We start from the raw sequence: 144,179 nt of genomic DNA on the forward strand, positions 1-144,179 counted from the left end.
CATCAGAGCTCCGGGGTGACTAGGTTCACTGTCAACAAGCAGGAATATATATATTTTTAAGGTATCGTTTTTAAGTAATCTCCACACCCAACTTGGGGCTTGACCTCACAACCCCCTGAGTCACATGCTCTATCAACTGAGCCATCCAGGCAACCTTGAGCAGTAATATTTTGAAAGAAATTTTTTTTTTTTCCTGAGCCGTAGATGTCAACAGTGAGCTTAAAATATTCAGTAGACCATGTTGTAAACAGATGTGCTATCATCCAGGCTTTGTTGTTCCATTTACAGAGCACAAGAAGAACAGACTTAGCATAATTCTTAAGGGCCCTAGAATTTTTGGAACAGTTAATGAGCCCTGGCTTTAACTTATAGTTACAGCTGCCTTAGGTCCCTAAGAGAAGAATCAGCCTATCCTTTGAATCTTTGAACCCAGCCACTGACTTTTCCTCTCTAACTCTGAAAGTTCTAGGTGGCATCTTCGCCCAACACAAGGCTATTTCATCTCTATTGAAAAATCTGTTGTTCAGAGTAGCTACTTTCATGAACTATTTTAGCTAGATCTTCTGAACAACTTGCTGCAGCTTCTACATCAGCATTTGCTGCCCTACCTTGCACTTTTATGGTCTGGAGATGGCTTCTGAAACCTCAGGAACCAATATGTCCTAGCCTTGAACTTTTCTTCCGCAGCTTCCTCACCTCTCTCATAGAGTTGAGGAGTCAGGGCCACAGTCTAGATTAGCCTTTCGCTTCAGGGAATATTGTGGCTAGCGATCTTCTATTCAAACCACTCAAACTTTCTCTTTCTTATCATTCATGTATTCACTGGAATAGAACTTTTAATTTCCTTCAAGGATTTTTCCTTTTGCACGCACAACTTGGCTAACTGTTTGGCACAGGAGGCTTAGCTTCCCACCTATCTTGGCTTTTGACATGCCTTCTTCCCGAAGTTTAATCATTTGTAGCTTTTGCTTTAAAGTGAGAGACGTGTAGCTCTTTCTTTCGCATAAACACTTAGAGCCCATGGTAGGGTTATTGACTGGCCAATTATAATATTGCTGTGTCTCAGGGAACAGAGAGTCCCGAGGAGAAGAGAAAGGAAGGGGAGAAGAGAGAGAAGAGAAGGAAGGGGAATGGTTAGCTGGAGCAATCAGAACCCACACACCGACACATTTATCAATTAAATTTGCCATCTTATATGAGCATAGTAATGGGGCCTCAAAACAATTACAATGGTACATCACCACTGCGAACATAACAATAAAGAAAAAGTTTGAAATTTTGCAAGCATTATCAAAATATGACATAGAGGCATAAAGTGAACAAATGCTATTGAGAAAGTGGCACAAATGGACTGGCTTGATGTAGAGTTGCCGCAAAACTTTAATTTGTAAAAAAAAACACAGTATCTATGAAGCACAATATGCCTATATCCATTAAAAGGCTTGTACGAACTCTCACATTATAAAAGAGATATAGATGGCAAACAAACACATTCAAGAAGTTCAGTGTCATTATTTATTGGGGAAATGCAAATGGGAACCTGAATGAGATTTCATCACACACATATTAGCACGGCTAAAAAAATGGCAATGCCATGCCAACTGTTGATAAGGATGCAAAATCACCCATATACATTGCATTCAGGAAAGGAAAGCCATTTTGGAGAGCAATTTAGCACTTCATATACAACATATAAGATGCATATATTATGCATATAACATAATACCGATATAATAGGAAAATAATATAATAGAGATAATATAAATATTATAGAGTCATAATATAATATACAACCAGCAATCCCCTCCCAGGCATCTAGCTAAAAGAATGAATATATATACCCAGAAAAAGACCTATATACAAATGTTTGTAGCAGCAACTATATGCCTGAAGAGAAATATGCATCACCTGGTGAATGACTACATAAATCTTGATACAGCCACACAATTATTGCTCAGCAATAAAGGAACATAATATTGATAACACTTCATAAAGCAAAATCTTAAATTTATTATGCAAAATTAAAGACACAGACCTACAAGATTGTACACTTTATGGTTCTGTTGATATTACATTCTGGAAAAGACAAAGTGTAGAGATAGAAATCAAGGCAATAATTCCACGGCGGAGCGTGACATGGACTAACTACAAAGGTGCGTGGGGAAACTTTGTGATAATGGAAATATTCTATATCTGTATAGCAGCAGGGGTTACGCCACTGTATACATTTATGAAAACCACTGAAATTCTCCCCCTAAACAGAAGATTGTACCTTTTGTAAATTACATTTCAATCAATAGCCATGTTTTAAGACAACTTGAATGATGTTCTTTAGGTTCATTTCCGCATCAAGGTTTTTCAAACCTTAATTCTATCATTCAGCATATTAGTAAACTTTCTCTCTTAGCTCGTGTGTTTCACTGTCTTGCAAACAAAAGGCCTTTTAATCTCCCCTCAAGGTGACATTGATCTATTCAATCTATACTGTCCTTGTTTGGTTGACTAAACAGCTTTAAACCCGCAAAGACTACAGCTACCGGATGGATTGAAGTAATGAGGATTACAAAGACATCAAAATTATGACTTTCCACCCTATCCGCAGTGAGTTTTTGCAGTGCAGGCCACTGAACTATAGAAGAGGGTTGATGTTGATGAAATTATTTCCAAGTACCAATCTTTGTCTTGAATTCCTTTATGGGTAAAAACCCAAAACACCCAAAACTTCTATGGCTATTCCAAATCAACATGGATAAATCTTACCCTCTGACTTTGTTTCTCGATCACACTGTATCCTTTTTATTCTAAGGGTATGTAAATTCATGGTAATTGCACTGCACATAAAATTTAAATGATGGTGGTAGTGGGCCTTGAGGAAAGACCAGCACACATGCAAATCAACAGCTATATGAGTACATTAGGGGAGTAACTCTTAACCTTTGAGGGATGGATATAAGGATCCCTGTAGGTAGTCACATATTTGCTGAATCAATGAGAATGAGATGGAACTTCTTTCCAGAAAAAAAAAAAAGCATGTATATAATTTGTGTAAAAAGGAGTTCAAAGTCTGTCAATCCCATCCATTCTTTCATTATAAGGTCACCAAACCCTAAGAGAAGGATCACCATTATAATGACTATTTATAAATACTTGCTAAGTTCTCGGAACTGTTTTAACATTCTTAGGAAGCTGATAAATTTAGCAAAGCAGTAATTAGTATATTCAGTATATTTACTGAACAAATATGTATCGATTACATTTTGCCATCGTATAGGGTATTAGTGATTTATATGCAGATTCTCAGATCCTTTGCTTATGTATCTACTGAAAAGTTTCTTAAAAACTATAAATTTCAGAATTTCATCTACTGAAACTCTTAACTAGATTGTACAGGGTGGTGGAATTTCTATTTTTAAATGCTCCACTGGGTTCTCTGCTGAATAGGTAGGTTTGGAAATATGATTCAAAAATTAGTAAGTCCTGTGTTACTTTCCAATATTTATAAAGGCATGAGATTATCTAACATGTTCTTTAGGTTAAACTTCTTTTCAAAGAGAAAAAAACTGCTGGTGATAAATTTATTTCTAAAGACTGTGGCAGAAAATTCCATGCCTTCAAAACCATTTTAAACATTTTTTTCTGGGCAGAATAATTTATAGATGTCTTTAGCAATAAGGAAGAAACTATTATCAAGTGAAATACTGACTTTAGAGAACTAATAATGTAATAATAAAATAAAATGTAGTTTTTGGAGAATAACACACAGATGCTCATGATTTGTTTGATGGGAAAAATATCACAAATTCATACTATAAAGACCTCTAGGAATCAGCACTATTAATCAAATATTCAATATTGGGTAAATAAAATACCGTGCACATGCATTTTGTCATTTTTTCCTTCCTGTCTACTCTGCTTATAAAATATTTTAATATACATTCATTCTATATTCATTGCCTCATAATCTGCTTCAGAGATTAACTGTCCATACTCCTGATCTATGTGACTACCCTGTATATCCCGACAAATATATTCCTCTTTTTACCCGTGGAATCTGACACAATTTCCTTGATTAACTCTCAAGTCTCGTTTTGATCAACAAAAATGCGATATACAAAATTCCAAAGGGCTCAACTTGTACCAAATACTTGTACCATCTCTATTTCTTTTTTTTTTTTATGATTTTATTTATTTATTCACGAGAGACACAGAGAGGCAGAGATGTTGAGCCACCCAGGCGTCCCACCGTCTCTATTTCTGATGACCAAGCTTTCCTCATATTAAACCTTACAAATCCTATTCTGTGCACCCAAGTCTGTAACTAGTCTTCAATTCTTGATTATATTTTTATAACTTAGATATTGTTCTCATTTTTATAGACTGACATACTGACTGACAGGTAATTCAAAAATCCACTCTTTTTCATTCAACAGTTACGGTGTGCCCACGATAGCCAGATATCAGGAACCCAAAGACAAAAAGCAGCACCTCTGCCATAGAGAGTTTACCATTTAGTGACAAATGCCATAATATAAAATACAAACTGCTATAACTGGAATACAAATACAGTGTAAAAGTACAGAAAAATAGGTGTAGATATCTGATGATGATTGCTGTGTCATGTGAGATCTGTCCATAAAGATTTTAATGTAAAAATACTCCAATACTGTGAATCAGCACATTAGACCTTATTCATTTTCAAATATTCTTGAAGACTTTGTAATTTGGACCTCTTTCAGATCACCTTTTACTTTTGCTTAAAATGAGTCAGTCTTCTGTAGAATTTTGTGGGTAGAACCAAAATGATTGTAGGTCATCAGGGATAGCAATTATGGAAGAAGTGAAACGATAGAAAGTGAAGAAAAACTGGAAACTGGGGTGTTTTTCACCACCTCCCATCCTGACAACTCAGCTTACTTGCAGAAGAAAATGGCATCCTTGGAAGGGTCCAATTTAATCAACCTCCTCCCAGGCAGCTAGTTGATGTCCTTGGGGAATGGTACCATATTGGGAACTAAGTTTTAGTATCTGTTATTAAAGAGCTGTGATGTGGCACCTGGGTGGCTCGGTGGTTGAGTGTCTGCCTTTGGCTCGGATCATGATCCTGGGGTCCTGGGATCGAGTCCTGCATCAGGTTCCCCACAGGGAGCCTTCTTCTCCCTCTGCCTGTGTCTCTGCCTCTCTCTTTGTATGTCTCTTACAATTAAATAAATAAAATATTTAAAGAAATAAAAAATAATAAATAAAAAATAAAAATCTGGGAAATTGTTTGGGCACCTGGGTGGCTCAGTTGGTCTGCCTTTGGCTCAGATCATGATCCCAGGATCCTGGGATCAATGGATCCCAACATCAGGCTCCCTGCTTAGTGGGGAGACTGCTTCTCCCTTCACCCCTCCCCTGCTCATGCTCACTCTCTCTCTCAAATAAATCCATAAGATCTTTTTTTTTTTTTTTTTAAAGCTGGGAAATTGAAAGTCAAACTATATGTGTAGAGTCTATGTTGTTGATACTATGCGTAACATTCATCCCTCCTGCCATGTCCACTTCATGTAAGAGCACAGTCTGTAAGGACAAGGGCGGCTGGAGGAGGAGGCCAACTGGTAGTCATATAACACATAGTCTTGTCACATGATTACAAATATCTTATTCTGCTGAATCTACTCCTTGGAGAGCTCTCACAGGTGGATCAAAAAAAATACCTGGGTATTCTGTGCTCATCCAGAGACATCTATCCATTATCTCTTTCCCTTTCTTCTTGTCACTATTCTCCCAATGTGTTCCTTCCAATCTCTGATCTTTAGTCACAACCTATGAATCAGTGTGGATCCTGCCTCTGACCATCTCTCATTGCAAGAAAAAACAACAACAACAACAAAACAAACAAAACCCTCCTCTACGGAATAGATATAATACTCCCAAGGTCTGCCTACTGGGAGGACTTTTCTTCCCTACTTTATTTGGAGGCATCATGGAGTGAAACTGTAGAGCTGCACTACTTTGGGGTGGTTCTAGTCAATCCTACAGAGCCACTTACAAATTAAGCCTGATTATTTTCCTTCCTCAGTTACTAGTCTAGGAAACTCCTAATGGGGTCCTAAGGATAATGACTGTGAGAGAGGATCAATGGAGCTGGAGAACGGGCCATAGGCATCAGAGTCACGTGCTCATGTGCCTTAACCTATCCTTCAGGCTTTGCTCAAGCCTAATCTCATGTGTCTTGCTTTCATTTGATGAGAGACTTCTGTCCATGCCCAACACCACCAACTCATGAAGGGTTGCTCAGGTTGTATAGTAATTTGGTGGCTCATGGAAAGTGTTCATTCTCTGCTACAGACCAGCAGCAATCCAGGATCTAGTTCTTAAAGGAAGATAGCAATCTGAAGAGAATGCCAGTGCTTTGCCCTAAAATCTTCAAAGTCTACTTTGTGACTCACCAATAGAAGTTTGCCCAGCAGCGCCATACGGTAGCACTGGCTGCTCCCATCATTTCAAACAACTACCCAAGTGGTAGAAGGGCTTATGAAATAATCTAAACTTGTTGTACAATCTTGCCTTTTCTAAGTCCTGATAAAAATAATTTAAAAAACCCTAATAAAGAATAGACTTTAAGGTCAGCAAATGGGTTGGAGGAATAAACCTGAATAAGGAACCTGTTGCCTCCAGAATCCAGACATTCTTAATAACAGAAAAGACCTAAAACAGCAAATTTCCTTTCACCCTCATGGGGAAATCTGAACATGTGCCCCTAGAAATTTCACCAGTGTGTAAGGCCCTAAATTTCTGTGGGATTCTTTACCATCTTTGGTTAGTGTATGTCCTATCAAGGTATTTAGAATAGTTCCTTCTTCTTTTTACAAGGTCCAATCACTATGGTGTTGTCAAAGTAATGGAACAGTATGATGTCTTCTACGATAGAAAAGCAACTGAAGTGCCTTTCGACTAGATGATATCCTCAGGACAGATATGGGAGTTAGCCCGAAGGTAACTCAGCAACGGTGCATTGCTGACCCTCTCAGCTTACATTCAACTTCTAACGGTTTTCACCAATAAAATATTTGTTACATACCATGCACTAGGGGATCGTGGAAGCTCCAGCAATGAAAACACTTGATAGATATTTTATGATCTATCTGCCTTCGGCATAAGCCAACTAGACAAAGTGAATGTGTAGGTCATAAGAAGCACTACTCCTTCACCTTTTAAGTCGTGGTGTGGCAGAAATATGGTATTACATTTTTCTTATTATGTAGGTAGGTAAAGGTAGTTCTGTGGCTTTCATTCAGTCAAGGAACTACTCTGGGATCTGCCATTTGCTAAGTCTGTGCCTCACAACCATGCATCTTATAACTGGGATAAAATCACATGATGAGTTGAGGTGCACATAGGCCTACTGTGGCAACCAACCCACATATCCAGTTACCTCTATATTCATCTCCTATGGCTACTGGACTACAGGCACATTTGGGAGCTCCAGGAATTGCCATCAGTTAGAACCAGGGCTGTAGAGCCTCAGTCTGTATATTCAACGTCTACAATACGGAGTCACTCTGATAAATGCTGGCAGGGTTTCTTGGAGGAAGGAAGGCTAGGAAGTACATTTACAGAATAAATTTTTGTCTGTGTGGCCATAGCCTTTTTCAAAGGAATCCAATACCCCCTGGATTAAGAGACTCTGGATCCAGAAACTGTCTCAAGAGTAAAAATTGGTTGAGGGGCTTGAATTGTCTTGTAACAATTCAAATCCCATCTCTCTTCACCAGACCTAGTGTTTTTCTGACTATACAAATCAATGTGATTCCATAGACTAATCATCTGTTTTAGTTCTAAGGATACCATGATTAGTTGACTAACACCGAGGATCTCTGTAAGTCAAAATATGCTGAATACTGTGCTGTCTATAGTGTCCATTTCTGTAACCATGCCCACCTTAATTCTGGTTATTAAGTGCTGCCACTCAGCTCCTGCTATTCTGGGGTTTTGTCATGCCAATTGAATATAGGGATTCCCTAGGATCCCATCATCCCCATTGGATTTTGGGAATCCAGGCTGATGGCACCATTTGCCACTGTCATCCCTGGCCTACAGGTAATAGTCATCCCAGAATTCTTCAAGGCTGCTGAAGCTTCCCTGAGGAATACATTAAGGTTAAGGAAGTGACCTTGGACAAATTTAAGTGCATAGATTAGAGTTGGTGAGCGGGACAAATCCAGGCTAACAACCATGTCTTCCTAAAACTTTGATACCTACTTTTCAGTATCACAAATGTTTTAACTTCATTATTTCTTACCTTTGGGTAAAGGTTTAATCAACCATTAAAGCAAACTCCTAGAAATATTCTTCACCTCTTGATTAAGCATATTGAATCCAAAATCTTTGCTTAGTACATATGCTCATTTAACACATTTTGACAACTCAGCATTATAATTCTTCCACCCTGATCCAACAGACTTAGAATTTATACTCAAAGGGCTCCCCAGATTTCTGTCAATCAAAATCATTCTTTTGGTGTGCATGGCACCTTGTCACACAGCTAAGAGGAGACTTGAAGACTATACATGGTTTCCCAGCATTTACCTGTAGTTGCTGTGTTCTTTGCTGGACCAAGGGCTACAGAGAGACAAAAGAAAGAGGAAATAAGCAAGGTGAAGGATCTCTGAACTTACTGGTGATAGCAAACTATATTATTCTTTAGCTGCTAGACAAACCACACAAACAGGCACATTATGGGCTATAAATTGCATGTTAAGGGAGTTAGGTATTGGATATGGCCCACTCAAAGATGCCCTGGGGCTACTATTTCAATGCCAGTCCTGCCAGCAAGGCACTTTTAAAATAAAATATATTAGACTATATGAGTAATTGATATAATAAAGCTCCATCAAGACCTTTTAGGCTTTTCATTAAATGTCAGGCTTTGATGAATCTCCAAGTGCTGGACCTTTTTCCTGTAAGTATCTCATATCCTAAACAGAACTATAGTCCTTTGAAACATGGCTGCTTGAGGGTCATTCTTCAAAACTCTTTCCCACCTTTGACATTTTTATGGGCTGGTTCTTTAAAATAAAATATGAAAGGTTTTCACAATAATGATGCTCTAGTATGTAGTCACTAAAATAACAGTGTTGGTTAACCTGAGAGGGGAAAGGTGTCTAGGCAGACGTAGAGATGATTTCCTTTAAAGCTGAGATCGTGACTTATTTGGTCATCTAAAAAACAATATTACATAGCAGGTCAAAACATGGGCTATGGAATCTGAATCCCCAAATTCAAATCCCAGCTCTACACTTACTTGTAGTGTGATATGGGGAAGTAAATCTCTGCTCTTCAGTTTCACCATCTGTAAAATAAAGGAGTTATAATAGTAACTGTCTCCCAGGATTGTGGTGGGCTTTCTGTAAGTTAAGATATCTAAATAAATTAAGATCTCCAATGTTCAGAAAACTGTAGGACTATGTCATTGTTGGCTCTTGATATTATGTACCTCTTTGTCACACCTTCTTTAATTACTGTGATTTTATACTGATCATCAAAATATAATAATATCAACAACTAATACTTCTACATCATTTAATGGTTTACAAAGAATAATATTAAAGCTATTTTTTAACTTCATATCTGTTTTGGCAGGAGTAATTGTCATCTCTATTTTCTAATTGAGAAACCTGAGGTTACGGAGATAATTGAGAGATGTCATGGCTTGTTAAAATCACAAAAATAATTAGTGTAGACAGGCTTTACATTTATGTGACCTAATTCTACATTCCATCTTTTTCCAAATATAACTTAATTAGATGATTCATGATGCTTACGAGGGTTTCCTTATGTAATTCCAACTTCCTTGTTCTTGTAGTTTATTCCCTCATTCATTTATTCGTTCAGGCAATGGCTATGATGGGGCAATATATCAGACACTGGGGATGGTGTGCAAAAAGAAGAAAATATACAATCTTTTGTTATCAAGAAGCGACAGCCTACATAAGAGACAAAAATTAAACAAATGCCTATGAAAAATAAGTTTAAGAATGAATATATATAATTTATATTATGGAGAGATCATTGAAATGCTAGCTTTATGAGAGCATGAAACTGTTCAGTTATGGTATCTTTAGTCTATAGAAGAAGGCTTGAAACTCTAGTGCTTAGTGACTATTTCTTAAATAAATCAGCGAACTATAAAATACAGCAAGTGGAACGAAGGAAAGAAAAGTACTGAGGAAGGAAAGGAAAGTACTAAGGGAAAGAAAAGAAAGGAAGGTACTCAGTGCTATTGGATGGCACAATGGAGGATTTAATTTAAATTGGGGATCTGGGCTTAATTGAAAATGTGCCAGTTAAGCTGAGACTGAAAAGAGGACAATAGCTAGATGAAAGGTGAAGGATGAATGACGTGATCCAGGTATGGGGAAATCACCTGCAAAGACCATAGGTATCAATGAGTCATAACAATGAAGAAACTGAAGGAGGGTCATTCTGGCTGGAACATATTGAAGGAAGGAAAAGAGGTGCTAAGATGGAGGAGGGGAGAGAGGGAAGGGCCAGCGGTTAGAGGGTCTCAAAGACCATAATAATAACATCATAGTTTTGTCCTACAATAGGAAACCACTGAATGGTTTGCACAGAACGTAGTCAATTTTCCACTTGTTAAAAGACTATCTGGTAGTTATATCAAAAATAAATCAGATGTAGATATGGTTGGAAATGGAGGGTGTTGTAGTAGTCCAAGTAAAAGAGGATGGCTGCTTGGATTAATTGGCAGTAGAAATAGAAAGAAGTTGGAGAATGATAATAACAGGAGCAATAATGAAGGAGAACTGAGCACTTCATATGTGCCAGGCACTGTCCTAAGAGTTTTATATAAATTGACTAATTTAATCTTTACAGCATTCATATGGGAATTAGGGTATCAAAAAGTAAGTAAGCTTCTTCTTGTTTGTTAAAAGATTTTATTCATTTATTCATGAAAGACAGAGAGAGAGAGAGAGAGGCAGAGACACAGGCAGAGGGAGAAACAAGCTCCATGCAGGGATCCCGATGTGGGACTCGATCCCGGGTCTCCAGGATCATGCCCTGGGCCGAAGGCAGGTGCTAAACCGCTGAGCCACCCAGGGATCCCCAAGCTTCTTATTTTTATACAATTAGTAGCAGACAATCTTAAGTTTGAACAAGGGCTGTCTTATTTATGAGACTGCAGTCACTGCAATCTATTTACACTGATACTAGAGATAAGATCTGGGAACACTGAAGAGTTCATGATAGATTAGATGACATGTATATCTAGAAAAACTGTGAGGTTTCTGGTTTGTCTAAGCTGGTATTAGTTGGACATATGTGTCTGAAGCCTGATAGAAACTCCAGACTTGCAATGTGATATGAAAGCATATATTTCCTTTTCTTTTTTTTAATTTTTAAAAGATTATTTATTTATTTATTTATTTATTTATTTATTTGGGAAGGGGGCAGAGGGACAGGGAGAGAGAGCATCTTAAGCAGACTCCTCGTTGAGCACAAAGCCGGATAGGGGGCTCAATCTCACAACCCCGAGATGATGACCTGCGCCGAAATCAAGAGTCAGATGCTTAACCATCTTGAGAAATAGATGAGGTTGCCTAGCGTGAGAGTGTGATGCAAAAAGAAGTTGAAATGATATTTGAGCCGTGGCACATTGTTGGGGCCAGATAGAACAAACATGTAAAGAAGCTTAAAAAGAATTAGCTAAAGGTGCATGAGAAAAACTAAGGAAAATAAACTGGTATCATGACATGTAGGAGTGTTTTGAGAGAGAGGAAATGGTCAACTGGACCAAATGCAGATGAAAAGATTATACAAGGTGACCAGGCGAAAGTCTACTGGATTTAGCAACCTAGAGGCGTTGGTGTCATGGGGGCAGAAACCAGACCATAGAATCTGGTGAGTGATGAATGGTGCAGAAGTAGGGAGGGATGGGTACTGATGAGAGTAAGTGGGAAGCATGGAATTACATGTTGGATAATATGGAAGAAACAAGAGAAAGTAGAGATAACCAGAAGCAGAAAACCCTATTAATAAATTACAATACAGAACCAAGCAAAACAGTGGGATGGATTTAGGATCAGAAGGCATGGATCCTTTACCGTCTGCCACCAAGAGCAGCTTCTGGACTCCCCCTCTTGGCTGTGTTCTGGAGGCCACATAAAGGACTCAGGAGGTTGAACAGATTGACAAAGAGGGAGTCTGTGCCTTCAGCCTTGAAATCTCCTTGTGCTGGCCCTCTCTTCTGTTTAAATAATAATTTGATTACATAAATGAGTTAGTTAATTTCGATCATGTTGACCTGTAAATAGGATAATTAATTAATTCCCATGGTCCCATGGGAAGGAATAAGTTAGACAACAAAAATCTAGATTTTGTCTACTTAGAGATGGACACTCGAGACTTATTCTGTTGAAGAGGGACCCCTTCATGGGATATAAAAAGATTAAAGCCATTAATGTGCTTATTTATTTGATTATATATTGAAACATATTTATTCTGCAGATATTTATTGAGCATCTATTACTCACTAGCCACTGCTTTGGACAAAGGGGTGATGAAAGTAACTGAAATCTCTGCCTTCGTGGTGCTAAACTCTAGGGAGAGAAAGGTAAATACACACATGCTATTATAATATTAAGTATACCCGTAATATGAGGTCTGATAAGCACTATGGCTCTTTAGTATATGATTTAAAGACACAAAGCCAACAGCGTGGGTTGGTTTGAGAGAGAGAGTTTCCAAAAGCGGTGATATAGTCTATGCTGCAAATATGAAGTGGTCGCTTCAAGGGGACAGAGAGGACTGTACGCAGCTATAATTTGGAACTGTTAAGTATAATGTGTGGTGACAGCAGGCTTTAACTGTCATGGCATGTCACCAGCAGTCTAGTGTGGAGGGAATAATCAATAAGGGTTTGGGGGGAAAACGAGCCCTAAACTGAGCCAGGAAGAAGAGAGTAGGCTCATGAAGAAGAGAAGAGGCCTCCTTGCGGAAGGGGAGCATCTGACAAGACGAACAAGTGTGATACTGAGCGGTAGGTTTAGGAACCTGTAGTAGTTTGTGGCCATCTGACGGAAGTGTGAAGTGCATTGGGACAACAAGTGTCCCCCTGGCTCTGGAGAAGCCAGGCCTCATGATAATGTTGAGGGTGTGAGCAGCAGTGTCCCCCGTCCTCTCCATTCTCCCTTTTAGACTGTACCTACTAGAAAGAACTGCTTGGTGCCGGGTACTATACTCAGGGCTGGAGTAAATAAATTAGATTTGAAACCTACTTTCTTAAAAAAAAAAAAAAAAAAGATTTTATTTGATTTGAGAGAGAGAGAGAGAGAGCAAGGGGGAGGAGCAGAGGGAGAGGGAGAAGCTGGACGTGAGAGTCCTGAAGCCCAGGATCATGACCTGAGCTGAAAGCAGGAGCTTAACCAACTGAGCCCCCCAGGTGCCCTGAAACCTCGTTTCAGTGCATTAGCAGTAATGGAACTTTTTGAGTAATTTCTGATACACATGTACTGTTTTAAGTGATCTCCATGTATTAATAATCCATTTAATCCTTTGAGACAACTCTATGAGCTAAATAGAATTCTCCTCTCCTTTTTATAAGTGAAGAAACAGAGGGACAAATTTGTAAGTCTTGTTCCCCGTTGTAACCTTAATACCAGGCACAGCGTCCGACATCAGAATTTCTCAATACATATTTTTCTTTTATGTTTTTTCAAGATTTTATTTATTCATTCATGAGAGACACAGAGGGGGGTTAGACACAAGCAGAGAGAGAGACAGGCTCCGTGTGGGGAGCCCGATTTGGGACTCGATCCTGGGACTCCATGATCACACCCTGAACCAAGGTAGACGCTCAACCGCTGAGCCACCGAGGCGTCCCTCAATACATATTTTTAATGAATAAATTAATAATGGCCAGATGGATCATGTCGAAACCCTGCTTTGCTGGGACCAGGGTTGCACTGTCTCCCTCTGTATATTGTGAGATGATTACAGGACAATGGTTCTCAAGCTTTCTGATGCATGATTATTTCCAGAGGTTCTTGCTAAAAGTCTTAATTCATCAGGTCTGGAGAGAAGCTCAGGAATCTACATTTTAAAGGGATCTGAAAACCTGTATTCTAAGGTGATACCTGAACAAATTCTGGAAAACAGAAGTTTGCTGTGCACAATGAGTTGATAGTCTTGGCAGCTAGGTACAAGATGAGTGGATGGTAGTGGCTCAGCCTATCAGAGGAAGGAGGAGGGGAATGGTGACTTCCAGGGCAGTGCAAGGAAATCGTCGGCTGGGGTGGGATGTGGTTTCCTAACTGTTCCAGTCAACTGGGGTGGGATGTGGTTTCCTAACTGTTCCATCCATATCGCAGGGCTTCTCAGCTTCAGGATTAGTGACAATTTGAACTTTATACTTCTTGGTTGTAGGACAGCCTTCTTTTGAATTTTAGGATGAATAGCAGCAACTCTGGACTGCACTCCTAGATGCCAATACCTTGCCCCCCACCCCAACAAGTCATGGCAACTGAAAATATCTGTGGATACCGATAATTGTCTCATGGGGTCAAATGCCTCCAGTTGGAAACGACTGTCACGGTGGACCACAGAGAGCTTTCTCCAATCCCTTACATCGATTTCAGGCCCGCTAATGTGGAATCATGCATGACACCTGGTCTGTTTTCTCTTGAGTGTTACTCTGTGAGACACTGTGGTTTGTTTGATGAGTAGAGTATACCCACTTGGCCTTTTCCAGGACTCACAATATGTGTCCACCACCTGCCCCCCGCCCCAATCTGGTTTATTAAATCAAATGAGACAGACTATCAGGGTCAAGGCCTGGCTGCATGGCTGATATCCAAAATAATTATTCCTTTCTTTGGGTTCCGGAGGGCTCAGATCCCCTTTACTCAGTTTACAGGGAATCATAATGAACTATGACAGCAGAATAGGAACAGTTTTCCAGAAGACATATAATATAAAAAGGAAAAACAGTCAAAGAGAAATAGTGTAATAAGATTGCTTGAAAGAAAAGAGTGAGCTAAGTTTGAAATATTTAAGCAAAAAAAATTGTCAAAAATCTAGAGTTTGGAAAATCCAGGAAATTCCCCAGGCTGGAAATGACTCCACAGGAGTCATTTATCTTCCATAGGAGTAAAGGGGCAACATGTAATTACTCAAGGGCATATCCTTCACCTTTCCTCTCCATCAGTTTCTCTTAACTCTTCTCCAGCATCTTTCACTTACTTATGAGAACAATAAGGATGAAACCTTGTTAAGCATTTTTGATGGAAGAACGGTCGATTACCATTGCATAACCCTATGCGGTATCATATTCCCATTCCCATATACCGAAGTCTCGCCTAACCGTAGCAGGATGCACGGAGTAAGCAGGCAGATAGTTGCTCTTCACTTCGTACGTGGAGTGAATTAATTCCTCGTTCACTGGCTAATCAGATGGGCGAATCAGTGTGGGCACCCAAGGGAATGTTAAAGAGCTTCCTAAAGCACATTCTTAATTAAAGCAGAAAGAGGATGTATCTTGCAAGAAGTTTCTGTGGCCAAGTTCAGCAAGGGTGGTGCCTGTGTTCTCCTCTAGGACTTTGATGGATTCTTGCCTCACGTTGAGATCTATCATCCGTGTTGAGTTGGTGGGAATGTGAACTGGTGCAGCCACCCTGGAAAACTGTGTGTGTGGGGGGGTCCTCAAAGAGTTCAAAATAGATCTGCCCTACGACCCAGCAATTGCACTGCTGGGGATTTTCCCCAAAGATACAGATGCAGTGAAACGCTGGGACACCTGCACCCCAATGTTCATAGCAGCAATGTCCACAACAGCCAAACTGTGGAAGGAGCCTCGGTGTCCATCGACAGATGATGGATAGAGACGCTGTGGTCTATGTGTCCAGTGGGATATTCCTCAGCCATCAGAAAGGACCATCCCCACCCTTTGCTTCCAGGTGGATGGACCTGGAGGGTACTAGGCTGAGTGAAGTAAGTCAGTTGGAGAAGGACAAGCATTAAATGGTCTCATTCATTCGGGGAATGAATAAAATAGTGAATAGTGAATTTGTATATTCGGGGAATATAAAAAATAGTGAAAGGGAATAGAAGAAAGGTATTCAGACTTATGTTGACATCCACTTTCAGCTCCATTTGTCTGCCTCCTGATCCGTCACCGCGACACCTGGGTCCTGTGAGGCGAGTGCCAGCAGCTCCAGGCTCCGCTCGGTGGAAGAGGGTCGGGGCCAGGGGGAGAAGAGACGCACGGAGGTCAGGACTGTTTGCGGAGGAGGCGGAGGAGGTGATGGAGAAGCCTCAGCCCCCCCGCCGGGCCCCGCGGGGGGGTCCTGAAGGTGCAGCGGCTGCAGTCGGAGGCCCCCGCCCCTGGCGCCCCCGGGTTCGCGGGGAGACGGGCACCTGGGGCAGCCCCGCCCCCCATCCGGCTCCGGTCCAGGTGGGTTGGGGGGGAGCCGGGAGGCAGCCCAAGCCCCCCAAGTCCAGGTGGCCCTGGGGAGCAGAGCCTGGGCGGCCCCCCCGACCCCGGGGCGATCCCCGCTCCCCGCCGCGGTCCCCGCCGCCCGAGGGAGGCTTCTGGTTGCCATGGCAACTGCGCGCCGCGGAGCCGCTCAAGTTAGGGGGGGATGCGGCCCCGAGGACCCTCGTAACCCCGGAGTCTTGTCCGTGGCCCTGGAAGGCTCCCGGGCATCACCTGGCGCCCGGGGGGGGGGGGGGGGGGCTCCCCGGCCGCGCTCGCTCTCTCGCTCCTCCAGTCCGACGGACGGACGCACGGACGGACGCACCGACGGCCTCCCGGGCTCCCTGCGCGCGCACCGCGGAGAGGGAAGGCCGCGGCTCACGCAAACTAGCGGAACCTTCGGGCGCCCGGGGACCTCGGTCAGGCGCCGTCTGCGCGCCGCGGGCCGGGCCGGGGAGGCGGACCCGGAGTCGGAAGGCGGGGACGGGGGGGGGGGGGGGAAGGGGGAGGAGGGGGGAGGGGAGGAGGGAGCCGCTCGCACGCCGCGGCGAGGACGCTGCCGGGGACCGGGGGCCGGTCTGCCTGCGGAGCCGCCGGGCCCCTTCCCCGCGGGGCGGGGCCGCTACAGGAGACCCCGCCCCCCTGCGCTCCGGGCCGCCCCGCCCGCACCCCCGGAGGAGCCCGCCTGCACCTGCCTGCACCCGCCTGCACCCCGCCCGCATCCTCCCGGAGGAGCCCGCCTGCACCCGCCTGCACCTGCCTGCATCCGCCGGGAGGAGCGCGCCCGCACCCGCCTGCACCCACCCGGAGGAGCCGGTCCGCACCCCTCCGGCACCCTCCCAGAGAAGCCCGCACCCCTCCCGCATCCTCCCGGAGGAGTCCACCTGCACCCGGCCCGCACTCCTCCAGCACTCGCCGGGAGGAGCCCGCCTGCACCCGCCCGCACCCCGCCCAGAGGAGCCCGCACCCCTCCTGCACCCGCCAGGAGGAGCCCGCCTGCACCCGCCCGCACCCTCCCGGAGGAGCCCGCCCGCACCCGCCCGCACCCCGCCCGCACCCTCCCGGGGGAGCCCACTTGCACCCGCCCGCACCCCGCCCGCACCCTCCCGGGGGAGCCCGCCTGCACCCGCCCGCACCCCGCCCGCACCCTCCCGGAGGAGCCCGCCCGCACCCGCCCGCACCCTCCCGGAGGAGCCGGTCCGCGCCCCGCCCGCCCCCTCCGCACCCCGCGGGCTGACTGGCGGGCACCTGGCCGGGGCCCCTCCCGCCGCCGCTGCTCCTGCGTCTGCCCAGGTGCGAGGCGGGTCGGCGGAGAACCCGGCGGACGATGCCCCCGATGGGTCCCTGGAAAGCTCCCCCCTGCTCCCCTTCCCTCCTGGGGAGTCAGAGTAGAGTCGTTAGGCTGCTCTTCTTGCTCCTGACCCTGCATCTGGGCAACTGGTGAGTGGGTTCCTTACAGCTCTGCTTTGCGAGCAGCCCCCTTGCCCCCTCGTTTCTTTTTCTTTGAAAAAACAAAAAAAAATCGTTCTAAGTTAAGGCTTTTGCTTTGCTGGGGCACATCCTCTGATTTCCTGATACAATGAAGGAGCCTGTGGGCGACAGCAACAGGCCCGCTCACTTTGGGATTTGTTTTATTTTGTTTTGTCTTGTGTGACTTGACACACTGGAAACCAGTAAAGCTTCAATTCCTGGGCGGGGGGGGGGGGGGGGGGGGGGTGGTGAGGAATGATTTTGCTACTAAATGTGGTGAATAAATGTCATTGATGAACTTTCTGGATAATTCTGCATTTTAAAGAGAAAGTTATTTTAGAAACTTGTTACACAACATGATAGGTATGATGCTTTCCTATAAACTAATATTGCTTTTTCCCGTATCCTTTTTTTTTTTTTTTTTCATTTGCTATTCTGGAAAAAAACAAAGTTACATATGGAGAGAGATTATAAATATGGCTTAAAAATCAAGTTTGAGAGTGTGCCATATTTAAGTTAGAGATAACCATGTATGTTTTATTGAGCTATCTGAATAATTTTTATTTTAATTGGTTGTCTATGGGGAAGTAAAACATTGTATGGATATGAATGTATGTGTGTGTGTGTGAGAGAGAGAGAGAGAGAGAGAGACAGAGAGAGACAGAGAAAGAGAGAGAGAGAGTGACAAAGAGAGAGACATTAGCAACCTTAAGCCTCCAATTCAACAGGAATAAGATTTGGGCTCCTTGGGATGTAGTATCTTCCAATAAAACTTTGAAATCATTCTGGCAGAAAAATAAAAAGCCCAGCTATTGCACCTGCATATAGGAGTAGTGGCTGGAGTGAAAATATATTAAGACACAGACACTTTTAAGGTCACGCTATTCATATCATGTAACTGTGTTTCATATAATGCACATTTAACATTATATTCTTATGTGAGCCTGTTTAGGACTCAAGAGTAAAATGCAATCACTGTGCAAATGGAAACATGACTTTATAACCATTTGCATCATGACTAAAATAAATTATTTTGATGATTAATTTTACTATATGAGAGTGAATGTCTTTGTCCATTACCAGATGAGAACAACTAAAAAAAAAAAAAAAAAAAGAACAACTATACTTTCTCTCCAAAAACAGAGAATGGATTAAGCTCCACTAAGCAATATCGGACTTGCCAGGAAATGTTTGACACACAGTGCTTTTTTTCTTTTTTTTTAAATATTACAGTTTTAGTTTATATACCCTTTCCCCTTAGAAACTTAAATTTGTTCTGCATGGGCACAAACATACTATCGACTAATTATTTCTTAGATGTGAGTTGTGTCATAATGGCTTTATTTCTTTGAATATATTGTAAAAGCATAGACGATATTTGGGAGACCATGTATCAGTGTTTTCATGCATCTTTATAATATTACAAGTGAATCTGTTCTCATAAGTAAAAACAGATTTACCCAGTGGTTTTCAGAAATAACAACCTGTATGCTCCTTTGCCATTATAAGTGCAAGTTTCCCTTGGAAACTAATAGGCAAGCTGATTACTGAAATATTAAAAAAAATAATAAATAAATAAAATCTTTGTTTAGTTTTAATGCATATCTTTTGTATTTGAACATATTTACATTATTATCTAATAATTGGCTCCAGCACTCTCTTCAAGCTGCTCAGAGTTAAAGAGTTATGTAGTATAGTTGACAGAGATGGGTTCTGGAAGTCTGGAGATGAGATCTGTATCAAGAGTCCTCAGCTTCTTTTTTTTTTTTTTTAATTAATTTTTATTGGTGTTCAATTTACCAACATACAGAAAAACACCCAGTGCTCATCCCGTCAAGTGTCTTTGAACAGTTTCTTCATCTAAGGAATGGACGGTAGTAAGAGATCATTTATTTCCACAATTTTCACATTCCATATGTTTAATATTCGAACCAAACATAAAACAGCTAAATATAGTTGCACTATTGGCTTTTCTTTGCAGTTTTCAAGAGTGAAATTCTAATTGGAATTCCATGTACTTTTTTTTTTTATCATATATAAGAGTGAGTGACAGGGAAATGTTATGCATTTAAAATAGATAAATAATTCATTTTATTGTAATAGTATAGATAATGTGGATTATTCCGGCCAATCAATAAAATAAGATTAAAAGATAAAGCTGTATGTTGCCATTATAATTAGCTGTCAGGGCCTCCATAATAAGAGTTTATGTCTTCACTTGGAAGTAGCTACAGTTGTGGTGAAGTTTTCACCCCTTTACTATTCAGTCGGAGATAATTGGTATCAACATGTGTAAACCTTTTACATTCATATTTCCTTCTCCCTCTCTCCTTCTTTTGAGGGACCTTTCTTTTGAAACTAGTCACAACTGGTTCTGTTTATAAGAATTTAGTTGTCTTCTGCTGGTTTCTAAAATAAATCCTCAAAGTCATCTCTTTGGGAATTTACCGAACTGGAAGTTGTTATTTCTTATATTTAGCCAGAGACAATTTCTGTTTCCTCATTAGTTTCCATCAAATGCATACAGTAGAGACACTATTGATTTTTATATTGCTGAACTATGAAAGCCTATCCTATTGTTGTAACTAAAAGCTGTAGTCATGGTTCCTGTGTTTCGTTCTCTGTGAGGCTCTATGGCATCTTGACAAGTTGGTTAAAATCCCTTAAGCTCGATTTGACTTATTTATAATGTGGAAAAAAATCTAATTATAATCAGATTTTTAAGTAGAGTTGAAAAAGTGCTTGGAGGTATTAGTTGTTCTAAAAAGTAATTTGCGATACGCTTTGACTAAGAAGTTACATTTTGACAGAGCCCAAGGAAAATAACTTGTTTTGTTTTTTTCAAACAATTTCATGAGTCAGTAATCATACAATTTAGCAGTAGGTTGTCCAATTGAAAATATTCAAACACATTTGCTTTATAGAGTATATTATTCCCAAGTAATTTCAGTAATGTATTTTGTGGAGGTGGTAGTAAATTATTTTTCTTTAGGCATTTAGATTTTTGACTTAATTTTCTAATACAATACCGATGCAAACTTGAGGACAAAATTACTGAGTAATGATGTTCCATGATAATAAAATATTCAAAGAAGGGGCTGAGAGACAAAATGCTTTTGAAGCTACCATGCAAATACTGTAATAGATAAATCCCCTGTATACAGTCTTTTAGGCATATCCTCCTTCTATTTTGTTCCATTTTATATTATGAGACATGCTTTTGCCTAAGCAACAAAAGGAAATGTCTGACTTTTCGTTCAATCATTAAATAGGCTAATCTAATACTTTATAGTTATATAAAGGTGATTAAATTTTATCTAAGAAAATATTAATGAAGGCAGAGTTCCAAAAGAGAAGAGACAAGGGAGAGTGGGGGGTGGGGAAGCTCTTGAGATAGTATCAAAATATGATAAATAACTGCCACAAGGGAAAGAGGAAAGGTGGGCATAAATTAAATGTACGGGCCTCAGGAGAATAATTCACATATACACATGGTACCGATTGAGAATCCTGGACTTGGCCATTAGAATGTAAATTCTAGCTTTAGCTCCACCATTTCCCACTAGGGTGATTTCAGGAAAATCTTTGAAGCAGAGAGTCCTCATTTGTGAAAATGGAAATGGCATTCTCCTTTCCAGCTTGTTTCAAGACCAAGAGAGAAAATTTGTGCAAAGTACATAGAACTTAAAATTTTAACTGAGAAGATATAACAACAGATATTCGGAGAATTACAGTGATTCTAGTATTATTTATGCCGGGGGAAGTTGTCTCAAGTGCAGTAAAATCCTTGAACCCTTATGCATTATTGGGTTTGTTTTGGATTCCGGAGGGATCATTCATTCTTTTATCCAACAAACACTCCTGAATGCCTGTTCATGTGCTATACAGAGTGCAACACGCTGGGTTTACAGTGGCGAATAGTCTAGACAAGAGTACTACTACCTGCATGCAGTTTATACTCCATGCTAAGGCCTAGATTTATGGTATTAATCGAATCAAAATATCTTGTAGTCACAATAAGGAAACAGACATTTAGAACTCCAAGGATGAACAGAAGAGTCTGCTGTTGGAAGAGATCTCAATCAAGGCAGGAGAATTAGAGAGCTGTGAGATTTCCCATCAGCAATAACCAGAAGACCATGGGGAAAATGTCTCCAAAATTCTAACGACAAACATTCAGGCTAGAATGTTATACTTAGCCAAATCACCAATCAAGTATGAAGAGAGAATAATGGTTAGATATTGTTCTTCTCCCCATTTTGCAGATGGGAACACTGGGGCACAGCCATTTTTAGGAACTCGCTAAACATCTTGCTGGTAAGTGCTGGATCCAAGACTGAAGTCCACGTGTTCTAGGCCCAGAGCCTGCCTTCCTAACCGCCACACTTCTCAGATTACAAATGCAATATAAGTCAAAGCAATGAACATGACTATGGATGAATGGGGAAAAAAGAAAAAGAGGGATGGAAGCAATGAGGAAAAGAAAGGACAGACAATGCAACTGATAGAAGCACAGCAGGTATAAAAATCTCCTGGGTACCTATCACATAATCTGGAATATTCTGTGCAGCGCTAGAGTAATTATTTTAGGAAAAACTTAAACAAAGTAGAGCCCTTGATCTGGAAAAAAACCACCATAGGATAAAGAGTTAAAAGCAAGATTCTGGAATTGAAATACTTTTTTTTTTTTTTTTGGAGGACTCAGATAGCAACTTATTTTTAAGGATGCTATATAAAATCATGGCTGACTGTATTACGCGTAGGTATAGCAGGCAAATCATAACCGAGTAGTGAAAGCTGCGTGAAGGGAGATTATTTTTCCACACAAAAGGCCTCTAACAAAATAATGGATGCCTTATCACTAGACTTCTTCAAGCAGAAGCTTGTTAGAGTTCTTGTACTCTGTGGGAGGCAGATGAAATTTATGTCTCTTTCTATTTTTAAATATCTCAGAATCTAATTCTATCTGCCCTGAAATAGTTTAACCAACTGAAGCCTCATGTTTCAGGAAATAGTCTTAGCTATTAATTCACTCAGTAAACATTTATTGAACATTAGCATTCATTCAACAAATATTTACTCGGTGCCTACTGTGTGTTAAGCAGAAGTTCTAGCAACTGGAGATGCAGCGTTCAGACGGAATCTTTGCCCTAATAGTGCTTCTATCCTGTATGTAGGGCATATATGTAACAGAATATAGGCTAGATGCCCAGAGGCCAGAGGCCCTGTCCTCCGTGACCCCGAACTCTAATAGTTTATGTTGACAATAAAATCCTATATTTGTTATTCAGAACTCTAGATGACCTGTGATGTGGACATCAAGGAAGCTGGCATCAATTGCAACTCAATGTTCTCAGCTGTCGTGGGTATAAGTTTGGGTCAGTATTAGTGAAGAAGAGACATTACTAGTCGGTGGCCCGTGGTAGGGTGTCAGAGTTTAGTAGGCCTGTTGAAATTGAAAAATGGATTCCCATGCCTTCTGGGAGATCCTTTCCTTTGGTCATCTAACGTGGGCCATTAAAATAGAAACATCCTGTCATAACCTGTATCATTCAGTTGAAGAGTGGACTTCTGAACTGCAGGAATCCTTTTCTCCCGGACACAATGTACTTGGAGATTCAAAATTTCTCCTTATTTTTAGACAGATGCATGGAGAACAAATGCATTTGAGTTACCCAGGAGTGAAGATTGTTGCTAGGCATGAAGGACAGAGAAGTAAAGTTGCGCCCCACCCTCCACCCTAACCTGCAGCTACATGGGCATATCAGAAAGTCTGTGCTTAGAATATAGTTAGCTTAATAAAAATAGTTTACTATTGGTGTGATCGGGGTGTGATTTGGCTTTCCAAGTAGTTTCAAGACTGCTAGAATCAAGGGTTATGGACAAGTTATTTGATACTTGAGTAGATCTCTAGGACTTACTTGTGGTCGCATAATTTGTCAATTGCTTAAATACAGGGACACCTCTCACCTCTCAGTCACCCTAGATATATAGATAATTATCGCAATAATCTTCCAACACATGAGAAAGTGTGTTTTGAGTAAAGATCATCTTTTTTCACAAAATCCCCATATTGACTAGAACAAAGTAACCATATTGGCTAGATTAAATTTAAGTGTTACTCAGACCTGTATGTTCTGTAAACTAATTTGTGGCTCCATGCAGGTGGTTTATGAGTGTATGTTTGTGTCTGTCATTTCCTTAGTAACAGTTCTTTCTGAAAAATGTGTAAGCTGTCACACCTGGAATGACTAGAAAGCTAGTCTTGCTGTTTCTGTTCTATGCATTGGTAGTCTCTCCTTTTTAAGTGAATGGGTCTGAGGGGATCCTTATGTCAATGGAAATATTTTAATCTCTCATTTTGTGATCCCATGACTTGGGAAAAAAAGATATTATTTTCTGCATTCAGAAGAACTAATTGCCATTTCTTTTTTCCATCCAATTGTAGGATTTTTTAATATGTTTTCTTATTTAATAAGCCTCCACTTTGTAAAATTCTTAGCAGACTTAATAGAACTTATCTGATGCATCAGAGCATCAAAGTCTTAGAGAATGTGAACGTCATGAAGAATTATATTGTTTCTGAAGGACTGATTTATATTGTCAAGATCTATATATAAAAATTGGAACAATAGGGAATTTGGTGTTTATTTTAATATACTTTCAACTCAATGGTTATTTTTTAATAGACTTGATGGAAAGTATGGTTTATTTTCCCTCTTCTAAAAAATGTTTTCTTTTTATTCTGGCAGGAAAAATTTCATCTAACAGTTCTCTCCATAATTTGGTATCAACTCCCATATTGATGAATTTAACCTCTTACTATTCTATTTAGTTATTTAGTTATGATGAATTTAACCTCTTACATCTGAACTATGGGATTCTGATTAAAATTTCATTAAATTTATAAGCTAATTTGGGGATAATATGTTAACAATGTTGTTTTATAGCCAAAATGCTTACTTTGCCTTTACTTTTTTTGTGTTTTTATATTATTCAGTATTTTTTTCACATAAGACTTATACCTTCCCTATTACATTTCTTCTTAATAATTTTATGAGTCATACCATTGTGAAAAAATATTCTATTCATTTTTATTTATGAGAGGCTAGTGCAGGTATCAGAAAGCTACTTTGTTTTTTTGTTTTGTTTTGTTTTGTTTGTGTTTTTTTGTTTTGTTTTTTAAATTAATTTTACATTAGGCTAGCTACAATAATAAATTTTCCTATTAAGGCCAATAGCTCTAGTTTTTAGTTGTTTATTTTCTTGATTCACCGTAATTCTATATGCAGATAACAAGATGACTTCCAATATAGCTCTAATATTCTTTCCATTTGTTCACCGAATATTTTTATTGGACACCTACTAGGTGTTAGGCATTGAGCTATGTGCCAACGATACCACATTAAAAACCTTAACTTTTGCTTTCAAGGAGCTTAGAGAGGTCGTAAATAAATAAGGTAATTAATTAAGATGCAATGTGATCGATTTTAAGGGGGAGTTAAGCCCTGGACATTTTGGAAACACATAGTAGAACACACTTACTTAGCATTCCAGGCTAAGCTCCTTTCTCTTTCCTCGTATTTCCTAAGTATTCTTCTCTGTGTTAAGTGATAGAGCCCATATTCCATTGTGCTAAAAAAAATAAATAATCATATAATTGAGTGGGCTATCATTTCACTTCTCTAAAATGCTGAAAGTTCAGATCTGTAACCCTGTCATGCTTTTATTTCTTTTCCTTCCCTACTAACTTTTACGAATAATAAAGATGACTCAGAGCTACAATTGTAGAAAGGAGCTCTGCACAAGAGAATTTAGCAGCTAGAATATAAAGGAAAATAGGAAAGCAGGAGAATTTGCTTTTTTATCTTTTACTTTTTCTTTTTCTCTTGATTTCAGATCTAAAATCAATAGCTGTATCTACTCTTTAAAAGCTAGCTCCTGTAGGTTTTGGCGTTAGGACATCTTCTACTCAAACATTAGAATGGGTATGTTTCTTTCCTGGAACATGTCACTCGATTTATGCTCTAGAAACATATCTGATGTTTATAAGGAAACACTAATCTGTCATGAGCAGCAGATCACAGATGAGGCCTGGCTTTGGAGTTGCATCTCCATCATCGAAACAGATTAATGGAAGAGTTTTCCCCAAGTGTCAGAACCAGGACATTTGCAGTCACCTTTATATGAACTATATACATGGTGACTATATAATTTATCATCCAAATTAGGCCATTTTGTGAGTGAAAGAGGATGCTATTATTATTCTAGGCCAACGGGTGTAAACCAAAGCCATCCTGGACAAACCCTGATGAATATTTAGCTTTTTTATGAAAGACAGTTTATATTAATTGACTGACTTGCTATAGCCCTATATTATTTTTCTCCAGCTACAAAAATGAATTCTCTTTATAATTGTATGGTATAACATACCTTGTTTTACCTAGCCCGTCTTAGTTATTATTAGTTCAAAACTTTTTCTCGTTTTATTAAGAACAGAAATTACACTCATCAAAGTACTTTTTCACATACAATCACTTATTATATAAAGAGATTTATTTGCATAATATATCAAAATAGCCTAGATAAAAAGAGACAAACCAATGCTGATGTAGGTGACTCAAAAATTTTCTTTAGTAAATAATTAGCTCTGTCAATTAAAAAATGTGAGCAACAGAGCCATGGAGAAGCAGATGCTGAGATGAGATTAGACATGTAAGAGATTTTTGAGAGAAATGCCTGCGTGAGATAAATGGGAAGAAGTAGAAGTAGGCTGGGAGGGGCCTCAGATAATATTAGAGGTCTGACACTTGTGAAAGTCGGTGGGGGTTGGGGTTTTGGGGGAGAAGTTTGCGTCAGAAGAGTCTCAGACTGTACTACTAACAAAATTTTTAATAAAGTTTTGGCCGGGTCGGTGAGAGCTGCCCTTTAGAGGAGCCCCTAATCCTGCAGGAATGGGTCTGTACCAGGATTGCCACTGTGTTCAGTTATTGCTGAAAGTTGCCCACGTGAAAGTGTGGGTCTGGTGCAGATGCAGGTCTGGTCCGGGGGTGGGGGGTGGGGGGGCTCTGGCAGCTGGGGTCAGTCAACTACGTTCTTCCCAGGGAAGAACTGAGTAGCAAATTTTCAGGGCTGCCACTGGTGTTTTCTTGGCAGAGCACAAAGTTCTGCTTCTCTCTACAATTGGCTCTGTTTAATGATTTAATTTTATGATTAGAAATTGATTTCAAAACACTATCTGATTTATAGGAAAAGCCGGTTCATTTTTAGGTAGGCATTAATGACAAATTACCTCCTTTTCAATGTATTTAAAATTACAAAATTCTACAGAAAGACTGTAGCAGACTGCTAATAAACAAACAAAATTTAATTTTCTACAGCTCCACGAGGGTTGCATGCTTAGTGTACTCATAATGCCGCCTTCCCGTGAAATCTTCAGCCATTTTTTTTTCTTCAGCCATTTTGATACATAAGTCTTGATAAAAACAAATTTTTATATGTTATTTTTCATATAACATTAAAATAGGATGATGATTTTCTATTTTTTAATAGACTATTCACAAAATCAATCAAATGGCTACATCCGTTACCATCATAGGGTTATATAATTAATTATTTATACTCTTAGTGTTTAAGATTTGTGCTGTCATAGATAATAGTGTGATAAACATCTTTGGGTATGATGGTTTTCTATACCATTTGTTTAAGTAGTTTTCTCCTTTATTAGAAAACAAAGAGAGGGGCACGCGGGTGGCTCAGTTGGTGAAGCGTCTGCCTTCAGCTCAGGTCATGATCCCAGGACCTGGGATCAAGTCCCACATCAGGCTCCCTGCCCAGCGGGGAGTCTGCTTCTCCCTCTTCTTGTCTCTTCCCGAGCTTGTATGTTCTGTTGTTCTCTTTCTCTCTCTCAAATAAATAAAGAAATCTTTAGAAAAAAAAATAGATCATCTAGATTAGGAATACAACTTTGTATTTTCAGATGGTAGTACCTGATATTTCCTCTATAAAACTAAAGCATTGCACATGGAAGTTTAGCACACATTAGAAAGTCTTTTTTATCAGAGAATGTGTGTGTGATTCCCTGAAATGATTATTCTAGCCTTTTGGAATTCGAGGATGGAGCCTAGCATCCTATCCATGCACAGTCCAAAGGTACTAATTGCCTACCATAACTGTTGCCACATTCTTATGAATTAGAAAACTCACAGCCCAACCACCCTGGATTTTTTAATAAAGATAAAATGAGATGATCCAATGGAAACTTCTAAAAAAATTTTTAAAAAAGAGAGACAGAAAACAATCTTCAAATTAAGTTAATCTTCCTGGTTCTATTATTTAATAGGGTGCATCCTGGAAATTCTATAAATCTATTTTTTTCTCATCTGTAAAGCAGGAATATTAATATTTATTTCACAGGATTACTCTGGATCAAATGACATAAAATGTGGAAAGAACCTAGCACAGAATTCCTGAAACATGGTGAGAACTTAATGGTGCACTATAGGCACTCAGTGGTTGATAATAACAATAAAAACATTAATCTTTAAAATAACAGCTACTAAAAGTTTATATTCAGGGGTCTAAATATATTTCCATTAATTATAAAACTATACTTATTCAACTTATTTCAAAGAAGTGCTGAGCCGGAGTCAAGAAAGTCTCCGTGTTCCCTGAGAAAATCATATTTCTTTCCCCAAAAATGAATGGTCACTCAATGTATATAAACAGCACAAAAATCATTCAGCCTCTGAAGGATATGGAGACATCAGATAAACCATGTGAACTATTTTTAAAATTGTGACAAGTACTTTTTAATCACCAAAATAATAACCACTAAGATCTTAATATAATTAATGAATATTCTGAAAGTAATTTAGAAAGCTTGGAGGGAAGATGTAGAAAAATTAATTATAATGAAATTTCCTTTCTATTATTGCCAAAAATGAGGACAGTTAGGTTTGTGGTGGCGCTGAGATTCTCACATTACCTCTGAGCTAGCTGGGAAAAGGGGGACCTTACATCACTATGAGCATGTGCTTTTGGATTATCAGGAAGTTGCTACTGTTAAAAAAATAGGAAAAAAAAGCTTTTTATTTTTTTTTCTGGAAACTTCCATTTGACTATAATCATGTTTCAAAGAAAGATCAACTGCTTATATGTGCAGTGGCCTGCCTCTAACCACCAGATGTTTCATTCTATAAAACTGGAATATAAAGCTAAATGGATGCTCTAAAATCTGGGTTGTTGCCTATGGGTTAGCAATTCTAATTAGATAAGCTAACTTTCCTGGAGGACACGCCAGCAAGGATTCTTAATACTTCAGTATTTTTGGCGCCTTAGTTTATGAATGAATGGGTGTGTATGTGTATATTTTATTGAGAGGAAATAAGAAATTATCTTAAAGAAATCATATGACCATACTTCAGTACTTCAGTAGTATATACTTTTTGAAGTTAAACACGGCAACACGATTAATGGAAATAAGCTCTTCATTAAAGACCTGTTAACTAAATGTACCATAGGGGTTCACATGAGAATTTAAGTTGTGTACTGTGTAGTGAGCTACCCCCAAATCTCAATGACTTACAAGACCAAATGTTTCTTTCTCTGTCAGGCTACATGGCCTATGATGGACATGGCCCTGTCCGTGTTGTCTTCACTCTGAGAGTGAAGTAATGGTGTAGCCCCTGGGTTTGGCTGGTCTTTGGGCAGAAGGACAAGAGAGATACGGTGAACTGTGCACTGACATGAGATCTTCTTCTCGGTGGTGATGCGTGTCACATCTGCTCCATTAGCCAAAGCGAATCACAGGAATCTCACAGGGCCACATCCGAGTTCAGTAGAACAGGGACCCATCATGCTCCTGCAAGGAAGGAGCATTTCGGGTCATGTGACCAAATTAGACATCAATGGAGTGAAAAGTATAATTCTGACAAGAAGGAGAGAAGAAATATCGAGAATAAAAGCCCGGACCATTATCTGTTGATAATAATTATCAATAGAATTGCTCCTGAGAAGAAATGAGGTAGAAGGTATTTTAAAGGTGATGTTTTAATTTATAATGCTAATTTGTACTCATTAAGGATAAAGAGGGTGGATGTTGACTAAGCTATGGTAATAATTTTGCTATATATATATATATATATCTCAAATCATTCTGTTGTACACCTTACATTTATGCTATAATATGTCAATTATATCTCAATAAAACTGGAAAATTTTTTACAGATTGATTCATTTATTTGAGAGAGAGAAAGAGAGAGCACATGACTGCATGCAAGTGGAGGGAGGGGCGGAGGGAGAGGAAGAAAATCCATAAGCAGACTCCCCCGCTGAGCCGGGAGCGTGATGCAGGGCTCTGTCTCAGGACCCGGAGATCATGAGCTGAGCCAAAATCAAGAGTCGGCTGCTTAACTGACTGAGACACCCAGGGGCCCCTGAAAAAATATTTTAAAAAGGATAAAAGGGTGAGGGCTGCAGTAGCTAAGATGTTTTAGGCCCAAAGCAAAAGAGATCTAAATGGATAGTGTAGAAAAATCAACTAAAGATATTGAATTACATTTGCATATTTACTGCTAGAGGGAAGCCTGTCTCTGAAACATATGGAAATAACTGATGTACTTTTGGATTTGCCTGATTTCACCAACGTAAGTGTTTTAGTTTTTGGACCCTTTTTCACTGGAGGACTGAGTAGAGTAACACCCGGATGTTAGTCCAGGATGTTCACACTCATTTGCCGATGGCCTTCTTTAAGAGTAACAAGGAGAAGTTTGTTACTTTTGATGAACTGTAGGTGAACATCTATTTTGCTGCATTTTCTACCACAGTGCAGAGTTAAGCTGAATCCATACACTTGCTAAACCCGGGGGTATAATGAGAAGCATTAAGTGGAGAGTTAGGACTTGATTTTCAGTTTTGCTAATAAGTGAGTTTGTGCATTGGCTAATTCCCTACCGTCTCCAAGTTTTCTCATTTGCAAAATAGAGGTGATGGTGTTACTTGATTTTTTAAAGTCTCACTTCTATTCATAAAACTTGATAGTCATGCCCCTCTCTGTATATGTGGCAGGTGAGCAACCCATTCGTTTTTAAATTTTTTTTTAAATTTAAATTCAATTTGCCACCATATAGTATAGCCCCCAGTGCTCATCCCATCACGCGCTGTCCTCAGTGCCCATCACCCAGTTACCCCATCCCCCTTCACCTCCACTTCCGCAACCCTTTGTTTGTTTCCCAGAGTCAGGAGGCTCTCATGGTTTGTCTCCCTCTCTAATTTTCCCCATTCTGTTCCCCTCCTTTCCCTTATAATCCCTTTCACTATTTCTTATATTCTACATATGAGTTGAGCAACCCATTCATGATTTGATGACAAGACAATCTCTGACAAAGTTCTTGGAATATGATGCCTGGGTTCTTCTGAATTGGAAGGAAGAAGTGTAGATGTGTTCAATACTTTTTCCTTTATTCTTCTTGTCTACACATGCATTTTTAAATATCTCACTAGTTCTTACAACTTTTCCTGTATTTATTTACCTTTTAATTTTGTATTTTTGGGTGTGGTGGTTTAGAGTCACCCCACACAGTTGTGCAGATCGTGTACTGCACACATCTCGACCTCCATTCACATTTTTGGTGCCTAATTCCAATAGCCTTTAAGGACAACTGTGGTGGCCAAGATTCAATTTATTTCTTCAGTATTATGTGTTACATTTGCAGTACTGCATTCCTAATTTTTGAGTATTATTATATCAAGATGATTCATGTGAAGAAAGCATGAGCCTTACTGAATGTAAAATGTCATTAATGCTTTTTCTCCTCTTACTACTTCCCAAAAAAATGATAAGAATTACGATAAACTTCAGCTGTGTTTTTCAATACAGAATTTGGTTGAACTTTCTATCAATTTTTTTTAATTATTTAGTGTTGATAAAGTGGATGACGAAGATGATGAGGATTTAACAGTGAACAAAACTTGGGTCTTGGCACCAAAGATTCATGAAGGAGATATAACACAAATTCTCAACTCTTTGCTTCAAGGCTATGACAACAAACTTCGCCCAGATATAGGAGGTAAGTTTGAGTTATCTGTTTGGGGTTTCAGTGACTATGAAAATCTTATTTACTAATGTCATTTTAATCATATAGCTCATATTCCTTGAGTGTCTGATGTATGTCAGAGACAGCTAGTTTTGATGATTATTAGTTAAATTGGCCCTTGTTGTTAAATTGGCACTGGTCATAGTCTGATGTGGGAGGAAAGGCATATCATATAAATACTTTATATATATTTTTATGTAATCATTTTGTAGCTGTTACAATAAAAGATACAACAGCAAAGTTTTGTAAAATGGCTTGAAAAGCTGAGAGGTATTCCATAAAAGAGAATATTTGAAAGCTAAAGTAGGGTTCTAATTTTGTGCCAGCGCAGCACTGTTTTAATTAATTATAAGCCGGTTATAGTAGAGGTAATTCTACTTGTTTTTCTCGGTCCTTTGTATTTATGTATAATTTTTATAATAATTAACTTCTAAGTCACCCCCCATGACTTATTAAAAACAAACAAAAATTATAACCAGTCAACATTACTTTTTTCCAGTCAACATTTTCACTGAGATTGCTTTAAGTCTATGGTCAATATGGGGAAATTGAAATCATTGCCATATTGAATTTTTGCTATACTAAATTCATGAACATCATGTATTTCTCTATTTATATATATTTTTTATTGTTTTCTGTGAAGAAGAGTTGAATATATTTTGCTCAATTTAATTTTATATATTTGGAATTTTTGTTGCCAATGTAAATGGATTTTTAAAAATTTATTTTCTAATTTTATATTAGCAGTATACAGAAGGAATAGTTACTTTGCATATTTATTTTGCCTACAGAAGCCTTGTGAAATTTATCAATTTGGCTTTGTCAATTTTCTCGGTTGAAAATTTTCTTCTTTTTAATTTTTTTGAAGATTTATTTATTTGAGAGAGAGAGAGACAGAGAGAAAGAGCGAGTGAGTGCACAGGGGAGGGGCAAAGGGAGGGAGAGAGAGAGAAAATCCACAAGCAGCCTACCACTGAGCATGGGAGCCAGGGCAAGGTGGGGTGATGGGGTTCAATCCCAGTACCCTTAGATCATGACCTGAGTGGAAACCAAGAGTTGGCCAGCCACTAACTAACTGAGCTTGCCCACAGGGCCCCCTAAATTTTCTTAAATTTAATTGTTTTACAACATTTGGTTTATTATGTTAATCTGATTTCCTCATATGCAATTTGGTGTTTTCTAAGACTGTTTTAATTATTTAATTTTAAGGTAAAACTTAGACTTCATAAAATAGTATCCATACGTGGAATTTCCATAAACCCTTTAACCTTAATGTTAACATTTTACATAACCATAGAAAACCTTACCTAAATCAAGAAAATAATAGTGATAGAATGCTAGTAACAAATCTACAAACCTTATTCAAATCATGGCCGGTGCCTCACTAATGTCTTTCCATCTGTTTCAGAACTCCAACCAAGATCATACATTGCATTTTGTTCGCATGTCTCCTTATTTTCCTCCAATTCAACGTAATTTCTATTTTCCTGTTTGTTCTATCAACTTGACAACTTTAAAGAGTACCGGACAGTGGAATGTCTGTCTGTTTGTCTGGTATTTTCATTATTCCACTGAGTTCACACATTTTTGCAAAGAGTAACACAGTAGGGATGTTGTGCCCTTTCCGTGCGTTTTATCGGGAGGAACATGATGTTAGTATATCTCTTTGCTGGTGCTGTTAATTTTAATCACTTGGTTTAGTGTGGTTTCTTTTAGGTTTCTCCACTGTAAAGTTATTATTTTTCCTCTCCTGGATTAATACACGTGTTTTGAGGAGATACTGTCAGGGCGACAAACTATGCAAACATTTCTTAGCACATGTTTGTTTGTTGAGCTAGCATCCAGCAATTCTTCTCTGTAGCAGCATTCCTGTGCTGTTTGCCAAAAGGTGACTCATTCGACACATATTAATTGTAATCCTGCTCTAAGGAAGAGCAATAACTTATCCTCCATTTATTTATCTACTCATTTATCCTCAGTGCAGACTTACACATATGTTTATTTTGTAGCTTATAACCCATTACTATCATTATTTATTTTGTTGTTCAAAATAAATTTGGCACTGGGGCTTCCTATATTTTGGCTTCTGGGTCCTTCCGTACGTCCCCATCATTTTCTGATCACATCCTTACAAAGTAAGATATTCCAGACTCTTCTTGATCCGAAACAATAAAATTCACCATTTCTCCAAGGTATTTAGACTTAAAGATCGGGGCACTGGGTATATTCATTAATATTGGGTGTTATTGCTTCTTAACTGTTTCAGTGAGCAGAAGTAGAAAACATACGTTATATAAACACACAGGCATTTAGAGTTTAATATCCCTTTTTAAATGTATCATAAACCATGAGTTCATACTGATAGTTCTGCTTCCGAACTAAACACAATGTAGTTCGTTCCATTTCCTCCTTCCTTATTTGTCATTTCTTTTTTTCTAACAGTCAGGTACCTGGCTCTGATTCACCCATAGTATGTTTTCTTATTTTTTAAAAAAATTGCAGCAAATACAAAATGTAGTTCTAAAACTTTAACATCATTTGTCTATGAAAACAAATTAACTAGAATAAAATACTGAAGTACAGTTATCTTCATCTTTAGCCTTACAGAATATAATTCAAATAATATTCAACAAAGTTACTTAGGTTCTTATCTTTCCTATTCTCTTCAATGGCTATTTTATTTATTTTAATACTGTTTGCCTCAAGTATTACTGATTATATTCCACTTTAAATGGAATCATCCATGTCTGCTTTTAGTACTTGCATTGTTTTATTTGTTTATATTTGATTCCTTAGACCACTTGGAGTTTATTGTATAGTATGAAGTATGAATCTCATTTTTCTCTTTACCAAATGGCTTTTCTGTTGGCTCATCATCGTTTCTGAAAGAAATCAATCTTTGCTTCTGTTATTTGAGACACCCACTTTCTCATATATTACATTTTCTTGTGAACTTTGGTTATTTCTGATCTTTCTGTTCCATTCTGTCATCTGTTTTTTATTTATTTGTCACCACACTATAGTAATAGTAGAGATTCAATAAATAGTACATTGAGGCTGAAACATTTTGTGTTAATGTCTTGTAAGGTGAGTTCCACCTCATATTTTCATTTTGTTTTGTTTTTCCTTTCAGTTTTTCTGGCTACTTTTGCTGTTTCTTTCTTTTTCTTTTCTTTTGTTTTGTTTTTGTTTTGTATTTTGAGAGGGATAGAGGGGATCAGAGGGGTAGACAGAGGGGTAGACAGACGGAGAGAGAGAATCTTAAGCAGGTTTCCCACCTAGGGCCAAGCTCCAGGTGGAGCTCCATCTCAAGACCCTGAGATCATGACCTGAGCCAAAATCAAGAGCTGGATGCTTAACCAAAAGAGCCATCCAGGTGCCCTATTTTTGCATTTTAAAATACAATATATGGGCTTTATTATCAATAAATTTAGCCCGGTAAAAAACCCCTGCAAAACTTGTTTGTGTGTTTATTGGGATTATGTTAAATTTGTAAATTAACTTTGGGAGAACTAACATCTTCATAACACTGTGTCATCTAATAGGGGAACATTGGCTGTCTTTCCTATTCTTTATACTTATTTTATTATTTTTATTTTTTAAAGATTTTATTTTATTTATTCATGTGGGATACACAGAGAGAGAGGCAGGCACACAGGCAGAGAGAGAAGCAGGCTCCCTGCAGGGAGCCCCATGTGGGACTTGTTCCCAGGACTCCAGGATCACACCCTGGGCCGAAGGCAGGTGCTCAACTGCTGAGCCACCTGGGCATCCCTCTTCATATTTATTTTATAGTTTTCAGAAATATTTTAAAGATTTCCTCGTACAGATTTTTCGTATTTTTAAAATTGAGTCCTAAGTATTTAATTTTTTCCCAGTTGTAAAGGGTATTTTTTCAACTATAATGTCCTCGACTGCTATTGGGTTTGTGTGTCAATGTTAATGATTTATGAATGCTTATATTATATCCTCCTACCCTCCTGCTGCTTACTGACTTTTTTTTTTAGGGTTAAGCATTGTCTGACTTTTCAATATATACTATCCTATCATATATACAAACCTATTTTTTTCTTTACCAATTCACATGCAACTAATTGATATCTCTTATCTAATAGCATTCACTAATATCTCTAGTGTAATAGTGAGCAATAGTAGAAATTGTAACTTTGCCTTTTTCTAGATCTTGTTAGAAATGACTAATATTTTGGCATATAAAGATTCACATTAAGAAATTATCCCTCGGGGGGAAAAAAAGAAATTATCCCTCAAGTTTCTTGATTTTATTGTTGAATCAGGAATTGGAATTGAAATTTGTCAAAGGCTTTTTTAGCATTTCTGGAATTATATTTTTTCCTCTGTAGATCCATTAATATGGTGTATAATATTAATTGAAACCATTTGCACCCTGAAATGAAGCCCCCTTGGCCATGATATAGTATATACTTAGTGAGATGTTGGATTCAATTTGCTAGTGTACTATTTAGTATTTTGCATTGGTATTCATGAATGATATTCATGTTTCACCTTATAGTTGAGACGTGTCTTCATCTTTTTTAGATATCCTTTTTATATTTGTTTCGTGATAGGGAGCTTTTCTTTATTCTCAAAGGTCTAGCAATTTATTTATTTATTTTTTTAAAATTTATTTATTTATTTATTTATGATAGTCACAGAGAGAGAGAGAGGCAGAGACACAGGGAGAGGGAGAAGCAGGCTCCATGCACCGGGAGCCTGACGTGGGACTCGATCCTGGGTCTCCAGGATCGCGCCCTGGGCCAAAGGCAGGCGCCAAACCGCTGAGCCACCCAGGGACCCCCAGGTCTAGCAATTTATAGATCTTTAGTGACAACTGGCTTTTGAGATTTGATTGAATTCCATTGTAAAACCATCCAGGTCTCCCGTTTTGGGAATAATCACCTTGTTTTCCTATGGAAATTGGTCTTTTCATACTTTATATTCTGTCAGGATCAATTTTGTTGTTCTGTGTTTCTTTAAGAAAAAAATGTCCTTTTATCTTTGTTTTCAAATTTATTTGCAAAGAAGTTTTCAAAGTAGTCTCTTAGGATTTAAAAAAATGTCTCCCGTTTCAAACTTTACTTCTGCTTTTGTAATTTCTTACTTTATATTTTATATAATTACCCCCCTTTTTGGACAAGAAAATTGAAATAGTGTTTTCCTCTAATTTGCTAATGTCCGCCAAAGCCCAGGATCCATGAGTTCTATAGTTTTTGTATTAATTTTCTCAAAATTTCTACCTTGTCTTTATTACAGCCTTCATTGTATTTAATTTCATTTTACTTTTTCTTGTATTTCTAGTTTTTGAGCTGGGAATTTAATGATTTCTTTTCACTCTAAGTTTTTGGCCTGTTACTGACCGTGTTTCCTTGCTTCTTTTGTAGATTTTGCCTTATAAAAGTAGCTGCTTTGTTATTTGGTTTGTAAGTATTTTGTGTAATATCTTCATAATGACTTGTGGCTTTAAACATTAAAAAAGAGATCTTATTTGTCACATTTAGGGGCCCCTGGGGGGCTCAGTGGTTGAGCATCTGCCTTTGCCTTAGGTCATGACCCCAGGGTCCCAGGATCAGTCCCACATTGGGCTCTTCCTACAGGGAGCCTGCTCCTCCCTCTGCCTGTGTCTCTGCCCCTCTCTGTGTGTCTCTCATGAATAAATAAATACAATCTCAAAAAAAAAGTAAAGCTTTTTGGCTTAAATTAGGCTTCACCGAAAGTATGATTTCCTGTTGCTTCTATTATTTACATTTGTCTGGTATCTTTTTGCCTTCCCCATTAATTTTTGCCTTTGTGAATCACTTCATTTTATCTGGCCTCCTGTATGCAGCATATCATTAGGTCTTGCTTTGTGAGCTAAAATGAAAAGATCTTTTTCTTTTAATAGCAAATTAATTCTGCTTCATTTATGCGTATAACTGATGGGTTTGTTCTCAACACTTCCGTAATATTTTAGTTATATTTGCCATGTTTCTGTGTGAGATGTGGGTTATTTGCACTTTAACTGATAATACTTTTGGTTTAGTATTTTGGAAATTTTATGTTTTTGTTCTGGTTCGCCTTTGTATTTTTAACTTCCCTCATAGCATTAGTCCCTGTTTTTTTTTTTTTTTTTAACCTTTTGCTCTTGATTATCAGCTGTCACTGGTATCCTTGAAATCTCATCTACTATGCATAGAACAGTGAGCTTTTTCTATTTTCCTCTCCTTTGCCCTATGATTTTTAGTCCACCTATTTTTTGCTTTGCAAGAATTATAAGTTTTAAATTGGTTTCAGGCTCTTGTTTCAATCGTTAGTGTTTAATCTGTCTTGACACATGGTAAAATACTTACCATCAATATTTTTTTCTGAAGTTTTACCAGTCCTGTCTTACACTAGTAGCTTTTTCAAGTTTTTATATGTTGAAAACTTTTTTCCATTGACTTGATGCTTAAACAGATTGGCTGCATATGGCTTAGGCTTTCTTTCACTGTTTTCTATTTATCAGGCTATTTCCAAGTTGCTAGCTTTGTGTATCATTTCAGAGAAATCTGATGCCGAACCAATTCTTTTGTCCTCATAATTTATTTCATCTTTTCTTTTTTTTCCTGGAGGCCTTTTGAATTTTTCTTTCTTTCAGTTGAACATTCATACTAGGAATTATCTTACAGTTGTTCCTTTTGAGTAACTTTTCTTCTAGATAACCAATGTCCTTTAAGTCCTTTCTTTCTTTCTTTCTTTCTTTCTTTCTTTCTTTCTTTCTTTCTTTCTTTCTTTCTTTCTTCTTTCTTTCTTTCTTTTTCTTTCTTCTTTCTTTCTTTCTTTCTTTCTTTCTTTCTTTCTTTCTCTCTTTCTCTCTTCCTTCCTTCCTTCCTTTTCTTTCTTTCTTTCTTTCTTTCTTTCTTTCTTTCTTTCTTTCTTTCTTTCTTCTTTCTCTTTCTTTCTTCTTTCTCTTTCTTCCCACTCTAGCATTGAATATTGGTTCTCTCCATTGTTTTAGGTTTCTTTCACATGGGTTTCAGTTACACCTATGCTAATCAATCATCCTCTGCCTGCCTTCTAATCGTCACTTTTTCTCTGAATTCTCTTTATCTCACTTATATTTTCTTGAATTTTTCCCTGCCTATTATTTTTTTAGTGTAATAATTCTTGATCACCTCATAATTTTGTCTTTCCCTTCTATTTCTTTTTTAAGTTCAATCAATTCTTTGGTCATTTCTTCCTGCTTGTTCTTTTCATGCGTGTGATGAGGGGAAGACAGTTCTTTACTTATTTTCTGAATTTCTGATTCAAGAGTTTTTTGCTTATCTTTAAATGGTTGAATACATTTGACTGTTTATTGTCTTACAACTTTTTTTTTTTGGTTAGTATTTTTTGAAGAGATTTTCCCTATTAATTTGTCCTAGGTTTTGATTTCTTATTTCTGCAACAGGTTTGTATGGATCTCTTCCTTTTTTTCCTACTATGTTTCTAGTTTGTGTTAAGATTCCTAATTCATTGATGTTCCTTTAGGTCCTTATAGCAAAGCTAAATAATTTAAATGAATTTGCACTGTAGGTGGTGCATATTTGTTTAATGCTAGGGGAGGGATTGTATGATTTACAATTCATTAGTTCTCTTTTTTGTAGGAACATGAAATTCCCCCCTTTGCTTCTCTTCCTGCTCATCACTCAATTTTTAAAGCCTACTTCTTTTTTCCTTTCTTGACATTTTTCCCCAGCCCAAAACTACTTATTTTGGAGACTGCTCTTTCACATCACATATACTGGTAGATCCCTTTCCTGTTGGTTCTTGTTCCTGTCATTGGACACATTTTAAAATATTTGAGATTAATTGCACCCTTATTCTCTCTAGTTGTCTTTTTATATCTACTTTTGGTAACTTACTCTCTTCTCCTGTTTATCTTAGTCTGCTTTCTTTACCACAAATTATTGCATTAGAACAGAGATGAGAAAGAGCTTGAGAGATTTTTTTTTTTTTTTTAACCAGGACTTGGTGGTTTTTGGTTTTATCTTTTACAGTTGTTTTAGAATTTGAGCATTCTTTGTCTTCAGGTTATGCTGAGGCCACAGTTTTTGTGCACTTGTATTTTCCCTTTTTGTTACTCTATTTATTTTTGGAGGAAATATTAGAATAGGAAGACATAAGAGATTAATACAAATTTTCTCTAAACTTTGCTTTCGCCTTTCAGTTTATTCCTTTATAATTACTTCTTGGTAATAATGCTTAGTTTAAAAAACTGAATTGTGTTCTGGATATATTTTTGTTACTATTACCTAACTTAATTCCATTTTTCTCCAAGAACACTTGATTTTAGCCAAAAGACCGAGAAGCGATTTTCTCCAAGAACTATTCTCATCAAGTTTATTATTCTTGTTGCTCAAATAATCTATATATCACTTTTTTGTGGGTTTTTAAAATTGTTTTTGTATTAAAAACTATCTAACTGAAACCATTAATTTTTGTATTTCTCTTAAGTTCACTCCGTTTTTGCTTTATGCATAATGAAATTATTTTAGGTATATACAAATTTAGGGTTTTTATGACATTTTATTGAACAGAAGTTTTATATTTGGATTTCACTTCCTTTATTATTAAGTATGACAATATTTTTTTTAAAGTAAAGTGGTTAGTGCAGATAAATTTAAGATAATTATTGTATATATTATTTTAAATCTACTGCTTGTATATTTGTTTTGTTTTTCTAATCTGCTTAATCTGCTCTACACAGATTTTATTTTTCCTCTATTCTTTCCCTCATTTGATTCATCACATAGTTATAGTTTTATTTTCTCTTTATCTTATCTTACTACGTATAAAATTATTTATCATTTTTAGTGATTAAAATATATATTCTTACTTTATTGGATTTAATTATAAGCCAATAACTTTATCAAGGACACAATTCAAGGACATTTCTGGCCATTTACCACAGAAACTCTAGTACTTTTTAGATATTATATCCATGTATTTTTATTCTGTATTTTGAAATACCAAAATTATTTTATTTTGAAGATATTTAATTACTTATTTTGAGCGAGAGAGCACAATCGGGGGAGGGGGGGCTGCAGAAGAAGAGGGAGAGGGAGAGGAAGAAGCAGGCTTCCCACGGGGTGCTCATGACCTGAGCTGAAGGCAGATGCTTAACCAAGGGAGCCACTCAGGCACCTCATGAATTCTGAAATTAAAGTGTTTAAAAGCAATTAACATTTACCAAGAAATGACTCCATGTGTTCTTCTTCCTTTCTTCATATTTGCTTTCATTTAGGAAAATACTTCTTGCAGTATTTCTCTTGGTGTAAGTCTCAAAGCAAAAAATTAATTCAGTTTTTATTGAAAATAGTTTTGTTTTACCTTCATTGGAATGGTATTTTCAATGAATGTTAAATCCAGGATAGTTGCTGTTTCCTTTCCAAACTTTATAAGCCTTCACTCCATTTTCTTCTTGATGTTTTTCTTCTTGAAAAACACTTTTCAACAACAATGTTCCTGTTTTAAAAATAAACTATTTTTTTTTTTTTTGTCTCTCTAGGTTTTCTTTGTCTTTGGTTTTCTGCAGTTTTATATAAGGTGTTTTTGGTATTTCAGAGAGTTGGCAGAACTTCTTGAATCTATTTGTTGGAATCTTTGATTGTTTTTGTTAAGTTCTTGGCCAATATTTCTTCTATCTTAATTTCTCTGTGAATCCGATTGCCGATGTTTGCCATTTTCTCTACATCCAGTATGTCTCATATCTATACACTTTTATACAATTTTAATTGTTTCTTTCTGTTTCATTCTATTTTTTTATTATTGACACCTTTTATAATTATAATTCTTACTAGTAGTAAGAATTCTTAATAATTTTTACTTGTAGTATTTGCATCTGACTTTTAATGTATTTTAAGAATTTTATCAAATTTGCATTATTTTAATCTATTTTCTTATACTTATTAACTGTAATTATTTTAAAGCCTGATAATCACACAATCTTGATCACTTGGGTGACTTTTTAAAAATTTTATTTTTTTAAAAAAAGATTTTATTTATTTATTTGAGAGAGAAGCAGAGGAAGCATGAGGGAAGTGAAGGGCAGAGAGAGAAGCAGATTCCCCGCTGAGCAGGAAGCCTGATATGGGGCTCGATCCCAGGACCCTGGGATCATGAGCTGAGATGAAGGAAGACGCTAAACCGACTGAGCCACCCAGTCACCCCCAAAATTTCTTTTTCATTTTATCTCTTAGTTTAAGGTGATTTGCCTCTGTTTCATTTATTGTATGTTAATTTTTTTATTGAATGCTGGTAGAGTGTATTAAAAATAATGGAAATTTAGATGATGTTATTTCTTTCCAGAGAGGATTTTAATTCAGTTTTGGTAGTCAAGTAAGGAAAATCTCCTTCATTTGGCCCAAACTGGTATATTTCTTCTTGTGAAACTTTGTTTTTTCAGGACATAACTATTTGAAGTCTCTCACTGACAGCCTGAGGTTTATACTAGGGATCCCTTTCCTTCATGGCCCCAGAGATGGTGGAAATAGCTGAAATCCTTATTATGTCAGATAGTTAGCAGCTGATTTATACTTGGTTTCTTAGCATCACACTGTACACATGTACAATTTAGGAATTAATAAATACCTTGAGGGGAAATTATATGTAGAATGTCTGATTAAATTCTCTGTTGTTCATTTTAATGTAGGGAAGTCTTGACTGTCTTGACAGCCCTTAACTCCAGTTTTGCCCAATGAGACAGATGCAAATTCTAAGACACTGTCCTTTTTCAATCACCATTTCTATGCAGTAATACAGCAAATGCACCAAACAGGAAAAGTGGCCAGAATAACGCAGAGCTTACAAATACTCCATTTACATTCTTTCCAGGAAATTGTTGCATTCAATCTTGATTTTGCTAGCTGCTGTGTGATTCTTTCAATAATTTTTAAAAATTTTATATAAATCATACAGTCATGTTTATTGAGATGGGTAATTTGTTACCATTACTTATCATAAGAAGCAGAAATCTGTACTTCCATTTTACTCATCATACTTCACATTAGTTGATACTCAGTTTTCTTCTTATAAATAAGTTCCCTGAAAGTAGATATCACCATATCCCTAAAACAATGCCTGAAGCATAAACTTAAGATTTCATTTACTGTTTGCTGAATGAATATTTGCTGAATGAAAGCCAGTGTGTATAATCTTTTTTATTCCGTGTGTAGGTTCTACTTCATCAATTTAGCATTTAAGGTACATTATTTCAGAGCAAGATATGGACCTTCAAAATCCATGTACACCTGTGACATCATCATTTTGTTTAATAATGTAAATTAAATATGCCCTAAGAACCATGATAATCATACCACGCATATTAGCATTTTATCTGACACCTCAGAGTATGCATAATCAATGTCTCACTTGTTGAGGTGATCTTTGCAGACATTCCTTTCTGTCCAAAATTTCATTAGTGTCTTCACTCTTCACTAATGCTATGAAAATTTACACACAATCAACTTACTGAGGACTTCTAAACTTAATGGCAAATTAACATTAAAAGGTTGCATAATTCTAGAAAGTTTTCAAGAATTGAGAAACTTTCTCAATTACTCTATGTTGAATCTTCTTTTTTTCATTTCTTAACATCTTTTTGGGTAGACTCTATGGCTTTCCAGGCAGTTTTAGTGATTCAAATAGCTTGATCTAATATAAGAATTAATATCTGAACCAACTAGGGGTGGTAGAAGGGGAAGTGGGCGGGGGGTGGGGGTGACTGGGTGATGGGCACTGAGGGGGGCACTTGATGGGATGAGCACTGGGTGTTATTCTATATGTTGGCAAATTGAACACCAATAAAAATAAATTTATAAAAAAAATTAATATCTGAACAGAATTAATGCTATCACTCTCCTAGGACATGGAGTAGACAAGTTCCACTATAGAGGGACTTGGTGGGGTGAGGAAGGGAGGTGTGATCTGCTCTTCTATTCCATCTGTTTAACTCTTCTAGGTTCCTCATGATAGGAACATGCAGGAGATACGAAGAGGGATGGTCTTTGTGTTCATTTAATTAGGTGCCTTTGAAACCTTTGTCTTTCTAGTTTTCACTTCATTTCCAACACACATCAACTGGCCCTTGATATACTTTGAGAGGCAGTTGTATAAATAACAATTTTTATGGGTAGGAGGGTGGGATTAGTTTTTGTTGTTTGTTCCTAGGCAGCATTTTATACTGTTTACTTACTTGACATGGAAAATCTAGATGGTTCTATCTTCCACCCACCTTAGCTCCTTTCATCTACAAGATACATGCTGCCAGTGCACCACTTTCTTAGGTTAAAAAAACAAACAACAACAACAACAACAACAACAACAAAAACAAACAAAACTAGTGAGATCCTTCTAGCCTGTCGATTTACTTTGATATGAATTATACCTACAAGAAATTAAAATATTCAAGACACACTACTAAAGAGTAGGTAGGCAGATGCTCCACTGCTTCTCTTTCTTTAGATTCTATCATTTTCTTCTAGCTTCCCTTCCCCCAGATCAGATATAGGAGCAGGAACAGGTTGCTGAATCTGCTGCCTAAAGAGATGTTTAACTATAGCATGAGAGCCCCATCTTCCATTTTCCGAAGAAGACATTTGCAATGCTTAAAAATATATATACTTAATTAAATATATGTATAACTTAAGTTATATTATATTAAAATAAATAATTAAATATACATTAAAATGTCATATATATGTGTACTGAGTTCTTGAAATTGGTTATTGGCTACTGAATACTTGAAATATAGTTAGTATGGCTAAGAGAATACATTTTAATTTTAAATAAATTAATTTTTATTTAAATTTAAGTAGGCATATGTATCATGCATAGTAGCATTTTGTCTGTTCATCTCAGAGCATATGTAATAAATGACTTAATTGTTGAAGTGCTTTTTGTAGGCATTTTTTTTCTAACCAAAGTTTGTGTTAGTATCGTTTCTGGCTTCTGTGTTGGTATCTATTGGCTAAAGTATTAGACTGTACTTAAGAACTTATTTATCCATAGGTACTTTTTCATCCGTATTTATCCAAATATCTACATATCCATATGTAAACCTGCAGAAGGAGATGGTGATTGTTAGTTGACATTTCTTTGTTAGGAAAGCCTGGAAAGAAGTATTTGGATCCAAATGTGATATCTTTGGGTTAAGAACCCCTCCTGTCCATTCTAGGGCAAGAAAAACCTATTAGTTATGGTTCCTTCAAGGTCTGTGTATTATAATGGTAATATCTAAGTCAGTGGAGCTATTTTTTAATGCCTATTTTATTACAGCAGAAAAGACTATTAAACATATGTTCTGGGATTAAACATTTTAAATGGCCTGAGTTATTTTTTTAAAAAAATATTTTATTTACTTATTTGACACAGAGAGAGAGAGAGAGAGAGAGAGAGAGAGCACAGGCAGGTGGAGTGGCAGGCAGAAGGAGAGGGAGAAGCAGACCCCCTGTTGAGCAGCGAGCCAGGTGAAGGTCAATCCCAGGACATGGGCTGTTTTGGGATTCCGAGATGTGATCCCAAGTGTCGGCCAAATGCAGGCACTTAACTGACTGAGCCACTTAGGCATCCCAACCTGAGTTAATTTTTAATTAAACTTAATTAACTAATTAATCTGAATTAATATACAAAAGTGACTCAGAAGCTACATAATCTGCTAAAGATATTTTAGAGTAATTTGAACGTCATCTAAGAGAGCATGGTTGAAAACAATTAGGAAGAAAATTTTTTTTAAATGTGTTTTATTTTATATCTTCTGATTAAAAACTGATTACCCATTTCTACAGTTGACTGCCTTCAGTTTTGCCATAGCCACGTGGAAGCTGAGTGTGGAAACTTCATTGATCTCACTGCTTTCTTCTTTTTAAATTCTTTTTTTTTTTTTTTTGCTTCTTCTTACTCTTCTCTTCATTTTCTTTAGGTTGCTTGGGATGTCCATTCTTTCTTATATTTACTCCCACTGAGAGTTTATCTTATATTCTGCTGAGATACTTAAAGCAAAGTATTTAGAATCACAGTGCAGAAAGAGGCCTTGCAGAAATAATCCAGTATCCTCTCCACCTGCATTTCATCTATCAAAGATGTAATTTGCTCTGGTAGTACACTTTTTCCATCATTGTTTACTGTCTATAAAAAAAGGTGATCTTTCATCTCCAAGTATGTTGAAGAATTAAACATAATCTGTGCCCACTTCTGAAGGTCACTTAATGAGACTGGAATGACAATTTGCTTCTGGTTTCTTTTTAAATTTTTGAATGGAAATCTGATGTTTCCTTTTTTTAAATATCACTAAAATCTTGCAATTGAACAAACTTTATGCTGAGAAAATCATAGAGCTAAGAAAGTATACTTACTCTACCAAGAAGCCTATATTATAAGTGATTTCACACACAAGTATCGTTCAGAGTATGAATCAGTAAAGGTGGCAATGAGTCTTTATTAAAGAACGATGACAGTTTTCTGTTGTATTCCTCTTTACAGTCTATTTTGAAGCATATAATCTCTAGCTGGAGTCTTAAAATTAATCTGAAATATTTTCGTTCACTTTCAGAATTATTTTTCCTCATGTTTTGGGGCTGAAGTTTAAAGAACTAGATGAAATAGCAGCAGCCTAAAGTTATAAAATAGGGAATATAATAACTAAGAAAATGCTCATGGTTTGCAAATATATATTTATGGAGTTATTTATTGGATATTTTTATCAATAGCCATGTTCTACACTGTACTCACTAATGTGATTCTTTTGGCCTATCTCAAATGAACTTGGTTTCTGTTGCTCACGAAATATTTCAGTGTGGCTCACACCCTTATATTAAGAGTTAATACTTTTCTAGTATATAATTGTTTCATGATTGGTTAAGGAACTATTAATATCAAGAAACCAGGAGAGGGACGTCTGGGTGGCTCAGTGGTTGAACGTCTGCCTTCGGCTTAGGGCGTGACCCCGGGGTCCTGGGATCGAGTCCTTCATAGAGCTCCCCGCAGGGAGTCTGCTTGTCCCTCTTCCTGTGTCTCTACCTCTCTGCATCTCTCATGAATAAATAAATAAAATATTTAAAAAAAGAAACCAGGAGAGATCACTCATATCTAAAACTTTTATAGCATAAATGTGAAAAGTATGTCCTATTAAAAAATGCCCTCAAGAATCGTTTATTTTTCGCCCTTACTATCATACAATAAAGATGTTCAGTGTTTGTTGATTTATCAGATGAACTGAAAAAAAATCTAATTAAATAAGTCTAGTACGTTCCACTTAATTGCTTATAACTAGCAATAAATATACTTACAAATGGAACTAAGAAACCTAATGTTTTTTTATTAATTGGCTTTCATAAAATCTATTCTATAAATCTAGCAAAAACTAGCTTAATTATATGATATTTATTGGCTTCAATTCATAGTCAGAAATAAATGGCAAACACTTAAACCAAATCATCTCCAAAGTCATCAGCCTAAGTTAAATTATAAAGCCTTCTATAAATCATATGACTTGCTTTTATTTAAGAAATCTAATTGTTGGCTAGCAGATTGAATTACATTGTCATGTATCATTTAGGTCTAGAGACCAGAACTTCTGCATACTAAACTTTTTTTGACAAATCTCATTTATTTTTCTAGCTAAGAAACTATATATACCATGTAATAAAATCTTTACTTGAGGAAAACCAAACTATGTAAATGTTACCATGTTTTCCCAAGTGTAGTTTGTTTTTTAATTGCAAGGGGAAAAATTAAATATTGTTTTGAAATTATATAAGCACTATTTTTCAAAATGCCTCCAGTTTTCCATTGAAGTCTTGCTAGCATGGGCAATCTGCCAGGTTGGATGGTTTCAGGACAGGGGACTTGGGACTGGATAGAGACTGACAGCCAGGCTCAGCTATGGTTAGAGAGGGAGATGTGTCCTGCTAGTCAAACATTGTGTCTGAATTTTAACAATGATAAATATTAGGCCAGAAACGGGAAATTAGATAAAATTTTAAAAGGAGACCTGGGTAAATATTACTAAACATGTCACTTTAGTATTGAAGCTTCCAATCCACAAGGCGGTTTTTCTGCTTTATTTTGTTTGCTCCATCTATCTCTATATCAATCTCGTGAGATATATGATAGGCTTTCTTCTTGATTTTCTTCTTGTCTATTTTGTGAACCCTTTACGTTCACTCCTCAACAAGTATTTGCTAAATCAATAAATGAACCCTTTTATATGATATTTGGTGAGACGGGGGGAATGAAAGAAACTACGTGAAAATATTTTTCATAGCAAACAAAAAATCACAATCCAATATGGAAGTATTGCTGGTATTCGTTAATCACGTCACTGGATAAACATTTAAAAGGCTGACCTGCACTGTACCTTTTGATGGACTATAAAATACTGATACACAGTATATACCGTTTAAGACTAACTGGGAAGACAAAACTGGTTGTGTACAAAACACAATAGATGAAATCCATAGTGAAATCTATATAATATACTCTGGGAAATTGAGATAAAAATACACCTAACTCTGGAGCCAACATGCACAACCTAAAGGAATGCTGTTAACAAGGGAGAAAGAGGTAAGAACAAATATTTATGAGGCTCCTCGTAAGAATCAGACCTGAATGTAGACGCTTTACAGATTATCTCCTTTAATCCTCACAATCATGCTTCAAGCCCCATTTTCTGCTGGAACATGCTTCTACTGGCTCACAGTAGCTGCTTATTAAATACCATCCCAACTCTACATTCAGTGACTTCACATCTGAATCCTGAAATCAGCCACTGTGGGGATATTTACCGATGGATATCAGCAAAAGTTACAAATCAGGGCTTCCCCCACCCCCAGCCATGGGAACAAGGCTGTTCAACAGTTACTAGCACACTACTGATAACACATTAAGTAGGATCGCTTAATATTTAGGTTCTAATATCCATTCAAATTCTATCAAAATTCAGAGAGCAAATTAGCAATTTTATTGAATTAACTTCTTAATTTTAATGAAAGATTTAGATGTTTGTAACATTTTTAGGTTGTACATTAAAATGTTTTTAGGAGTGTCTGGGTGACTCGGTTAAGCATCTGATTCAGGTCATGATCTCAGGATCCTGGAATTGAGCCCTGTGTCAGGCTCCATGCTCAGTGCAGAGTCTGTTTCTCCTTCTCCCTCTGCCCTTCCCCCTGCTTATGCTCTCTCTCCCTCTAAAATAAAAGAAAATTTAAAAAATCTTAAAAAAAAATGTTTCAGTTAAAAATGTTAATTTTTACAAATATGATTGATTTATAAGCTGGAAAGATGTGTTTTTGTTATCGGTGCTTTTTCATTTCCTAATGAGAAATATTTTATTCTTTAGATGCTAAATGTTATTTTTTATGAAGATTTATTTAAAGCTAAGACTGATTTAACACAACCTCTGATCTGATCTTTGACCATTCTTTGTGTTGATATTTTACAGTGAGGCCCACGGTAATTGAAACTGATGTTTACGTAAACAGCATTGGACCAGTTGATCCCATAAATATGGTGAGTAAAGAATATTAAAAATAATTGAATGCCATAGGGTTCTTGAGTATATCTCTCAATAATAATAAAATGGATATGTGATGAATTCTGATAGCTCATCCTGAGAGAGAGTTCAGGGCAACTGTGAAATGACTGTGTGCCAGCTTCAGGCCCTAGAACTAAATAATATCTCATATCTAAGAATGTGTAGCCTCTTAGTCCAATGTGCTGTGCTTGGTGGGAACTATGATAGGGGATGAAAAATTATCACTTGATCCATTGAGAGTAGATCCCTGGAGAAATCTAGAAAAAGATCACCAGAAGGACTGAGGAGAAAATAGAGAAGAAAAGTGGACTTATTGGTGGGGTGGGCGGGGCTGGGGGCATGTACGGAGTCATGGAGAAACACAACAACCTGAAAAGATCCGGGGAACTTCCCATAGTTTGATAACACTGGCACATAAAATGCAAGTAAGGAAGTGAGGCTGACAGAAAGGTTACGTCCTTATTCTCAGCTGTAATAGGAAGCTGTGTGTTGTACGGATTGAATCCCCTTGGATCAGAGAAATAAATGACTGGAAGCTTTTCATCAGTTGGGCACCATAGGTGGATGTATATTTTTAATAGATCACTCTTCCAACAGTGTAGAAGACGGACAAGACCAGTAAAGAGGGTTAGAGACACCAGTTAAGAGGTTGCTGTAGTCTGAGCAATAGGTCTTCTATTCTGAGGTGATCCAGAATTCATATTCTGAGGTACTGGGGTTTAGGGCTTCAACATAGGAATTTTAGGGGGACACTATTCAGCTCATAACACCTTCTAAAGATAATTTTCAGAACTTTGCTGATTTTTTCTCTCTTCATTTATTCATTAGCACAACAGTCAGATCACCCTTTATTATAGACACTTTTTTTTTTTTTTTTTAATCTGACTGAATAGCCCTCATGCCTAACAATTGCCTGTGTCTGCTGATTCCGGCAGTATTACTGTCAGCCTCAGCCTCTCTCTTACTTGATATGATGTTCACATGATTGTCATTAACTTTCACAGCTGCCTGCATTGACTACTGTACTGACAGCTTTTTGGCCACACCATAACTGACATCTTTGTCTCCTTATTGCAAATTAATATGAATTGGCCCTGGAAATAAGTTGAACTAGAGAATCTGAAATGAGGAGCTCTCAGGAGACAGAGCTGTAGCAGATATTTGTCAGAAATTAGCTAAACTTCTTAGAGATGGGTACAAAAATCTTAAAGTGAAGAGAAGAAAAAAAGAGTAAATATCAGACCTTAAGGAACACATACATTTAAGGATCTGAAAGATGATGCTGAAGTAGTAAAAGAATCAGCAAGGTTGGTAAGAAAATGGAGGTAAAATAGTAGCAAAGAAACCAAGGAAAAAGTTCCAACACATTTTTGAGTATTGGCTCGGCCCTAATTGAATTCCTAAAAAAATAGCTGATTTCTGTAAAGATAAAGCATTCTATCTACCTGTGGGTATTAATTTACCATTATGCAAATATGAGACTCTATAAAGTAATATATTACTAAAATGCTAATTTTCTCCTTAGGAGAATCTTACAATGTTTAGTTTCTAATTAACCAATGCTTAAAGAAGATAAGCCCATTAGAGCTTATGGATGTCTCCATTTTCTGAATTGTATATTTTGTCGTGGGCTCTTGTTTTTAATTTGAATGAATTCATTAAAAAAACGTGGTCATTAAAATAAAGAGAACTAGGATTCAAGGCTGTATTAGTATTCCAGAGATACTTTGATGAGAATGGCTACTGAGAGGTTTCTATGATCATCTCCCTGCATAAAAGTTTCATGGTATTAAAGATTTAGTTTTCCCGGTAGGGCAAACTACACACTCATAACCCCGGACAGTGATAGTTTTTTTTTTTTTTTTTAAAGCTAATGGAATGAAATTGCTATTAAAACTGGTGATACTAAAGCACATACAAGAAAAAAAGACATAGAATATTTGATAATGTTTATTAAAAGAGAATCATTGTCATAGTGAGGATTAATAAGAAACAGTTTACATAAAAGACTATTTTAACTAAACAATGCAGGAAAATTAGAATTCTGTTTTCATAAAATGAACAGAATTGCTTTGAATATGAGTGTAATCAAGCAAGCAGACTTGAATGTAATTAAGCAACCAAGAGGATAAATTCCCCCCACCCCCAACTATTCACACAATTCAAGTTACTGGTAAGAAACAAAATTAACTTATTAGTTTAATGGTTTTATTTTTTTTAATTAGCTAAAATTTTACTTCATGCAAAATTGTTATTTCTTTTTAAAATTGGCTTCATAAGATAATATTTCTTTAGGTTGCTGATAAGACCTAATACAGCACTATTCTATGATGAGATATGTTTTTCCTTACTTATTTTCAGGGTTAGGTTAATGACTTCAATCTTGGTGTCACTAGCAAAAAATAGGATATTCAATAATTGAACATTGAATGCATGAACAATTTAGTCAATAAATAGATTAATTCCATAGTTTACATTTTGAGAATTTAAATTCAAAACGAGTAACAGATACAATAATGAAAGCTGAATAAGAATAAAACTTGGATGAAAGCTGTTCAACTGATGGAAATTTTGAGTGATGTATGACACTGAGCAATGTATAGAATCACTGATTCATTATATTGTACACCTGAAACTAATATAACACTGTATCAAAAAAAACACTGTATCTTAACTATACTCAAATTAAAAATTTTTTCAAATTAAAATTTTTAAAAAATTAATAAAAAACAATTTTAAAAGAACAAAAAAAATACCATTGGAGAAATTACATGATTCTCCTCTTTTGGGTAAATGTCTTAGGATAATAAAACAGTAGCAGCTTACCCTCTGACAAGCTAATACAACATTTAAAGGGCATCGCAATTCTCCAAATCAAGTCAAAATTAATAGGAGTTTGAGGGAATCCAAGATGATATTATGGGGAACAGGAGACTAAACACAAGGGCGATGAGGGGGCACCTGTGTGGCTCAATTGGTTAAGAGTCTGACTTCTGCTCTGGTCATAATCTTGGGGTCTTGGGATGGAGCCGCAAGGACTTCTCCCTGCTAAGCAGGAAGTCTGCTTGCCCCTTTCTCTCTGCCCTTTCCCCCACTCCCGCTGGTGCTTACTCTCTTCTTCCGTCCCTCCCTCTCTCAAATAAATAAACAAAAATCCTTATATATAAAACTCACACAAGGGGAGTAAGTATAGAAACAATGATAGATGGGGATCCCTGGGTGGCACAGTGGTTTAGTGCCTGCCTTTGGCCCAGGGGGCAATCCTGGAGACCCAGATCGAATCTGACGTCAGGTTCCCTATATGGAGCCTGCTTCTCCCTCTGCCTGTGTCTCTGCCTCTCTCTCTCTCTCTGTGACTATCATGAATAAATAAATAAAATCTTAAAAAAAAAAAGAAACAATGATAGATGAAAATTCCTGGTGTAACTTGGAAGGAAAGGCCAAGCAGGCACTGCATGACTGGTGGAAATGGTTTGGGCAATTGGGTAGGTACTCACTATGACCTCCCTGGAAGAGACACTGACCTTCATTACCACAGACCCCTCCCATGTCTTCATCTTTGGCAAGTGCAGCCCCCTGGCAACTCTGCCCCCCTGGCAACTTTTTCTTTGGCCTGGCCCCCATGGTGAGCGATATAGACCCGAAGCCCTTCACGGCCATCTTGTATGACAATGGGCCTGGCTACAGGGTGGTAGGCCATGAGGAAGAGAATGTCTCCATGGTGGACTATGCTCACAACAATTGCTAGATGCAGTCTCCTGTGCTTCTGTATCATGAGACCTCTGACAGGGCAGACGTAGCAGTTTTTGTCAAGGGTCCCATGGCACACCTGCTGCACGGCATCCAGAGCAGAACTACATTGCCCCATGCGATGGCTTACATGGCCTACAGTAGTGCCAACCATGACCACTGTGGTTTGGCCAGCTCGGCAGCTTTTGCTCACGTGCCTACCTGCAGAGGAGAACAAGTCCTCCCCAGCAGGATGGGAGTCTGCTCACTCACTCATTCCAGGGCTGCCCAGGGCTCCCAAGAAGTACACTCCTTGGCCTGGCCTTCCAGCCCCAGCCTGGAGAGCCAGACACTGCCCAGCGCCCAACATGCATACCCACTCCTCCCTAAAGTGACACTCCTATTTTTTTTCAAGGACAAAAATTATTTTTCTCTTTTTGGGGTTGGTTAAAAGGGAACGGAAAACATTTAAATGAAACTTTCGCCAAAAATACCTTTCTGAATATTTCTGGTAACAAAAAGAAGAGAAAGAAAATTACAGGTATGATTTGGATATGAGTTTACTTATAGAAACTGGTATCATACAGTCCAATATTAAGAGATTACCGTTAGGAGCACATGGAAAGCATGAGCCCAGAGAGAGAGAACAAACTCAATGACATGGGTGGATCTAGAGGGTGTTATGCTAAGCAAAGTAAGTCACTCAGAGAAAGATAAATACCACATGATTTCACTTACATGTGGAATTTAAGAAACAAAACAAATGAGCAGAAGGGAAAAAGAGAGAGAGAGGCAAACCAAAAAACAGGCCTTTAGCTAGAGAGAAGCAACTGCTGGTTACCAGCGGGGCAGGGGAGGAAGGATGGGTGACGCAGGTGATGGGCACCAGGCTGAATCACTCATTGTACACTTGCAGCGAATATTCTGCTGTGTGTTAACTAACTGGAATTTAACTAGAAACTTAAAAAAGAAGAATGAGGTCCCAGTTCGCGTCTGTATGAACTTAACTTTATATCATTCTAGCTGCCAGAGTAACACATCACACCGTCCTAGAGTAGAGAGCCGAAGCTGAATAATTCTTCCTGCATTCAATTGTGATTGGTCTTGGTGATGGAGACAGGACAGAGGAATCAGGGCGCCAGTTAGGAGGAACACAACTCAGAAAGTACCTGGGGCACCAGCTGGGCTGGACTCCAAAATGACTACTGGCTGGGGATGACTTCAAGGGGGTCAGCGGGACACAAACCATTAAGTAAACTTGGCAAAAACCAGGCTGCATTCTTTCCAGCCAGGATAGACCCATTTAAAGATACTGCCCCCTTTCAGACTCCTTTTACCAGAAAAGGAAAATCCAAATGTTCCCTACACAGGTAAAACAAGACAAAACTCTTAAACAAAAGTATATATGGGGCTACAGGAGTCATAAACAGGATTCATTATGGAATGAAAAGTAGGGATTTTCCCAGCAATCAAATTTTGTTCCACTCATTTAAGTGGACCGGCCAGATATCAAATATGGCGGAAGGTTGGGGGTGGGGTGGGGTGGGGTGGGGTGGGGGTGGTGGGAGCATAGTTAATAGTCTGCATGAAAATGATGAGAGCTGACTTTTAAGTCTTTTTATACTTTTATCTTATCAGACTCATTTTTGATAATAAACTCCCCAGACATATGTGTTTAAATATTCTAAATATATTGAGAAAGCTGGTGCCCATACAGAGATTTTTCTTCAAGAATTTCTTAACACTGCAAGGAACACATTTCTTCAGTATTTCATGCAATTGGTGCAAATGTTCAACTGGTTTCTCTCTCTCTGTCATTCTCTTTCATTTTTTGTCCCTGCTGCTTCTAGATTCAAGGAGGCAATGCCCTAGGCATAGCTTGTACATATCAAAGAAACCTAATTTATTCCTTTTACTATATTAACAAGAATTAGTCACTTCTTGCCAAGTACGTTAAGTTGAGGAATTACGAAACAGCAAAATCATGGAAACAAGGGAGATATATATACTTAATACTTTTGTATCTGGATAATTGACCTGAATATGCTAATGGAGGGAAAGGCAAAGGGTTTTTGTTTTCTTGGCTGTGACTAATTAAAGTACTTGAAGAAATGCATTTATACTTAACAATTTTAAGTTTACTTGTTTGGTTTGTACAATATTTTAAGGCTTGTTTCCATGGATTTAATTTTTTAAATTTCTGCATACTATGTTAATTTTTTTGGCATTAGATTCTCTAAAATCTACTTCTTTTCACAAGCTTCATCTTTAAAGCAACATAAAATTTAGGTACTTTTTGACTCAACACTAGCAGAGATAAAATTAAATGAGTGTTATTTTCATCTCTCTGCTTCTTTGATCCCGTATGCCCATTTGCCCCATGAATAGGAAGGTAAAGCTCTAAGATTGGGAAATTAAATTAACTTCTAAATCTCCCAAAGTTATTAAAATAATTTTATTATTTCTTGATGTAAACAAATACACTTTAATTTTTATTTTGTGGTTTTGTTTGTCTTATATTTATTTACAGCCTGTATTGTGACAGTTGGTGCATTGGCTGCTAAGTTATAAAAGATATGACCTTCTTTCTTCAGAGAAGCATGAAACCTAATGGGGAGGATGGCTAAAAAAATGCAAAGCAGACTAAAACAGAAGGGGAAGTGCCAGGAAGATTGCCATGTGTGAACTCATATGCATTTTAGGTTATAAATGGTGACCCTCTGCTTTTTTTCCTTAAAGAAAATCATAAAATATGGGTTTTTCTTCTTAGGAAAGAAATACATGTCAAATATGGGAAAATTAGAAATTCCATTTAGGCCAAAGGAAAAAAATTTAGAATACCATTATCTAGTGGTCACCACTGTTACTGTCATTTTAATATCTTTATGTGTATGTAGTTTTACCAAATGCTATAATATTATACATATTGTTTTATAACTTTGTGTCTTTCCACTTATTATATCATGACTGTCATTACACTTAATTACTTTTTAAAGTATCATTAAATGTCGCATGATATTAGGGGACGCATTTGCACCATGATATATTAACAATTCATTACTTGGGACTCCTGGGTGGCGCAGCGGTTTAGCGCCTGCCTTTGGCCCAGGGCGTGATATGGAGATCCGGGATCGAATCCCACGTCGGGCTCCCGGTGAATGGAGCCTGCTTCTCCCTCTGCCTGTGTCTCTGCCTCTCTCTCTCTCTCTGTGATTATCATAAAAAAAAAAAAAAAAAAAAATTCATTACTTAACAATTGGAACGTTTCAAATGTGTTCTGATGAAACATAATGTTATCAAAATCCTTTTGCCATGAATAATTATTTCCTTAGGATATGAGGATAAATAAATACCTCTGAGATCTCTGATACATCTTGGTCAGATTTTGGAGGTGTCTACTTTGAATTCCTTTCTAATGATAGGTCTCAAGGTTGGGAGCCCTGGGTTAGTTACTGTTTGAGTCTTTATGAATTAGTAAATGTAGAATGTTGTAGAAGGGGCCCATGTGGCTTGGCAGTTCTGGCCTCAGGGTAGGCTTAGAAGGAAAGGCGTGGCCAAGTGAGGGTCTAGATGGTTTGTTTCCACTCGTCACTTCCATACATGTGATTAAAAGCTGGTTTTAGCCTTGCTTTCTTCCCAGGGGCTCCAAGTCACTCCAATTTGTTGAAATTGATTCAAACATACCTCTTGATTCCTCCTTTTTGCCCCTTTGTTTGAAATTAAATTACCTGGGTTATATGGTACCTCCCAAGGGTGTTCAATCCTGAACCCAAAATTAATAGGCAACTACTTTAATTGTTCTGCATCTCAATATAAAATTCATTTATAGGAGGAAAGTGGAGAGTGTTAATGCTTTGCTAATAATATAAAAATGTAACAAAACAATAAATGTCCAACAAAATGCAGTTTTGCACACGTGGTGGTACTTCCACATGGCCCAAGGTAACTTCAAGGGGTTAATACTTCATCATTTTAGAAGAATACATTTGAAAATCTTGTAGAGGTACATATTTTAGTTGAATGTTAAAAACCAAATTTCTCTTAAGTACACACATACGCTCAAGTTCTCATAGGCTAATTAATAAAGGGAGGTTGTATTCTTTCTTTTGTTTTCTTATTTTCTTTTCCTGTTTTTTTTTGTTTGTTTTTTGATTTTTGATTCTTTTCTTTCTTTTCTTTCTTTCTTTTTTTTTTTTGCTATGCAGAAAACTAGTGCATATAGGATATAAATGCATCGAGGAAGGGATAGAATGTTGTGGAAAATTTCCAAGCCTTTATAACCAAAACTACATATCAGAAAGCAACATTTTTGGAAAAATCCAAATTTTTAGCTATCACTCTAGGAGATTCTGATTCAGTAATCCATGACAGGGACCTGGAATCAGAATTTTAAAACGCTCTTCAGAGACTTCTAATCAACCGAGTTTGGCAGCCATTTCCTGAAGCCACTTTCAACCATCAATTTAGCAGAAATTAAGTGGGATTCAATGAATGTAACAAGAACACCTGTAGCTCAGAAGTATTTTTATGAGGGAAAGTCATTGAAAGACATCATCTCCATTTTACTCTTTCTCCTTGTTTATGTTTAAAATACTTTTAAATGTTTTATTTTCTAACATTTTGTAACATTCTCATGATCAATGATGTTCTCATGATCATCGGGCTTTAGAGCTCAGGATGATCATAATATTGATCTTGCCTGGTGTCCTCATTTTTCCAGTGAGAGAGAATAAATGAGTTGGTCAGCATTTTATTCTAGAAAGTCACAGATCTGGAACTATGGTATGATTTCCTGATTCCATCCAACCAGTGTTCTTTATACTACATCACGACTTCTCACTACAGTACACTCTTTCGATGTATCAGTTTTCATTTTGTTGATTATCTGACATGTATTTAAAATTGTGCATATAATTAAAAAACAATGCCTTATCCCTTATTCAGTGTGTTATTTTTATATATTTTTTTAGTGGAAAGGATTTTAATGAAATACTAAAGTTTTAGATCTTAGATTGACAATGAATCTGAACTCACATCAATTGCTCTGTGATTTAATTAAAATGTGACATTTGATGCTTTGCTATTATGGAAATTATGACAAATTTCTATAATGGAAATTCTGCAAATTGTGTGCTAAGCCTTGGATTTTCTCATAAGAACACTCAGCTTTGCAATATGCACAATTATATGCAAACTCCTGAGGTAAACATTGGAAGTCTGTGCTTCTAAAGCAGTACAAACAATGCCATTCTAGCAGCATACTGTCAATGTCAGAAAATTCATTTTCTGCATTAAGAATATGGACAATGGAAAGAGTCTATAAAGCAGTAACTAATATAAACAATTTAAAACATGAGACATGTGGATTCTCTCTAAATATATCCCTTCCAAATATGTGTTCCATCTTGCTTAGATTGGAAGACTAATTCTAATAGCAAGAAATATCTTTTTTCCACTTCATTGAGGTACATTTGACAAATAAAAATTGCATATATTGTGTAATATTGGTGTTTTGATATACATACACCTTGTGAATGATCACCATAATTGAGCTACCTAACATATCCATCACCTCACATAGTTACCTTTGTTTTCTTTTTCTGTGTATGTGTTTGTGGTGAGAGCATTTAAGATCTATCCTCTAAACAAATTTCAAGTGTACAAATAGTGAGGAATATATTTTTAATACAGTGCAGCTGCAGATGCAGGAATACTTGTCACATTCAGACCACGGAGTAAAGACTCTGGCTATCTAGCACTGAACCAATCAATGGCAAATGTTGCACATGCACATGGAACACGGATGGTTCTTTGGTGATAGGGCTGTTGCAGAGAATTCCTTACCTTGCTTTTGATAGTAGCCTGAAGGTTATTTCTTTCCACATGTCATGCTGTGTATTTATAGATTCCCCATTTAGAGTATAACCTCTCACACATTGCAGAGGTAGCAGTATTTGACCTCTCTTTATATGACTCTAGATTATAGACCTGTAACTATCAGCCTAGTTTAGATCATAGACCTATGTAACTGTGAACTAAGCAATGAATTTGTGAGATTTTGGCCTAAGTCTTGAAGATTAATTCAAATGCATTATAAACATCAGGGACTAAAATATGTGTATAGTCCATTTATTCCATAAACAGCTCTGTATTGTCTTTGATATGCCAGATGCTATTTTTAAGAGTTGAGGTTACAAGTCTGATTTTGCTTTTTGTTTTATTCATTTGCTTTTTCTTTCTTTCTTTCTTTCTTTCTTTCTTTCTTTCTTTCTTTCTTTCTTCTTTCTTTCTTTCTTTCTTTTTTTAGATTCCACATATAAAGGAAATCATATGGTATTTGGCTTTTTTCTGTCTGGCTTATTTCACTTAGAGTACCTTCTAGGTCCATGCATATTGTCACAAATGGCAAGACTTCATCCTATTTATGGCTGAGTAACATTCCATAGTGTGTGTGCGTGTTTGTGTGTGTGTGTGTGTGTGTGTGTGTGTGTATCTCACACACTCTTTATCCATTCATCTATCAGTGGATCAGTGGATACTTGAGCTGCTTGGCTATTGTAAATAATGCTGCAATAAACATAGGGGTGCATATATCTTTTCAAATTATTGTTTTGGTTTCTTTTTTTTTGATAAATACGCAGCAGTGAAATTATTGGATCGTGCTGTAATTCTATTTTTAGTTTTTTGAGAAAGCTCTATACTATTTCTATAATGGCTATACCAATTTACATTCCCACCCATAGTGCATAAGGCTTGCCAGACAGGAGGGATCTAGAGATTGGGCAAAATGGGTAAAGGGGAGTGGGAGATACTGTCTTTCAGTTGTGCAATCAATAAGACATAGGAATAAAAGGTACAGTTCAAGGAATATTGTCAATGGTATTGTAATATCATTGAATGGTGACAGAAGGTAGCTATGCTTGTGGTGAGCAGAGTGTAAGACATAGAGTTGTTGAATCACTATGTTATATGCTTGAAACTAATGTAACATGTGTGTCAATTATACTCATATAAAAAATAAAAAATAAAAGAAGAATGCATGCTAAAAAGAAAAAGAGTTCTGGTTATAGGATTGAGTAATCAAATTCCCCTGGCCCTCATGGAGCTTACACACAGGTTGAGAGGCACTATAAAATAAGTAAACATATAACATATGAAGTGGTAATAATGAAATAAAGAGAAGTGAGGCAAAGCACTTGATAGGAAGGGTCAGGATGGTGGTGAGGTTTTAGTGCATGTAGTAGCCAAAGGAAGCATCACTTATTAGGTGACATTTGAATAGAAATCAACAGTGATAAAGGAGAAAGTCATGCAGGTACCTAGGGAGTGTTTTCCCAGAAGGAATAGCAGGAGAAGTTTCCTAGATCAGAATGTGCCTGGAACAGCAAGGAGAATAGTAGTGTTTGTAGTAAAATTAAGAAGAGTTAAAAGAGGTTAGAAAAGTTGGTGTAATTAGGGTTTGGATCATCTGGAGCCCTTAATATGCTGAAAGGATACTGTTTTGTTATGTTTTTTTATGTTTGTTTTTTTGTCTGAATGAATATGGGATCAGAGGAGTGGTATGATATGACTGCATATTTTCAGTGAGACCATTATCCTTCTGAGTGAAGAACAAACTGTAGGAGGTCAATCGTGGAAGCAGGGAAACTAGTTACAAGTAATTGCAATAATCAGGGAAAAAGTTGGTGAAACAAATGAGAATTTATCAGATTCTGTAAATAATTTGAAAATGGTGATGCAAAGGTATTTTGAAGACCAGATGTGAAATTTTAGAGAAAAAGAGGAATCAAGAATGACTCTCAGATTTTTTTCACCGGAAACTTGGAATGATAAAATTGTCATTTAATGAGATGGAGAAGAGATTTTTTTTTTGAAGCATATTGAAGTTCAAGAGTTCTATTTGAAATTGTAAGGTTGAGGTGTTAGCTATCCAAATGAAAACAGTAAGGAGGGAAATACACATGCATGTTGGGATTGCAGGAGAAGTGTTTGCACTTGGAATATAGCTTTTGCATTCTTCCGGCTCTATACATGATACTTAGTTATGAGATTGGATGAGATCATCTTGGAGGTGAAGAGAAGGGAACTGAGTGTTATCAAACTGGAGCACTGCATTACTTAGGCGTGTGAAAGATGCTGGGGAGCTAGCAAAGGGGACCGACACGGAGTGGCCGCTGAGGTGGGAGAAAAACAAGACTCAACCGGTGTCCCCAGTTTTGAGTGGGTCAAATGTTTCATGAACAAAAACTGATTAACCGACTCAAATTCTGCAAATGAGCTAATATGAATATTTATAGCTTTCCAGAAGCTAGAGAATTTTTATGACTTAGAATCTTGGAATTGGAACTGGCTGTCTCTATACATGAAGAAACTCCCTCAAAAAATAAAACCATGTCTATAAAATGTTCATATCTTCCAGAAGAGGCATTGCATGGCTGTGTCTTATAATCTCTGTAAATTGGAATGTTTGCCAAGGCCCTGTTACCCCCTTTATAAAATGATATGGTCTCTTTCCTTCATTATTATGACCATAATAATACAGAATACTTACTATGTGTAAAATCATTGTTTGAAGTAATTACATTAAATATTAGCAAGAGCCTTATGTACTAGACTGTGTATTACGTAGATTCAAGAGGAGGAAGTGAGGCATAAAGAGGTGGGAAATTTACTGAAGGCCAACTGAAAATTGTTATATTCAGAATTCAAGGCCCCGAAGTCTTCCCAGTGGTAGTATTCATCTCCAGTTACTACACTAAACTGACCCCCCTCTAAGTGCAGTCGCACCTCATGGACTCAGGTTAGTCCAACTCTCCATACTGGAAAGAACTTGGGTTTCTCTTGACTATGTCAGGAGCCTCACTCTGTGCTTGATGCAGTGCTGTAGTGACTCTGGAATGCCTTTCTTTTGCCTTCTAGATTGCTTTTGTTTCTCGCTTCAGCTCCCTGTGTTGCAGGTGCCACACACTCCATGTTCATATCTGTTCCTCTTTTATACCCACCTCAGAAAAGTAGGGCGACAGTAAATATCCTTTGAATGCCTGTACATTGGGAAATTTCCTAGAATTTTTTCAAGAAATTGTCCTTCCATGTGATATTTAGGATCAGTTGAACATGATCTTGGTGAAACATCTCAGGACATGCATAACTGTGGAAGGTTAAGTTCACAACTTTATAAATGTTTAGAGGATCTTACTGTTAAAATTTCAAGATCTGAAGTAATGACTTTCTCATGGTAGACTGATAGAGATACTGCGATGTCTAAGACTTTTCTCATCCTAGCAGTAGACGTCCAGGAAGAGGATGGTCTACACCTCTTATTCCCCTATGAATGGTACAGGAAATAGGCAATATTGTATGTTTGATCTCATGCAGTAATCATAAGGCAGGTAATATTTTGGAATTTACTTTGCAAATAAGCATATGCCTTTCTTTGGGAGTCCTCCGGTTGAAAAATAGAATCCCAAATTTGATTACCTTTATGCAATACCAAAATTGAATCCGAAAGCTTCTTAACAAGGGGATATCGGTATGGGAAAAAAATGGTAATCTATATGTTCTAGAGTATATTTGGTGTTTGAAAGGACTAGTAAATCTTGTATTTTATCCATCTGCATGGATTCTGAAACCACTGACAAATATACATAGAAAACAGGCAAACTTTTCTAATTAGTAATTGAAATGGGGATGTAGAATAGGGTTAGGAATGTGGGACTCATGGATTTGCCAGCACTTCCTATGCACCTTCCCCAAAACAGCTTTCCATGAAGACTTTGAGAAAGTTTATTCAGATAAAGTTCAGAGTTCAGAGAATGAGAAAGAGACAGGAAATTATTAAGAAATGATATATTACATTTAGCCAATTGAGAACTATGGAACAGATAGAGTGAGCAGGACATGGGACCAAATGAAGAGTGTAGATTTACATAAAAACATCAGCTGGAGAAATATGATTCTTCTTCCTACAAAAATTAGTCATTTAATTCATTTAGCAAATACACCCCCGTATAATTTCTGCTAAGGCTTCCTGAATCGATGAATGGCCATTCCTACTGTTACAGCTCTGCAGTGAAAGGTCTATTTTGTGTGTCTACTTGGCTGAGCTATGGTACCTAGGTATTTGTCTAGATGTTGCTGTGAATATATTTTTTTTTAGATGTGAGATTAGTAGACTTTGGGTAAATCAGTTCACCTTTTATACTGTGGATGGGCTTCATTCAATCAGACAAGGCTTTACAAGAAAAGACTGAGGTCCCTCGAGGAAGAGATTTTGCCACTTGACTGGCCTCGTACTCAAGACTGAAGAAGCATCAGCTCTTCTCTGGCTCTTCAGTCTGCTGGCTTGCCCTGCAAGTTTTTGCCTTTGAAGTCCCCACAATTTCCTGTGTCAACACCTTAAGATAAATCTATTCTGTCTCTCTGTCTGTCCATCCAACCATCCATCCATCCACCCATCCATCCATCCACCCATCCACCCATCTGCTCATTTACCCATCCATCCATCTTATGACCTGTTTCTCTGGAGAACCTTGACTAAAATAGATTTTCACAGAGCAAATTTTCGGTTGCTTATTACATACTTCCAGAATCTACCTTCTCCAGTATATTATAAACTTTTTAAGGACTGGGACTTTTAAAATTTGTATTCTTTGTAGTGTTTAGCTGTCTGTGATTATAGAAAGCTTGATGTTTTACTCTTTGAAATTGTAAATTGAATATTATAGAATAAATACCTAGTAGGAAATGTCTGATTAAGTATGATGCATAAAATTAACACATTAAGTAATAGGACTTTTAGTTCAGAATATTCAGTTCAGCAGTACATGGGGTGGAGCTGGGTCTAGGTCCCAGAGTCAGTTACTGGTAATTGGTAATTTTAGATAATTGTTGTCAAAAACTCTTCCACGTGCAGAATTTTCTGTATATCTGAGGAATGCACATACTCTGATGGACAGAAAATACATGACTTTTTTCTGTTATATATGACTTACATTCTTTTTTTCCTATTATGCCCTGCATTTTACTACCTCTTTACTTCCTCCCCACTTTTATTATTTGAATTTCACATATCTGAATTTCATATATCCTTCTGGGTTCAGGTTAAATACAACTTCTGTCATAAAGTCTTCCTTAAGTTTACCTACCTGAAAATAACGTCGACTATTTCCATGTCTTTTTAACTGTACCTTTCCCAAGTTTTTATTAATGTCCAATTTTTATTTTATGTTAGTTTATTCATAACAGGAAGGATCCATTTTCATCTTCGTCAACCCAGAACAACATAGAAGTAACTTAAACACTGAAAAATATTTGTTAAAAAGTTAAATGATGCATGCACGCTTAGAGACCTAAAAGTAAGAGGCCAAAAAAGTTTGGTAACTGAACCCAAGATTAATGTCTACTTCTTAAATATCTTAGTGTATTTCTGGATGACTTTAATGATTTATCCTGACATATCCTCTCTGTTCCTTATCTCTTTTTCTATTTTTCAAATAGAATAACACCAAGTTTTTACTTAACCCTATTATGATAGTAACAAGAATGGGTGCTTTTATGATAACTGTGCAAGGTGGAGCAGCTACCTCTGAACTTCTACCACGAGAGCTATCTGTGCTGGGGGTTAGCTGAGCCTGTACCCTTTCTCTGCACGACCATAACCTTAGTATCTCATGTCCTGTCAAGTATTCTGTGGCCCAGCATGCTAGTTGGCCATGGGAATAGCTAGTTTAGGGAGAGATTAATGGCAGGGTGTGAGGGCCTGATCTGGATCAAAGTTCATGATGAAATGATGCACCTACATTAATTACTTAGGTCTGCATTTTGGATGAAGTTTCTTCCATTAGCAGAAAGAGGATAATATTGAATTAACTAGTTCTTTTAAGCGTGAGACACAGTCCATCATTGCTTGTCTGGCCATGTAGTAAAAAGACTATGGGACGCACACTTCCATCAGCTACATTTTGATTAGATTGAGTTAGAAATCAAGATGACTCACTTCTTCACCTTCATTCACTAATGCTCCTTTCTCAGCCAACTTGCAAGAAAACAAAGTGAGTGTCACGATGAACACTGAATCTCAAATGTTAAATGCACCGGTCCTTATTTCAAAATGCTTATTCTACAAGCTATTGTACTTGTTGTCCTGAGTGAATGGACATTCCTTCTCATGTTTCTTTTGCTTGTTTTTCATGCAGATAATGCTAACCTCTAAATAAGAACATGAAGAACGATAACACAGTTTGATCATTTTCTGGAAGTTATACTAACAACATGAGTAAATGAAATTGGATTTTTCGATTACATATAAAATAGCACAAACTTTAATGACCCTCTTATCTCAGTGAAGCACTTATTAAGGATTAGCAATTTAAAAGAGCATGGAAGTATTAACATCTGCAAAATATTTAGGAAGATCGGATTATCAAGACACATGCTATGTATCTTTCTCTTCTTGGTCCTAGATTGAGGGAATAATTGTGAGTAGAAAATGTTCCCATTTCCCCCCAAGACTCTGCCTAGAGAGTTTACTCTTTAGAAATCATGATTCTTTCAATGGAGATTAGCGATTGTATCAACAGGTATTCCAGAGAAGATCCTGTCAGCTGCTAAGCAGGATTCACAGCTGCTGGCTACATCCCATCCCCATACATGTTAGTTCTCTCTCAAGGCCTCCCTTTGTTACCCTATTAGTTATGAATATGTCAGCCCAGTATACCTATCCGGTAGCATGATGTTCTTTACCAACCAACATTGGATCTTTGCCGAGCCAGAATCCTGGCAGGTGTGTAAGCCTTATCCTTTATCGTAAGCAGTTTCTACAGTTTGAGGCCATACAGAGGTACAGAGCATTTTTGCCACATAATGTTATTAAATACTCTCTTTAGGATCCACCGTAGAATGAGTATGAACCTTCCTTCTATTTGCATTTACTATTAAAACCAGAAACCATGTCATTAACACAGGTTGAACTGTTAGACTCTGAATGGTTAATTGTGTTGGTTGAAGAGGTTGTTTAGATAAATCATAATTTATTACAAAGAAAAGACATCTGCCTGAGAAGTTGGAGGTCAGAATAGGGGTTAAAGATAACTATTATAAAAGCTGTCTGATGATTTTCCACAAGATTCAGGGAGGGTCCACTGGCCCCACCTAAATGCATGTCCACTCCATTAATATCACTTAATAAGATGATGAAGCATCTAAAGAAAAAATACACTTCAATATTATGTATTATGACATGTGTTTTGCATTATGGCTCAGCTTGAATTATGAACAAACAATACGTCAGCAAGTTTGTGGCTATCGAATGTATAGAGCTTACCTGGTTGCAAAAGTACCTTCAGCCTGTGTTCCATGGCACAGTTTGATTCCGTACCACTCCATACTAAGTTGGAAAAAATAAATTTTAGTCATCTCTCTCTCTCTCTCTCTCTCTCTCTCTCTCTCTCTCTCTCTCAATCTTGGCAACCTCATGGCAGTCAAGACTATGTCAGGAGAGGATCATGGTGCAAGTGTTTTTGTGCTTAAGGACTTCATGTCTTCACATCCATGCAAAACACACAGTAGATGCTAAATATATTGGTAGATTATCAAATGATCACATATTACAATATGGACAAATTATTCATAGTGACTTATCTATATTTCTTAACCCCTTTAAAAGCACATGTCATATGCAACTGCATAATGTCTAGGCCCTTGTTGGATTTTAAATAATTGCTAATATGTTTGTGCTTTTCCCAAATTGCAACACTGTTCACCCAAAATAGGTAAGATGATGGTGTTAAAGGGTACAAACTTGTAATATGTATTTTCTACTTGTAAGCAGCAAGTAAGCCATAGAAATCTAATGTACAGTATAATGAGTATAGACAATAATGTACCATCATTTATGTAATGTAAATATTGCTACAGTGCCAATCATATTATGGTTTATAAATGTATCAAAGTGACTTTATGTATGTTGTATGCCGTACACCTTAAAATTACATAATTTATTCAATAAATAAAAGGTAAAAAAATACAAAATACCTAAAAGAAGGCTTTCCTTCCTAATCCATATTCCTTCTCTATTTCCTCTATATACTAGCCGTGAAACTAGGATTTGATACAACTTTCCTATGAACACGTTGACTTTAGTCTGTTTATTTATTATTCTCCTTACCTTTTTTTTTCAGATCTTCATTCATTTCTCAAACTCACAATTACACTTCCGTTTCTTAAACTAATATGTCCATCCAGGTAAATTGGCCAATTGCTGGCACTCTATCAGGCGTGAGCAACCAATATTTCCCACCACAAGTAACTCACATAATACTGCATATTTTTCAATTTACTCTTTTCTTTTTCTTTTAATATGAAAGTTTTACACACACGTGCCTATGATCACCTTCCTCAATAGCATTGACAATTACTACATTCTTCTTCATTAATTTTTATTAAATCAATCTTAATGCCTATACTATGGCAGGCATTTTTTTAGGATACAATCACTTCCTTGAGGGTTCTCTCTCAACCATGCAATGCTTGCTGATAACGGGCCCAGCCTGTGCTCTCATATTTGCACCCATCGGGCTCCACTAGGACCACCATTATATGAGGTGGTTGTGGATGTGGATTTGGGATTCAGCCTGTGGTGGCTCAGTCTCCTTATCAACTGCCTAATTACCTCTGTGATGGGGGAGAATTATTTTACTTCTGCATTGCTTAGGACATGTGACTTAAAAACAAAGATTGTAGCAGTAATATTTCACACGGTTGCAGTAAGGATTTAATGACAGGATACATGCAAAACTCAACATACTGCTTGGCATGTTACATGCACTTCATGGGGGATGTGCATGTTTGTGATTGCTTCAAAACACTTGAAAACAGTGGGGCTAAGTAATTGTAATTAATTTTTTGGACAAAAGACATAATATAAGGCTCTTCAGATAACTTGATGAGTATTTGCATCTTGATTTTGTGCTTGTTTGCGATTTTTTTAACTTCAGCTCTGAATAAGTATCACAAAAATTAATTGTTAACATTAAGATACTTTGCTTTTATATTGAATGACTATATCCTATGTATTATAAAATCTTGAGTAAAATATACAGAACAATTATAAAGCCACACTGGGAAGCAGTTATTACTAGAAATTTTGGGTTTTATTTTGTATGACATAGGTAACCATTTAAAGAAGAAGGTTAAGATAATGGCATACTCTTTTTAATTTAAGAAGACCGAGTTTGGTGCTATTTACTTACAGAAACTTTATAATGTAAAAATTTAAACATCTGAAGAAAACATCTAAAATAGTGACTTTACTATTATAGGTTGTTACCCTTCTTTTTATTTTTCAGGAATACACAATAGATATAATTTTTGCCCAAACCTGGTTTGACAGTCGTTTAAAATTCAACAGTACCATGAAAGTGCTTATGCTTAACAGTAATATGGTAGGAAAAATTTGGATTCCTGACACTTTCTTCCGAAACTCAAGAAAATCTGATGCACATTGGATAACAACTCCTAACCGTCTGCTTCGAATTTGGAATGATGGACGAGTTCTATATACTCTAAGGTAATACTATTTTTTAAAAGGTAGGTGCTCTAATTTATTTTCCGTACTAATACTTGATCAACTTACAAATTTTCTTTTTTCGGTTTTACAAAGGCAGAAATATGGAATTCCTTTCATCCACTAAGATCTAAAATGGTGGAATATTTTGGAAGCTTTTTTTTTTTTTTTTTTTTTAAGCTCAGAGTAACTAGTGTATGAAAGGGACTAAATGGAAAGAAGAAAAACCTCTTGATAGCTCCCTCCTCTGAAACATAAGAGGATGTGATGTGAGCATTATATTTTCTAACCTATAAACCTATGATGCAAATGGTTGACTGAGATTTTCTCTAGGAGCCTGTCCTGCTCTAAAATTTTCAATAATGTAGTAAAACATCCTCAAGAAAGCATTAAACAAAGGTTGATGTATATGATATTCAAGTTTATTTAATTCATTGTCTTGGACATTAAATCTTAACATATCTTATTAAGAATCATCCTTCATGAAAAGAAGTTCATGAAAATTTAAGAGAAAGCAATCACTGTGCTTAACCGTGTATATTGTTAATTCTATGCGTGTGCAATGTCTGTTGTGGTCTTGAAGTATAAATTTCTTACCGTGAAAAGAAATTAAACTGAAATGTACAGGATGGTAGCTTATTTGGCTGGAGAGGAGAATATTAGAATATTACAATATTCTATTAGAATATTACAATATTGTAAATATTATGATATTACCACTTTTAAAACTTTGAGAGGTTGCAATTATTATTATTTTCTAATAGATCACAGTCCATTATGGTAGGCCAAAATCATTCCTAAAAATTAGACAAGGGATTTTTAATGATTGAAATTATATCTTATTATTTAATATTTATTTTTTCATTTAAACAGATTAACAATTAATGCGGAATGTTATCTTCAGCTTCATAACTTTCCTATGGATGAACATTCCTGTCCACTGGAATTTTCAAGCTGTAAGTAACAAAATGTGTGATATTTTCATAGAATTTTAGCCTCAGACTCTGTTTATTTAAAAATGTAAAGTAAAATGAGATAAAATATGATTTATATAATTTTAATAAGTGTGGATTATGTTTATGTCTCAGAAAAAATAATTACAAATGATATATTTGTTTCTTGCTTTTAAATTAAAATTGACAATAAATGCATATAGTAAATGTATATTTTTAATTATATCATTCCTACAAATTTTGGCTTAATCCAAGTGCCTTTTTCCTATTTTGATTAAGTAAAGTAGTCCTGAAGATAGGTTTCTGTTCAAATGTTTTAACAGTGCCACGAATAAAATATTGCTTCAAATTTTGTTCATCTCCCTGAGGCAAGGTTTAACTTTATTACACTGGGTTTTAAAATATGTTTCAAAGATTGGTTTGGTGAATAATATTTACTACATGAATAGCAAATCTTTGAGAAGACTTTAATGAGTTGGAAAAGCCAAGGTAGAAATAAGCTTATTTTATTCAAAAGAAAGACTGAAACACAGAGAAATGATTAAAGCTAAATATTTTGAATATAAAAAGTATTTTGTTTCAAGAAAATAATTATTACCTTTCTATATGAATATCAATTTAATTCATATTTACTAACATGTTCACATAGATTTTTATAAAAATGTTTTTCTAGATAACAGATAATAGAGCAAGTCTTAAGAAAACATGTAAAATGTTTTAAAAATGTTTTTGCCTATATCCACAAATTGTCTAATGCTATTTTTTTCTATTGAAATTTGAGTATTTTAGATATCAAATTCTAAAGTCTATTCACTGTAAATTTTATGTATTCACAAGTATCCTGCTTCTTCACTTACAAAATCCCCAAATATCTCTTGTTGCTTTTATTGATGATTTTCTTGACTTTTCTTACTGATTTTTATCTCATTAAAATGTCCTTTCAAATTTATAATTTATCTACTGCTTTAATTTTCTAACATTAACTTTTCAATGAATAAAACACCCAAATCATAACAAAGACTTGATTAATCCAAGCACTCAATGAATAGTTGATATGCAAATATTTGAAAATGTAGCAATTATTGTACTTGCCTCTAGACACTGACTTAATTCTTTGTGTGAGAATTAAGAGAATTTATCTCTTTGGCTTTGATTGTCCTTGGTATAAATTGATAATCTATCCCTGTGAAAGCAATTGGTTATTACTGACATAAACATAATAATCATAGCTAACTTTTTTAAAGGTATTTACATGGATCCAGCAGGGAATTAAGGTTTCTATACCTGATATTTCACAACAAATATATCCAAAGATTTCAATATATCCCCTTTTTAAAAGTCAATATCATGAAATTTAGAGTAGTTAAGTAATAAGCTCACTATTTTTATTTGTGCCCACACTCCTATGTACTATGATTATATTGCATTGATAATAATTTTAAAAATACAAAATATGGAAAAGTAGGATGATTAGAGCCCTATAGAAGAGGAAAGGAGACATGAAAAAAAAAAAAGAGAGAAGAGATGCTTAAATAGGTTAGTGGAAAGATAGCAGCTATTTCATTGAATGGCTGATGAGGACATCCTGGTACAAAATGATATGTTTTGGAAATTTTAAAAGTTCTTGGTAAATTCTGTTCCTATAATGTGGTAGACCAATTCTTCCATTGAAAATAATTTAAGACATCATGTTATTAAAAATCTTCTCATAAACATGTGAGTGAAATCACTAGGAAGGAAGTGAAGTATAAAAAATGAAGTTAGAAAGGAGGTTTATAATCTGTTTTAACCTGAGGACATTTGCCAAACAAGATAAATTTGAGCTTTGACTTTGACAGCTTTGTGGATTATGTTCTAATAGAACATAATTTCCACATACAGCTGGGTTACAAAGGCTGGACGCTTAGGATAAGATGAAGAAGCACCCCCCATGCCCATACATGCACACACACACACACACACACACACACAAACAACCACTAAAGTCTAAAAGAAAAGTTGCCTCTGCAATCAGCATACCAGGATGAAATAACTCCTTGAGAGGATATAATTACAACCCTACCTTCACACGAATTTGCAGCTTAAATTTCCTTCACTTGATTACTCTGAAAAGCCCTTGCTCCATCCTAAGTAACTTCCAAGATGAAAAAAAAATTTTTTTCAACACAAATAACTAACAAAGATGTAGTATTCAGAATATATAACTATTCAGACCAAAAGAGAGAGAGAGCGAGAGAGAGAGAAAGGGAGAGAGGGAGGGAATCCAATTAAAGAATAGGTGATGAACAAAGCAGTTTTCCAAAGGAGAAATCTAAGAATCTAATAAATATATGAAAAAGTTACTACGTTTCATTTGTAATCAGGAATATGTGAAATAAAATACACTTACATACCAGTAAAAATAGACTGTCCACATCAAGTTAAATGAGAATATGGATCCAAGTATACTTTCACACTCTGGCTGGCAAGAGAATTTATTGGTATACTTTGAATTTATTGGTATACTCTTTATGAAATAAGATTGGCCCTGTCTCATAAAGTAGAAATTACATGCAATCCATGACCTCAGCTACCCCATACCTAGGTATATATCCCAGAGAAACCTGCATATATGTATTTTGCGAGGCACGTATTGTCATGTTACTAGTAGCAATGTTATGATAGCTGACAAAAAATGTTATAGGTGTCTACAACAGTAAAATGGATACATTTCAGCACTTCTTTACAATGGAACAAATTTACTAAAGCTACATACATTAGCATGAATTACTATTGCAAATGTCATAGCGAAAGAAGTAAAATATTTTATTTTATAATGTATATTACATTACATATTATATTATTAATATAATATATATATATAATAAGATATTAGTAATGTATCTAGTATGGCAACAATCAAGTAAAATTCAAAAAGAACCTAAATTTTGCTATATGTTTCAGAAATGCATATCAGAAAATCTATAACAAAAGCAGAAGATTATCGTAGAAATCAAGTTAGTGGTTACCTCTGGTTATGAGAGTGTATACTAGATTGGGGTGGACACCAACATGATTTTATTTTTTTTATTTAAGTGCAGTTTCATGGATTATCATTATTTAATCACTATGGGATTGACTTTATGCATTTTTATATAGTGTATACGCATATTTTATGTTATATTTCCTGTGTTCGATATATCCTATAACACAACAATGCATTTCAAAGAACTTGTCTTTGAATAATGTTGGTATTGAAACAGTAACAGATTTAGATCTTGCTAATCTATATATTTTTATTTTAACTTTTACCTAGATGGGTACCCTAAAAATGAAATTGAGTATAAGTGGAAAAAACCTTCTGTTGAAGTGGCTGATCCTAAATACTGGAGATTATATCAGTTTGCATTTGTAGGGTTACGGAACTCGACTGAAATTTCTCACACAATCTCTGGTAAGAAGGAAACAAACACCAATCAGTGAATGATGTTAGCACCAGATGACTTTGTATATAAATTTATAAGTTGGAATCTGTACTTCTATAAATTTAATAGCAAAAATAAAACTTTTTTTTTCTTCCAGGAGATTATATTATCATGACAATTTTTTTTGACCTGAGCAGACGAATGGGATATTTCACTATTCAAACCTACATCCCATGTATTTTGACAGTTGTACTTTCTTGGGTGTCTTTTTGGATCAATAAAGATGCTGTACCTGCAAGAACATCACTTGGTATGATATGAATATTATGCTATAATGTCATGAGACTGTTGAAATAATGTGAAGAAAGTTTAGAGTTGAACATATTAGAATACTCTTTTACATTATGAACAAGTAAAATTTTAAAAATATTCTAGTGCAACATGTTGAAATGAGTATATGAAAAACAAGTAAGAAATAGAATCACAAAGAATTTAAAACTTCAGAATTTTTTAAGAATATTTCCTGCTAATGGATTTCAAAGAGAAAAAACATAAATACTCAGCAAGAATTAATAAGCAAAAACACACACAATACCTGAATCTCAATTTGGTCTATATTTTTAATCACTTCTCATCAAGGTTTTATATTATTTTTTAGCTGAATCACTGATAGCCAGCTTTTATTGACCGATGTGTGTTTAAAAGGCTTTGAAAGCCCCTGTTCTTACAATGGTGCTAATCAACAGTGAACTTTTAAGAAGGGCAAGTCACTGAAAGGGACAAGAAACTTCTGGGCTTCTGTAATCTATAGAATGTGTAATTAGTCTGAATATTTTGAGAGTTGCCTGTACAATAGCACTGATTAAAAGGGCAATTTGTAATTCATACTTGAAAAAATAGACTTTTGGTTTCTTTCTTTAGCAATCAATTGCAATAGTCAAAATCATATAAGAACATATGTCTAATTACTGTACATTTGTTTAAAAGAAAATAACGTCCGTTTATGTATTGATATACAAAGACAACTTATTGATCAATTCCATTCGCAAGAGCAGTGCAAGATATGAAGCACACTACTGATAATTGTATCTTAAAAAATAAGTAGGCACAATCTGTTTTCAACAATGAGGTTTTCATGTGGTTTCTATGATAGCTGGTGAATAATTCCATGTAATAAAATTCAGTAAAATGCAAATCACATAAAAGTGGCAAGATAAAGCCTGAGGCACCCCGCTCTGTACTTGAAACTGCAGTCCCCATGAGAGTAGAAAGAGAAGCGTAGAGATAGCCAGTGAATAAAATGTACTAACACCTGAGTTTTGTTTCCTATTTAAACTATTATTACTATTATTTCATGTTATTTTATGATCTGAAGTAAATAAATTATTTCAGATTCTTTGTATCCTACCATGAGTATGACTTAAATATTCTATTCTGTTTTTAAACATTATTCTCATATTTTTTCCCAAAGAAAATCTGAATGGATTATTTCTCCCATTCTATTTGTATGAAGCCAAAAGCCATGCCATAGTGTCATGAAAGGAAATAGCCAATTGTGAAATTGTGTTGTTACGTGAATTCATATTTTTTAATATTAGCATACCAACTATAAAGATAAGCCATAGCCATATCTAACTTGAAGAATATCTTTTATATTAATTGTGGGCCATATGTATTTGGAGCTCAAGATATTTTTTAAACAAGTATATGCACATAAACACGCACACACATACACACACATATATATACACATTAGATAAGAACATAAGCAGCTCTTTATGTGGCTCTCAAATTTACAGTCCCTAAAAGAATCTAAAACTAACCAGTTGAGAGCTGACATGGCAATGGGATTGGGATATTAGGTAGGGAACGCAATAAGCATTGAAAGCATAAAGAATGCTAATATACAAATAAAATGTTTTATAACTAAGCTTTCAAACCTAAAATAAAATGAAAATACAGTGAAGAATAAATTTGGAACCTAAAACACAATTCAAATAAATTATTTCATTTTCAAAAAAACCCACATGCATCCATCCATCCATCCATATATGTCATTGAAGGGCAATTTCCTGAGCTTATTTATTCCACATTGTGTTCTAGCAAACATCTACTAAATGTTTTTTATGAACTAAGCAGTGTTCTAAGTGCTTCGGTGTTAACAGTAGCTATAAAATCCTTATGTTCCTGGCATTTATGTTTTGGTGGGGTGTAGTGTACAGGTAATGTACAAATATAAAGAGTATATAACATCGGTGAGAAATAAAGGCTATGAAGAGAGAGCAAAAGAAATGATAAGAGAATGAGAGGGTGTGGGTAGATAGGATGTTTGGTATTTTATCCTGTGGACTCGGGCTTCGCCTCTAAGAGGGGTAGCAGAGACCCAGTGAAGCATGGGAGCTAGGCTGGTGGATATCTGGTAGAAAGGCAGGCCAGGCATGGAGAACCAACAGGTCCTAAGGGGGGGGAATCTTCCTCTCCATCATTCTTGAAGGTCAGAAAAAAGCCTTTATTATGGCTAGAACTGACTGAGAAGTGATGGAAAATGAGATTGGAGATGTGGCTAGTAGTCAGATCATGTAGGTTTTGGTGAGTCATTTTATGGGCTTTCGATTTTATTCTTCATGTGATGTAGAAGATTTTACTGCAGCCATTGATATTGAACTCAAAACACACATGGTCTTTTTTTGTAAATTGGGATATAAGTATGGAAGCCAGGATTATGTTAGGAAATTTCCCTTTGCCTGAGTACAGCAATGTTGGGATTTAATAAATTACCAGGGGGGGAAAAATGTGTAAAGTGAGGAAGATGAAAGATCTGTTTATTCATGGAAATCATTTAGCACTTGCCATACACCTAGCCTTTACAGTTTTGGCTTAAAAATAATTGCAATTTTTTTTTTTAATAATTGCAATTTTTAAGCCAAAAGTAATTTGCCTTAAAAATAATTCCTGAGCAAAAAACTGTCAGGGATAATAGGAGAAAAAAAGAAATCTGTCATCATCTTTGAATATTTTATTTTATTTTTTTAAAGATTTATTTATTTATTTATTTATTTATTTATTTATTTATTTATGATAGACATAGAGACAGAGAGAGAGAGAGAGAGAGAGAGAGAGAGAGAGGCAGAGACACAGGAGGAGGGAGAAGCAGGCTCCATGCCGGGAGCCCTACGTGGGACTCGATCCTGGGACTCCAGGATCGCGCCCTGGGCCAAAGGCAGGCGCTAAACCGCTGAGCCACCCAGGGATCCCCCATCTTTGGATATTTTAATGTCATTTCTCACTCATTGATAGAACAAGTGCATGAAAGAAAACCAATGAAGATCTAGAAAATCCAAATGAAATTATCAACTATTTGGCTTGATTGCTATTTCAGAGGACTACACCTAACTACAAGATGTGCTGTATTTTCAAGTACATATGGAGCATTAACACAGATCTCAATAAAATTCAAAAGACCAAAATTTTCTAGAGTATATTTTCTGACCAAAATGGAAATGAATTATGAATAAATAGAAATAGGGGCACCTGGGTGGCTCAGTCGGGTAAATGTCTAACTCTTGATTTTTGGCTCAGGTCATAATCTCAGGACTGTGGGACCCAGCCCCATACCGGGCTCCATGTGGGGCCTGCTCGGGACTTTCTCTCTGCCTCTCCCTCAGTCTCTCTCTCTCTCCCTCCCCCTTTCTAAAAAAAAAATTTTTTTTTAAATAATTAATATAGGGATCCCTGGGTGGCGCAGCGGTTTGGCGCCTGCCTTTGGCCCAGGGCGCGATCCTGGAGACCCAGGATCGAATCCCACGTCAGGCTCCCGGTGCATGGAGCCTGCTTCTCCCTCTGCCTGTGTCTCTGCCTCTCTCTCTCTCTGTGACTATCATAAATAAATAAAAAAAAAAAAGTAAATAAAGGAATAAAAATAAATAAATAAATAAATAATATAAATAATATAGGTAATAATATCTTCACCTATTTGGAAATTTTAAAATGACCTTTTAGATAACCCTTGGGTCAAAAATGGAAATTAGAAAATATTTCAAACTGAATTTTAATTAGAATTTAACATATAAATATTTATGAGATGCAACTCTAAAGCATTGCTTAGAGGGGAAATTAGAGCTTTATGATGCTACTATTAGAAAGAAGGAGATAAAATAAATATTTTAAGTACCTACCTTAAGAGCTAATAAGTAAAGTAAATACCTTATGTATAAATTTATTATAAGTACTAAGCAAGATATTACTGTGTCAGTTTTTTAGTTGAAAGGCACAGAGGAGTTAAGAAACTCCTGAAGGTCACAGAGCAAACAGAAGAGTCAGAATTTGAACTTAAATTTGCCATCATGACTCCCAATCCATCAAACCTCTGTCATCTTTACTTTTTTTTCTTTCAATCCTGTGATGATAAAAGTAAAAAAGATGGGTGTTTAAGAGGAATTATCAGGGCATGTGTCAAAAGAAATATTTCTTTTTTTTTTTTTTAAAGATTTTATTTATTCACGAGAGACACAGGGAGAGAGAGGCAGAGACACAGGCAGAGGGAGACGCAGGCTCCCTGTAGGGAACCTGATGTGGGACTCAATCCTGGGACTCCAGGATCACGCCCTGGGCCAAAGGTGACACTAAATCCCTGAGCCACCCAGGCTGCCCAAGAAATATTTCTTACTATTTCAAAGAGACCCTTTTTTTTCATCACAGATGTTGCCACTATATAAGTAATTGGCCAAATTAAAAAGAATTTGGCATTATAGTAAGCACTCTTTGGAGAGTATGCAGTTCCACTCATGGGGCCATATCTGGTGGACACAGAATAAGAATTATAGCAGCGTATGTAAGGAGGGATATGGCACGTACAGCGGTGAGTTTGGGGTTCAGCAGTGGTGAGAACCACAACAAAGCCAAGACTAAAGAGAAAGAGACACACCCAGAGATGCATACACAGGGCTGAGGCCCAGGGAGAAAAAATAAATAAAAAATGAAAATACCCAATTTTATATGCTGAATTCTTTAAAATATGAAGGTTTTCTCTGTGCCTAAGTATTCTATGGGCATATTCTTGCCCATAATTTTCTGCTTAAACTTTGAGATGAAAAAAAATTAGCTTGAATTCAAGTTATTATATAAGAAAAACACTTGTACTAGTTTGGATCCACTTTAACCGTGTGTGGCATAAAACACACTGAAAATCACTGTAGCTTCAATTAGGTAGGAGAGTATTTGCTCTTCATGTGAGAAGCCCAGGGGTTGCAGTCTGAGGGGCTCGGGCTCCCACTAGTTTCCTGCTGTGTGGTGGATGACCTTGATCCTCACGATTATCTAAGGTGCTAAGGTGGCTCTTGGTGCTCTGGCCATTGGATTCCAGCAGAAAGCTACAAGGAAGAGGGAAAGATGGGCATTTTCTGTCTCTCTGATGCCATCTCTTATTTTTATTGAGATACACTTGACACTACCTTAGTTCTAGGAGTAGAGCATAATGATTCAATATTTGTGTATCTTGTGAAATGTTCACCACCGTTCAGTCCAGTTAATAAACGTCGTCATGGAATTTATTTTCTTGTGACGAGAACTTGGAAGATCTACTCTCAGTGACTTAAATATACAGCACAGTCTTCATGACCATAATCACCATGCTTTTTGCATTACATCCTCATGAGTTGTTGATTTTACGATTGGAAATTTGAAACCTTTTAAAAGATTTTTATCATTTAACAGAGAGAGAGAGAGAGAGAGAGAGAGAGAGCAGGTGAGGCAGGAGGCAGAGGGAGAGGGAGAAGCAGGCTCCTGGCTGAGCAAAGAGCCAGCCTTGGGGCTGGGATCATGACCCAATCCTAAGGCCAAGGCTTAACCGAGACACCCAGGCACCCCTGGAATTTGAAACTTTGGACTCCCTTTTTGCCTTTTTCCTGCCATTTGTTGGACCCGGTTTCCACCCGTGACTTACTTCTCCTTGGCTGGATCTCAGCCTGTGTCCAGTCCACACATAGTTGAGAGAAGGTGGCCAAGTTCTTCACGCAGCGTCACGCCAGCTAAAAATCGGAGGGTCTGTGGCTGGAGGAATGGAAGGATGGGCGTGGGGAGTCAGTTATTTGTGGCTCACAGATTTAGACGATTAGAACTCATTATGGACACAAAGAGCCCATTGAACAGAATGTAGCTATGGTTACCAGTCATTTTTTTTTCTTTTTTTCCTGTAAATCATGACTAATTATATCCTTTTGTTTCCACTATTTCTTCCTGCTCCCAACCTTGCCAAACCAGGCGAAATAATAAAAATGGGATGCTATTTTTTTTATATGTTTTCCCCTCTCCCCCCACAGGTATCACTACAGTTCTGACCATGACCACCCTGAGCACAATCGCCAGGAAGTCATTACCTAAGGTCTCCTACGTGACTGCGATGGATCTCTTTGTGTCCGTCTGTTTCATTTTTGTCTTTGCAGCCTTGATGGAATATGGCACCTTGCATTACTTTACCAGCAACAAAAAGGGAAAGACCACTAGAAACAGAAAGCTAAAGAATAAAAGCTCGGTATGTTAAAAATCTCTATTTTTATAAACAGCAACTCACTATTAGAGATACGGTTTTGAATACTCATGTTATGCCTGCTTAGACGGACAGAGAGTCTTGAGGCTCTCTAACAAAGCCTAAATCACGTGAAGGTGAAACCGGAGGTTTCAGTGACTGTGAGGTCTTTGCCCACCAGGAAAAGGAGGTTAATAGTTCCCCTTAGAAAAGACCCTTGGCTCCCCCTTGTAAAGAGTGGTTTCTTATGCTGGGAATTTTCCTCAAGTGGTAAATTCTTTGTGACTAAAAAATTATTTAAGATATCTCCTTGATTCTATTTTTTGGGGGTGGTTAGGATTTGGGCTCTCACAACAGGTGGCCCACAAAATCACTTCGTTTTTAGAGACAAAGAACCCTCTTTAATGTTAGTGTTCAGCCGTGTTTGAAAGTCATAGCTGTCGAGTGTTTTGGGTTTGTGTATATTTGTGTGCTCTCACTCCCCCCATCCTTCTCATATATCTACCTCAACATACGGAACATTAAATTCATATATTAGAACTGGTTCTGTTAATTCTAAGATACTTAAGTGTTGGACAGTCAATTATAACCTCTTAGCATAATGGCAATTATAACAACCGTAAAGAATATCCAACAGTCACTGAGTATGCCAAGTATTTGACATGAATGATTTCATTTATACTCCTATGCGAACAAGTTCAGGAATGTGCACAAGGACAGCTGTAGGAAGTGAAAAATCCAAGACTCATATCCAGGCCTTTTTATATGCCAGAGCTGAAGCTTGTAATCGTTCCTTTATATTTCCTGTTCTCATAGGACTCAGAAAAGCAAACATGTGTTTCTCCAATATTGACCCAAAGGGCACTTTATTGCTGATTCCAGTAAAGATTTTCAAAGCAGATTTGTTCCCAAATATCTAAATAAATGAGAACTGTGTACAATAGCTCTGCTTGAGTGGCAAGCTTGTAAGCCTACCATAGAGGGTATAGAATGGGGCGTGGAGTTTCCCATATTAGCTCCTAACTTAATAAGTTCTAGGATGCAGTGCTTTTCTTCCCTCCTCCCACCTTTCATTAATTTCTTTCTACAACTTTGACATATTTTTAAATTATATTTTACTTTTCATGTTATATTCCAAGGACCAAACCCTACGTGTATTTGCCTTCCCACAGTATTCCAAGAGAGCAGAGCCCATTGCTGGCAGTACACATTGGATAACTCACATCGCAGAGTTAGCCTGTGACTTTCTCAATTTGACTTATTTGAGCTTATGCATAGGACACAGTGTAGCCTCTGAACGGAGAAACCATCAGAGGTCAATGTTGTCAACATTAATATCCATTTGCTAAATTTTTAGGTAAAGAAGAATGCAGGTTTTCGACTAATTTTCCTTGAATCAAATCCATGTATCCTCTCCGGATTTCCCACTTCATTATTTACTCATCCACAGCCATGTTCAATTATTACTTTGAAAATTCTACTTCTGGAAATTGTGAATAAAATCAGGAAATGTACAATCTCACATAGATTCTCTAATTTCATTCTAAGAACGTATGATGTATGTACTATTATTATATTATCAAAGACACTCAACCAAGTGGCTACTCTGAGACTATAGCTAATCAGTTTGGCTGCCACATTTACTCAGGAAGCTTAAGCACTGGAGTGCAAACTTTAAAATCATGATGTTTTTAAATATTTCATTCACTAAATATTTAAGGACACCCATGTCCTAGGCAACGTTTTAGAATAGCTATTTAAGAATAATATATATAGGCTATTTAAAATATTTATCAAGCCAAGGAAGCAAAATAATAAAAATTAACAAAAATATGGAATAAAAATCAACTAAGGTCTTTGAAACACTAAACTTTGAAAGGTAAATTGGTATAGATAACTGACTACCTGGGCACATAAAATATTTTCTTTCAGGCCCAAATCGAGTCTTATAGTCTTTCCTTTCTGTTCAGTTATGTGATGTATGAGCTCTTTTAATACTAAATGACATTTTGATTGAAAAACTGGGATCAGTAATCAAATCTGACTCCCCGCTTGGTTCAGTGTTCCGCCATCTGGTCTTGCTAATCAAGTGAATCAGAATGCACTTTTATGAAGAATGAACAGCTCTGCTTGTTGCCTCAAGTGCTCTACTTAATGGTTTGGTGGAGTCTGCTTTTTCTTCTACCAGCCAACACAATCAATCGCACTACCTAGACCCAGAAATCTTGTTTTTTTTTTTTTTTTGAAGATTTTATTTATTTATTCATGAAAGACACAGAAAAAGGCAGAGACACAGGAAGAGGGAGAAGCAGGCTCCCTGCAGGGAGCCCGATATGGGACTCGATCCCAGGACCCCGGGGTCATGACACGACCTGAGCCAAAGGCAGACGCTCAACGCCTGAGCCACCGGGGTGCCCTAGACCCAGAAATCTTGTAGGGTCTTTGCCTTTACACCTTTTCAAATGTTTCCTTATTGTTATTGTTCTTATTCCTCTTCCTCCTCTTTCTTCCCTCACTTTCCTTCCCTCCTCCGCCTCCTTCTTCATCCTCTTCTCCTCCTTCTCCTTCTCTCTTTCTCTTCCTTCCATTACACACTTACTTCCATAAGCTCACAATTCTGAGTAGTTTAAAATCTAGCGTTTCTTCCTTTGGTTCTCTAGACTACTTAGGATAATAGTCGGGTCAGAACCAAAGACCTTAACTAGAGTCACTCAAAGATCCACACATCTGTTACAAAGCAAAACCCAAATCCCCTTCTTTAGGTTTGACTGCTTAACTAATATCCCAGAGTATTCCAATTTGTTTTAAAAAGAGATCATGTTTGGACACAATAGACTTTTAGCTTGCTTTACTGAATCATCTTAAAAAATATAAATTAATAAAAATGCTTCTTACTTTACATGTGATATATTAGGCCCTTTCTCTCCCTCTCTCTCTGTCTCTTCCCTTCCTTTCTTCCTTCAATCCTCCTTTCCTTTGATCTTTTTTTCCATATCTTTCCTCCTTCTTTATTTTTTTATTGTGAATATCAATGACATTTTAATTTGGCCCGTATTTCCATCCCATCTCATACATATTATTGTGCTTTTATTTATACTCATCAAAAATATGATTTGGGGTATGTTTATGTCAATATTTTTTAAAAAATAAAAGTTAAGAATGTTGCATGGAATTAAGACTCTATGAGACAGATAAAGGTCATAGAAATGTAACTGTGGTAAGCCACTTATTATTAACTAAAGAGCAGTTCACGTTGAAACGAGAATATTCCTCTGATAGATGATTAGGAATCTCAGAAAACCATGTTACACATACCTACATCAGGGTCCCGTCTTACCCATTTGAGGACAGACTAACTTCTTCATAATCTGGTTAAAATGTACAATGTTGGAAGTTTATTTCACCAAACATAGACAAGGCACTTTGGAGAGAAAAAAAAAAAAAACAATAGAATGTATTCTTTGCTTTCATTATCTTTAAATCTAGTTATAAAAAATATTTACTATACATAAAGAACAATATAGATTAAAAATCAAAACTAAACAAAGACACCTTAGGAGAATTAGCTCAAGTAAATGACCAGTTTCAAATACTTTTTCTGAAGCAGAATATTTTCTATAATAAATAAGAATTTTTTAAAAAAACATTTTTTCTTTTTTATTTTTTAAAAAAGATTTATTTATCTGAGAAAGAGAGAGAGAAAGCACAGTGAGGGACAGGCAGGGAGAAAATCCTCAAGCAGACTCCCTGCTGAGTGTGGAGCCCAACGTGGGGCTCAAACTCAGGACCCTGAGATCATGACCTGAGCAGAAACCAAGAGCTGGATGCTTAACCTCCTGAGCCACCCAGATGCCCCAATAAAAAACATTTTTAAAGGAGATATTTGTATTGAAATAGAGATAGGTACCACAAAGCCTGAGCTTTGCACTGAGCACGTCGTAAGATACTATGTGGTTCAGTCTGTGAAACATTGGCTTACGCACAAAACACCAAGAAGAGGCTATGTCCATGTGAGCCACAGTGGAGTGAGGGTGGCTTCCTTTCGTTTCAAGTATAGATAATTCATTCAAAAAGCTGGAAATTTATTCCTCCCAAGGGGATTTGACAGAGAAAAATCACTGAAGTAGTTCTTTGAGGAATAAGTTGCAAATTTCAGGAGAACAAATTAGAAAGGCGTTTAAGAGAAAGAACCAGGTGAGCCAAATTGAGTCTTACCTATGAGAGTAAAATGTAGGTTGTTTTGTGTTCCAAGCTGTATTGCCCAATGCAGTAGCCATTAACCATATATGGCTGGGTTGATTTTCATTAATTAAAATGAACTAAAATTTAAAATTCAGTGTCTTAGTACCATTAGTCACATGTCAAGCGCTCAATAGCTGCATGTGACTAGTGACTTCCGTATTGGACTGTGCAGAGATAGAACGTCTTTATCACCACAGAAAGTTGGATTGGACAGCGCTGATCCAGAAAATAAGAATTTTAGGAAAGAAAATAACCTGGGTTGAGGTTAGAAAAGTGGTTTCTGGCCAAGTTGTAGAGTCTCCAGTATTATAATTAAAAAAAAAAAAAGTACATTGTGTACTGTCTGCAATGTTAAGCCACGTTTGTAAAAGCAAGGTAACATATTCATTTGTATGTTTCTAAAGAATAATTAGAAACAGCACAGAATATACATTTGACTGGCAAAACGGACAGGGAGATAAATTTGGAAAACACTGGAATAGTTCAAGAAGTAATACATTGCTGAGAGCAGGAACCAGGGTTGTTTGTTTTGCCCACGGTCCCCAACCTGCAGCCCCTTCTCTGCAAAGAAAGGATCTTGCTTTCAATTAGTTCATATCTATATGGATAAACATTTGTCTAGCTTTCAGGATCCTGAAATAATGAAAATCTGTATCAATACGCAGTTTCACAAATTATAACTCTTCTTTCCTGTAATGGTTTTTGGGAAAGCTTCCAAGAGTGCTCATTTGGTATTGATGGGATGTGAAATACAAGGTTTTTTTTAAATAAATGACTGTAAAGAGTCAGTGGATATGTGATGTTTTCAACAGAGAGAATAGCCACTTAATTTCACGTGTGACAGTGGTCATCACTGGTCCTCTAGAGGGGGATAAGTACCGCCAACAAGGGCTCTTTTTTTTTGTTTTTGTTTTTGTTTTTTTTTTGACCTTGATTTCCAAATAACACTCCTTGATATTTCTCTTCCTACTAAAACCATCATAGATGGGTACAGCTGAAAAGGACCAGATTAATCACAAAAAAATCTCATTCAGAATGTCAATTTTAATAGTAATATATATACACGGTTGAAACACATGAGCAAATCATGCAATGCAAAATGTAAAAGAATAAATTATTTGCCCTGAACCCTTGGCTCACAGTCTTCAGAATTAGCCACATTTGAACCATTTTTTCTCATCTTTTCCTCTGATGATCATTTCCGTTATATCTCTGATTCTTAAAGCACCAAATTTCAAAATAGTTATAGCTCTTTAGTATAAAGGGGGAAAATACAGCTTTCCCACTGTCTCCTTATTCTTTCCTACAATATTTTATCTTACCTTTAATAAATATTGGCTAATTTTTGAATGTTAAGTAATACGCTTAAATATCTACTTTAAATTCATTATTATCACTAATTACAATGCCAATCTGATTATTATTTCTTTGTCAGGAAATCTTTTTGTTTTCTTATCTGAATATGTTCATCCTCATCTCTTTCTGCGCGGTATTAACATTTCTTAAGGATCGATACACTTTCTGTTTTTTGACCTTATTCATTTTCTCATTGCTTAATATTCCTATCTTTCATTTCTGAGAATGTTCTTGATTCTTTATTTCAATTTATTCCTGTTTTCTCCTAAAAATTCTTATTAGATGGATTTTAGACCTCTTTGGTTAATTATCCACATATTTCAGATTTTCTTTTTATCGTAACTTTTTATTGAAGTATTTTTTGTCTATATATTGTGGGTAACTTCCTCAAGATTTTATTTGACAATGCTTTAGGATTTTTTTTTTAATTTGCAACAACTTCTTGAATTTCTGAGAGTTCTTATTTCCATTTTCCCACCTGTTTTCCTTAAGTGGACACAATATCTCTTCAAGTATTTCCAAGTGAACCAATTCAAAAGTTTAATATTCCTTTATTTTTCCAGAATGATTAGAATCGGTAATTCCAGCTGGCCACCTTCATGTTTTTCTTTTGTACTGTTAGTTTACTTTGAAAGTTCTTGGTGATTTTTCTCCAATAGGCCCGGCAAGCTTGGCCTGTAACTGTAGAGTGTGCAACCATTGGGTTTCACTTTTATGTGTGCGGACGGGGAGGATGACATCTTATTGCTTCTAAACATACACGCATACACTCTAAGTGATGATGAAGGTATCACTAGGACCTTCCGATATCACCTTCGGGAGCCCTAGCCTCCCGGAGTGGCATGAGTTTATCTATTTATTTGTTTTTGTTTTGTTTTGTTTTGTTTTTTTAGCAGTTACAGAGTTCTGAACTGGAGCAGACACCAGCCTGTGCTTCTCTACTCCTCTAACAAGCACAGAGGAGCAGTGATTCAGGGAGCTGTAGCTACTCTGGAGATGGACATTTTAGTAATGCCATGTCTTCCATCCTGCTTATCTTTCCCATTTGTCCTCCACTAGAGTGCCCCTGAAGTGTCTTGGGTGGGAGTGATGGTTCCCACTCTCTCGTTTCCATTTTCTGAGCCTCTTCTGAAATGTGGCTTCCTTTGGTCTACTTTATCTTTTGGCCCCTTTTCACCTGTTTTTTGTCTCTCAAAAACTTAGCACAGATTCTGATATGCTGATTAGCTGCTCAGCATCACCAAGATCCACCTCATGTCTGCTTTAACACTGATGTGCTTGTAGTTTTTGAAATCCTGACATACTTAAATGGGATTTTATAAAGGTGGAGTGGAGAAAACCTGTGCTCAGGCTTGTATTCTCAAATGCAAAGTTTTAAATGGGAAGTTAATAACAGTAATATTCATCGGTATTTCATAAATATCAATAACATGACCTAATGATGCTTGATATTCACATTACTAATATTTAATAACATTAGTGATATTAGTATATGATGCAAATAATGATCATAATGTCACCCCTAAATATAATTTGTACAGAAATGTTTTATTTACTACTTAATATTTACTTGGCATTAGTGTATTGAAATATAGTGTATATTGAAATATATTTTGTTTTCGTTTTTTTTTTAAGATTTTATTTATTTATTCATCAGAGACAGAGAGAGAGAGGCACAGACACAGGCAGAGGGAGAAGCAGGCTCCGTGGAGGGAGCCTGACGTGGGCCTTGAACCTGGGTCTCCAGGATCACACCCCAGGCTGAAGGAAGTGCTAAACCGCTGAGCCACCAGGGCTGCCCCTTGAAATATATTTTGTATACTTAATTGTATTATTAGTATATAAATAATGTAGGGGAACCTGGGTGGCTCCGTTAGTCGAGCATCTGACTCTTGGTTTCTGTTCAAGTCATGATCTTAGGGTCATGAGACTGAGCCCATGATGGGCCCCATGCTGGGTAGGGAATCTGCTTGAGATTTTCTCACTGTCTCCCTCGGTGCCTACCCCACCAAATACTAAATAAATAAACTTTTAATATGTAAATAATGTATAACCAGACAGATGTGTCATTAATAATGAGAAGGGGATCAATTTCTCATATTGTTAAGTTCAGCTGTATTCTCAATGACTTTTTCAAATAATGACAAAACGGTGTATTCTCAAAATGATATCATTTAAAGTAAAAGAAAATTCTATTCAGTTGTGTAGTTTCTTTTTCTATTAAACTGATTTTTTTCAATGTTTGCTATTTTTGAGGGCCATGAGAGTTTTTCTTGAGGAATTATAAGATGAATAACATAGTTGCACTTCAGGTAAATAAGGTTTGGAATGTGTATATTCTTCTGATTAATCTTTTAGTGGTTTCCAGATCACTCTCTATGTGTCAAAATATTTTATTTTATTGCTACCATGTCAACTCTTGGCATATTTTTCTCAGCACCTATAAAGTCTATTTCTATTCACATCCATCATTCATTAGAGTGTAGCGTCTTTCACTTTACGAACTTGTGGTGTTTTGAAGGGGGCAGCGAGAAACTGGAACATTGTCAATTTAAAGGGTCACTGTGATAGAAGCTCTCCATGATTTTGACCACCAGGGATAAGTCCAGTTTTAAAATGAACCACTTGCAGTTTTTCTCACTTTTGGGCACTTTAATATTTAATCATCCCTCTCATGCACAATTGATATCTTCCAACAAACGTACTGTCTTCCTATTTATGTCAGAGCTCAGTGATATATGGATCCCATTTTGTGCCATATAACCTTGAAATTGCCAACTAGCAAACTTGTATTTTACTCCCTTTTCACTCTGATTAGCATTTGAACATGTGCTATTTAAGTATTAAGTGACAAGGAAATGAATACCAATTTGCCTCATTTTGTACATAATTTTACTGCTCCACTAAAATTTCAGAGTCTAGTCAAGTATCCCCAAGTGTCAAGCTCAAAAGATATGTCATTAACATTTAATAATATACTGCTTCTGCTTTTTATGATACATCCAGGCAAGTGGAGTCATGAATTTATTTGTGTTTAGGGCATTGCTCCTTATCTTCAGGCTGCACATTTTGTTTCTAATGTTATGACTTGTGTGATGCATTTATCTTTTTAAAATATCATCAAATATGATTATTTGCTACTTTTTACATCTACTGAATTTTAATATGTAGTGGTTTAGACTCTACATTTCCTTCAAAATAAAATGGATTTGAATATATGTCCAAATTTTTTAAAAAATTCTCTTTTGTGTTTAATTTTTAAAATCTTTTCCATACAATATTTAACTTTCATAGCTTTGAAATGTATCTATTTCAAGATGTAGGATGAAAAACTGTTGCAAACATTTTCATTAGGAAGAATTTAAGATCAGGTTAAAATAATTTTTATAGTCTCAGCATTATATTTAGTGTTTATATGAGAAAGCCACCAAGTATAAAAAGTTGTAAAATTCACATTTTTAAGATAACCCCTAAAATATGCAGGAATTGTGAAGGAAGAGTTAATAAAACTGCAGTCCTCATTAATGTTTTAATTGCCATTTTATTCAAGAGTTCGTTAATGTTCTTTTCTCCAGTAGCACATTTTTATGAGGCCCAGATCGTTGTTATTACTGCTTCTTTTAGCATGTATTTTATACTAAAGTGTGGTATTTCTTCTTCAGGCATCAACACTAGCAATGACAGTGACAAAACCAACAACAATAAGATTACCTTTGTTGAACACTTGCTATATTTCAAATATTTTGCTTTGTTCTTTATATGCATCGTCTCATTTAATTATCAAATGAATCTATGTATTATTGTATGTATTTTTTCTATACAGGAGACACAGAGATAGAAACACGAGCACTAACATTTCCTGTTCCAGGTGACCTAACTCTCCTGGGCAGAGCTGGAATTTCTGTCCAGGCCTGTCTGACTTCAAAGTGATTGCTTTAGTGTTTCATGGTATCCTAGATTTGCTTGATATTTAAATATTTTTTAAAAATATTTTTATTATATAATATTATTCAGAACCTGGTATCATAAAAAGTTAATTTGATATGTCTCCCAAATAATCCTGGTAATAGTAACTTTTATAAATGGGCAAGATGGAGCACTCATCAGTTAAATAATCCATGAAATTTACTCAACACAGCCATCACAAAAATTATTAATTCCTTCTATGAGGATAGCTATATTGGTAGAATGAGTCAAATTTTGGACACGGTTGTTTTCAAACCCGACTTTTTAACTCCTGCATATTTTCTCTCCCAAACAGGATGCCTTCGCCACTGCTAGAAACCCAACCCATGCCTTTTTTAATTCATTCACAGCTCCTGAAAGCTTTTCTGCATTATCAAATTGTCTTGTTTGCTATTTGTTCTCATTATCACTAAAAGAAATAAATTATATGATATAATAATAGCAAACAGATACTGACAGCATTGTAAATGTTTTAGTGTAAAATAGAGAAATACAGGGCTTATTTTTATTTTAGAATTAGATGCATGGTTAAGAATATTTTGGTAGGCCGATTTTCTAAAGCTATAAAATATATTGCATATTGGAGGGTTTTTTTCTGCACGGTCTTTGGAATGTAAAATAATATGTTGTACGAAGTAAATTATAATCTAAAAATGCATTAGGATTGAACACCGCCTTGATTTCTGTAAACTAAGATTATTTTTATTGCCTATCAGTCTTTTAGAGTTCGCCTCAAGGGGACAAATTGATAATGCTCTTCAGTATTTTTTTTTCTCAAAAACTCATTTATTATTTTACTCAGATGTCCCCTGGACTCCATCCTGGATCCACTCTGATTCCAATGAATAGCATTTCTCTGCCACATGGAGAAGAGGATTATGGGTATCAGTGTTTGGAGGGCAAGGATTGCGCCAGCTTCTTCTGTTGCTTTGAAGACTGCAGAACAGGATCATGGAGGGAAGGGAGGATACACATCCGCATTGCTAAAATTGACTCCTATTCTCGAATATTTTTCCCAACAGCTTTTGCCCTGTTCAATCTGGTGTATTGGGTTGGCTATCTTTACTTGTAAGTTCTATGTGCCAGGCCAAAATTGTAAGAAGTTTAACTAAATCCAATATAATCTCTTGCACTTCAGTAACGTGAAGTTTAAATTCAAAATGCAGAGAAACCACTGGTTAAAATGTAAAACCACTGTAACTATTCTATGGCTTCATAGGTAAATAAAGCAGCAGCTTTCATGTTAATTTACTTACATGTATGTCAAAGGGGTTAGTTGCAAAATTCAACAGAGTAAAATAGTACATATATTTTTACTTGAATCTTATTTATTTTACTAGTATCCCATTGAGATTTTGAATTCATAAGTTCCGTGGTTCATATTTGAAAGATGGAATACCTTAATAACTTTAATAATATTTTATTTAGCTATAATATCATTGTTTGTAATGGTAGCCTAATCTCATGCCTAATGTTTATGTAGTAAGTTTTTGCTTAGAAAATATAATTATTTTGATTTTTTTTTTCTTACACTTCATCTGTATGCTCTGTTTGGAAGAGCTAGTTAAAACCATGAAGCCATGATTTCCTGGCATTTATATCCAGATGCTTTCACTCTCAAGAACAAATTAAATTACAAGAAAAGGCCAATTTTCACCTTATTAAAAGGCCAGTTTTTATCTGTATTTGAATCAACACTATTTCCTGACACCAATATTAAATAGAGCTGTAGTTACATTTAGTTTTGACGATTTACAAACTCGGATGGAAACCACCATAGTCATTTCTTTTAAATTCAAGGTGAAAATATAAAGTTACATTTAACCATTTTATTCTCTGCCTCACAGCATTTATGAAGTATGAAGAAGTTCACACTGAAATGTTTAGATCTACTAACACTGAAATTAAATACAGAAAGAATTGATTTTTTTATGTTCTACAAAAGTATTACGTTCCCTAAATTTTCAAAAACATTGAAGAACAACAGTGCTCGTATTTACTTATTGTGGATAAAGAATTATCTAGCAAATTGAGTAACAGTTCATATTAGGGATACGGTCTTAAATATGTACTACCAATAATTGCCAGACTAAAAATATCCTAGAAATATAGTTTTAGGTGCGTGTCATATATTATCTTTTCCGGCTCCTACATTTGGACTCTTGTCAGATTTACATCTTTGTTATAAATTGTTATGATGTTCTCTTTTACAAAAAATGAGAGCAAGCTCAAGAATCATGTTAAAAGTGGAATTCTGTTGGAGGCACCTCTAAGGAACATGATTGCTGGAGCCTTCTAAAGTCTTAGAGTTAGGAGCAGAGAAAGCCTCACTGTAGTATAAGGCCTGCTGGTTAACAGTTTCCCAAATGCTTCTTTCGTTAAGAGTAGAGTTAACTCCAGGCTTTAATCACTACATTCCTGTAAATAGTTTGGCATCTCCATTGTTTATAAGAACTCCACATTCATTCACTACCACCTAATTTTTTGGAAGATCCCCAAAGTGATCTTGGAGATAACCTTTAAAAACTGTTTTCATTGCCAGAGCAAGTATGAGGATACAGAGTTTTGTGATCAAAGCTTATATCCTAATGGTATGTGGAGGGAGCTAGCGCCTGTGCATTTGACACTAGTTTTTAACACAGTAATTCCCCCACATGGTTAGTGAATATATGAGTGGGGCTCTGGCATGGTTATAGTTATTGCTTTAGAATAACTAGGGTTTTTTTTTTAATCTAAGTACATTTCATCGTGTATTCCTCAGCTAAATCAGAATTTTTTTTTAATTTTGACTCTAAACCTCTGAAAAAAATGTAAGCATGAATTAAGTGATAATGCCCAAATATCCACCGACGCTACCTTTTTTGAATGGAGAGCCAAATTAAACTTTGGCCGTGTATATATTCACTTACAAATTATTCATGCATTCACTTTTTATAGCTGAGTTACTGATGGATATTCTTAATGTGAACACTCATTTATGGGTAAATGGAAAATGAAGTTCCATGAAGAATAAACACCACTAAAATGTATTATGGCTATTTCCATGTTCTAAGCTATAACCTGTCAATTTCATGAAGGCAATTTTAATTCTGGGATTCTTCAACTCTATCAGAGCATGACTGTATTTTAAAATACTTTAAAATGCTTAATATAAATAGCTTTGATTTTTCTCGTTGGTGTTCCATTAACTTGGCTTTAAATGTTGGCAATATTAACAAGTGGAAATAAAATTAATAAAAATATGAAAGACACTTTACTATATACACTCATTGTATAGATTATGGAAACAAGCACTTTGTTTTCAAAGCCAGTGGCATTTTGAGCAGTTTTGTTTAAATATGTAGCAAAAGAGAGGTGTACAAATCATAATATTTCTAAAAATGAGAACAAAAAGGTAAAGATGCAGTTAGATTCTGTTTACAAGAAAACAAGTCAAACTTATTTTCAAAGGAAATGCAGTCTAATTCCTGACCCCTTCTTCTTTCAAGAAGTTTTACCATCTTTAGAAACAATTTTCTGAGAAATCCTCCTCTTCTTGCAGAGTTACGTCTGAATTTATTGGGGTCACTGGAATTTGCACTTCCTAGCTGCTTTAAATGATTTTAACACTAACATAGATCAAAGAAGTGGATATAGAGGATAGAAAGGATAAATGGAGCAGAAGGATTTAGAATCATTTGGAAAACATTAATTTATATAAACCCACTCTCTGAATATGTGACAAGTTCTGACAAGGAAAATTGTGATTAGTACAATTTTATTCTCTTGAATTTACAATTGCATGATAATATTTTATTCTTGAATTGCATAGGAAAACTTACACTCACTTGAAATTAATTCCTGAAATGCCAAATAGTTTCTGGGGGGAAAAAAAGACAGGAGGGAAGAAAGAGGGAAGAAAGAAAGAAAGAAAAGAACTTAGACTCCCTGAGAATTTGGTAAGGAAAGGGCAAAATTTGTCAGTAAATCTAAAGTTTTAATGTCAATAGAAATCAGACAATTTATTTGATTTTTTTAAAGTTAAAGACATAGATTTCATTAAGGAGTTGTCAAAACGGATCATCTATAGGTCAAAACGCAGTAAATGTTTGTAATAATATAGACAATCACCAGGTTGTTTTTTCCTTTAGCATATTCCCATATCTGACATCAATATACAGTCATAGAATATGCTAGTTTTGCTTAAATAGCAAGGCCAATATTGAGGGCTGCATGCTTGCCAATGATCGAGCATCAAAAAGAATGATTTATAGTAGTCTCACATCAAGGGACCATAATTGTAAAATGTGAAATTGTATTCCAAGTTAATATGCTGTAACAAAATGCATCTTGTACTTTGTTTACACAAGAGGAGATTTAGATAGGATCACTTGCTCAAGTAAAATTTAGGTTAATAACCAATAAGTGAATAAGCACCTAATAAATGAATAAGTACATATGTAGGATTATCAAACTTCTATACCAGGGCCCATTTTCACTTGTAAAATTTCCTGTAGCAAGATACCAGATTCTCAATTATTTTTATTGATCTTACTTAGCACTGGAATTGAAGTGATTCAATGGAAGATTTAATGACTTAACATTTGTCCCACCACAAACATTTTTGAAAATCAGCTACTTTTTCTTTACACCATCAAATTCACTTTACTTCTCAGTGTCTTGCCGTATGAAGTCCAGACGTACTTGGTCTCATGTTTCTGTTGGTCATCATTGTTTTTCACTGTTACAAATCCCTTGACATGCCACTGTAAAGTCATAGAAACCATTACCAAATCATTGTCAAAAACATTCCAGATAGGGACGCCTGGGTGGCACAGTCGGTTTAAGCAACCTACTCTTGGTTTCAGCACAGGTTGGGATCTTGGAGTCATGTGATCAAGCCCTGCATGTGCATTCATGCTCAGGGTGGAGTCTGCTTGGAATTCTCTCTGTCTCCCTCTGCTTCTCTCTAAAAGTGGATAAAGAAATCTTAAAAAATAAAAGATTTCAAATGGAGTCTCCAAACACTATCAACCATACTGCTCTAGGAAAGATAAGGTCAGTTCCACCTTTTTTGTCTTTGCATTTTGGTAGTGACATGATCTAGTGCAAAATATTCATGCAGCACTTTCCATAGATAAGATACAAGAGGGAATATACAAAGATGAACTCTCAAGAAACGATAGTCTGAGCATCAGTTATACAATTTAAGGGAGGGAGGATAACTCTGGCAAAGGTTCTACAGCTGGGATCTCGAGAATTCAGTATATGTCGCTACGTGAGGTTAACTAGGGATCACACTTCCGGTTTAATAAACAGCTTGCATGAAGAAACAGAAGCATGGGCACAAATAAAAGTTCCATTTTATTTGAAAATTGAGATGCATATAGAGATAATTAAAGATGAGACAAAGATAGGTCCAGTCCTGTGGCAAAGAGGCAAGAATACAAACCTCAGGGGACTGGGTGATACTCTAAATCCATGGAGAGTTCACAAAGATACTTAAGTAGAAAAGAGCCATTATTGATACTGTGGAAAGTTCCTTGTATTGGTGTGTGCTGTTCAGAGTAAGAAAAGCCGAAGCCTGTTAGGAAGCAACTGTACAACAGGAGGTGAGGGAGGAGGAAGGTTAAACTGCAGTGATAGTTGAGTGGGGGAGAGCGAGAGCCAGCCACCTGAACTAGAAGGGAAAATGGAGATGAAGCTGAGATGGACAGACAGCATTAACGGAGTGACATGGTTGGTGTGCGCGGGGCACGAGGGCTCCTGTACTGAGTGGTACAGACGTGTGTGCAAATAGACTCTAACCCAGTGTAAGGAAGTTGTGGATGCATTACGGCCTGGCTTGCTGTTACTCTGAACATTTTAATCAAATGCTTATTTTTTTTTTTTTATGTTGATCTGTGTTTCTCCCACATTAGGGATAAGGGCAAAGAATAATCTCCTGAAATACAAATCATAAAGGATTCTGTCTAGATTATTAGTATTATTAATATTATTAGTATTTAAATCTATTTCCCATTGTAAGGGTTTTCTCTTCAAATATTTCTCTTTCTTTCTGAGGGAAAAACATGTATTTGAACAAAGAAAGGAGGTAAACCGGCAATATAAAGAGGCTGAGATGGGATGAGATAAATCCAAGGAGTTGTATTCTCACTTTCTGAAATATTTGTCTCAAAATAAATACGTAGATTTTTATTGTTGGACAATGAAATGTACGTGGGCCGTAAATAGTTGAACTCTGTGAATGGATAAGATAAGCCCATGATAACTGTAATGCAGTTGAGCACAAAGGAGTAAATAACAGACTTTAAAGACATGGACCTAAATGGAAATAGTTTGGGTCTCCATAAATCACTGTAATAACAGCTATTTGCATCCATTAAGTGTATCCGGTCATGTCGTATAATAAAGTTTCATGGCTTGTGATTGTGACGACGTCTGATGTCTGCTTCTGCCTTATTTTGGAGAGCATTTTGTGAGCCTGTGGCAAAAGTATTCAACTTTTCAAAGTGTTCTGTACTTTCATGATTCTGAGTGCAAAATAAAGTCAGTAACTTGTCATGAAAAAAGGGTATTACGTTCTCTTAAAATGTGTTTTTAAAAATCGTTTGTTGTTTTATGATATATAATCATGACTTTAGCACTGAAGTTAATTTCTGATCAATGTTGTCCCACATTTTTCCAAGTAAGAAAATAAACGTAAGGGTTTCTCTCTGATAGATCTGAAAATGAACTGAACCATAAAAAGGTAGGTAAGGATAGTTCATCATTATGCGTGACTTTCACTACAAAGACTATGAATTTCTGGATTATCCTAACGACCTGTGATTTCATCCTAATATGAAGCACCAGGTACCCTTTCCCAAGTGAGCCAATGAGAGCACTGGATATTTGCCTGGATTGGCACCCGGGCCGTTCCAAATACTCTGTGTTATGAAAAATATCTTAATTCATTTGAGGAAATAGTGATGGAAAATTAAAAGCCAGAAAAATCAGCAAAGAAGGCATTTTCTGCTTCACCCTTGCAGTTGTCAGTTCTCTGCCACCATGGCACGGTACTTTATTTATGGGTTTTCCTTCAGGTCCCATGCTGTTTCTATGAAATACTGAGGAAGATGGAGGAGGATTGAATGTTTACTGAGCACCTGCCATTGTCTGGGACTTCAAGCATCCTATGTTAAAAAGTAGTGCTCAGAGCCAAGAGCTCTATTTAACAGATAGGAAAACCAAGGCTCAGTATATTAGATTCATTTTCCAAGCTCATATGCCTGTTATCTGAAATTAAATTTAGAGACCTTTATCTTTCAATTACAGGGAACTATCCTCCTGACAAAATGATCACATCCTACCACTAGAACAGGTTTCCTTCACAGAACAGACATTGAGACCTAAAATACAACCAACTCAGTTCTGCTTAAAGCACAAAAATATTATTTGGTAAGAGCGTGATCTTCACCAGCTCATTCGTTTTTCCAAAGTGGACTTCAGTTCACCTGAGATGTTTTAAATAGATACCAAAAGCCTTCTGAAAAATTCTCCTGCTGTCCAATCAAATATAATAACAGACTGTTGTCTTTCTAGAAAAGGAATTGGCAAACTGTGGCTACAGCACCAGTGATTGGAACACAGCCATTCCCATTCAGGTATCTATTGTCTACAGTTTCTTTTGCACTCCAATCACGCCGTTGGGTAGATGCAATGGAAATTAAGTGGCCCAGAAAACCTAAATATGTTTCCCTGGTACTTTACAGAGAAGGTTTGCCAACCTGTATTTTGAAATAACTTTACTGTGGCATTTAAAAAGGTACCACATTTTTAAAAATTCATTTTCTTATTTTTTTTATTTTAATTTTTTAAGGGATTTTATTTATTTATTTGAGAGAGAGAGAGCAAGGGAGCATGGGGATAGAGGCACAGAGGGAGAAGGAGAAATAGACTCCCCTCTGAGTGGGGAGCTGGATATAGGGGCTCAATCCCAGGACCCTGAGGTCATGACCTCAGCCAAACATATATGCTTAACCTACTGAGCCACCCAGGTGTCTCTTTTTTATTTTGATTAAAAAAAAAAAAAAAACCCGATCTTAGTTAAAAAGAGTCTTATGTGAACTAATAAACTTAATTGCTCTCCACTGCATTTTATAGTTTCAGTTCCTCTTAAAGAGACATTAATCAAGGCTATGTTCTCTTGTTTAGAATTTGTAAAGAAAAATATATATTGTAAATCTGTTTTATAATAAAAATACATGCTTCTTCATAATTATTTCAATGTTATTTGAAGTAGACAAAGTAGATTAATCTAGAGAGAAGATTGCTGTTGCCACTAAAATTGACACAAGATGCTTTAAGTAAAAGAAAAGTGATAAATGCAAGTACTAATTTTAATATTTTCCCCTGGAGAGTTGCAACATGAAGTATGTTTCCTCATTAAAATTGTTTGTGTCAAAATAAAATCTTGCTTTTGACTTTTTTCACAGTACTAAAATCTAAGCAGCCCTTTCTGAATAATTTCACTGGAATAAATATTTAATTTACTGTGCACATTACTCATGTGCTTTCCCTCTGCATTTCAGGATGTGAACTTCAATTATTAAAATTTACATTTCAAATGGTCACCAAAAGTAGTTCGTTAAAAATTGCACACTCCGAGTCAGAGGAAAGCTTCTTGTAGGACAATACTATATAAGAAGTAACTTTAGTAATGACATACTCAACATTTAGCATAAATCAAATTTCTGATTATTGATTCAATATTGATACTACTAAAATGTTCTATATTCAAACTAAGATTTAGATTTTTATTTTTTTATTTTTTTTAAAGATTTTATTTATTTATTCATGAGAGACAATGAGAGAGAGAGAGAGAGACACAGGCAGAGGGAGAAGCAGGCTCCATGCAAGGAGCCCGACGTGGGACTTGATCCCGGATCCCCAGGATCACGCCCTGAGCCGAAGGCAGACACTCAACCGCTGAGCCACCCAGGTGTCCCAAGATTTAGATTTTTAATTATTTTTAGCTTCTAATCTTCAAATTATTGTGCTAATATTTCAATTCTTCTTCCCGACTTGTCTTTTTAAAAGATTACACACTTAATAAATTTTTGGAAACCTCACTTTGCATTAATATAAATAATTAATATTAGCATATTGTTTCACTACACAAGTATCTTTGTATTAACCGTCTCAGCTGGCCATTAGCAAAGTCTTTGGGAAATAAGGGAGCAATAGCAAGCGCTCCATTTGGCAAACAAGACAACAGTGAACCAGACAGTGTGGGAGACCATAGTGAACATCACACATCAAGCTCAAGTCTTCTTATGAATTCTGTGTTTTTAATATAAACTCTGGATTTTAAGGCACGTTATAAATCTATTCAAATCCTTTGTACAGTATGCAAAATCCCTCCCACCTTCCCTACCTCTGTCTCCCTTTTTTAAGAAAATATAGTTTCACCTCAATGTTTTTGATGTGTTTTTTAGTCATGGTCCGAGAAAAAGAATGATTGGCTATTTGAATTGTGTAATTTGAGAACACAAATTCTGAAATTGTGTTGAGAAGGGTTCAACAAAAGGACACTGAAAGTATGGATATGAGTTAGAAAAGCCCCCAAAGCAACTTCTAGAATCCTGAAACTAATTACGGAAGGAGTAGCGGATGCTCAGGGACCCAGGGGAAGAGAATAGGCAGGAAGCTAGAAAGAAAGAGCTGGAGGTTAAAGGACATTTGACTGGCACTGTGACCTTCAGCTGAAGGACACTGGCAACTCCTGGCAACTCTGCTGGAGGAAGCCTGTAGAATAAATACCCCACTGACATCTCTTCCCTTCTTCCCTCTGATTTTCTGCTAGTGCTCATCATTTGCAACCCCTACTGAAAGCCAGAGGTCAGGGGGGACTTTGATCTAATCCTTGCGGCCAGTTTTCTGGGACACAGAACGAGGGCAGAAGGCTAGAGGGATTTGGAGGGGAAATGGAACATACCCAGGATAAAGTTTGAGGACTGTACTGGGAGATCCAGAATTAATTATAATTAATGCACCTTATGGTCATATTTATTTTCTCTCTACCTGGAAAATAAGAGTTAGAAGCAACCCAGGCCATTCTGAGGTCTTTACTTCCCACTGCAGGATCAATAGCCAAGACTGGGCCAAGACGCCTTGGCAAGCTTGACTCATGCATCAAGGAAGCTTCTCTGTCTCTCCAGCTCCATTTTTTCCGATATTGGCAGGTAGAAGTTTTGGCACATTGGTGCAGTAAATTTCTAAGTATATATTTGCCTAAGAGCCAAGGACTACTTTGCTAGTTTAAAAAAAATGACGTTTCTTGCCAAAGTTTCTGTTAATATTAGTGATTTTCTTTTTCTTTATCTTCATCGTACAATTTTTTTTCTTGACGGTTTGAATAAAGGAAGAGAAGCTGGACCAAGAAAAACAAGGTCAGAATCTACTTAGCTCTTCCTTTCTTGCTAACATTACAATGAATATGACATACTTTCTGAGTTAGATAATTGTTATAAAGCAGAATAAAATAGTGAACACCGAGCATTTACCATGCGTCCAGAATTATTTACAAAAATTCAACCGTGAATGAGGGTGCAACTTTAAAATGTATCAATAGTATTTCTTGGCATCGGAATTGAGCATTTATGATTCAACATGAATACATCATAGTTCAATTCTAATTTAACTGCCTTTGACAAATAATTAATATAGGAGATTGCAGGTGACACACTGAATAACTATGGTGGGACCAAGAACCATGTTTTTCTATGAGCACTTGTGGACAGAATGGCTTCTGAGAATGAAATACGAGTGGGTGATGATAACAAGATATATAACAATAAGAAAAGTAATTAGAGCCAGCACATACTACTCACTTGATATGGTCCTGAGAGCTTTATTCAGAATAACTAGTGTAATTGGGGCACCTGTGGGGGGTTTCAGTGTTTGAATGTCTGCTTTTGGCACAGGTCATGATCTGGGGGTCCTGGGATCGAATCCCACATTGGGCTCCCTTCATGGAGCCTGCTTCTCCCTCTACCTGTGTCTCTGCCTCCCTCTGTGTGTCTCTCATGAATAAATAAATAAAATCTTAAAAAAAATAACTAGTCTAATACTTACAATATCCTATGAAGTAGCCAGTATTATTTTCTCCAATTTATATTAAGGGAAGCTGAGGCACAGGGTAGTTGAGATACTTGCCCAAGAACACAGAGCAAATGAATGGTACAACTAGGATTAAACCCAGGCATGCCAGCCTGGAGCCTGTCCTCTACATCACACTACAAAACTTCCTCTCTGGGCATCTCGGCTCCACACACCCAGCCTAAATCCTCAAGTATTAATATCAATGGATTTCTTCTGTAGTAACTGATGTTGAAGGATAGGATCAGCAGGACACACATGTCTGGGATAGGATTAAAAGCAGAAGATTTCATTAAGGGTCTAACAATATGAAGAAACAAGATTACTTGCATAGGTCTATATAACTGGAGTCAAAGGCCACAGGTTAATTGTTCTAAAGTAAAACTACAAAGATGTAGGGGTAGATAAAAAGAGCAATCTCAAATGAAATTTACAGATTTAAGGTCTTGAATTATTTTATTAATTAAAATTACTTCTATAATGATCCAGCAGCACTATCTATATCCAAAAGAATTGAAAGCAGGATCTTGAATGGATTATTTGCACACTCGTGTTCAATGCAGCATTATTCACAATAGCTAAAAAGTGGAAGTAACCCAATGATCACGGATAGATAATTGGATTAAAAAAATGTAGTAGGGATGCCTGGGTGGCTCAGGGTTGAGCATCTGCCTTTGGCCCAGGGCATGATCCCGGGGTCCCGGGATCGAGTCCCACATCAGGCTCCCTGCATGGAGCCTGCTTCTCCCTCTGCCTGTGTCTCTGCCTCTCTCACATGTCTTACATAAATAAATAAATTCTTGAATGAAAGAAAGGAGGAAAGAAGAAAGAAAGAAAGAAAGAAAGAAAGAAAGAAAGAAAGAGAAAAAAAGAAAGAAGGAAAAAAGAAAGAAAGAAAGAAAGAAAGAAAGAAAGAAAGAAAGAAAGAAAGAAAAAAAAAGAAAGGAAGGAAGGAAGGAAGGAAGGAAGGAAGGAAGGAAGGAAGGAAGGAAGGAAGAAAATGTAGTATATACATACAATGGAATATTATTCCGCTTTTAAAAAGAAGTAAATTATGTGACATGCTGCATTGTAGATGGAACTTGAGGACAATGCTAAGTGAAATAAACCAGTCACTAGAAGATTAAACTGTAGATTCCATTAATTTTTAAAAGATTTCATTTATTTATCTATTTCTTTCTTTCTTTCTTTCTTTCTTTCTTTCTTTCTTTCTTTCTTTCTTTCTTTCTTTCTTTGAGACACAGAGAAAGAGAGAGAGGCAGAGACACAGGCAGAGGGAGAAGCAGGCTCCATGCAGGGAGCCGGACATGGGACTCGATCCTGGGACTCCAGGATCACACCCTGGGTTGAAGGCAGACGCCCAACCACTGAGCCACCCAGATGTCCTTGTAGATTCCATTGAGATGATCAAATTCACAATAAACAGAAAATTGAATGGTAGGTGTCATGGGATGGGGGAATTGGGGAGCTGTTCAATGGGTAGAGAGTTTCAGGTTTGCAACCTGGAAAAGTTCCAGACATCTATTGCAAAATAATTCTAAATATAATGAACACAACTGAACTTTTCACTTAAAATGCTTAAACAGGGACACCTGGATGGCTAGGTTAAGTGTCTGTTGACGGCCCAGGTCATGATCCCAGGGTCCAGCTCCACGTGGGGCTCCCTGCTTGGCATGGAGCCTGGTTTGCCCTCTCCCTCTGCCCCTCCCCCTTGGGCTCTCTTGCTTTCTCTTTCTCTGTCAAATAAATAAATAAAATATTTTTTAAAATGCTTAAACTGATAAATTTTATATTCTGTGTTTTTTTTTACCGCAATTAAATATATAGCTACAGTAGATAGGTAGATGATAGATTGGTAGATGATAAATTATTTCTCAAATCTTCAAACTAAATGGGTGGCATCTGAAAGAACCATTATATTTAGGAAAATTGCAACCGTTGTTGTGTTGCAACAATAAACGCGAAATGGCTTTGAAAGTATGTAGAATTGGAGCCAAATCTTCGCCCTCCCGTATGTTTGTGTGATCGAGGACATATTTCTTAAACTTGTAAATCTTACCGTCTTGTTTTAACTGATTGCATAAAGATAACTTTTATAGAAACTTTTGGCATGTTTCAGATGATCCAAAATTATTAACATCTGCTCTGATGACTATTTGAGGGTGAAGAGTTATGAAAGGGAGATTGATTTCTTGAAATAGTGACTTTCTGATCCAGGGTGGTGATAGGAAGCAGGGTTGTACAGCAGTTGAAAATGTGACTTGGAATTTAGATGCCCTGTTTGTAACCCAGCTCTGTTAGTTACTGGGTTACTGGCCCCAGTGGCAAAAAGAAGAAAATAAGTATTTGTCTCTTCATACTTTTTTTTATGATTTAAAGGTGACTGTGTGACCCAATTCCCATTAATTAGATGTAAGAAAGTACCTGAGTCAGTCTTCCAGCAAACTTTCCTTTTTGTTAAGAATTATATGAGGCTGGCGTGTACATTCAGTCCTGAGGTCTGTTGGCTTTTGGCCTTTCCCTTCTGCCTCCCTCGAATTTAGACACAAGACCAAGAGGTGTCCAAGCTGACGTATAGAAAGAACTGGGATAAGACCACTGCTGAGTTGCCAAGTAAGCCTTACGCTGCTTGTCCCAGGATTTCTTGTCTTTATGAGTTAAAAAATAGGCCTCCACTTTTAAAGACACTGTACAGGCATGTTGCAAGCATTAAAAAGAAGCAAAGCACTTAACACAGGGACTTGCCTGCAGCAAGTTATTATTGACAGACGTGTGCTGGATTGAATATGCATCTCATGTCCCTTCTGTTTCATATTCTATGCCGCAAAATATATTCCAGAAGAATGCATGAGTATCAATCTCCCTGGAAGCCATAATTCAATATTTTTATCACTTTCTTAACTTCTGCCAATGAATACATAATTATAAAAGGCCAATTGTATCGTGGGTTTCTACGGTTTTCTACAGGGATGGTGTCCAATACATCCTGACTGATTAGCTGAATGGTAAGGAAGGTAGACGTTCAAGAATGCCTGTGAATATATTGTAAGAACTTTCAAAGGGTTTGCAAAAAAAATCGTTTTTGGTTAGGATTTCGCTGTTGCATTACAAAAAAAAAAAAAAAAAAAACTGGATGTGCATCTGGTTTAGACTGTTTTGATGAGCTTAAAATATCTTGGGGGGAGTAGCTGTGTATACCATATGCTGAAGCCTTACTTCATTGATTAGTTTATTGAGCCGTGCTGACTTCCTAGTATAAAGCTGATTCATTTTGTGATTCATCATAGGAAAGCTAATAAGTTGAAATGCTTCTTTGACTATTCTGAAAAAATGTGTTTCCTAATGGTCTTTAAATGGGGTGGTTTTCAACCATGACCTGCTTTCCTTAAACTATCAGGATGAAAATTAAAATAACATTTAAACTAAGATGGAACATGCAATGAAGTAATGTTGTAGCTGGCTCTTTGCAAGTACTATATAAAGCAAATTATACTTCCAGAGTTCCATTATTTACCGTATCAGTTGCGCAGTAGATTGTGTTTTCCGGAAATAGTTGCGACGTTGCCCAATGCTCATGTTCTTTTTACAATGTGATTCTGACCTTCCTCCAATTAACAGGTAGGACTTATGTTATCTCTTTATAATTTGGAGAGGTTTGTAACTCTAGTGGAAGTAATGATACAAGCATTTCAATGTTATAGATCATTTAAAAAAAACCCTTTTACCCAGCTCTCTTGGGATACTTGGTCCTACAAGGTAGCTAGTATGCTGTGAGGAAGCCTAAAATAACCCACACAGGGAAATCACAGGGAAAGATGATATATAGGTATTCTTAGCCATTAGACCAACAAAGGTCCCAGCTGATGGTTTGATAAAACTGCTCAGTGTGTCAGTGAAGATGTCCCCAGATGAATTCCTGTCCTCAGGCATTGAATCGCCTCTAGTCATTTAATCTTCTTGCCTGAGGCCCCAGACCTGGTGGAGTCAAGATAAATCATCCCATTGTGCCATATCTGAATTCTTAATCTACAAAAACAGAGGATATTAACAGGAGTGTTTCATGCAGTAGGTTTTGAGGTATTTTAGGCAGTAATAGTAGCTACTGCAGCGTTTCTTCTTAGAAATGAGATGGAACCTAGGATTCTTTAGTGATAGTAACGCTGTCACCTATATATTTATTCTATATCATCTCGTTGATTCTGTATAAATGTGAGCCTCATGAATGCAGGGATATATATTTATCTCTTAATTCAAATGCCTTCTAGGCCAGGTGGATTATCATAGACAATTTCTGAAGCAGCCTACCAAGACTGGTGTTGGTAGATAGAATAGCAAACTGGAAAGCATATGTCCTAAGTAAGGTGTTTAAATGACATTTGTCATTTATATTCTGGGAAAACACGTACCTACTACATACTGCACATTACATACCTATTGTTTCTACCTTCACGATTTATTTCTCTCTTGCTCCACCGTGAGCTCATAAACATGATCTTCATTATACCTCCTGAACTCGTAAATTGGCTCCATACTCTTATTTCCCCTTCCCCTTCCACGCTTATTCATTGTAATCTAATCTCCATACAGTTTGAGGTTGGTTGGTTGGTTGGTTGGTTTGTTAATTCAAATTCATTCAGTTACTCATTTACCAGAAAGCCCTATAACATTCGGCCTTGCCAAGATCTACAAGATTGTCTAGTATCATTTCAAAGATCTTGGGGTGTTAATAACCAAGAACTTTGGCATATTTTATTATTTCTGCTGAGACTATTCTTTACCATACAATTTGCTTTGTTGGCCCTTTCTTATATTTTACATCTAAGCCTAACTGTAATCTAAAGAAGGCATCCTCTGACTACTCTATAAATGTGGCACCCCACAATTATTCTCTGTTTTCTGTATCTGACTGATATGACTCCCATTTACTCACTTTAAAGCACTTATTATAAGCACCTTATTATAAGCAGTAACTTTTATAAATATGTACACAAATATTGATGTATTGATTAATTAATTATCTATTTTCTATGTCGTAAACTTTCGAAAGTCAGGGGCCAAAACAGTTGCCACGTAAGAAGAAATGAAGAACTATTATTTGAAAAAAGATATTGAAATAATGTTTCAAAGACAGGAGGAAAAACTATAATTATACCCTAATTGTAATACAACAAGTATGTGAAAATTTTATTTAAAAAAATATAGAATGCAAGACATATTCAATCAAGCAAATGGATAGTATTTAATGCTATCATCAAGTAGAAAAAAAGAAAATAGAAATTCAAATAATATAACAAATGCAAGAAAAACAAAGAAAAGAGGAGAATAACAGACAAAATTATGAATTGATAAACATGACCCAAATTGAATGGATTAACACATGCAGGCAATTAAAAAGTAAAGAAGGAAAATCACTGATAAATGAGAATAAAAAAAGATGAATCATGTAATCAATGGTGGAAATGTAAGCAAGATAAAACATCAGAGAGAGAAAGGCTTGTGACATCTTAGAATACTTTGTATAATTACAGAATAGAAACAAGGCAACAAGAACTCCCCAAGATTGGCATAGAGGTATTATCACAATAACAAGGAGGAAAGGCCAGAGAAGTATCACAAGGAATTATTTTACATTTCATGGAATACACTAGAAATAAATTTTTTTAATTTCCCAATTTGACTTTTCTGCAAAATTTATTTAAAATCTGGAAAAAAAGAAGAGGCTCTAAGAAAACTATAGTCCTGTTGCATAGGTATCGATAATACATTTTATATAAAATACTAGCAAATGAAATTCAGCAACCATAATTCCATCATGGACAGAATATTACTGGATACATATCACCAAGATAGTCTGAAGTGATAATCTAAGAAAGTTGTGGTCACCAATACAGAAATACTAGAAGACATAGATTAAATATATTATGATACATTTTTTATATATTCTTATTATATATATGTGTGCACATGTTATATACATATATTAAATTTCATTTGATTTCTACAGTTTCCCTATGTTATTTTTAAAGTGAGGTTGTGAAGAAACACCTGGATGGGACAATCGGGTAAGCATCCAACTCTTGATTTCAGCTCAGGTCATGATCTCAAGGGTTCTGAGATCGAGCCCTGCATCAGGCTCCTCCCTTAGCAGGGAGTTTGTGGGAGATTCTTTCTCTCCTTCTCTCATATGTAAGTAAATAAATAAATAAAATCTCTAAAAAGTAATAATAAATAAATAAAATCTCTAAAAAGTAAATAAATAAAATCTCTAAAAAAATAAAGAAAATGAGATGAAGGTTTTGACACTAGAATTATTATCTGTTCAGGTCATGTTGTTGGTAAATGGCAGAGTAAGACTTGAAGTTAGTTTAGCCTAATTACAGTGTGGGTTTCCTTCTTTCACAGTTTGATATAGAGAAAAACAAAAGAAGTATGGTTACATCTATAGAAAGCAAAATCAGTTAACAATCAAGGCACAGAAACATTAGGAATGGTGGCTCTCAATGTGAAATATTAATAAACATCATGTATTATTTTGCCAAATGATATTGTTTTACAACAATATTTTGTTTCCAAGCTACTGAAATACCACAAATACAAACCTATTCTCATTTCAAAAATACATGAATAGGTAATAAAAGTAAAGTGAAAGTAATAAAGTGAAGCCAAATTGCCCTCAGGATTGATGAGAGCACCTATTAATGAAATAAGACTTTTAAGAGCTACAAAAATACGAAGTAAAAAACTTAAACTTTTCTGGTAAATTACCAAAAAATGGAAATAATCAGCCTATTTGTGATAATCACAAAGCGCTCGAGGGATCTTTGTTATTGTTTTAATGCCTATTCAAATTGATTGGAATCTAAATATGATTTCTTTCACAATGGCTTTCAGTGGTCACAAACTACATCAAAAAAACAAACAAAAACCCTGGATTCAGCTTTCTTCTTCTGCTTTCAACAACTTTTCCATGAATCACTTCTAATTTTCAATTCTACTAAATATAGAAAGTCTTCACTAAATATTCAACATTGAATTTCGATGGACATTTACCCAAGAGTATATAGACAACTTCCAGGTTTGAAAATGTTTTCTCTTATGTTTGTTCGTTGGATGGAACTCTGACTATATTTCTAATGATAGTCATTTGACATGTATTACACCTAGGGTTTTCATATACACTGGGCAAAAATGTGCAATTAGAGTCAAACAGACCACTATCTTTCTACAATTATCCAATCACATTAAATAAGCCACTTGAGTGTTCCCTTTAGCAGTTTCAGAACAATTAGATACAGTCCAAGTGTTTTGAATCTCATCTTGAACATCTGAATCAAAAGTCCTTCCAATATATGAAAAACCATCTGTTACTCATTTCTTCCAGACACAGCATGGTATCTATTAATCTTGAAAATTAGTGTAGAAACACTTAGAGTCATAAGACCTAACATTAGAACTTAAGAACTATCAAGCAATTTCAAATACAGTTGTTATTGAGGATAACGAGACAACCTCATCTCATCAGACAGTCCATAATTTTTATTCCTATTACTGGTTCCAAACTACAGGAATATTTTATCTTAATGTGACCTTTTTGAAATAATGTGTGTGCCACGGTAGGGTGGCGCATGCAAATGTATGGTGGGATGGTTGGGTTCTCCAAGAAGGAGAAAGCCCTGATGGTGTAAAGTCTGCGAGAGATTTATTTGGGGGTGTTGCCAGAGGAATTATCATTACCATCTCTACCTGGCATGATTTTTTTAAAATGTGACTTGAATGTAATGTAGTTAAATGGCATATTTCTATATCTAAATTATCAGGTTGTTTTTTTAAGATAACAACTTTTTAATGTGTAAATGATACCTACAACACCTTCTTGAGTAAATGCATCTCATCCCTAGGCAGTGTTTTATGCTGTTCCTTTCAATTCAACAACAGAGAAGAGATCTTATCTCTGGAAGTCCTCTGTTAAACACTCAAATACCTCTTCAAAATGGTGGAAGGTTTTCAGGGACTCGTCACTACCTCCCTTCCACTGGCATGGATATGTCTATCTGAACTGTAATACCTACTTGCTTTTCACATGATGCACTGTTTATAAGGCACCTTACAGGGAACTTTATTTCATTGGATCTTCAAATGTTAAGAGTAGTTAAAGACTATTACTAGCCCTACTGCACAGTTAAGAAAACAAGAGCTAGTTATTTCTGAAAGTTAGAGAAGTAGTCACTAAGGCCAAAGATTGGAGCCCATTTTAAGGCTTATTCCATAATTCTTTCTGTTGTAACACCATTCCCTTCTGATTAGTGACCCTGTACTTTGGCCAGCCCAGATAATCTAGCCCCATGGGATGCGAGAAAGGAGACAGAGGGTCCTGTCTGGAAGAAGGGACTGGGCCCCCAAGAGTAAATATTCTTTGAATAAAGGACCATCTGAGATCATTCTGCCTGCTGCGCAGCAAAGAAGCAAAATGGAGAAGAGCTGAAGGCATTGAGAAGTGGAAAAGGAAGACTGCAAACTTCCCCAGGTGCAGTCCACCTACTGCCACAGAGAAGATCCAATACATTTCACCACGAAATCCTACAAACCTAATATTGTAATAAAAATACTGCACGGTTGAGTAGTCACAATACATGTCATTTTAAACTATACCAACTAATTTGATCCCTGAAATAAAGTAATGTTTTGACATTTAATTTTAGAACTAAGAAAATTGGAATTCAGAGAGGTTTGGTGACTTTGATAGAACTCCTCAGCTAGCAAGTTCCAGAGTTGAAAACAGAAGCAGCTTTTTGCACCATCCCCATTTAGTTTTCTCTATATATATTTCAGTGAACTGTGCTTGTCATGTGAAAGACATTTTGGTCCTTTGAGTCCTAATGACAACAATAAAAATAGATTTAAGAATAATATTTAAATAATATTATAATTCCTATGAAACATGAAGTACTGAGTAAAAGCTAAGTAATATTAATAGACACCTTTCACTTTTCATAGTGATAGATAAGTAATCTTTTGCCACATATCTAGAATCAAAATGGAATTGGCTTTGACTGAATTTTAGCATTTTGTCTTTTTAAGAGAGCCTTAGAAGATATGTTCCATTATGACAGATTTTCATGTAGATTAAATCTTGCCTATCAATTATAGTACTAAACAAGAAATAAAAATAAGTTTGAGAAAATTGATTAATTATAGTTGCACTCAAGTAGTTCGTATAAAACCAAGTTGGTGGGTTCCCATTAATTCACTGGAGGTGTGACTCACACAGCTGCTGAAAGAGCATAGTGAGTAAAATATGATTTCTTTATTAATTTTTTTGTCAAGGCATTAGTGGGAACATGAAAGGCCATAGTAGTATTTGCCTACAAAAACAACACTTAATAGGATTTCTGGAATAATTTCCTGAACATCAAGAAATGTTGAAATCATAATACATCTCAAAGGTAGAAAAATAGTGTGATATAAATTTAATCTACACAATGTTAGTAAAATATATTGAATTTGTTCTGATAAAATAATGTAAACAGATGATTGACACTCTCAAGAGCTCAGCTGAACTGAGAAAGAGAATAGAGCCACCAGTGCTGGAGAAGTCCTTTCAAGCAACAAACCAAAACAAAACAAAACAAAACAAAACAAAACAGAGATGTTAAGCCTTTAATTACTTATTGCTATAATTTAAACAAGTGTCTGAAACTGGAAAAAGTGTTACCCCCCATTGCATTTCCGCACTCCAAACAGCACACCAGTCCAGTGTGAGGTGAATGGACAAACACATAAGGATTGGGTTGGCTCACTGTTGAGGAAGCCCTGAACAAAAGACATGGGCAGTTTTATGGACTTTGGGGCTGGGAGGAAACCGAAGAGAGAGATTAGAAGTGGAAAAGTAGTGGGTTGGCCTGAGTAAAAGTGCTACTAGGTTTTCTTCCTCCTTCCCCTATAAGGAAGCCTCAGCAGAGGCACTGGAGGGCCTCTGCCCAAGACCTCAAGATATAGACAAGGAAAGAAGGTCCTAGAGATAGGCATGCAAATATGAGATGAGCATGACCAGCCAGTGGGCCCTGAACTCTTGACTTCAACTCCCCCCCAGAAGCTGCGATGTGGTGGCTGTGCCCCAAATCTGGTATAGGGACAGCAGTTTTCCACATAAGGCCTGCCACAAAAAGCCTTTGAAATTGCCTGTAGTTGGGCCTGGAAACATTACACATAGGTTTGGACACAGAAGCCAGACTCCTCACCCATATTTCTCTCTTTCTCTCTATGGAGGCAAGATATATTCCATTTCTTTCTAATTCTAAAATAAAATAAAATAAAATAAAATAAAATAAAATAAAATAAAATAAAATAAAATAAAATAAAATAAAATATAAAATAAATGACAATTCATAATGAGTGCAAACAACAAATGATTCTTTTATTTTTAAGACATATCTTTATTTTTCAATTGTTGCAAGTATGCGGCTTGGTAGATCTGATGAAGGGACTTTAATCTTGTGTTCTGTTTTTAGAGTATAGGAATTTGTACTTAGATCTTATTTTCCTTACTACGTCACTCACTTCCTGAGGGATTTCATACAGGAAACACTGCTTAAACGCTGATGGCTCCCCAGTTCATATCTCATCCTTGAACTCTGTACTCAGCTATCAAATTATCATCTTTCAAGCTTGGCTCTCCAACAGACCTCATAATCTTGCCCCAAGTTCTTGATTTCCATCTCCTTAAACGTGCTCTTCCTGTAGTCTTCTCATTGCTAATAAAAGAGAACTGCATCCTTCTGGTTAGTTGCTCAAGCTAAATACCTTGGGTTTGTGCCTGATCAGATTTTAACTTGAGCACAAATCTTGTTGGTTCTTCTTAAAGACTTGTCAAGTCTATGGTTACTTCTAGTACTTCTGGAGCTCTCTCCACAGTGACAAGTCACCATCACATCTTGCCTGGATTGAATATACTCTTTGTTTGCCTCCTCTACTATTCTCCACCCCACAGTCAGAGTGAGCCCTTTAAAATGTAAGTAAATCAAATCATTGTAGTCTCTGCTTGAAATGTTTTAATGGCTTCCCATCTCTTTCAAGTAAAAATCCAAAATTCCTAAAATGGGCTATGAGGTTACATGGATTGACCTGGTAATACCTCCCAGACTTTATCTACTTCTACTCCCTTCGTCATTCTTCCCAGCTCAGCTGCACTAGGTCCCTTGCTATCTGCTCAAATACAACATACACACTCCAGGCCACACTTCTTACTTGTTTTTTTCTGCTTAAAAAGTCCCCCTTCTGACATCTTCATGATTAGCCTCCTCATGTTCTTCAGGTCTCTGTTCAAATATCACCTGATCAAAGAGGTCTTCCCTAACCCCTATAACAGCCTCTCTTTCCCCTCCCCACTGCAGTTGATTATGCCTCACTCTGCTTGACTTTTTTCCATGACTTTTGGTGACAACTGTGGAGTAAATCAAATGATAATTCCCTGATTGTTTTCTCTAAATATTCTATTAAAGTGTTACCAAGGTTACATATATATATATTTTTTTACACATAGGATTTTTAATGGGTAAAACTATTGTGTTACAAACCAGAACTGGTGTTCCACAAATCCTTTCAAAGGTATGTTCTTTCAGTACTCATTTTAATGAAGGTGAAGCCCTTTCTAATATTCTTAACAAGTCAATCTATGGGGCTAGAGTTTACCATTATGTAAAAAAAATATATATATCATACGGGAAAAAGTAATTTGTGAGATATTGTGTTCAATTGAAACAAACTCAAACATTGTCATTCATTTTGCCATTCATTTAACTATTTATATAGTCAGAAAACTTTTACTTTGTTCCCTCTAGATATATCAGGATCTAGGTTAGCCACCTATATGCCAAGAAAAATAAAGCATAGCTCCTGCCCTTGTCTTCTTTCAGAATGTGAAATGTTCAATCTAATCATAATTGTGATCTAATAAAAAATGCAGGCCCTGATAAACTATCCTTTTGTGTCAACACCATTTAGAATGACTTCATATTTTATGATTTTTGTAGAGGTTGATTGTCTTTAACCAATTTTCCAAAGATTCTGATTCTTCAGCAATTCAGATAGCATTTCTTAATTCCACATCAGTGAAAATTTGATATTAACATTTATGTCTCCCTTGCAAGAAATTGCTTTGGGGCCATTTAAAAGAAGACCAATTTGTTCCTGCAGTCTCTTGCCAAGCTAATTGACATAATTTTCTTCTACCTACATCTTTTGCAAGATGGATACATTCATATTTCAAGAAACTAAACTTACACAGTATCTTCTGTAATTCTTAAATCATGAAGAACAGAGCAGAGCTACTTACACTTATTTATTTATTTTTCCCAAGGAGGACTAAATTTATATCCAGAAGACTTTGAATATGCATATACTAATAGAAAATGTTTGTGTTTTCTTCAATAGCCAGATTTTCCATTCTTCAAAGCAGTGATGAGTTTTAACAATGATTGTCACATGGTATTGGTTATTATGATCCACAAGAATATGAAGTTAGATGTTAGAACATCTAGGTTAGATTTTTTTTTATAATACATGTTCTAGTTATAGTTATGGAGATCTATTTTTAAATACCTTGATATCTGACTTCCCAAGTCCAGGGAAGAAAAAGATCTAGTAAATCAAAGAATGATCTAGCAATTTTAATAAACTATCCATACCGAAATGAGGGTTTTTTTTTTCCCTACTTGTCAGTTTATGACTGTAGCATAGAAAGATATCTCAAATTAGATTTTTAAGTAGTGATGAAACAGATGTTCATTATGACAGGATACCTGCCTACACCAACATTTGAATTATATAAAAAAATTACCAAGTGACTTTCTGTTTCTATAACTAACTTTTATCTTTTAATCTCAAGTCAAAATCATATCCTTGGGGCTCCCAGGTGGCTCAGTCGTTAAGCGTCTGTCTTCACCTCAGATCATGATCCCATGGTCCTGGGATCAAGCCCTGCATCCGGCTCCCTGCTCAGGAAGTTGCCTGCTTCTCTCTCTTTCTCTGCTGTTCCCCCTGCTTGTTCTTTCTCTCTCAAGTAAATAAATAAAATATTAACGAACAACAACAACAGAAAATTATCTCCTAAGCCCATGGTGCATATTTGCACCTTCCCAGAAACTAAGAAGGAAACAAGAGATATAAAAAAGAATAAAACAATGCCCCTTAATCATAAACATTTACAATTTTGTTAGTTATTATGATCAAGTCAGAGGACATGTCATTAATTACTTTAGAATGTGAAAATTATTATGATGCTTTTAGTTAGTATTATAAAAATATGTTCAACTTGGGAAGAGTGATCGATAAATTTAGAAAGCTGTTAAACTTTTTCTTATAAGATTAATATTATTTTTGATAGGTTTCCTTATTGCTTCCTTACTGTTTCCTTAATTTTTACCAACTTAACAAATATAACAATTTTTTTTAATGTAGAGAAAAGGTACTATGCATCAGGTGGTTAGCAAGGAAATATCTAAACAAAATAACTATAGAGAAATAAAAATAGAATCTATATGTAAAATACTCAATCTCATACTTTACTGTTAGTAAACATTAAAAAAACAAAAATTTGTATCAAAAACAAGAATTGAGAAAGAACATGTAGTATATCAGAATTCATCAAGAAAAGAGTTAATGATTCTTAAGATTAGAGACAGACGTGGAGAGTAAACGATTTGATTTAGGTAATTGGTCAAAATATTGCTAAGAATTCTAAGTTTCACCATGAAATTCAGAATAGTTTTGGAAAAAAAAGAAAGTCATCAACATTGCATCCAGACTTTTAATGTACCTTTTCCATAAGACCTCATTCTTTTATATTTGTGTGGACTACACTTGGCCACCATCGCTCATATCGCTTTCACTTGCAAAGAATTAAGCCAAAGGTAACGTAGAAAAACACTGTATGAAAAATCATCCTGTCCTGCCCTGAATGCATTTTTTTCCCCTTGGAGAGAGAGAGAGAGAGAGAGAGAGAGAGAGAGAGAGAATGAGTCGGGGAGGGAGGCGAAGGGGAGAGAAAATCTTAAGCTCCATGCCCATCAGGGGACCTGATGCCAGCTGGAGCTCGCTACCCTGGGATCATGACCTGACCCAATATCCAGAGTCAGACACTTAACTGACTGAGCCTCCCAGGCACCCCGTGAATTTATTCTTACTATATTGGTTGCACAATAGTGATTGTTTTGACTGCATCATTCTTTTGGCAATGATTAGTTGGCATTCTACTATAAAAAGCTTTCCCTTCTTTCTGAATTTATTTGTTTGGTAGGTCTTTAGTGTTAATATGTGATTCATGAATTCTTTTGTGCTTGTTGTGGCCTTTGTTTTCATTGACCAAATCTCATTTATTTTCACAGCATCCTTGGGTAGTGGCAAACTAATCATTTAGAAAACTATAAAGGAGTGAGTCACTTACTCAAAATATTTTGCATACAGTATATAATATAAATGGAATTGGTCTCAATTATTTTTAATTTTATAAGAAAATATTCCTTGTGTAACTTGAGTTATATCTGATCCCTTAGCAGTACAGGAATTAGGGATGCCAAGCCCCCCGTCCACCCATGAAGTAAAAAATTTTCATAAGACTTTTGACTCCCCAAAACCTTACCTACTACTAGCCTACTGTCGACCTGAAGCTTTGCTAATAGCAAATTGAATTAACCCATCGTTTGTATGTTATATGTGTTGCTACAAGAAAGTAAGCTGGGGAAAAAATATTATTAAGAGAATCATACAAAGAGAAAATATACTACAATGACAAAAATTATTCCTTTATGCTGATAGTGCCAAGGAAATATAGTAATAAGGTTTTTCTTTTCCCCATTCTGTATTTATTTGTCTTTTCTTGCATACAGAGAACTCTGGCTCCCAACAACAGAAATGTTTTTACTCATTTGCTCAGTCCTACAATACACGTGACATAATTCTTATTTCTATACTCTGTCTTCTCTTTTTTTTTTTAAAGTAGGCTCCATGCCCAACATGGGATTTGAACTCATGACCCTGAGATCAAGAGTCACATGCTCTACATGTGCCAGCCAGGCATCCTGTCCCACTTCTGTATTATGAAAGGATACAGAAGCAATGGAATTACAGTCACAATGAGCATGCTTCTGAGCTTGCTGTCTAAACAAGTACTATACTATATTTATATTTTTAAAAATCTGTGCATAAGTGCACTGTCCACTTCAAAGGTTCAAGGGTAAACTATATGTGTGTGTGTATTTTATATATATATGTGTATATATATGTATAATGTATATATATAACATATATATAGCTTGTCCTGCTGTACATCTCTGCACTTTGCAATACTTTAAAAAAATACTCATTGTATTTTAATCCATAGCAGTCATTATTTATTTTGAAAATTTACTTTCCTGGCTTTGGTCAGTGGGAAATTTGTCAAGTTGGTTCTTGTGTCATTTGTACAAGAAACCCTCATTTTTGGGTGATTGCATACTTTCTGGATCAGTAAGATATTCCGGAATCATCATGTAATCAGCCATTACTCTAAGGACTCCTGTTTCGCTTTCAATGAGGAATGGTATTTACTAGACAAGCTGGGAGGTGTGCTCACTGTGACTACTTCCATTGCTACTATATCTTTTCAGAATATAGAAATAGGAATCCAACCATGTTGTATTATTACAGGACCGAGCAAAAGAGCAAATATGATGGTATTGTTGGGAGCTGAGATTCTTACTATGGAAGAAAAGGCAAATACAGAACAGAGAAAGAAAAAAAAATCTTACTCTATTGGGTTGGCATTTTTGCATAAAGTGTTTTTTTTTTTGTCACTTGAATGAATTTTATTTCTCTCAAGAAGCCTTTAGCTTTTGAAATCATTTCGGTTTTCTCAATTAATGGACTGTTCTTTTCATTTCCATTCCCATTGACACGAATTCAACTTCCACAAGTGTTTTGAACAGGACACTATTCCCACAAGATGCTTAAAAGTTGAATAAAGATTTTATAGTCATTAAGTTTGGAAAACACTGTGTTCTCTATCTCCTTTCGTGAGATGGCTAATGCCTAACAGCATTTTAAACTCCTAAGAAATCCATCAGTAGAGGAACCTTGTCTAATCAGGTTCCCTAAACTATTTGATCACAGAATCCTTTTCCCCTTTTGAAAATGGAAAATCTAATCAGACGAGCATTATACAGAAAACATTTTAAGAACGCTCTTCTAGATCACTTCTACAGAAAGAGTTTCCCCAGTTTGTCAATGGGGGGTCCTTAGGCAGCAGTAACAAAGCTAGAGGAAACATACTATTTTCACACGTGCGATCAGTTCGCAAGGAGTCTGTATTGCCTTGAGAAAGGAGACATCCAAGAATAGATTTTTCGGGCAAGACCCAAAGGCAAATTTATCCAGAGTGTGCTGCTGAGGCTCTTCACCACCGCTGGATTACAGCTTTTGGTGAGATGGTTCAGAATGCGTTAGGCGGTCCTAGTCAGTGACTTAATGATCATTAATACAAGGCCTCTTTTTATTTATTTTTTTTATTTTTTTAATTAATTAATTAATTAATTAATTAATTAATTATTTATAATAGTCACATAGAGAGAGAGAGAGAAGCAGAGACACAGGCAGAGGGAGAAGCAGGCTCCATGCACCGGAAGCCTGATGTGGGATTCGATCCCGGGTCTCCAGGATCGTGCCCCGGGCCAAAGGCAGGCGCCAAACCGCTGCGCCACCCAGGGATCCCCAAGGCCTCTTTTTAACACCAAATCCAGGAAACAGATAAATTGAGCCTCCTCAGTCCTCCAGAACTTGCCTTTTCTTACGTAACAGCAATAATTTAAGAGTAAGAAGACTTGCAATTACAATACGAGAAATGTTACCCTGGGTATGAGAGCTCCATTCACTGCACATCTACCCCTGGTGTTGAGAAATTTATGTCAGCCTTGAGTGAATACGGAGTAGTTGGGATTGTAGAAATTGAAGTTTATTTATGTGATACAATTTTTTGCTAAAGACTATACTCACAGTTTTTTTATACGAATTAAAACTCAAAGAAATTCTTTGCACACCCTAAATAGACATGTCATTTCTTTTGGTAGAAATAATGCATCAGTTCAAGCCACTATTTCTTAAAACTGCATGACAATTTTAATAAATGAGAGAATTCACGATGTAGATGATCTAGCTTCTTTTGCTCTTTCTCTCCTGGTTTTATATAAAGAAATTGGAAACCTGCGAAAGATGCATAAATTATTTTTTCAAATTTCTCTCAAGCCTCAATAAGCACCAAAGCCCTAAAGTTAAGATATCTTAATGAAATTCACTGACGGATGTGTTTTTGCAAGATTTTTATACTGCCTTTATCTAATATAGGTGACCTCGCTCTTCAGTTCAAAACCAAATTTTTTATTCACTCTGCAGATGCTCACTCAGTCCTATTTCCTGGATACAATTGCAGAGGTTTAGAATACAAAAATGAAGAATACATGGGTCCTGCCATCAAGATGCTTACAGTATAAAAAGAAGAGAGGCATGTAATGAGATACAGACGATCCCTAAAAAAAATAATGAATGAAAAAAATATAATGAACGAAGCTTTATGTGATGTAGGGAATAAATAGATCAATACTACCTCTAGTATCTATAAACACTAATGGTTTTCTGAATTAATTTTCATCAAGAACTTCGCCTTAACCACCAGGCTAAAATTCTGTGAAGATAGGGGCAAGAATAACATTCAGGAAAAAACACTAATGTGTGAATTGGAAAATTCCAGGAACAGAAATACCATTTTATTTTCTTATATTAAATTCAGAATGATGGCAAAGAGGATGCCCCTGTGGCAACAGAAGGAAGGAGCCTCATTCAGCTGCAGGACTCAGCACGTAGCATCCTTTCTCTATGTATTCAGTCCTGGTTCAGAAGAGGGGTAGAATGCAGAGGATGACGTGGCCTTCCAACGCGGCTGGTAGAGCAGAAGATGAAGCTGTTGGATTATCCGATTCTTTTTGTTTTTTGTTTTGTAGCTGTAACCATTTTTATTTTTATTTATTTTTATTTTTTATAAATTTATTTTTTACATCCCATCAAGTGCCCCCCTCAGTGCCCGTCACCCAGTCACCCCCACCCCCTGCCCTCCTCCCCTTCCACCACCCCTAGTTCGTTTCCCAGAGTTAGGAGTCTTCTATGTTCTGTCTCCCTTTCTGATATTCCCCACTCATTTTTTCTCCTTTCCCCTTTATTCCCTTTCACTATTTTTTATATTCCCCAAATGAATGAGACCATATAATGTTTGTCCTTCTCCGATTGACTTATTTCACTCAGCATAATACCTTCCAGTTCCATCCATGTCGAAGCAAATGGTGGGTATTTGTCATTTCTAATGGCTGAGGAATATTCCATTGTATACATAGACCACATCTTTCTTATCTATTCTTAAAGGGCCTTTGAAGGGTAAGGTTTTATATAGCTGGTCATAACACCGCTCAGGAGGACTAGGGCAAAATGCAGAGGAGACACCTCAGAGCAGGAGGTGGGCCAGGCGATGACCAGACTGAAGCAATTCTGACAACCAGGTGGAAAGAAAAGCGTATGGGGCCCCTGGTGGGAAAGGTCCTAAGTGATGGGGAGGTCAGCGACAGAACTGGGGGGTACTGGGTAAGAACGGGAAGGCTAGGCGAGGACTCTCACCCAGTTCTTCATTCCTACGATGCATGGCAAGAACCTGGTTAGTCTTCCAGGAATTATTAAAGCTGGCTCTGATTTTCCATGTGGGGACACGGAAAAGCCATACTCCTACATTAACGTGTCCACTCCTTGTTGCCTGCAAGTGCACGGAGTGGGGACTTGGACAACCATCCGGGAGAGAGAGAGCACCCTCTCAGGACAGGCTAACAGGCCTCTTTTTGCTTGGATGAAAGGTTACCTGGGCTAAGGGGAGGACATTCCCCAAATCAGAATGAATGCACTTGGGTGTGACATTGGTGCATGAACTGGAAGAGGCGGGTTTCATGTGGTTTGGGGCTTCCTGATAAAAACTTCACACTGTTCTAGTTTGTCCATCTGTCCTAGGAATCTTCACAAATGAGCCTGTGTGAAGCAGCTCCCAGCAGACATCCCACTTTATTAGCTTTCCTCTCTCTTGTGGCTGCTTTTTCTCTTTCTTTCAAACACAGCCTTGTCCCTCGCAGCTGGGTGGGAAGTCCAATTTCCCCCGCACGGCTCCCTGACCGCCCCTGGTGGGGGTGAGATGCTCCTTTCATTGCAGTGCATGAGCTGACCACTCTGGGGTGATTTTTTTCCATTGGAAAGCTAACGGGAGTCCATCCACTCCAACATTTCTATTTGCTGGAGGGTGAATCTGAGGCTCAGGGAGCTTACATGAAATTGGCTTCTCTGCTTCTGTGACCCTAGTGACCTGAAACTGTCACCATGGCTTCCCTTGTCCACTCCAACAGCCGTTGAAGTGCATCATCGTCTCTAGATTTGCCTTTTTCAACCCACTCTCCATGCTGATAAATGAGTGATCATTCCAAAATACGTTCTTCACAGTCATGTCATCCAATCTCTAGGCTTTACCATCGCCTTAAAATAACCTTTAATCCCATTACAAGTCTGTGACTCATCTGACCCCTTCTGATTTTCTGCTTGAACTCCTCTCATCTCTCCTCAAGGGCTATTATGCACCTGTTCTGACCTCAGCATGTTCTTGCGCGCCTCTGGGCTTTGGAAGTGCTGCCCTCCTGCTCTCAAGGGGCGTCCAGCTTCCCCTTCAATCTGACTCCTACATATTAGAGGTCAGAACTTGAATGTCGCTGATGTCTCCCGCCTGCTGCCGTAGGTCCCTGCACATGCCCACCCCCTTCCCAGACACCATGTAGCAACTAGGATATTTTTATTTTTATTTTTAAAATATTTTTAAAGACGTATCTTTATCTGCTAGACTACCAGCTCCATTGGGGCCGGATTTTTATCTGTCTCGGCTAATCACCATAAGCTCTGCAAGTAGTACAGGGTCTAGCACAGAAAAGACTCATGATAACTGCTTATAAAGGAAAGTCAGTACTGGAAACTAAGATTTTTCTTTTTCAGTCTAATGTTCTTTTCACTACTCCATATATTTTAATCTCATTTGAATCACCTTTAATTCCACAATAAGCTTGCGTCCCAGCTTTAGGGACTACCTCTTCTGAGCACTGTGGTTGCTGCTTAGAGGCTTGCCTACTATTTCTCTCCAGTGACACCTGATTTGTGACTTTGTTCCTCTTCTTCTTCTTCAATCTAGTGAAATCTTCTTCACAGATCACCACTTCTATGAAGCCTTCCCTGACTCCCCAGGTTGACATGCTTATGCATCCACTATACTTCCATTGCACTTGCACATACTTCCATGGTGGTATTTCCTACACATAGCTGGCACATACTTCCGCAATGACATTTTCTATATTTTTTATATGCTTGTCACTCTAAAAAAAAAAAACTTCAACATTTATGTATTTTGGATTATGATTTACTTTTTAATGTCAATATTTATCACATGATCTGATGCTAGATACAATCATTGAATACTTGTTGAATAAATAACAAAGGTGGTATAATACTTTACTTGTTCCTTGTCCCTTTAATTCTTACACCCACATAGTAGAGTGAGACATATACATACTATAAGGATACCCCAGGGTTCCAGGTTTACCATTTATGCTCAGTTTCCTGAGGCCACTCATCTTACTTTTCTGAATTTCAACTTCATGATTAATAAAATGAGTTAAAAATAAATGATCAGATAAATACATGAGGCTCAAAATTAAGATCTTTATAGGGAATCCATAATGACCATTATGAAAATACAAAAGAAATGTTTAACCAGTGACATGATATTTTGTTGTTATTATTAGAAACATACAGATTAAAAATGAGATCTGAAGGAGAAGCTGAGACGGTATGTAGTAGGAGAAGCCCTGGTCGTGGAGAAAGGCAAGAGTGCAGCGCACGAGGATATGCACCAGAAGGACACCTCCTTAAAGCCACTGGCTGGGAAAATGAGTGGGGATGATTTTCATGAATTTTTGCAAACCCCAGAGACTGGGGTTTTAGAAGTCCATGGGTTTGACTGGGATGGAGAGCTGAGGGCGCTGCCCTACTCCTGGACAGAAAGCACGGGAGCAGTGCCTGGGCAGATGGCGAGATGTGAGGATTGTCTAAGGCCCACAGATCTTGAAGCACATCTGTGAGAGGTGGCATTGCCTCTTTGGGGACAAAGGAGCTGGCTGGCACTGTTTCCCTTCCTCACCCCTCAGCGTAGGCACCCAGACACCTGCTGAAAGTGGCTAACCTGGACCCTGGCTACTTAGCCTGCTTTGCTCCAAGTCCCACGCTCTGCCCTCTGGTGTGACTGCTCTTCGGGGTCAAACCTGCATCGGTCCCAGCACAATGAGACCCTCCCCAGAGGATGAGCACAGGTCCCCACCACAACAGGTCCCCAAAGTTTGGAGCTTTAAAAGTCTGCTGGCTTGGCTGGCATGATCCCAAAGTGCACTGCGCTGCTCCAGGCAGGCAAGCAACCTGGAGGTAGACAGAGTGAAAGCAGTGATCTGATAAAGGCCTAGGAGGCATGAGGAAAAATTATTTACTTTTTTTGGGAGAGCTTTCCTGAGGGCAGCAAGCACAGACTCCCCTGCCCAGGGACACAGGAGCTGCTGGCACCATTTCTCTCCCCCACCCCCAGCATAAACCAAGTTACTAAAGAGCACAGCACCAACAGGGGCACCTAATCTTCTTACACCAAGCCCAGCTCCCCCTCCCCCCAACTCCCCCAGGCTCTGCTGGTCCTGTTTCTCTTGGGCAAGTGTAGCTAAGGACCAGGACAAAGGGCTCCTTCCCCTGAAAACCAGCAGAAAACCCGTATGAACCATGTTTACTGACCATAGAGTTCTGCAAAGCTTCAGTTCTATTGGAAATAGAATCAGGTCTCATTTAACCAGTAGACCAGAGCACTTTAGTTAGAACTCAGCATACTCTGGCCAAAGTCCAAAACTGCCTATTGCAAGGAAGGAGAACCTCTGCAGAGGACTGACCCGAGGCACAGAGCAGCCAAAACACAGCAGCAGAGTGCACACAGCACATCAAGGATATTTCCTGAAGCACCAGGCCCTGAACATTACATGACCTCTTCTTCATAAAGCCATTACTCTCAGGAGCAAAAGCCGTAACAGGATTTCCTAGCACACAGAAGAAGACAGAGACCTAAACAAAATGCCAAGATGGAGGAATTTATCTCAAAAGAAATAACAAGAAAAGGTCATGGCCAGGGATCTAATTGAAAAAGATATAAGAAATTCCTCCTGTTGCAGAATTTAAAGAAATAATCATAAGGTTACTCACTGGGCTTGAGAAAAGCATGGAAGACTTCAGGAAGACCCTTACCTCAGAGATAAAAGAGCTACAAAACAATCAGTCAGAAATGAAAAATGCCATAACTAAGATTTGAAACTGGCTGGATGTAATGACCACAAAAATAGAAACAGCCCAGGAATGAATAAGTGATATAGAAGATAGAATTATGGAAAATATGAAGTTGAACAAAAGAAATAAAAAAAAATTGTGGATCTTGAGAGTAGACTTAGGAAACTCAGTGACTCCATGAAGTGTAATATCATTCCTATCATAGGAGTCCCAGAAGAAGATGAGAGAAAAAAGGGGGCAGAAGGTTTATTTGAGGAAATAATAACTAAAAACTTTACCTAATCTGGGGAAGGAACAGACATTCATACCCAGGAGGCACAGGGTACTCCCATCAAAGTCAGCAAAAGCAGGCCAACACCACGACATATTGTACTTAAATTTGAAAATATAGTGGTAAGGAAAAAATCCTAAAAGCAAAAGAAGTCCCTAACTTATGGAAGAAGACCCATAAGACCAGCAGCAGATATCTCCATAGAAACCTGTTTTGTTTCTCAGACAAACAAAAACTGAGGGAGTTCATGACCACTAAACCAGCCCTGCAAGAAATATTAAATGGGACCCTTTGGGTGGGAAAGAAAGACCAGAGTGACAAAGACTAGAAAGGAACAGAGAAAACCTCCAGAAACAATGACAAAATACGTAATACATACCTATGAATACATATATACCTATCAATAATTGCTTTGAATGTAAGTGGGCTCAATGCTCCAATCAAAAGACAGACAGAACCAGATGCATAAAATAAAACAAGATCCATCTATATGCTGCCTACAGGAGACTCATTATAGACACAAAGACACTTGTAGATTGAAAGTGAGGAAATGGAGCATATTTACCGTGCTAACGGACTTCAAAAGAAAGTTGGGGTAGCAATTCTTATATCAACCAAATTAGATTTTTTATTTATTTTTTTATTTTTAGTTTTTTAATTTTTTTTTTTTAAGATTTTAAACCAAAGACTGTAGCAAGAGATGAAGACGGGCCCTATATCATAATAAAAGGTTCTATCCAACAAGAATATCTAACAACTATAAATACTTTTGCCCCTAACTTGGGAGCACCCAAATATATAAAACAATAAAAAACATAAAGGAACTCATCGAATAATACAATAATGGTAGGAGACTTCACCACCCCACTTGCATCAGTGGTCAGATCATCTAAGCAGAAAATCAACAAGGAAACACTGGCTTTGAATGACACACTGGACCAGATGGACTTAATAGATATATTCAGAACATTTCATCATAAAGCAGCAGAATACAGATTCTTTTCAAGTGCACATGGGTCATTCTCCAGAATAGATTAAATACTAGGTCACAAATCAGGCCACCACAAGTACAAAAAGATCGAGATCATACCATGCATCTTTTCTGATCACAACGCTATGAAACTTGAAGTCATCACAAGAAAAACTTTGGAGAGACCACAAATACACGGAGGTTAAAGAACATCCTACTAAATAATAAACGGGTCAACCAGAAAATTATAGAAGAAATTTTAAAAATACATGGAAACAAATGGAAATGAAAACACAATGGCTCAAAACCTTTGGGATACAGAAAGAGTGGTCATAAGAGGGAAATATACAGCAATACAGATCTGCTTCAAGAAACAAGAAAAATCTCAAATAAGCAACCTAACCATACAACTAAAGCAACCAGAAAATGAACAACAACAACAAAAAACCCTAAGGACACCTGAGTGGCTCAGTGGTTGAGTGTCTGTCTTCAGCTCAAGGCATGATCCTGGGATCCTAGGGTTGAGTCCAGCGCTGGGCTTCCCTGCCAGGAGCCTTCTTCTCCCTCTGCTATGTCTCTGCCTCTCTCTGTGTTTTTCTCATGAATAAATAAGTAAAATCTTTAAAAACAACAAGAAACAAAACAAAAAACCTAAAGCCAGCAGAAGAAGGAAATAATAAAGATTAGAGCAGAAATAAGTGATATGGAAAATAAAACAAAAAACAAAAAAGCAAAACAAAACAGTAAAACAGGTCAATGAAACCAGGAACTGGTTCTTTGAAAAAAATTCATAAAAAGGGTAAACCTCTAGCCAGACTTATCAAAAAGGAAAGAAAAAGTAAATAAAATCACAAATGAGAAAGGAGAAATAACTGCTAACTCCATAGAAATATAAATAATTATAAGAAATTGTATGAAAATTATAAGAAATTATATGAAAGATTATATGTCAACAAGTTGGACAATCTGGAAAAAAAAAGAATAATTCCTAGAAACATATAAACTACCAAAACTGAAACAAGAAGAAATAGAAAACTTGAACAAACTGATTACAAGCAAAGAAATTGAATCAGTAATCAAATATCCCAGAAAACAAATAAACAAACAAACAAAAAATGTCCCAGCAAACAAACAAACAAAAATGTCCCAGCAAACAAAAGTCCTGCACCAGATGGTTTCACAGAGGAAGTCTATGAAACATTTAAAGAAAAGTTAATAGCTGTTCTTCTCAAACTATTCCAAAAAATAGGAGTAGAAGGAAAACTTCCAAAGTCACTCAATAAGGTCAGTATTACCTTGATTCTAAAACCAGAATCCACTAAACAACAAAACTACTGGCCAATATCCCTGATGAACATGGATGCAAAATTTCTCAACAAAATACTAGCAAATTGAATCTAAGAGTGTCTTCAAAGAATCATTCACCAGAATCAAGTGAGATATATTCCTGGGTGTTTTGATATTTGCAGATCGATCAATGGAATCACCACTTGAATAAAAAAAGGATAAAAACCATATGAATCTTTCAATAGAACCAGGAAGAGCATTTGATCAAGTACAACATCTATCCAGGATAAAAAAAAAAAACAACAACAATAACAAAAAAAACAAAAACAAAAACAAAAAACCTCAACAAAGTAAGTTTAGAGGGAACATGCCTCAACATAATAAAAGACATACTCGAAAAACCCACAGCTAATATCATTCTCAATGGGGAAAGACAGAGCTTCTCCTGTGTGGTCAGGAACGGGACGTGGACGTTCACTCTCACCCCGGTTGTTTAGCATAGTCCTGGGAGTCCCAGCCTCAGCAACCAGACAACAAAAAGCATAAAATTGCATCTAAATTGCAAGAAAGAAGTCAAATTGTCACTATTAGCTGATGACGGGATACTCCCTATAGAACATCTGAGAAACTCCACCAAAAAATTGCTAGAACTCATACCCCAATGCAGTCAAGTCACAGGATACAAAATCAACCTACAGAAATCTGTGGCTTTTTTTTTTTTTTTTTTTAAAGAGCAAAAGAGGTCATGAGCCAGGAGGGGGTGGATGTGAAGAAGGAGGGGGCGACAGAGAATCTTACCTGGAATGCTGGGCATGGAGCTTGACACAGAGCTCCATTTTATGACCCTGAGATGGTGGTCATCCTGTCTCAAGATCCAAGAAAAAAAAAAAAAGTGATTTATTTGCAAAAAAATTAAAAAGGAGACTTTTTATCTTACAATTTGCTACCATTCTTGATGTTAGTCTGAAAACTGTTAATTTTCTTTCTTTCTTTTTTTTTTTCTTAGTATTAAACTATGTGGTTCCTCCAGTTTGGATTGTTACATGTTGATTCATAACAAATAATATTTAAATTCCAAATTCTGAACTCTACTAGTCCCAGATGTCCGCATAAAATTGCTAAGAATTAACATACCTGATGTCTGTATAAAATTGCTAAGAATTCACATACCTGCAATCACTTAAAAGACTGTAGCAAAGCAAGAATTTTCTTCAGATTTGGGGAACATGGAATAAAGAACCTCTTCTAAATTCACCACGCACTGCAACTTGATATACGGCTCTGGCTTTGGCAAAGTGAAGCTGTACCTGCCCAAAACGACCTCCTGAAATCTTGTTTGACTTTTATTTTCTCAGGAGTGGAATTCAAAAATAACTATGTATTTTTTTTGGAAATATCATTATTCATAAATATTGGATTTACTATTTCATAGAGGTTCTCTGACTTCCCATGAGTTGCCTGAGAAATCATTTGCAATCTTGAGATAGCAAGTAGTATGTACACGTCAAACAATTTGATTTATTAGATAATATAGTGGCAGAGTAATTTACAGTGCACATTAAACAAACAAGCGAGTGCATAAAATAAACCTTCCAGCTTGAATTTTTGTACATGAAACAGAAGCTATATAACTAACGTCAATGGAAGAGATACTACCTACGGCTCTCTAACTGAGAAGGAAAATAACCACAAATCCCTCCTGGTCACTGCAAAGTCTGACCTTGGTTTTGAATAAAAAAGACAAACTGCGTTAAGCAATTCAATATGGGAAAGCATCTGTCATGTTATTTTTCTCCAGAGTGTGATGAGATGGGCATCGGGCTTCACGACCAGTGGCCACGTCCAGGGGACATCAGGAGAATTTGTTATGAGATTTCGGCCCTAAAGCCCTGGTTAGTGGGGCGCCTGGGTGGCCCAGTCGGCGAAGTGACCAACTGACTCTTAGCTTTGGCTCATGTCACAGTCTCAGGATCCAGAGTTCAAGCCCCATGAGTTCAGGCCTCATTCAGCAGGGAGGCTGCTTGAGATTCTCAATCTCTCTCTCTCTCTCTCTCTCCTCCCCTAAGCCCCTTAAAATCAATCATCAGTCAATCAATCAATCTCCAAAGCCCTCCTTAGTGTCTTCATAGATGGAATGAAGGGCTTAGATTGGCTAACTTCAAGGAAAACCCGCAGGAAATGGTAATTGTTCCTCTCTCTACTATTGTCAATAATGTAATTCCTGGATGCACACAATCAGCACACATTGCACTTGCTTCCATATTAACATTTTAATATGAAATTGCGCTGATTATTTTCTCTTACATATCAGGTGGCACCATAGGATATATTGGTCCCACATATAAGATGTACTGAGCACTCAGTAGGGACCAGATTTCATTCTCTATGGCAATCCTCAGTGAAAGGCGACGCTAATATCTACTTGGAGAGAAATTAAGACAGGCCCATAAACACTTTTTTGTTGATCTCAAAACATAATATTTCAACTTTAAAACTCATAATCACCGCTGTATTTATTTTCATCATCACTATCATTCCATAATTAGTCATCGGAACATATTGAGGGCACATCTGATAAATGTAATTAGTAAACCAGATCTCTGCAGGGAGGAAATTGCAAGACCCTGTTCTAAATTCTTAATAAATATGAAGAATAAGAGGAGACAAAGGGACTGTTAATGATGACATATTTTATGCAGGGCAAAACAACATTTTATTATCATATGTTGTTGAAGTGACTTAAAGGAAAGAATCTGAAGTTTTATGTCCTTCAAATACTAAGGACAAGAATCCTTCTCACCAGGACAAACATTATATGGTCTCATTCATTTGGGGAATATAAAAAATAGTGAAAGGGAAAAAAGGGGAAAAGAGAGAAAATGAGTGGGAAATATCAGAGAAGGAGACAGAACATGAGAGACTCCTAACTCTGGGTAAGGAACAAGGGGTGGTGGAAAGGGAGGTGGATGGGGGGTGGGGGTCACTGGGTGACGGGCCCTGAGGGGGCACTTGATGGGATGAGCACTGGCAAATTGAACTCCAATAAAAAATAAAAAACAAAACAAAACAAAACAAACAAACAAACAAACAAAAAGAATCCTTCTCACCAGGGAAGGGGAGGGGGACTCTGCTTAGGGTAGTTACAACTCAAGAGGTAAACATATTCATCGTCATATGTTCTGGTTTCATTAACTGAGTTCTGTTGGGGCTGCTAATCTTTGATAATCGAGAAGCAAACAGCAAGCACATTTACCCAGGTAGCCGATCACGTTCCCCCATGGACACCCAGTCACAGGTGGGCATGGGAATCAGGCAGGAGGAGGCGGGAAGTGGCTTGGGGTGGATATGGCCAAGACTTGAGACCTGAGCAGAGAAGGCCCCAGAATAGGGCACCAAGAAACCAAGAAACGTGGGATGGGTGAACTTTGGTCTGACTGACACCCACTAAGTGTCTGGGCTCCTGGTGTGGCAGGTGCACCCATGCCTCCTGGGCATCTCTAAGCCCAAACGAGGCGGTAAGTCTCCCCGAGGTCATAGGGACTAGCATCTTCTCAGCCGTGGGGAACCTGGCGAGGAGGGTGTTAGCAAGTTGTGATGGCCCAGGACGAAATGCTTGCAGGAGGGCACTGCACCAGCCAGAGAGCACTGAGAGCCCCACTGGGAACCCCTGTGCGTGAGCCCCATCAACAGGCCCGACAATCTAAGCGTCAGGTGTCCAGGTACTGGCTTAAGTAAAGCTTAAATAAAGCCATTCAAAAATACTACTTGCTTACACTCCTGCAGGGCACACTCCATTTCCCTTTCCCTTTCCACACGCCAAAAAGCAATAACTTGTTGTACAGTCAGCAGTTGTGCATGTATGGATCACTGTGCTAAGGTTGAGGAACATCGGATTTTGATTGTCTTTATCCGGTTTCCTTTAGGTTTTAGGGTATTGGTCTCCAGATACATGAGCAAATGTACGTCCCGTTGAGGACCTGTGCGAAAATAGTACTCTAACTAACTGTGAGAAGTTGTCCTGAAAAAGCCTGGATACAGCCCAAGTCATTAAAATAGCAGAGTAGTTCTATTTAGGTCTCAGTTAAGAATAGTTTAGTTCGTCATGCCCTTCCATTCATGGGGCTCAATCATCATCCATCTTTACAAGTTGCCTCTTATATTATATGTTATATTTTATTTATTTGCTGCATTTTATTGTATACTCACCCTACCCTTAGAGTCTCATGTTCCTATATCATCAGGGAAATACATAGATCTTTTGAAAAGCAGGCAGTATGGTTGGGTGTATATACATGTTTTAAATACCTTTTAAAGTGAATAATAAAGGTTTAAGGGGTGACTAGGGGGCTCAGTGGTTGAGCGTCTGCCTTGGGCTCAGGGCATGACCCCAAGGTCCTGGGATCAAGTCCTGCGTCGGGCTCCCTGCATGGAGCCTGCTTCTCCCTCTGCCTGTGTCTCTGCCTCTCTCTGTGTCCCTCTCATGAATAAACATATAAAATCTTTAAAAAAAATTTAAAAAGTTTTAAGAATTATTCAGTTCTTGAAGGGCATTTTCATATACTGACTTATTCAATTCTTCCGACGATTTTATTGTATAAATATCATCATTTTTTTTCTATCAGTTACAGATAAGGAAACAGGAACAGAGCTAGCAAGAGTTCCTCGGGCTCATCCAGTTAACAAGAAGTTGTACCCCGGTACTGTGGCTCTGGCCTCTGGAAGTCTCAGCCTGCCTCCGTGAATGCTGCCCCTGTCGTATGTTGCATTGTGCTGTAGACCTACTTTCCATATCTTGATTTTTCACTTGACACCACATTTTTATGATCTGTCCACAAGGGAGTAAAAATGTCATTCATGGCTTCCAACCACGACTGCTGCATACCCTTCTAGAGCACGTATTTACTACATTTTATTCAACTTCTTGTTAGAGACACCCGGATTAGTTCCAACTCTCTGCTTCTACGAACAATACAGCAAACATTCTGCAAAATTCTCTCTTTCGAGGCCCGCTTGTATATTTGGATGTGGAGTGGGATCGCTGGGTCATAGGACGTATGCATGTTAAATTTCACCACGTCCTACTAAAGTTACTCTCCAAAATAGCCACACTAGCTTTCACCCCAAGAGGAAAGCATCCACATCACTATCTTGTTACCTAATACACAGTCCTTGATGCTTATCATAGAGTTTGTCAGTTTGAAAGCATATAGTGTGGGCTTACTTTGCCATTTCTCTTTACTAGAGGAGTTGTTTTTCCATATAGCTTTAGCTATTGGGGTTTTTGTTCTGTAAATTAATTGTGTTCTTTTTTTTAAAGATTTTATTTATTTATTCATGAGAGACACACAGAGAGAGGCAGAGACAGAGGCAGAGGGAGAAGCAGGTTCCCCGTGGGAAGCCTGATGTGGGACTCGATCCCGGGACTCCGGGATTACGCCCTGGGCCGAAGGCAGACGCTCAACCACCGAGCTACCCAGGGATCCCAGTTAATTCTGTCCTTTATCCTTTGTTCTACTGTGTTTAGCTGCGTTTTCTCGTTGATTTGAAGTAGTTTCGTGACATTTTTTACATTACTGTAGAAATCTTTTAAAGACTTTTAAATTCCATTTGATTTTTTTTTTTTTTGTTTTGTTTTTTTACTGGCAGTTTTTGGTGTTAGCAATCACAAATTGCAAACAGATGTCCTTAGTTAGAACCAAGAAATTCAGTGATAATCACAGGTTATCATGACTGAAACAAAAAGAATAATGACAAGGACAACAAACCCACAAGGCAGTGTCAGGGGAAACATGCTAGCATCCTGCCTCAGATTATTTACCACGCAGAACAACTCAGGGAAGTAGGTGCTGTTAGTCCTCCGTGTAGATGTGTTCTCTTCTCTCCATGCTGCCAATAAGCCAAATTAAAAGCTGTGAAAAAAAATTAAAATGTGCTCAAGAATGTGTGTAGACAAAAAAGGGATTTATTTCCAGGTCAAAGTCTCTGTTTCATGAAGCTACCAAACTTAAAAAAAAAAAAAGAATGTCACTTTTTCTTTTTCTTTGTTACGTAACCCAGAGATTGTAAAAAAAAAAAAAAAAAAAAAAAAAAAAAAAAAAAAAAAAAAATTTGTTGCATTTTTGATGCTGGCACGAGGTTTTTGTCCACTTTTTTTCATATATCTGTGTATTAAAGAATTCTGTCCATTGTTTACTATGAAATTAGTATTACATTTTGAGGTAAACAAAAGAATTTGTATTGCTTGACAAACTGTTAGCTTGTAAGTTTAAAAGTTTTCTTTTCCTCAATTAACTTAAAGTGTTGGACCAATAAACCTATGAAAGATGCTTTCTTTAAAAAAAAATACTCATTTCCTTGATGATCAAATGGAAACTCTGGTTTCTTATCCATAGGGTTGGTAACTGAAGGTCAATATTACTCGGGCAAAGTATGATGCGGTGGCTCCTGTATCTTCCTTTTTATCAACAAAGCAAGTGATTCTGATGGATTAGCTCTTTGCTAACACTTAAGAAAGACTGTCTATCTAAATCCTGTATTTGTCCGATTTTGCCCCCTATGGCTTTACGTACAGAGGAAAAAAAATGATCAAAGCATAAGGAAGGGAGAAATCCATAGCTTTTTTGCCAGTTGTCATCAGTCTCTTTTTATTTTTTATTTTAATTTAATTTTATTTTATTTTATTTTATTTTATTTTATTTTATTTTATTTTATTTTATTACTTTATTTTATTTTATTTTTTCATCAGTCTCTTTTTAGAGCTATACATGCCCAAGTATCTCTTGGTCCACATAGAAAGAGAGAGTTATTTTGGTAGAATATAACTGAAAGCAATATCTCTGTCAATCCAGAAAACCTGTCTATGAACACAGTAGAGAAAGAAAACAGCTTATTGTTGAGTAAGTATTCAATCGAATGTGATTTGCCTCAGAGGTGATGTGTTGGAGTTGCAAAGACAAAAAAAGAATTGTTGTTCAGTCATGAAGCCATGCAGATACATGTTCTCAACATAATCAATATGTTCTCAACATAATCAATACCTAGTCTTCAAGTAAAGGGGCTTGACAGCATTGAGATCACACTTAGTGTGATCATCTGGCAACTGGGGTGATCGTCTATGCCGATAGGTTGTCTTTACTCAAAGAAAAGTAAACTTTTCATATCCTTGTGCCAGAAGATAGTTTTGTAACTTGAAGCCAGGTCAAATTAGTCGTCTCTCCTCCCACAGCCGCTGGGAGACTTGGATCCTATCTCCCTTGCATATTTACATTCCCAGGTCCTTGAGAAACGCATTTCTGAGTATTCATACGGCTAACAGAACATTTCTCTGGCTTTGAAAATGACTTACGTACATTTTCAAGATAGAGAGAAAGAATTTAGAATCACAGATTTTCTAGAGCAAATTATCAAAAAATAAAAGGAAGTAGAAGGGAAGGGAAATATTTCCCCTTATTTTTAAGGGGAGAATTGAGCCTCTTATTTTTAATTCGTATTTGCTTTTACAGGAACTGGTGTATTGTACAGTTAATACTCATAGACAGTCTACAATGTGCTGAGTATCTTTCATCCAACAGTAATTTTAGCCTAATGATGAAGGTACTAGGGTAAAGCAAGGCCAATACTTTGATAAGCATTTTGCGTGTATTAAAGTAATTAGTTCTCACCTCAACCTAGGACAGGAATACTATTACTATGCCCTTTTATAGATGAGCAAGTAGAGGCACAAAGCTGAAATAATGACTCCAGCTAGACTGGTTCCGAAGTCAGGGTAACCAGCCAACTAATATCCTAGAATCTCTTTCTCCTATAATCTTCTCTCTCTCTCCCCACCCCTTTCTATCTTATACCTTTCCTTAAGACAACTTTGATGACATTTTCACTCCGCAAAATGCTAATGGTTTCCTTCTAGATACACACAAGCTTAATTTTCTGAAGGAACCTGACAACTGCTCTGCTAGCAAATGACCGCTGGTTATTTTGAAAGTTTGAAATGTATGCCTTGTTAATTCCTGCTTAATAAAACAAAAATATATAAAGACTTAAGAAGGTTCTTGCCTCATAGTCTTTGTTTCTTCTCCTGAAAAAAGTGTATTGGATGGCTTCATGGGGCACCCGAGTGGCTCAGTCAGTTAAGCATGGGGCTCGTGATTTCAGCTCAGGTCATGATCTCTGGGTTCTGGAATCAAGCCTTGCCTCAGGCTCCATGCTGGGTGTGGAGCCTGCTTGAGGTTCTCTCTCTCCTTCTCCTTCTGTCCCTCCCTGCTCATGTGCTTTCTTTCTTTCTCTCTCTCTCTGTCTCTCAAAAAAAAAAAAAAAAAATATATATATATATATATATATATATACATATATATATATATATATTGAATGGGTTCAAAGAAATCTGTAATAGTTTATTATATTTCTATTAAAGTGAATTTTTAAATAAGACAGTCATGCCTATGAGTGTATAGCTACCAAAGCAAAGATCTTGCCTGCCAGGTATATGTGACCTTATCGAATCTCCAAGGTAAATTAAGTGTAAGTATTGGGCTCAACACTGAAAACAGTTGAGCAGGATAAGGTCTTGGCCTTTAAACATTTACACACTAGTGGGCAAGGTGGATCCATTAATGTTCCAAGCAATACGACTGTGACAAAACCTCTTTTGCATTCATTATTTCACTTGATCTTCATTGTAACTAGTGATAGAGGTCTTCTTTTAATTTTCACTTTGTAGGTAAGGGAATTGAAGCTTGAAAAGGTTAATTAATTTGTTCAAATTTACACTCCCTCTCAAAGAGAGGCTAAAACCAGAATTTTTCCCTCGCTTATGCTCATTCCATTCCACAACAGTTGCTTAATTTTCAAAAGACTGCCCTTTAAAAATATAAAACCAAGATTTCTAAAATTAAGCAATTAACTAACATTTTACTAAGATATTTTGATTTGTCTCTAAAATTTAATTTAGAGAATGTAGCGTACATGTCTTGCTCTGTACCACGCGGCACTCCTTTTACCCATAGTCTGGTAGCCACGCTCTGGTTTTCATGAGGGCGAAATCCCTAGCTGCTCCTTGACTTTGGGTTTGTAGCAAACACTGTTGCTCCCTTCCCTTTGTGTTTCCCTGAGTTGAAGACTTCTCTTTCCAAGACTGAGCTCTGGACCGCGGGCAGTGCTGCATGCAGTCACACACCCAGGAGGTCTGGAGTTGATGTTTACTTATGTTCAAGAATTGAAGAGTGTAGGAGTCAGTTGCAAAAAAGGTTGAAAACATCTCTTTCTGGACAGTCCCTGAAACGCACCCATTTTCTGGATTCTGTCTAAAATCGCTTGCTTGGTTTCTTCCCATCCTCATCCTTCTTTCTGATTTCTCATAGGGGTATTGGCTTAATCACCTACAGAGGGATCCCTGTCTTCAGGGTCAGCTTCTACAGCATCGTGTGACCTGGCCCTAAGACAAGCAGTGACTAATATTCTCCTGCCATACAATGTGTTTAGGGCTTGGTGTCTTATTTATTATTTTATTTTATTTTATTATTTTATTTTATTTTTTGGTGTCCAATTTAAACCAATGAGATGCAGTAAGATTTCCCTGGTAACTGTATTGGAAAGAACACTGCCTCTTCCTAAGGAAATTGAAGCTGAAAGAATATAAAACCTTGACCTCCTACCGTTAGTTTTTCTAAGCCTGTTAGAGAGCAGAGCCAAAGCCTGAAGAGTCAAGTTAAGCCAACTGGTGAGGAGAAAGCAGATGCTTAAGGATGTCATTTATGCCAGTACGTCAAGCTGTGCCTGAAGGAAGCCCTACCTCTGGACTTCTCAGTTACATCAGCCAAAATATTTCCCTTTTTGTTTCTGCCAGATTGGCACAAATTCTCTGAAGAATAAGGAACATCTTTTTTTTTTTTTTTTTTAAAGGGGGAAGCTCTAAATACTCTTTATTTTTCAAGGTTTTTATTTAAATTCCAGCTCCTTCTTAATAGAAAAAACTGAGATACTTTTTTTTTTTTTTCAATTGAGATAAAGGAGTGTTGACTCCTTTTTTATTTGGACATAAAAAAATAAAAATATCAAGACTATTCTTTATATACTCAAATTTTAGGTCCACATATTTAAGAGGTAGGGACCAGGTCACTGTCTTTTTTAGCTATTGGGTGCACATGTTTTCCAGCAAAAATAAAAGTCTGTCTCTGAAATATTGTTTTTGTGCCTATAAAAATTCCATCTTTGGCAGTAAAACCAGTTGGAAAGTTAATGCAGTACAAATGATTTTAGTAATTTTTCGCTAAATTGACCCAAGGCTTTACATACTTTATATACAATTTTTTAAAGAATTACTCTATCAATTACTATTTAAGATGTTAAAAGACAAGGGGGTGGTTTGAATAATTCCAAAGGTAGTACATCCTCACCAGAAAGGATGATGCTATTATTATTATTATTATTATTACTGAAGCAATACATAACTGAGAGTATAGGTTCTGAAGTTATATGGGTTCTGGAATGGTATGAAAATTCTGACAACTTCTCGCTATTCAATTTTGAGGAAGCATAACTATTCTGAGACTGAATAGCCTTAACTGTAAAATGAGAATTATGATGGTTTATATATATATATAAATATATACAAGTTGTCTGAAGAATAGGGAGATAATGGATGTTCAAATTCTTAGCACAATGTTGGCCATGTAGTAAAAATGTAAAATTAGCATTTGTCATTGTTTCTGTGGGGGAAATCATTTATTCACATTTGCTTGTATATAGTTTTTATAAAAATACTTTTCTTTCACACACACAAATTCTCATACTTAGTTAAAAGCTCACATAGCTGAAAGTAAAATATTTTACTTCATCCCATATCTCTGGAGAGGTTCTCCTTGCCATATGTACAGAGGTCAAATTAAGAGAAAATGTATGATAAGCTTTTAGGAGATGCATAAGAAGCGTTTATTGAGTTAATGAATGCCTCTTCACTGTCAAGTTATCCTTTTGTGACATCAAAAAGCATGAAAATTCAATTTTAACCAATGAACCATTTGCTTTTTTTTACATGACACATTTGAACAGAAAGTATAATTAACTTTCAGTGAATGTTTTCATTGGTTTTACATTATTGATCAATATATGCAATCATTAATAATAATAAAATTGGGCAAAAATCGTAACTAACCATTACAGTGTTACAAAGTTTTGAAAATAATGAATTTTAAATATATCAGCCATTTAACTTAAAATGCCAGTGGTTGGGGATCCCTGGGTGGCTCAGCGGTTTAGCACCTGCCTTTGGCCCAGGGCGCGATCCTGGAGACACGAGATCGAGTCCCATGTCCAGCTCCCTGCATGGAGCCTGCTTCTCCCTCTGCCTGTGTCTCTGCCTCTCTCTCTCTGTGTCTCTCTGTCTCTCATGAATAAATAAAAATTTTTTAAAAAAACACACATATTATATGTGTTGTAAAAAAATAAAATAAAATAAAATAAAATAAAATAAAATAAAATAAAATACCAGTGGTTGAGAGGTAGTAATATTATCCCCACAGCACAAATAATAAACTGTGGCTTATAGAAATAAAATAAATTGAACGAAGCTATGGACTCGAGATACTGAGTCTGCCACTTGACTCTAAAACTCATTTTTCTCAGAACAAATTTTGCCATTTTGATTTACTCATGGGGTCTAAGAGAAAAGCTGATGAAGGGAAATTTGGTGATTAAACTTTTGACAAGCAAGTGCAGGGGAATCTCTGCGTGATTTAAATCCAACCAAACCTAATATATAGCATATCTAAGCTAGAGCCCCAAACAATGCCTTTATTCTCAGGAAGCATGGTAAAAAGCATTCTGACCTTTCACAGTGCTCTCCTGGGAGGCAGTCACCGGACTGGTATAAATTAGGCAGATTCCTGCTGGTTATTTTAGCTGAGAAGATTTAATATAAGAAATGATAACCAGGAATTGGTTTTTAAAAATCATAAAATTGTAAAAAAGCAGAAATGGAACTCTATGGCAGTGGGTATTAAAGTACGGTCCTGAGGATCACTAAGACTGTTTCAGGAGGTCTATGAGATATAAATATATATATTATAATACATATAATAATACCAAGGTATGATTTATTTTACCTTCACACTTGTCCCCATGAGTGGAGTTTTTTGAGAGAATATGTAATGTGATGACATCATCACTGATGATCAACACTGTGTGTCGTGTTTTCCAGAATTTCCAATTAACACATTTGGAAATAATTAAATATGTACATATTTAGATATTACCTCAGTTTGTTTTATTGTGTTCTTCCTAGGATATCTGTGGTTATATCTGCTGTATACTCTGAAATATCCTTATTGTCCAATACATTGTTATTTTGAAATCTGAAAAAATTCCTTGTGCATATATGTAATAATGAAGTAAGTACACTTTGTTATCTTGCTTTGCCATATTTTCTTATTTTTCCAAAACACTTCTATGAATTTTCAAAGTTCATGTATATGTTACTATTTTAGAATTTATAATATTTTGCTTAAAATAAAATGTTTAAGGTTTTCTTGGTTGTAACGAAGAACGATCATTGCTTTAAAAAGGGAAGTTAGAAGACCTGCTTTCTCAACACACAGTGTACCTTACTTTTACTATAGAGAACAAATTGATGGTTACCAGAGGGGAGGTAAGTGGGGGATGGATTAAATACCCACCATTTGCTTCAATGTGGTTGGAACTGGAGGGTATTAAGTTGAGTGAACTAAGTCAATTGGAGAAGGACAAACATTATATGTTCTCATTCATTTGGGGAATATAGATAATAGTGAAAGGGAGTAGAGGGGAAGGGAGAAGAAATGGGTAGGAAATATCAGAAAGGGAGACAGAACATGGAAGACTCCTAACTCTGGGAAATGAACAAGGGGTAGTGGAAGGGGAGGAGGGCGGGGGTGGGGGTGACTGGGTGATGGGCACTGAGGGGGTCACTTGATGGGATGAGCATAAGTGTTATTCTGTATGTTGGCAAATTGAACACGAATAAAAATAAATTTATTTAAAAAAATAGGTGATGGGGGTTAAGGTGTGCACTTGTGACGAGCACCTGGTGTTGTATAGAGGTGTTGAATCACTATATTGTACTCCTGAAACTGACATCATACTAATTGTTAACTAATTGGAGCTTAAATTAAAACATCAAAGAAAATTTATACCAGGCAAAATAAAGAAAGTTCTAGTGTTACCAGATAAAGTTGACTTTAGAGCAAAAAATATTCCAATGATAAAGATATTATATAGTAATAAAAGAGTCAATTCATCCAGAAAACAAAATAATTTTAACACGAATGCATCACATAACAGAGCTTTAAAACGTACAAAGCAAAAACTGAAAGAAGAAATAATTTCACAATTACAGTTGGAGTTTTCAACATATGTCTTTTTGTAATTAAATTTTCTTAGGTACACAAAAAAGCTACTTTATTAATAATCACAAAAGGCTGTAAAGAAACTCTTCATCAAATGTTAGGTGGATAAGTAAAGCCTGGGACATCCATACAGCAGCATGCTATGTAATGGGAAGGGGGGAGGTACCGATATGTGCAATGACAACGACATGGCTGATGTCGGTTGCATCCTGCTGAGTAAAGAAGTCAGACACAAAAACTACATGGTGTATTGTTCCATTTATATGGCATCTGAAAATGCAAAACTATAGAGACAGCCTATCAGTTGTTGCCTGGAGCTTGGATTCACCTTAAAATGAGACGGAGAAACATGTTGGGGTGGTGGAAATGCTCTCTGTATTAATGTGGTAGTGTTTACATGACGTGCGCATTTCTAAAAAGTCTCTCAAACTATCTACTTAAAAGAAGTGGGCTATTGTGATGCATATACAAACACTTATACTAAACCTGACTTTAGATAAAATTTTTAAAGTTAAAAAAAATCATCTGAACCTTTGTACTAGGTAGCAAGTTACTTCTACTCAAGAGTCTCTGCTTTTTTTCTGTAAAGTGAAGATAATAAAAATATGTAGCTTTGATCAGTGTTATGGGTCTAGTCTTTAATAAGCATGAAATTGATGTTAGCTACTTTTATTGTCATTATTATAAGAGATAGATACATTACAAGTGGAGATCCCTGGGTGGCTCAATGGTTTAGCACCTGCCTTCAGCCCAGGGCCTGATCCTGGGGTCCCAGGATCGAGTCCCGCATCGGGCTCCCCGCATGGAACCTGCTTCTCCCTCTGCCTGTGTCTCTAGCTCTCTCTCTCTCTGTGTCTTTCATGAATAAATGAATAAAGTCTTTAAAAAAAACATTACAAGTCTTATAAATATATACATCTTTTGACTGGCATATCATGAAAGAAAGAAAATCAGTTAAAATTTTGTGCTTTTTTTCCTCCACACAAATGGAAAGAAATAAAATCTACCAGTTGAATAAGAATTTTCAAAATCTAGTGCTTAGTTCCTAATTTTTAAAAATTACATATATATTTTTTCCTTTCTATTTTGATGTAGTCTACACATTGGAATATTTTTGTGACATTTAGCATGAATTTATGGAAGAATGGTCAGACCTGTCAATATGTACTTTATATATTTTAAATCAAAGAATCAAGATAAAGTTATATTTATAGAAAGATCTCATAGAAATGAATAATGTATGTGGATATAAAAATATCTGGAAAAATGAACTTCAAAATTTTAATATTGGCCAGTCCTGGACTGCAAGATGCTAGTATCACTTCAACCTTTTATCTTAATCATATCATTACTAGGTTTCACATTTCAAATAAAAAACAAAATTTGGTTTTATAAAGAAAAAAATAAGCAAAATAAAAAACAAGGCTAATCTTGCACGTGCTGTGCTCATCATAGCTAGAGAACACGCATAGGTAAGTAGAAACTTCTTACGTTTCCCTAAGTGCTGTCGTTCATTATCTATGCGTGGCAGATTTTCTGAAAGCCATCTATCTCTCACCGTATGAGGATGGGTTAAAAAGAACACTTTCCCAAATATTCTAAAGGAGCCTGGGTCAGAAAACCTCAAGTACTGCCAATAGCCTTATTTTCTATGGTTTAAAGCACGCTTTCTGGAAAGACATGAATTTAAATAATTCAGAATCCACAACCTTCTGTTTTGCAGTACATAGTTGAGAAACAGTTCATGGGCCATTTCTCTAGAGAGAGAAATAAATAAAATCTGTCTCTCGAACAAGATTTTCAAAGTCTCACGTTCAGTTCCTCAGTTTTGTTATGGTTTTATTTTTTTCATTTCCCTCTTCTAGTTCTAGTTTCAAGAATTCAGAGTATAGAGAACATTAACGCTGAGGCATGTAGCAAAACGACTACAAGTGACTTCTGAGCTTTGGTCTGTGATTCAGAAGACCTGGGTCTCAGTTAAATCTGAACTTGGGGTGCTATAGGTCTTCAGAAGTCATACAATTGCCTTATATAGTAATTGCAGTTAGGATTAGGCGAATGCGAAGGGCTTTTCAGCTCCTAAAATGACATTTTATACATTTATTGCTAAATGCATATGGCCAAAAATAAACAAGAAATTCATCCGGCACCAGTCAGATTGATATGTCAAAAGGAGCTGCAACTGGGGGGAACCGAGAGTTATTCACAATAGGGTGTGCAGAAGATTTAAGGGCGAGACCTTGATGCCCAGCATGGGTTACAGGAGCAACAAGGAAACAAAGCACATGCTGTCCAGGGGCTTCCACTAGTGCCCAGTCCATAATGTCGAGGAGCTTGAAGTGCAGCTGATGTGCAACAGATCTTACTGGACAGAGATTGCTCACAGTGTCTCCTCCGAGGACTGCAAAACCACTGTGGAGAGAGTCGCTGGCCATCAGAGTCACCAATCCCAATGCCAGGCTATGCAGCGGAGAAAATAAATAGACACACAGTTTCTGTGCACATCATATTTGTGTTCATAAAACCATAAATCTACCAAAAAATACAAAAAAAATCAATACTAATTAGTGTGTCAACTATTTTTACTATAAGTTCTCATGTCTGCTGAGACCACATAAACAAGTTTTCTTACGAGCAATGCTCCATAGCTTGACAGTAACTCTCCTAAGTGATATTTTGCTGCCTTTTCTATTGAGAGCAACAATATGTATCTTTATCTGGAGGTTGTTTAAGATATTAATTCCATTTTAAGGAGAAAGCAGCATGACTTCTATTTCCTCAGGGATTTGTAAACTTGTTTAGGCTCTTTCTAAAGTTTGTAGAATAGCCTAAATATGAGTTATAAAATTTAAATGAGAGATAAAAATTAGAGATGAAAGAAGGAAGGGAGATTGGAGAAAAGGGATGTATGAACATGGGAGAAAGGGGAAATCTAGTTGTTCTTAATTCCATCAAGAATATTTAAGTTACGGGTGTCTCAGTTTAGATTCCCTGAAAAAAAAAAAAAAATGGAAACTAAAATGTTAACATTTCCTGGGTGAGTGAAATCGAGGGGACACTGGAGTGAGAGAAAATGATCTATGTAAGAAGACCCACATGAGGGGCTTTATCCAGCCAGAAACAAGCACAGCCAGGCATTCAGTGTGAGGGGCCTCTGAGACAACCACCGTGTGCAGAGGTCCTCTGTTTCCTACCTCCCAGTGGCCAAGTCTACCCCCATGGAGCTCTTTATACTTAGAGTTCTGGGTTTTGCCATCCAGTGTTACTGGGCAACTCCTGGGGAAGCCGATCCCAAAGGCCGCCTCCGATGGTACTCATAGGACAACACATGGTCAAAACCAAATGGTGAAGCTAAAGGTGTGTGGTGAGATGCTGTCCATTCACGTCAATGAACAACATGGTGAACCAAGCACCACCACTTGAGGGTCTAGCTACCCAGCGGGTAGAGGACACGGGTCTCACCACTATTAGACCTATCGGAATGAAGGTAATTCCAGACAACCTTGGAGGTTCCTCATAAGCATAGAGCAGAAAGTCATGGCTGGGTTACATAAACTGAGTTGCACTCTTAGGGTAGTAATATTTTGCCTTAGAATTATGACTTTTGGGTTAACTAGAACACATTTCTAATCTATTCATTCTCTAAAGACAGGTGGCATTCTGGAGGAAGCTGGTCCACTGCAAATCAGTAGGCAGGGAGATTATCTGTAGGAAAAGAAAGAGACCTGTAGGAAGAAGAGCTGTAGGAAAGAACAGGTCTCCTTGATAGCCAAGTGGATTTCCTTTAGGAATTAGTCACTACCTGAAATACTCTTTCAGGTTGTAAGGGTAAGCATATGAATAAAATTTCCACTGATTAGCTTTTACGCAATCCTTAGGTGGTCAATGAAATATATATATATATATATATATATATATATATATATATATATATATATTTTTTTTTTTTTTAATGATATCCATGCCATGGATGAATTTCAACCAGACAAAGGGCTTTTGGCAATGGTTGTCTTGTCTTTTAAAAAATGTAAAAAAAAAAAAAAAAAAAAAGAGAGAGAAAACAACCAGCAACTGTCTCTCTTAAATTGATTTTGATATAATTACAGGACTGGAACATTAGTTCTTGGAACTGTCAAACGTGTGTCTTTTAAAGAATTGAGCTTTACTTGAGAGAGAAAAGAAGCCATCAAAACTCCGCTGAGCAGTGTTAATGGATGACTGGTTTTTCCTTGTGTAACTGCAAAGCAAGATAAACCATGAACCATAAATCTGTGTTTCATTTTTCTTTAATCGGTATTCAACGTAAGTTCCCTGACATCCAAAAGATTTCCTGTCATTAGAAGCCTGCACATTGCCTAGTTGATTCAGAAGAAATTTCTTAGGAGTAGGGAAGAAAGATGATATTTCAATAGATCGATACCTGCTTATTGATTTTAAAATAATTATTTTGGTGACACATGGGAAGTACTCTAAGACTGCTTCTTATTGTGAACTTTTATTTCTAATAGAATCTAGATATTAAAATATTTCCTAACGATGAACTGAACTTACTATGTAATTTTGCCCACAAGTGTGGTGGCTGGGACTGCAATTCTTATTTCAATACACCTTCTCTCCCTTTTTAAAAGTAAGACAACCCGTAAATATTAGCAAGATGCATGGTCATCAGCGTCAACACCATATTCCGTGGTCTTCTTTGCAGGTAGGTAGAGCCACCTCATTACGTTTGGCTCATGACTTGGGGGTAGAAGTAGGTGCTCACCTTCTCCATCTTGTTCTTGAAGAAATGGCGAGAATACCTTCCACTTCCCTTTTTATGTCTTGCCTCTGGCTGAACGGGTGGCAGGCCCTTTTGGAATATCCAATTACAGTGGAGGTAGCAATGTTCACAAAGCATTTTGTGCCTTCCCAACATATCCCATGCCCATATAGTCGGGTCAGAGCAAACGACTGCTTCCGTTCAATAAAGTCTGAATGCAAGTGACCTCTCACTAACCCCGGGGACAATGGGCACGCTCTTGTCTGCCAGGGTGGCCAGGGACGCCTCCTTCTCCGCCTGCTGGTGCTCTCAGAAGGGGGAACTGCCATCAGCCCGTGTCTCTGAGTGACTTTTTGGAGCAGATCCCTCTGCAGCTGATATGCTACATGTAGGCCTCTGGGATTCGGGGTGCATCTGTACCGGAGAGGCCCTGTCCTGGGAAGGGCCGAGCACAAAGCCGAGAGAGCACAGGTCTGCAGCGCCCCAAGCTTCCACCATGGGCTTGGTTCTTAGATAAATACTTGAAGAACAGAGAAGTCGACGTCTGCCTCCTGGAAGCTCTTGCCCTGGCCTTACAGACAGGTCCGCGCCCTCCCAAGAGTCATCCACCGAACATG

At 36.8% G+C, this 144,179-nt stretch overlaps 1 protein-coding gene across 2 annotated transcripts; it reads left to right on the top strand.

The window, feature by feature from the left end:
- The first annotated feature begins 16,181 nt into the window (after positions 1–16,181).
- GABRG1 (gamma-aminobutyric acid type A receptor subunit gamma1) lies at positions 16,182–95,871 on the top strand. 2 transcript variants are annotated; one of them, XM_072749091.1, is made up of 9 exons: positions 16,182–16,453; positions 31,865–32,013; positions 49,493–49,560; positions 68,659–68,879; positions 69,750–69,832; positions 73,125–73,262; positions 73,391–73,543; positions 79,551–79,762; positions 90,123–95,871. In XM_072749091.1, the coding sequence occupies exons 3-9, from the start codon at positions 49,558–49,560 to the stop codon at positions 90,390–90,392; spliced, it is 1,080 nt and encodes a 359-aa protein (XP_072605192.1). In that variant the 5' UTR covers positions 16,182–16,453; positions 31,865–32,013; positions 49,493–49,557; the 3' UTR covers positions 90,393–95,871. The 2 variants fall into 2 exon arrangements, with proteins under 2 accessions (XP_072605192.1, XP_025872281.2); XM_026016496.2 differs by lacking the exon at positions 16,182–16,453 and adding an exon at positions 17,599–17,914.
- Positions 95,872–144,179: the final 48,308 nt, after the last annotated feature.

This window comes from Vulpes vulpes, chromosome 2, assembly GCF_048418805.1.
Source record: "Vulpes vulpes isolate BD-2025 chromosome 2, VulVul3, whole genome shotgun sequence".
Taxonomy (NCBI): domain Eukaryota; kingdom Metazoa; phylum Chordata; class Mammalia; order Carnivora; family Canidae; genus Vulpes; species Vulpes vulpes.

Coding starts and splice junctions, on each gene's coding strand:
- GABRG1 (XM_026016496.2), top strand. CDS start 17,802: ATGCCCCCGATGGGTCCCTGGAAAGCTCCCCCCTGCTCCCCTTCCCTC. Junction 49,561..68,658: donor CAGTTGATCCCATAAATATG/GTGAGTAAAGAA, acceptor TTTATTTTTCAG/GAATACACAATAGATATAAT. Junction 69,833..73,124: donor TCCACTGGAATTTTCAAGCT/GTAAGTAACAAA, acceptor ACTTTTACCTAG/ATGGGTACCCTAAAAATGAA.